Below are 107,899 nucleotides of genomic sequence, written 5' to 3'. Positions count from 1 at the left end.
AACAAGGGAGTGCCCTAGAAAACAAAGTGGAATGGAGAATCTGACACTGCCGCTCAGGAAACCAAAGTTCACATTGTTAAAAGGGCACTTTGTGAAGGGAAATATATGAGAAAGTACTGGAAAGCCCCAAGGAGCAAAACATGCAGGGGTACGGCAAGCAAACTCTCGAGAATACTTTGGGCACAGAGGTTTGCTCTAGGTTGCTTCTTCCCAAATGTTTTCTCCAAATACCCTGAACCACTTATCAGAAAGTCTGATGGAACTTTGAGGATTGATCAAAAATCCCTCCAGCACCGTCGTAACTTTGAACTGTTGCTGAACGAATGGTCGTAACTCAAGGACTATCTGTAATATAAAAACAATATCATTGATGATTTTTATGTCACTTCAACAAATGACCATTGGGAGTGTCAACAATTTCAACCTTAATAGGAATCCTTTGGGAGATTTTCAAATTGATTTTAGTATGCGTATCCGAAAGGCAACTGGACTTTCAAGAGGCAACTGGACTTGTTTTTCTTTGAAGACATTTCGCTTCACATCCAAGAAGCTTCTTCAGCTCTGACTGGACGGTGGGGAATGGAAGAATCTACCATCCAGTCAGAGCTGAAGAAGCTTCTTGGATGAAAAATGAAACGTCTTCAAGAGAAAAACAAAAAAATCCAGTCGCCTCTTGAAAAAGCACCTTTGAGACAACCATGACTTGGATGGCTGAGAACCACCATATACATGTGGCAATCTTTAAGTCAATTTAAATTTCTCTATGGTTATTGGGTTCACGTGTCATTACCCAAAGGGAAAAAAACACTTTTATCTAATTTTGGATAATTTACTCGCGTCTGGGAAGCACTGCTGTGGTTACTGATGGCTGCAAATTCTCCTGGCCTGGAGCAGCACCCTCTGGTGTTCATTATTTGTAGAGGGAACCTCTTTCCTAGCTCTTCTTTGGGTGTGATCCTTGGTGCTCTCTTGAGCTTGGTTGATTTCTTGCAGACATTTCATTGCCAAACTAGAACTTATTTGTGCTAGGACTGATGATGTTAAACTGAATATGTCTAGTTTAATAAAAAGGAGGACTAGGGGAGACATGAAAGGAGTCTTCCAATATCTCAGGGGCTGCCACAAAGAAGAGGGAATCAAGCTATTCTCCAAAGCACCTGAGGGCAGGACAAGAAGCAATGGGTGGAAATTAATCAAGGAGAGAAGCAACTAAGGAGAAATTTCCTGACAAAACAATTAATCAGTGGAACAACTTGCCTCCAGAAGTGGTAAATGCTCCAGCACTGGAAGTTTTTAAGAAGCTGTTGGATAACCATTTGTCTGAAGTGGTGTAGGGTTTCCTGCCTAAGCAGGGAGTTGGACTAGAAGACCTCCAAGGTCCCTTCCAACTCTGTAATTCTGTTCTGTTCTGTTCTTTTAAAAATTCCTTTTATTATGTGGAAAACAGGTATAATGGTTTGTGGGAATGACCTTCAGGGACAGGATGAAGACCCACAATGTGGACAATGATCTGATAAATATAATCCAAAAGTTTGAAAAACAAGGAGTGGTGAAAGTATCTCTGAAGGGACCCTCCCTGGTTTTCAGGAAAGGAAAAGTGAGAGATGGGATAGTACTTCCAGGTTTGCAAGATTTTGTAATAATAACTTTACAAAAAATAAAAATAAAAATAGAGCTAGAATTTCTGGCTGTCCTTTTTGTCTGGACTACCTTACAAGGCTAACATCCATCTTACAAAAATGCCCCTCCTGTTCTCATTTTTACTGTCCTGAAAACTAGGAAGAGTCCCTTTGTCATGGATGCTTTCCATACTCTTCCATGTTAAGACTCTAATTTTGTCTATCTAAGCTGCACCTCTTCCTCCTGTCTCCCAAGATTACACCAGGGACTCCCACATCTGGAACACCAGATACCTCTTGATCCTTGGCCCTCCCCCACTGTGACTCTGCGGGATTTGGCCTGTGGGTTTTGGAAGATCAACTGGGTGATCTCCATTTTTTTCAAAAACCTGCAGGAAACCAGGATGGAGGCCCAGCTCTAGTTGGCAACAGCAAAGCTACTAGAGGCAATGTGTCTCCAGAAGGGTAAACAAAAGGAGGGGAGGATCGGTCGCTGACGGGGCAGAATGCCGGCTCTGGAATGTTGCTGACCAGGAATCTTTGATGGAGGAATGCTCTCCTGCCATTAATAAAACAGAGATTCAGCGAGAAAAGGAATATTCTTGATTGGATCATAAATGGCTCTCTTTAGCCTGCGTTCTAGTCCAGTTCTGATGCTTTCTAAACATGCAAGCCCTGCAGGCAATCACTTTTTTTGTTGTATCCCTGTTGTATCATCTGAGGTAGACTGCCTCTGAATACTGAAGTGCTATTTAGCTATGCAAGTAGTCGTTCGACTTATAACCTTCACTTAGCGACCATTCAAAGTTATAATGGTATTGGAAAAAGTCAGTGGTGGGTTGCTACTGGTTTGCACCGGTTTGGGCAAACCGGTAGCGGTGGCGGTGGGAGGCTCCGCCCACCAACCCGGATGCTTCTGTGCATGCACACCCATGAGCGAACCGGTAGTGACGGGTAGCAATCCCTGGAAAAAGTGACATGACCATTTTTCACATTTACGACTGCTGCAGCATCTGACTTATATCAATTGCAGTGGCAACTGACTCATATTTATGATGGTTGTAGTGTCCCGGGGTCATGTGATCACTTTTTGTGACCTTCTGACAAGCAAAGTCAATGGAGAAGCCAGATTTATTTAACAACCACGTTACTAACTTAAAACTGCAGTGATTCGATTAACAACTGCAGCAAGGAAGGTTGTAAAACAGGCAAAACTCAAAAACTGTCTCACTTAGCAACAGAAATTTTGGGCTCAACTTTGGTCAAGTCCCTCCTTAGCCATGAAAGCCAGCTGGGTGATTTTGGGCCAGTCACTCTCAGCCAGTGTTGGGTTTCATTTACCTTTGCTACCGGTTCGCTCGTGAGTGAGCCACTTCTGCGCATGCGCAGAGTGTATTTGATGGCATTCAGGTGGGTGGGAGGAGCCTCCCGCCACCGCTGCTACTAGTTCTCCTGATCCAGGGTGAACCGGTAGCAACCCACCACTGCTCTCAGCCCAACCTACTTCATAGGGTTGCTGTTGTGAGGAAAATAGGGGGAGGAAGGTGTTGCATATATTCAGTACATAGATAGATTAGATAGATAGATAGATAGATAGATAGATAGATAGATAGATAGATAGATAGATAGATAGATAGATAGATAGATAGATATGAATTTTTGCGATTTTGAGTCTGAGTTTCCCCAACCTGATCCCCTAATCCAGCGGTTCTCAACCTGTGGGTCGGGACCCCGTTGGGGGTCGAATGACGATTTGCCAGGGGTCGCCTAAGACCATCGGAAATATGGGAAGTATACTTGCGAGTCGAAGAATCACGCTCCAATGGTTGACTCCACAAGCCAGCTGCAGGCTCTTCAAGTCACTAGCCGAATTCGGCTTCAGGTGCGATGAATTAAAAAAGAGAGAAATCTTTGCTCTGATGTCTCCCTCTCAAGCCAGCTGCAATCACTCCCAATCGCTAGCCTAATCTGGCTTCAGGCGCCATAAACTTAATAGGGGAGGAGTCTCCGCTTTAATGCCTCCGTCCTCAAGGCAATCGCAAGTAGTTCAGATCGCTAGCCAATATGGCTTCAGGCGCAATAAATTCAAAACGAAAATAATTTTATGGTTGGGGTCGCCACATCGTGGGGAATTGTATTAAAGGGGTCACAGCACTATAAAGGTTGAGAACCACTGCCCTAATCCATTCTTCACCAGCTTGATGTCACCCAGTTATGTTGGACTACAAATTCAGTACAACTCTGAGGGAGATGAGTGATTCACAAATGTGAAATATAAATCTGCATGTTGCGTTGAGAGGGAAAATGCTGGACCATCTTGGCTCCCCTCTGATCATTGTATTTTGAGAAACTCTTCTGCCATTTCATTTCCTCCCCCAATTTAAAATTTTTAAAAGAGACTCTGGAGTTTTCCCTCATGAAAAATATGTTACTCAGCTGTAGCACAATTGTGTTTTGTTAATTGGGGTTTAGTGTATTATATGAACTTAGCTTACAAGTGTAGTAGTCTTCCCTAATACAATATTGTCCCCAGCATCTGAAATTTAGAGGTTGACTGCTCTGTCTCCATGACAGCCATATCATAATCATAAATTGTGGCTGATTTGGAGAAAAGTTCTGCTTAAGACTGCGCAACTTTTTAAAATAAAATAATAAAGAGAGGCACAAGAACAAACAGAGAAAAATTTGTCTTGACAGCATTGAATTTGCAGTAGTGGTCATTCAGATGTCTTACACCAATGTTTCTCAACCTTGGTCATCTTTAAGATGTGTGGACTTCAACTCCCAGAATCCCCCAGTCAGCATGCTGTCTTACATGGTCACAAAATGCAGAGATGGTTGCTTCAACTGGTCTACAAAATCAAAATCAGATTGTCTCAATGGGGGTGGGAGAGTAGGCAGTTTCTCTATCAAAATTGCTGGCTACATGCCACCAATTCCCTCATCCCCCCCACCCCTTTTAAGCGCTGCATCCTGAGGAAGTGAATTCCATCCGTTAACACCATCTCTGGATGAAATGGCACTTCCTGTTCTCCATTCTGCCTCTTCTGCTGAGTTGACTTCTTTCAACAACTCTCAACTTCAAAACCTGCCTTCCACCAAACCTCTAACAAGGAGAGGAGAAAAAAATACTTTTCATAATTTGAAAAACCTTTAGGACTACAGGTAGTCCTCAACTTATATCCGGTCACTTAGCAACACTATTTGAAGTTCTGATGGACCCCAAAAAAGAGACTTATGACCCAGATTCGAACTTCTGCTATCTGAAGCTTGATTTACGGCACTTTTTTTTCTGGAAACCAATGTTTACTTCCAGTTTTCAGCGAAAAATGCCAGAGCGCGACCAATGGGTTCACTTAACGACCATTGTGTTAGCTTAATACAAGTGTCCTTGAATTATAACCACAATTGAATCCAAAATTTCTGTTGCTGAGCAAGATGGTTGTTAAGTGAATTTTGTCCCATTTTATGACTTTTCTTGCCACAGGTTTTAAGTGAATCACCGCAATTGTTAAGTTAGTCACAGGTTATTAAGTGAATATGCCTTCCGCATTGACTTTGTCAGAAGGTCGCAAAAAATGATCACACAATCCCTGGACACTGCAACTGTCATAAATCTGAGTCAGTTGTCAAGCATCCAAATTTTGATCATGTGACCACGCAGATGCTAACCGTTTTAAGTGTAAAAAATGGCCATGAGTCACTTTTTTCAATGCTTTGAACAGTCACTTTTTTCAATGCTTTGAACAGTCACTACACGAACTTTTGTAAATTGAGAGCTTGTAATTACTCCAAAAAAAGATCATAAAATCAATCACAAGATGATGATTTTACAACTATCACAACCTATGGCCAAAATGGCTATTAGTGGGGTGGGTCTCAGTTATGGTCAGTATGATGCCCCAGAGGGTTGAAAATCTGTCATCCTTGATGTTGGAATCAAGGTCGGGGAACAGTGATGGGAATGCTTGGAGGGTTGCCTATTTTTTTATAAGGTAGGTTTACAGTGACCAAGCCAGAAATCTTTTAAGAATGACACATGTCTCTTGAAACTCTAGGCCATGGGTGTCCAAACTTGGCAACTTTAAGACTTGTGGACTTCAACTTCCAGAATTCTGGGAGTTGAAGTCCACAAGTCTTAAAGTTGCCACATTTGGACACCCTTGCTCTAGGCTGTTGGTTTGAGTTCCAAGCTTGGCAATTGGGTTGCAAACATTTCATCACCATTGAAGAGACATTGTCAGTGCGTTTTGAATTGTCAGTTGGGACAACCCAAGCTACTAATATTCAAACACAGTTCTTGACAGTTTTTCACAAGAAAGAATGTTTGCTTTGTCATTGCCATATCTTAAAAAAATATTTATTTGCCCTTATTTCCATGTTTGGAATACCTATTTCGCTGAATACTGATGCTCAGTTTTTAGAACTGGCCTGCTCTACTGCTCATCTCTGTACAATATGGCATTTATCATTCTGATCATTTGCCACTTCTGCAGATTTTTTTCCAAGGGCAGCTTAAGCATCATTCCCACTATTATTATTATTTATCTTTATTCATTAAACTTGAAATTCAGTCAACTGAACATTCAAAAAGGCATCACAAATACCAGTGACTGGTGCTGATGGCTGATATCGGTTGCTGCCAGCATCCTAGGTATCAACCAAGTACCTTCTTAAGATATATGATATTCCAAGTAGCGCAGTCTTTTGCAGTTCTGCTGGTGTTATTGCAGGAAGCTGCAATTTGTTGATGTATCTTATAAAATTCTTGGACATGGTACCAAGTGCCCCGATGACAATGGGTATCATTATTATTATTGTTGTTGTTGTTGTTGTTAAAAGGAAAGAAACACCTCTGAACATTTTTGTTCCAGATGATTCACACTTTTTTATTTGCTCTGTTCCAGTATATTACAAACAAACAACAGAGAAGTGTGCATGTGTGTGTGGCAGGGTGTATTTAAGGTAGATCTTCAAACAGTTGGCCATGATGTTTGGAAAGCTTGGGAGAAAGGGGGAAGTGCACTTCTGCGAGCCAAAGAATATGAAAGGAATTAACAGTGGAGAACTGGGCACACAAAGGTTATCATCACCATGTCATACACATTAGATGAGACAGAGACTGGGTTGTGGGGGAGAAAAAGTGGGGAAGGGGTTTAACTGCACCAGCACCAGAATCTCTGAAGCAGCACCGAATAGCCTCTTCATTCCTTGATTCTCTTTCAATCCCCTTGACAGATGTTCTCAGCTTCAAAGAAATCCAGGTAGGAGCGTTTGCTGCTGTTGGTCTTGGGTCAAACAACCCAGATGAAGATCATTGTTGAGTAGAGGAGGAAAGAAGACATTGCTGATGGGAGATTGGTTGCTGGAGATGCTGATGTTGAGGGCCTTCCCAATGGCCCAAGGAACAGCTTGAGATGTCTAGAGCTTTCAAAGACTGCCCCTTGTCCATTACAGAGAAGATTCCCAAGTGATGTCTCCACAAAGTGCCAAAAATTTAATGCAAAAAGCGTGCGGGGGAGGGGTGTCTCTTGGCTTGTGAGCTGACCATTGACAAAATGATGGGTTGGTTGGTAAGCTGTGAGGGTTCAGAAGCCTACTGAGCAGATGATCAGGTGACACACCTGGAGAACAGAAGAAGGACGAGTTTCCAAGTCACAAACTACAACAATGGACTGTTGAGTCCAGAGCCAAAAAACAATAATGGCAGCTTGAGCAGAAAGTCTGGAGACACACAGTCTTTCCATGGCTTGGAAGTCATGGGGTTCACCTCTTCCAGCTTTTCATGTCAGATAGGGAAATTTGGCAAGGAGGCATCAGTGGATTTCTCTTCCCCTGGAAGAATGGATTCATATCACAGACCCATCAAATTTGAAGGGATTCCCAGAATCTCTTGAACGGGGATTTCCTCCACTCCACCGCACAATTCTTGATCTCTCATTTTTAAACACCCTCTTTCACCACCCATACATTGTATTTATTATGCAGGATAATTCAGTTTTATTGTAACAGAATAATACGTGATAACTTTTTAAGCACAACCAGCCTTGCCCAACCACGGAGATTGGTTGAATCCAGCTTAAATCCCAAGGAATCCCTTTTATAATTCGATTAGTATGATCGTGCCCCTTCATCGTAACTACCAATGCAATATTTTTTGAGCTTTTAAATATTAGTTCCTTGGTCTCCATCCCCAATCTCTCACCTATTTGGAAATGCAAAGGTAATTTTCAGCCAGAGAGAGATGTGTGGGGGGAAATAGTAATAAAATAAGGCATAGTCCAGATGTGGATTCTTGTCTGGCACTGATCGAATGCAAATGACTAAGCTCTAACGCAGTATTTCTCAATCTTCACAACTTTTTAAGATGCTTGAACTTCAAATCCCAGAATTCCCCAACCAGAATTCTGGGTGTTGAAATCCACGCATCTTAAAAGTTGTCAAGGTTGAGAAATACTGTTCTAAATGACATAGCAGAAGCAGCTCAGCCCCTATATCTATTTTTTTTATTGCCTACATTATCATGTGGAGCCCCAACTAGACAAGTGAGAATCCAGACGAATGTTGTGGAAAGTTCACCTGTATTAGTGCTGAGATTTCTGCATCCAGACCCAGCTCTGTGATTTGCCCTCAAAAGATAACCCATGTCACATTCTTAGATGCTGATCATCTCAATGCTGGAATGGGAAATTCCTTCTCCACCTCTAAAGATTAGCTGCAGGGGGACACTACATAGTGGTCAAACCATGGAATCTTGCTCCTTCCTCTTTTAAGATTGCCTTCAACTCTTCATCAAGGTTTGCAAATTTAGGACATTTTTAAAAGAAAGTGAATTTGAAGAACACCCATCACTCAACAGGACTGCCTATGCTTTGAATGTCAAAACTTCCAGATTCAATTGGCTGCTTCATTTTAGGGCTACTGTGGATATCCCTGATCGCAATGGACAAATAATTTGAATTCAGAGGGGTGCACAGTTCATTGTACAGGCAAAATGTTCAAGTTTGATCCTTGCCCAACGTCTCTGGTGAAAGAGGTAACAGGGCATCTCTGCATGGCTTCTTCCAATACACCTGTTGCTTTGCTAATTATGGGAAAGTAAGGAAGCAGAACATGGGATGAGAAAGGTAACAGGATGACTTCCTTCGGAAAAATATGATTGTCAAGCCAAGCAGAAATGTGCAAAAGCAGCTCACCCAGTGACTGCTCCCTGCCCTAAAACTTTGCATGGATGCATTTTATGAATACAGATGGAAGAAGGCATTTGAATGATATCGTTATGGAAAACTCTTCTTCCAGGTTCTTTTGGTCAATGCAAGGAAGTGTCCTCAAAATGACTTTCCTTAACTTGGAACTCTAACATTGCAAGTAGAGTTATCAGATTCCGTTGCCTGTCAGTCACAAATCTCAACACTGCTGGGGAGATGGAATGGGGAACATACTCCAAAATCCTAAAATTCTTGGATACTGATCAGTAGGATTCTAGTGTTTTGGGATGAAAAAAAAACCCTTCAAAGTCTTATGGGAAGCACCCTTATGTGCACAGAGGGTCTTCTTCACCATATAACAGTTTCTTCATTGCTTTTCCATCAGATCCAAGGAAGAATTGTCAAGGCCTGCTCCTAAGACTTGTGTGGGTTAGTAGAGATACAACATTTGGAAGCTATAGTATTTTGAGAAACTGATGCAACAGTTTGTTCAGAGCTTGGGAAAGATTCAGGAGATGCTTTGAAAACAATATCCATACAGTTTTCAATTATCTGGAAGGGGAAGAACTAACTCATCAGTTCACAAAAAAAGAAAAAAAAAGTGCAAATGAGAAAGTCTCCATCCGAACAAACCAAAAGATAAATTTGGTTTTAAAGTGGAACTTGTTCAAATTACTAGAACTTTATCTTTCACCTTTTCAGCAAATCAGGCTTAGAAAGGCTCAGTGGGAATCTAGCTTTCAGCTGAATTTGGTGGGAACTGAGGTTTCTTCATTCCATCCTTGAACACTATTCTATATTTTCAAAGATCATCCATCTTAGAGTGCTTGAAAAGAAAGCTGTGCTGATGATCTAAGAAGGAGTAGAACAACAGGAAGTGCAGTTATTATACTGCTCAGCGGTGCCCCACAGACAGTTGACCAGCATGAAGGGGTCTAAGCTGGGGAACAGCTTAGAAAGCAAGGCCAATCCATGGATCTTAGTTAAGCAAAATAAAAATTAAGATGCCCTGTTAACTAGGTATGATCATGGCCAGAAGGATGATTAACCTGGAGATTTTATATATATGCACATATATGGAGATTTGCATATATTTTGCCTCTGATTTCATATATATGGGATAGACCTTCTACAATCTGGAACCTCATGACACTACATTTCCCAGAATTTTGATTGACAGATCTATGCCAGGTGGGAACCCCTGGAAGCTATGGTCTCCATACAATTGGGGAATGCAAGGTAGCCCCAGAAAAACCCAAATATTACTTATGTTATTTGTCTCAGTAGCTGAAGTGGAACTGTTTACTTTGACAGTTCAGGTTGTAATATCTCAGGAATGGAAGCCGAGACATGTGGCAGACTCTAGTTTCTTTAGGGGGGGGATGGAGATAGTCAGCGCCTTTTCAATCTGATCCATCTGGTCTCCAAAAATTCCAGCCACCACAAATTAGGAGAAATGTTTGTGAAGCAGCCTTGAACTGAAGAACCCTTTAAAGGATGTAAATAAAAATGGGAAAGGCCCAGATAAAGATAAGGAGGAGGGAAGGGAAGACTACTTGTTAAATATCTAAGAGTGCCAAGGGCACTTTTTCCCTTAAAGGACTTGATGGGGAAGCAGAGAGAAGGAATTATTCTCAGAACAAGCCCCCCCCCCCAGCCCCCCAAATTGATATCAGGGACCTTTCTCCTTGATGAAGCTTATCAGGAACCACAGAACCACCAATTCTTATCTCTTCTAAGTTTCACTATTGTTTACTTTGTGCCAGTGACATCCCATCCTATGTCTTTGCTTACTGTTGGTTTTAAATGCCTTTTGCCTCTTCCATCAGGGAAACCTATGACCCTCCCATTCCCCCCACCAGACTAATCTTGGTTCTTTCACTGGACTGTTTTTTCTGCCTCCTAACTATTTGCAGGTACATTATCTGATGCTGAGCACCTGACAGTCCAGCACAGCTCTCTATTCCACTGAGCGAATCCATCATATCTTTTCCCAATCTAGATGCCCTTCAGATGTGTTAGATGACCGTTCCCATCATCTGTAGCCAAATGGTCCAATGTGTAAATCCTAGGTTGGGGAAGACTGGTCTAACAGCCATAAAATATACATCTAGTGTCAATAATTCTTATCATCAATAGAGATCGCTCACTGAATCATAAAGTCTACTCGGACATCAACCATAGGCCCAGAGTCTTATAGTCCAGAGTAGTTGTCATGGTATTTTGGGGGGGAAAAACATACAAAATCAACCCAGTTTTTTCTTTTTCAGAGCTTTAAAGCTCAACAATTACATCCTTGTCAAAGCTCCTGCAATCAACAGGATGAGAAGGCCAATAAATTCTTGTGAAGATGTCATGGAGTTATTTTGGAGGCGAAACCAATTTCCAACATCTGGATGCTTTGGTTCAGGACCAAGTTCTGTGGTGCACAAAAAAAAAAAAAACACGAGTTGACCTGTTTTTAAAACTTGTGAAAAACTTGGTTTGCTTGATGGTTTTCTGATCTTAACATTCCCACTGTAGAAGATTTTTGTCACCAGTATCCTTAAGGAAATTAGGATGTGAAGGACTTTGGGAGATATCAAAGATAATTGGATTTCAAAAGATTCAGAAATTTCAAGAGGAAGCCAAGAATGGTGAGTCTCCTTCCTTGATCGGTTAATTTTCTTTTTTAAACATTTCAGAAAATGGAAACAGCACTGAACTGTGGGGAAGCATTCACTCGTTTTCATTTCTAATCAAAAGGTCTCCATGGAATATTCAACCATTACAATTTAAAATGTCCAAATAGGAAAGAAAAGGGACTGGACTGATTGATCACTTCCATCATTAAATTTTGGGTCTGTTCCTTTATGAAATAATGAATAAAGGAGTTAATGGAGGCAGGAAAAAAATCAGACTGGCAATTTAGTGTCATTGTTGGCTATTTTACATGATTTCACCAGCACTGCACTTATATTCCCCCCCCCCGTCACTTGAAAATAAGGGAGGGGGAACATCCTTGGGGGGATGCAAATAGCACATCTTGTTAAGTAAAAATAGCAACACTTTGAACTCAGACCTTTGTAGAATTGAGAAGGTAACTGGAGAGGCGGAGTCAAGGTGTCCAGGTGAGAATGATGGGAAAAGGCAGTCCTGATTGGCTGTATAGTTGAGGGAGGGGCTTGGCAAGGGCCTCTTACATAACCGAGCAGCATTTACAACGCTGTTTCTTCACGTCAAGATCCTGGTCTGCTCCTTTCGGGTCCGTGTCATTGGCTGATGGCTGTGCTCCAACTTGGTTTTCCTCCTTCTGAGGCAAGGGTTCCATCGCGCTGCCATTAGGTGGGGCGTGATCTGCTGTGTGGTCTCCTGCTGGTTTATTCTCAGCATCTTCTATCACCACCAGTTCGGCCTTGATTTGCTCTCCTTCGAGCCCCAGCACTTTTTTGGTCTCATTTTCATCTTCCACATTCTGGTAGCCCATGAAGATCATGGTGACGGGTTGTTCTTTGCTAGGCTCTGGGCCATCACCCCCAAGCTTTGGGCTCTCCATTGGTTTAGCCTGCACACCTGTGATTTCCTTCCGGGGGGTGACCTTCTGGCTTGGGAGCTTGCCTTGGGCCTCTTTGGCAGCCTTCTCAGAGACTTCACTCAGGGTCACTTCATCGGCCTTATGGATGAGCTCATCCACTTCGGATGAGCTGAGTTGGTGGACACCATTCTCAATAGCCCCATCTTCGGTACGGACTGCATGGACCACTGCAAGAGAAGGTAGAGAAGATACACAATGAGGACAATGAGAAGCATGACCAGACCTTCACTGTTGTTTTCAAAAAAGATGGTGGAATGTACACTATTATCACAGGAGGGAGGGAGGGACTCTTTCCCAGAGAGCAGAAACAACATAGCTTGGGGCCTTTGATATGCAAGAAAAGGGTGAAAGCGAAACCCTGCCTAGCAATTCATAGAATACATCTTGTATGCAGGTAACTGATTAATCCATTGATTAACTGATTAATCCATTGATAATGGATTAATCCATTAATCCATCCAAGACAAACACAGACTTCAAGGGATAGTTAGAATTGCAGAAAAAACCAATTACTACCAACCTGCCTTCCATTGAGGATACTGCATGAGTCAAAAAGAGGGCTGTGAAAATATCTACAGACCCCTCACATCCTGAACATAAATTGTTTCAACTTCTACCCTCAAAATGGCGCTATAGGGCTCTGCACACCAGAACAACTAGACACAAGGACAGCTTTTTCCCAAATGCTATCATTTGGCTAAACAACTAATTCCCACAATCTGTCAAATTAACTACTAAGACTGTATTACTGTTCTTCTTCTCATCCTTACTAGTACCTATCTCTTCCACTTATGGCTATATCCATGTTGCTTGTATCTTTACAACTTATATTGTTTTTATTGTTTCCTAGTATGATTTGATTGCTTATTAGTATCCTATGACTATCACTAAGTGTTGTATTTTATGATTCTTGACAAATATATTTTCTTTTTTATGTTCACTGAGAGCATATGCACCAAAGACAAATTCCTTGTGTGTCCAATCACACTTGGCCAATAAAGAATTCTATTCTATTCCAGTCTAATCTGGCAAGATTAATTTCAAGCCCAAAGAACCAAGAAAGAACCAAGGAGTAAGTTCAAAGTACTTTCCTTATTGTTGTTCACCTGTAGCAGTGGTGGGTTTCAAATTTTTTTACTACCTGCTTTGTGTGTGTGGCTTGGTGGGCATGGTATGGCTTGGTGGGCATGGCAGGGGAAGGATACTGTAAAATCTTCATTCCCACCCCACTCCAGGGGAACAATGCTGTAAAATTTCCATTCCCTCCCCACTCCAGGGGAAGGATACTGCAAAATCCCCATTTCCTCCTGATCAATTGGGACTCCGGAGGCAGAGAATAGATGGGGGCAGGGCCAGACAGAGGTGGTATTTACCGGTTCTCCAAACTATTCAAAATTTTCTGCTACTGGTTCTCCATTATTGGTCAGAACCTGCTGAAACCCAACTCTGACTTATAGACAGAAATCTTGCTAGACTAAATAATTAACTACATAACTATTGCCCTATGAAGTGCTAGGGAGCGTCCACCTTCACCCTCTTCCTGCATACCAAAGATTCTAAGCTATGTTGTCTCTTGGATCTCTGGGAAAGAGCCCCTCCTTCCCGCAACTCTGGACTACATTCTGCTCCATTTCTACTTCCAAAGGTGCTTTTCAAAAGGTAACTAGACTATTTTTCCTTGAAAGAAGGAAAACAAGTCCAGTTGCCTTTTGAAAAACACCTTTGGGACAACCGTGACTTGAATGACTGAGAATCTCCATAGATACATTTCTACTCCTTAAGGAACGCTGAAGTGGCACTCGAGATTCAAAAATGCCAAGAATTTGTCCTTTAAAGCAGAATGGATTTTTATTTTGGAGGGGTTTGATAAATCTCGTAGGCCTCTGACAGAACAACAGTTGAGCACTTCAAATACCAACCACACCTACCTGTTCTTTATTCAAGTGTTTTGTTCTCTCTGTGTGCATACTAATATCAGGCCAGCTCCCAAGCAATTCAACGAAAGAACCGTCACTTTTCATTTCGGAGAGGGGAATGTGAGAATGGGGTGATCATGGGAGGACAAAAAGGATGTATGAATGTTCTGTCTTCCATTATATCAATATCTATCTTTCTGGCAGCCTGCAAGCGCTCTGGCTTCCTACTTGCTATTCAATCCAAAGTGAGGAATATCTTTTGTGGGGCTCTTTCAGAGTTCTTCTCTTGAGAAAGAGTTGGAAATTCTCCCCCCTCCCCCACCATGGATAAATTCGGGGGTGGGGAAGCATCCACACATTTAGTGGAAAATTTAGAAAAGCCACTTATACCCAGCTATTATAAATACACTTTTTAGTTTAGGTGCATAAAAATTTGGACAGAAAAAGCAAAAGTAGTAAGGGTAGGAAATGAGTGAGTCCACACAATTCTAGGAGTATTTCAACCATGAATGCCCTTCTTACTCATTCCTTGACCTGCACTTTCATAATAAATAAACAACAATCCCTTGCATTATTCTATTCTCCACACTGGAATGGAAGGTAAGAAAAGTAAGGAACATTCTGAGGAGGGTTTACAGAAAAAGGAAAACGTGACTTATGTTTTTTATACTATAAAGGGGGAAAACGGGGAAAAAAGTGCCCGTTATTTGAACTTAACTCCTACTTATGATCACACAACGCTCCAGAATTGTTTTCTTCCCAGATTTTTTTGAACTGTCCACCATATAGCCTATTGCCCCAGAATTTCCTAGGGATTTCCCATCTGAATAGTATCTGTATTGTGATCTCTTGTGACCCTGCTTAGTGCTGGAAAAATCAACCAATGCTGACAAGGTGCTGACACCTGTGGAGACTTAAAAACTTTAGGCTAAAATCATCATCATCTTCATTGTCATCATCATCTCAAATATCTCTATACAACTGCAAAAATTGTCCATTGGGATTTAAAATGGAAAATTCAACTTTACTGTTTGCAAAAAAAACCAAAAAACACAAAAAAAACCCACACAAAAAAAACCAACCACTGGGATTTTTATGCCTGAAAAAAGTTTGCAAAATGAGATCCAAATTTTGTGAGGTTTCAACATGCAAACCGTTACCAATAGGAACATGATCTCATAGGCACTGCTATTACAGAAAGGAACGCTGCTGAATTGTTGAAAAACTCTGGGAGAAAATATCTGAATACCATAATTCATATACTAAAGCTGAAAAATAACAGAGCATTAAACATTAATTGTTAATACCAATTATAATGTTGGCACAATGTGAAAAGGATTCAGCAAATATTTAGAAATATTAAATTTACTGGACGTCTGTAAAAGACGTTTTATAGCAAAATCTCCATAACTCAAGTCATTAAGTCCGACCTAAGCAATTGGAGATAACATCCAGTCAATTAGACGATGATATTCATTTGGGTAAATAGGATCATATTAAAATTATTCATAGGAAGTCTTGGCGTCTGAGCTTTCCTCATATTTCCAGCAGACACCCTACCTCCTGAACACAGAATGGTTTCGCAATAGCCAAAACACTGCAAGCAAGATGGATACAAGGGAAGGGATGGGATTCCTCTAATCCAACCAGCACAGTGAATCTATGCTTCCCCATTGACTTTGCTTGTCAGAAGGTTATAGAAACTGATCCCATGACCTTGGTAAACTGTCATAAATGTGCCAGTTGCCAAGCATCTGAATTTTGATCACAGGATTGGGGGGATGCTTCAAAGATTGCAAAGAAAAAATGGTTACTTTTTTTCAGTGTCGTCCTAACTTTAGACCGTCACTTAAACGAACTGTTGTAAATCAAGGACTGCCTGTACTGCCCTGGAACCAGTGGTGAAATGTAAAATTTGTTACTACCGGTTCTGCGGGCGTGGCTTGGTGGTAATGGGATAATGTAACTAGGTGGGCGTGGCCAACTTTTTTTTTTTAACTTTTAAAAGCATTTTTTTTTTGCCTTTAAAAGAAAAAAAAGCCTCTGATGATCAGGCAACTCAGCTGGGATCGCCAGAGGAGCCTTTTAAAAGCATTTTTTCTACAACCTCTTCGGCAAAGAGGTTGTAAAAAAATGCTTTTAAAAGCCTCTGATGATCCCAGCTGGGCCGCTCAATCATCAGAGGCTTTTTTTTTTACTTTTAAAAACATTTTTTCGGCTGAAGAAAAAATGCTTTTAAAAGTAAAAAAAAACAACTCTCTGATGATCGCGCGGCTCATCTGGGCATGGGGGAGGGGCAGGGATTTTTGCTACCGGTTCTCCGAATCACCTGCAACCATTGGTACTGGATCGGGCGATCCGGTCCGAACCGGGAGCATTTCACCCCTGCCTGGAACCGCTGTGCCATCAGAGCCCCCAACACAATTCCAAACACAACCTCCAACAGCTGCGCTGTGGGAAGGAAGCCAGGTCTTCTTGAGCCAATAACAATGTGCTGCTCAGGACTCCATCTGAGTCCCAGGGAGCATGAAAGCTGTTTGCAGGAGGACAGACGCATCCTTGGTCTGTGGACACTCCCTTCCAGTGCATACCTTTCAGCTCGTCCTCGTACACTTTGACTCCCTGAACTGTGTTCTCTTTGGGTAGTCTAGTGGTGCTGGACAGGACTTTGGTCTCCCCTGTGACTTTGTCCTTCTCCACAGTGATCTCTACAGAGTACATAGCTGGGACATAAACAGGAGACAGTGAGCAACAAGTTTTTCTGCCCCTCCGCCCACCGACCTCTCCCTCCCTGAGCTCGGAAATGAAGCATTCGGTACGAGCAAGGAAAGTGGGAGGCGCAGGGCAGCTGGGGGACCTGTGAACAGGCCCAAAGCATTAGAGGCAAAGAGAAGAAGCGATGCGCAAGGCAAGCAAAGGCCTTTGAGCTCCAAGGAGCAGCAAACCAAAGAGCATCTGAGACGTTGCTTTCCCAAATTCTTGGCAGAGCCCGTCTGTGGCTCTCTTTGATGGTATCTCAGTCAGCATTTCTAAAATGTTGATCTGGGGGGGGTGATGTAAACCTGTGTTTTTTCAACTTTGGCAAATTTAAAATGCGTTTTAAAGGAATCCTGGGAATTCCACTCCCGGAATTCTCTAGTCAGCCTGCATGTTCTCAGTAGCTTACAGTTGATCCCTTAGCCAAAGATGAGATGAGGGTTTAGCTGAAAGATCAGAGTTTTTGCTTTTGGAAAAGGAGGGCAAGATAGGAAGCGAAAAAAGAAGTGGTTAAGTTTAAATGAAGCCAAGGAAAGATGAATTTAAGAGTTGTTCAACATAGAATGGCCCTGCATAAATGCTGTGGTGCATATGCAGGAGAACGGAGAAAAGAAGGAGAAAAGCAAGAGCAAGAGCACTTAGACTTATATACTGCTCCACAGTGCTTTACAGGCCTCTCTACAGCGGTTTGCAGAGTCAGCATATTGCCCCCAACAATTGGGGTCCTCATTTTACCCACCTCGGAAGGATGGAAGGCTGAGTCAACCTTGGGCCTGGTGAGATTTGAACTGCCAAATTGCAGGCAGCCGGCAGTCAGAAGTAGCCTGCAGTACTGCACTTTAACCACTGCACCACCGTGCCTCAAAGAAAGATGATTTGTTTGTGATGGAGTAGTAAGTATGAGCATTAGCAATCTTTTTTTTTTTTTTTAAATAAGATTTCCTTTCAGCTAAAGTCAACTTTGGTGGCTTCCTGGACATTTCCTCCGCACCTCACAAGGGAGGTGGGCAGCATAAACATTTAATAAATAAATAAAATTTAATAAAAATATAATAATAGTAACAGAGTTGGAAGGGACCTTAGAGGTCATCTAGCCCAACCCCCTGCTCATGTAGGAAACATATACTAGGGATTCAAACCGCCGAACTGCCGACCTTTCTGATCTACAAGCTCAGCATCTTAGCCACTGAGCCACCTAGCCAGGCATAAGATAAAGATGTTTTATCATTTCTTTCTTCCAGGATGTTTTTTTTTTTAACTTCTCATTTTAAACACCTGGCCTGGATTTTCCTAGGGGTCTCCTATCCAAGAACCTTGTTTAGCTTTTTGGGATTAGCCAAATTCGGCTTTTTAAAGTTATAAGATTAAGCACAGCAAGTTTCCCAAGCAGAGAAGAATGATGAGTAAAACCAAAACCAAAAGCAAAGGATTCTGAACTGAGCATCAAAGCAGACAGGAATTCGGATGAAAAGCCGGGTTAGCTTCTTTGTCAGTGGGAGAGAAAGACATGATCGGAAGTTGGAGTGAAAAGATAGGAAGCACGGCAAAGCAGATGTGCAGAGAAAGGGCTGAACCAGCCAAGGTAGATAAGAATGCGTTGTCCCTCATCACTCAGCAAACCTGCAGCCACCATTTGAACGTAACACCAGCCCAAAGTTCATTTGCTTATTCTGACAGAGATAATATACTTTGTCACTGTTCCACAGGCAGAAAAATAAATATATGATTGTGTTTGCAGGCTGTCCATGATCTCAGGTCAGGAAGGAACATGAAACAGCTGTTAAACTATTTTTTTGGCAAAAGGCCTGCGTACTTTCAGCAAAGGAGTTCTGAGTCAGGACAGTGAGATGTCAAAAACACAAACAACATGATGTTTGTGTGTGCTCAACTGAAATGCAACTACATACTATTTTGGCTTGTTAATTACTTAGAAACAAAAATGCAAAGCATCAAGTGGCGAGTGAGACTTAGATTAAACAATGGATTGAAATTTAAGTGCTAAATTATTCTCAGTCTGGCGCCCTTAGATGTGTTGGATTACAAAGTCTGTATTTTCCAGCTAAAGTACCACAGTGATTAGCTAGGATGCAAGATGTAGTTCTACATGTATGCAGCCTGCCTGATTAAGGAAAGGTGTCACCGAATTTGGGTTCATTCCAGTTGACAATTGTTCCTGAAAGCACATAAAATTTGGCCATACGTGGCCCAGAACTCTTTTAAAAACAAATTGCTTTCTCAGCATATTTTCAGAGTTTTAATTCAGGATGGCTCAGAGTTTTCCAGTTCCATCAGTCCTGCTTGTTGAAATGCATACCATGTTTTCCCGAAAATAAGACCCCGACTTATATTTTTTTGAACCCTGAAATAAGCGCTTGGCCTTATTGCCATGCGCTCAAAAGCCCAATTGAGCTTATTATCAGGGGATGTCTTATTTTGAGGGAAACACGGTATTTAAATACACTATAATTTCCAAACTTAAATGTAAATGCGTGGTTTATCTCAAACCACACATTTCTAAATGCGGTTTCTCCTAAAACTGTGATAGAGTATGAACTTTTGCAACATAAGGAACTAGCTACAATAATTTATAAAATAAAATAATTTTCTGGGAGAAAAGAGCTAGGACTGTGTAGCCTAGTGATTAAGTGGATTGGCAACAGAGACCCAGATTCTACCCCTCCTCAGCTCAGAAGCTTATGAGAGACTTTGAACCGGTCATCACAGCCTACCTCACAGGGGTGTTGTGTAAGGGAAAAATGGGATGAGAGAACATTATATACTTTGACTTGATTTCCTTAGGAAAAACAAGACATAGATGTAACAGAGTAATAAATAAATGCATATTACATTTGCCTGGAAATTGTGAGAAAGGTGGACTTCTAAGGCTGCAGCCCTCTCCCTGCCTGTTCCTATTGATTAAAATGTCCTATTAGAGCCGGCCACCCAATAGAGCAGAAAGGAAACAAATTCATCACCATGATCGAAGCTGCCTTTGAGCCCCGAGCACAAAACCGATCAAACTGTACAGCTCCCTCAGAGGTTTTCCAGTTCAGGATAGCTATGATGCAGCTAATGGGTGACATGCCTTAGTTAAAACAACATTTATCAAGGGCAGATCCAGGGCAGCTCTATGGTGACTGGGTTTGTTTTTTCCCCTCAACCTCCTGGCCATTCTTCCTTTGACCTTGTGCAAATGGAGAACATGTCATTCCGGGCTGTTATCAAGGCAAAAATCCAGGCCAACCAAGTGCAAAAAGGAACACCAAATTTGGCCTTTTAAATGCATCCAGAATAGCTTTTCAGGGGGTGAAGTTGTAAATAGATGATAAAACATGACCTTAATCCTGAGCTTTAGGCATATAGGACTTATGTATTTTACTAAATTGATATGCTGTCCATCTCAACTATCAAACAACTGTGGAGTAGGGCACAGTAGGATAGGATAGAACACAGCCCAGAATCACTTTTGTGAGATGGACAGCTGTATATATATATATATATATATATATATATTATTTATTTATTTGTCAAACATGTGTAACAGATATAAGTATAAACATGATTTGAATACATGAAATGAATAAAGGGAAGATTAGGACAGGGACGGTAGCAGTAGTGGGATTCAGCCAGTTCGCACCACTTCGGGAGAACTGGTTGTTAACTTTCTGAGCAGTTTGGCAAACTGGTTGTTGCAAGAAATCATTATGGCAGAGAACTGGTTGTTAAATTACTTGAATCCCACCACTGGACGGTAGGCACCTTGATGTGCTTATGCACGTCCCTTAAAGACTTCTTAGGAATGGGATGAGGTCAACCGTAGACAGTCTAAGGTTAAAGTTTTGTGGGTTTAGGGAAGAAACCACAGAGTCAGGTAGTGCATCCCAGGCATTGACCACTCTGTTGCTGAAGTCATATTTTCTGTAATCGAGTTTGGAGCGGTTTACTATGAGTTCGTATCTATTGTGTACTCATGTGTTGTTGTGGTTGAAGCTGAAGTAGTCATTGACAGGTAAATGAAAATGAAAATGTAGTCTTGATTTTGGGATTTGCTGATTACATTACTTTGGTGCTATAGAAATGGCTAGTATTTGCTAGGTGCTTCATGTAAAAGTAAAAGATGGAAGCCTTAATTTTAGTTTGTGTTTTACTCTGCTGAAAAAAGTTGGAAGTCAATGCTTCCCCCCCCCCCAACTTTGCCCTTTATCCTACACTTCTCCTTCCCCTTTTTCCCTTTGCCATTTCCCTATTATCTTCATTTTCATTTATATTTTAGATTGGGGTCTCCAACCTTGACAACTTTAAGCCTGGCGGACTTCAACTCCCAGAATTCCCCAGCCAGTTTTGGGGAATTCTAGGAGTTGAAGTCTGCCAGGCTTAAAGTTGCCAAAGTTGGAGACCCCTGTTTTAGATTATGAGAATGTTAACTTAAAAAATAATTTAAAAAGAGGTCGGGTAACTGTTTCAGCCCCATCTCAGCCTCAGATGGAAGACTTAAATAAAGTGGGATCATCTCTCTGTATAAAACTGGCACAAAAATCGTTTGGTTGGACTGAGGGGACGGAAATTGATTGTCGGAAGATCTGGGAACCAACTTTTAAAACTTTATGGAAACTCATAAGGTTGTCTTTAGCTGTTCTGGCATTAAAATTGCTTTAAATGGGGGGAAATGGATCGTTTTGCCATGAGTATCATCTGATGCACTTCACCAACCATTTGATCAGTCTTGCAGTCAGGTGTCTCCTAGGAATGGAATCACCTATTGGTAATTTTAGGCTGATGTAGGTACCTTTCCCTCTCTTGGGGATCAGAGCATGGTCCTCCAGGACTGTTCTACTCTCAGAGTCTGATTCTTTTAACTGAGCCTCTTCTCCGGTACCCACCAGATCTTTGAACTGATTCCTGACTCAGAGGCCTGGATCCAGGGGTGGGGCTGCTGGGGGTTTGCAGGGGTTCAGGAGAACCTCTAGCTAAGATTCTGTGCAGTTCAGAGAACCCCCAAATCCCACTCCTGGCTGGCCTCACCCTGCCCCTCTCCTCCCACATGGCCTGTTTTAGGATGCAGGTAAGTGCAGGGCACGCGTGGAGGCTGGGGGAGGGCAAAAAATGGGCCTAATGGAAGTTTGGGCCTGTTTCCCGCCTCTAGAGAGCCTCTGGAGCCTGGGGAGGCCGTTTTTGCCCTCCCAGAGGCTCGAGGAAAGCCTCCGGAGCCCAGATAGGGCAAAAACGTCCCCCCTGGCCATACTGCAGGAGCCGACTAGGCCATGCCCACCATGGCCATGCCTACCCAGCAACCGGGCAGAGAACCCCTTGCTAAAAAAATTTAAGCCCACCCCTGCCTGGATCAACCTGAACACCAGCTGACTGGAGATGGTGGGCGGTCTATATATGAAGTAGAAAGAAAACCCACACTGTCTATGGTGCCTCATAATTCAGTTCTCCCTATGCCTGAAAATTTGGTCTCCTCTTTTCAATAGATTTAGTGCAATTCTAGAACAGCACTATACCTGTGTGCAGAAGGAGCGTAACAATCAGCTTTAGTTGGGTGGAAGTGTTCTACACAATTCCTTTCAGCAGGAACCTGTGCTAATCTTCTGTCAAAACTTTTAACCTCCCACCCCAATATATATTAAGGAGAGTGATGGGTGTTTGGCTCCCCACTAGCTGGTGATCTTTGGAAGGCTGGCCGAAAAACAAAACTGGGAAATCCACCAATCCCTGTTCTTAATGTGAGTTGTACATTGTAAATAGAGACAGCACCATTTGCCAGGATCAAGAGTGCAAGGATAGGGATCGTTACCACAGCAGCAACTTTTACGCCATTACAATTTTCTGGTAGCTCACTATGATGGTATGTTTGTTCGTTTGTTTTTTTATTTGCATTTATATCCCGCCCTTCTCTGAAGACTCAGGGCGGCTTACATTGTGTCAAGCAATAGTCTTCATCCATTTGTATATTATATACAAAGTCAACTTATTGCCCCCAACAATCTGGGTCCTCATTTTACCTACCTTATAAAGGATGGAAGGCTGAGTCAACCTTGGGCCTGGTGGGACTAGAACTTGCAGTAATTGCAGGCAGCTGTGTTAATAACAGACTGTCTTACCAGTCTGAGCCACAGAGGCCCTGGGAAAGATCTTGGGATACTGGGTAAGGAACACTTCCAGGGGAATAGCTAGATAAGAGAAAGTGTAGCCCACAACTGGACAGTGGGCAGGGGAAGAGGCTCGAAAGAAATCCTTGTGGTGCTGCAGAGTTGACAAGGGAGAAGATTGTATTTTTAGACTTGCAAGATTCAGTAACAGTAACAGAAAAGTTGGAAGGAACCATGGAGGTCATTTAGTCCAACCCCCTGCTCACCCAGGAGACCAATACTAGGGATTCGAATCACCGAACTGCCGACCTTTCTGATTGACAAACTCAATGTCCTAGCCACTGTCCATGCAACTTTACGATAAAGCATAATTAGCTCATCTGGTTGTGTTTCCTATCTGTTTATCCCGCGAGGTCGACACTCAAGGACTCTTGGCACTTTGTGAGGTCAACACTCAAGGATTCTTTGGTCTTCACAGCCACATCCCCATGAAGAGGCTGCGAGCAAGCTATTTAATGACTGCAGATAGATTCACTTACCATTCCAAAAGCATCTTTTTTTTTTAAAGGCTAATCAGGCCCTGATAAGGAAAAATCTTCCTGACAATAAAATCTACGGTGCACAACAGTGGAAGTCCATGTATGGATCTCTCCATCTCTGGAATTGTTTCTCTTTCTAGTTCTGGAAGGGTCTGGAGAGTCACCAGACATGGATGATTTAACTGATATTCCTGCCTACTGTGAACGGTTGGACTAGATGAACTTGGATGGTTTTGTGATAGAACTTGTCCCTGTTTGCAGCATGAGGACATGGAAAAGAGGTAAGAGAAGCCCTGGAGGGGCAGGAAGAACTACATTAGTTCGGACAACGTCCGAACGTTCATCTCCTTGAAAAATCATTCTCTCCTGGGATAAATTTTTCATAGCAAAGTAGGTTATTTATAACGGTTATTTACATTTAAGGAGCTCCTTCTTTAAATGATTAGTTTACAATTATTATTAAATATATTATATTTATGATTTGTAAGATATATGTTATGGGATGTATTTGTTCTGCCCTGGTCAGTTCCATTTTGAATGCTGTATTCAAATATGGTACCAGATTACAGAAAGGACATCTATCTATCTATCTATCTATCTATCTATCTATCTATCTATCTATCTATCTATCTATCTATCTATCTATCTATCTATCTCTTGCTATAGACAAAGATAGATAGATAGATAGAGGCAAGCATCAAGCAGCGTAAATGCAGAAAGGGTGAGTCCATTTCTCTGGCTTTGGGAAGGAACAAAGTACCAAAGCCTTAAGGCAGAGATTCGTAAGTTCCTTCGTGGCGAAAGCAGGCAAAGCAGCATGCGGTTAGGGCCAGCCCAGAGTGGCCGGGGTGTGCGTGGGCAGTGAGACCCGAAGAAGTCCCCAGGTCTGAGCCAAGACATCAGGACTAAACGTACCTGCTTTCATCAAGCCGCTGCCCTTGCCTTCCACCACTTTTATGGGACTGTTGGAGATTTTGTTGTCTGCTTCAGGAAGGAGGGAAAAAAGGGAAATCAAAACTTGAAAGGTCAAACACAGTCATCTTCCCCAGATCTCTTTCTGCCTCTGCCCCCTCTCCTAGCCACCTTTTCTTTCCCCCCAAATAAAAGTTTATTGCTTTTATTTATGTCCCATCTTCTCCAGGGAGAGAACATTAACGGGCATAATTGTTCCTTCTCCCTCATTTTATCTTCCTCATGATCCTGAGGTTTAGATTTTTCTGAGAAATTTGGTGGGAAGGAGGAGGTGGTAATGTCCATTTCATTCTTTTTGGCATCCTTAACAAATCAGGACTGGGCAACTATGAAGATGGCCCAGAATAACTTTTCAGAGGGAGAGGATGGCATATAAATTTAATAAATAAACAAAAATAAATGAATGAATGAATGAATGATGTGTAGGAGAGCTCATTCTTTGCACTAAGATAGGAGATTCCCAACTTGGCAACTTTTAAGACTGGTGGACTTCAACTCCCAGAACTGGCTGGCTGAGGAATTCTGGGAGTTGAAGTCCACCAGTCTTAAAGTTTCTAAGTTTGGAAACCCCTGCACTAAGTCATGGATCATTCAATTATGAGCCACAATTTAGTTGGGTTTGCACATTATGCAAACCATAAACCGATGTTTTACAAAGACTGAGATCACACAGCATGCTAAAGCCCTGGCTTTTTGCTCAGGCATTTGATGAAGGGGATTGAAGTCCCCTTTGGATTGTGTGAGTTTGTTTCGTTTCTGTTCCTGCCTTGTTTTTATTTATTTATTTATTGAATTTATATTGCCGCCTATTCGCCATGGTGACTCAAGGCAGCTTACAGAATATAAAACCACATATAAAACAATAAAACTAATAAAAAGAAACAAATACATTAATATAGTATAATATAATAAAATCACCCCTCACGTCCCGCCCCAGTGACAGCAAATCATACGAGCCATTTTAATGGGCTCCATCCCGCTCTGGGTTCCCCAGGCCCACTGGCAGAACCAGGTCTTCAGTGCCTTCCAGAAGAGTATTAGAGTAGGGGACCGTTCTATGATGTTCCAGAGAGAGGGAGCCACCACAGAGAAGGCCCTTCTTCTGGGTCCCACCGGGTGTATCTCCCTTGGGGATGGGACCCGCAGCATTCCCTGCCTTCCTGCTCTGACGGGTCAGGTAGATGTGATCAGCAAGAGACGGTTGCTCAGATAACCTGGCCTCAAGCCATGAAGGGCTTTAAAGGTGACAACCAGTATCTTGAATTGCACCCGGAAGCAAATCGGCAGCCAATGTAGCTCCCGCATAGTTTTGTGCACACAGGAGTCTGCACAAATCCATGCGGGCCGCTGCATTTTGCACCAGCTGGAGCTTCTGGATGCTCTTCAAGGGCAGCCCCATGTAGAGCGTGTGGCAATAGTCAAGACGGGAAGTGATTAGGGCATGAGTGACTGTGAGTAGGGATTGTTGGTCCAGGAAAGAACGTAACTGGCTCACAACTGCGCAACTCTTTGAGCAGGAGTTGTGAGTCCAGGAGAACCCCCAGATTATGCACAGGGTCTGTTTGGGGTAATGCCACCCTATCCAAGACCAAAGATGGCAATTCTCCCTGAGCCAACGAACCCCAAACCCACAGCTACTTGCCAGGGTTTAGTTTTGTTCTTCTTGCCACCTTTTATTCTTGTCTGTTATTCTATTTTTTTTCATTGTTTTCCTTATTATTATTTTTTACTGCCAAGTGCCCAGTTATTTTTATTTATTTATTTATTAAATTTTTATACCGCCCTTCTCCCGAAGGACTCAGGGCGGTTTACAGCCATGATAAAAACAACAACAGGGTACACATAAAACCATAATTTAAAAAACTTATTTTACAGATGGCCGAATTAAAACATTTAAAATAAACCCAAATTTTAAAATGTTAAAACATTGAAACTAATTAAAATCCTATTAAAATCCTATGCCAATCCTGCGCGAACAAACAAATAGGTCTTCAGTTCTCGGCGGAAAGTCCGAAGGTCCGACAGTTGCCGAAGTCCAGGGGGAAGTTCGTTCCAAAGGGTGGGAGCCCCCACAGAGAAGGCCCTCCCCCTGGGGGCTGCCAGCCGACATTGCTTGGCGGACGGCACCCTAAGGAGTCCCTCTCTGTGCGAGCGTACAGGTCGGTGGGAGGCATTCGGTAACAGCAGGCGGTCCCGTAAGTACCCTGGCCCTAAGCCATGGAGCGCTTTAAAGGTAGTCACCAACACCTTGAAGCGTACCCGAAAGACCACAGGTAGCCAGTGCAGACTGCGCAGGAGTGGTGTTACATGGGAGCAACGTGTGGCTCCCACTATCACCCGCGCAGCTGCGTTCTGAACCAACTGGAGCCTCCGGGTACTCTTCAAGGGGAGCCCCATGTAGAGAGCGTTACAGTAGTCCAAGCGAGAGGTAACCAGAGCATGAGTGACCGTGCATAAGGCATCCCGGTCGAGGAAGGGGCGCAACTGGCGAACCAGGCGAACCTGGTAAAAAGCCCTCCTGGCGACGGTCGTCAAATGATCTTCGAAAGACAACCGTCCATCCAGAAGGACGCCCAAGTTGCGCACCCTTTCCACTGGGGCCAATGATTCGCCCCCAACAGTCAGCCGCGGCTGCAGCTGATTGTACCGGGGTGCCGGCATCCACAGCCACTCTGTTATTGTAGTCAGGAGATATATAACTTTAATTAATAAATCAATAAACCAAACATATAACTTTAATTAATTAATGAATAAAGCAAACATTAAGTACCCTGAACCTCTTAAAGTTTTGTTCCAATTAAAAGTGCCATTCTGGGATTTATTGTTTTTCCCAGTGTCCCCATTCCAGTGATCTCCAAGTGTCTCAAATTATGACAGCCATAATTCCCAGTTAACAAGCCAGTAGAATTGCTGCTGGGAATTATTAGAATCACAATCAAATACAATTAAGGTGGGTGAATTGTTACAGGTAGTCCTCCACTTACGACAGTTATTATTATTATTATTTATTAAATTTTTATACCGCCCTTCTCCCAAGGGACTCAGGGCGGTGTACAGCCAAAAGATAAAAAACATAAAAAATATATATATACAATTAAAACAACAATTTAAAACCGAGCATATTAGAAAAATGGCCAATTAAAAGATTTAAAATTTAAAATTACAAACCCTAAAATAATAAAACCCCGGTTAAAATATTTAAAAATATTTAAAAATATTAAGCCAGTCCCGCTTGAATAAATAGATACGTTTTCAGCTCACGGCGAAAGGTCCGAAGATCAGGCAATTGACGCAATCCAGGGGGAAGTTCGTTCCAGAGCGTAGGAGCTCCCACAGAGAAGGCCCTACCCCTGGGGGCCGCCAGCCGACATTGTTTGGCGGACGGCACCCTGAGAAGACCCTCTCTGTGTGAGCGTACGGGTTGGTGGGAGGCATGAGGTAGCAGCAGGCGGTCCCGTGAGTACATTTAGTGACCATTCAAAATTACAACGATCCTGAAAAACGTAACTTACGACTCATATTTATGACAGTTGCAGCATCCCTGGGTCATGTCATCCACTTCTGAGATCTTCTGACAAGCAATGACAACGGGGAAGCCAGATTCACTTAACTACCCTGTGACTAATTTAATAATTGTCATGATTCACTTAACTGTGGCAAGATAGGCCGTAAAAAGAGGCAAAATTCACTGAACAAATGTCTCACTTAGTAACAGAAGTTTGGGGCTCAATTGTGGTCGTAAGTCGAGGACTGCCTGTGCTTCTCTGCTCTCTGTATTGGCAAAAGCTTCAATGTTTCTTATCATTCAAAGCTTTGGCTTCTGGAAAATTCTAAATCGATGTTCCTTAACCTCAGCAACTTTAAGACTTCAATTCCCAGAATTCCCCAGCCCTTACGTGATCAAAATGGTCATAAAATCAAGTTCGGTCATGTGGTGCCTTGAGTTATGACCTCAATGACTTACAACCAAAATTCCAAGCTCTATTGTGATCGCAAGTAGAGGCTTATCCGTACACCAACCCAATTGCCTGGAATCAAGTTACATGCCAAATTACAAACTACCCAACCATACTATAACCTAACATGTTACAGTATATGAACATCATTTCATCAGCAGGTCATTTAATTTGAGAAGGGCAGTCATAGTCAAACACCCTCCATAAGAAAGGGAAGGGATTGAGGCAGTGGTGAAATCTGAACCGGTTTGCTACCAGTTTGCTGGCCGTGCATGTGCGCTGTATGCACGCTCCACACACATCTGCAGTGTGCACCAAAAGGAGGTTTAACAAGGTAAGTAGAAGCGAGGGGGAGGATCAGCTGTGGTGTGTGATTTAGCTTTGCTAGAAAGCAGGATTTCCTGCTTTCTAGCAAAGCTAAACCCCGAACCATGGCTGATCGTTGGAAATACCGGTTCGGAGGAACCAGTAGCTTTTTAAAACTACTGCTACTGGTTCGCCCTAACCGGTAGCTTTTTAAATTGCCGGTTCACCTGAACTGGTAGTTAACTACCGGTTTGCCCGAACTGGTATTGTTTTTTTTTACTAGCAGTTCACCCGAATTGGTAGTTTGTATCACTTTACCTGAACTGGAGCGAACCGGTAGCATTTCACTCCTGGATTGAGGCAACATTTTAAAATTAGAAACCATTTTCAGCACCCCTGTTTAGACTGCTGCAACATGCCCTATCTGGGGCTGCCTTTGGAAAGGAACTGGAACCTACAGTGTTGCAAAATATAGGGATTTTTGTTTGTTTTGGTTTGTATGAATTGAAATGTTTGGGGATGATGATGACAATAATGAGAATGATGGGGATGATGATATGTATTATGCTTTGTGGTTTTAATCTCCTATGCACAGCCCAGAGTCACTGTCATGTCATAGATGGCCATATAAAATTGTTCGGATTAATTAGTTATTGCCGTGTTGGTGCAGCATGGATCCAGTTTGGAACCAGAAGAATTTATTTCAGGCCCAGTTCAAAGTGCAGCTTCTTACTTTTAAAGCCATTTATTTATTTAGCCTGGTTCTAAACAATTCTGGGTGGCTCTGGGCAACGCCAAACAAACAAACAAATTAAAAACACAATAGCATAGCAATAGCACTTAGACTTATATAGTGCTTCACAGTGCTTTGCAGCCCCCTCTAAGCGGTTCACAGAGTCAGCATAATTTCCCCCAACAATCTGGGTGCTCATTTTAACCCCCTTGGAAGGATGGAAGGCTAAGTCAACTCTGACTGGTGAGATTCAAACTGCCAAATTGCAGCCAGCTGGCAGTCAGCAGAAGTAGCCTGCAGTACTGCGTTCTAACCACTGTGCCACTGTGGCTCATATTATTAAATGAGCCCTACAATATTAAATAACCAATAGGGTATTGGATGACTCAATGCAGAACATGTTCAAAAGCTCATCCAACAAGGGGTCCCACCCACCTCATCCTACCCCAAGGCCTGGGAGAACAGCCTTTTGTTCAAAGCTCTCCAGAACGCCATCGAGGTGGGAGCCACATAGATCTCCAGAAGAGACCTTGTTCAGGAAAAGTCTGGCTCCCAATAAATAGTCTTGTTCTATTGAAGGGATCCTGAGATGCCAGTTCTGTACCAACTGGGTGGAATATGTAGGACTGAGTTTTATATCAAGCAACACTCTGTTGAAACAGAACTTGCCCATCTAACACCATTGTTTAGAGCAGGGGTCTCCAACCTTGGCAACTTTAAGACTTGCGGACTTCAACTCCCAGAATTCTGGGAGTTGAAGTCCGCAAGTCTTAAAGTTGCCAAGGTTGGAGGCCCCTGGTTTAGAGAGGACCTCTTGAGGCTCCCCCAACCTCACAAGATACAGGAGGTATGGATAGACAACAGATGATCTTGCAAGCGACTCAAACTTTATGGGACATCTTTCAACAGAAGTATGGAAGGCCACTTTTATTTGCTTTTCAGAAGCAACTTAAAAGCTGTACTCTTCCAGCTAGGTTTCAGCCCTAAGATCTGGTTGGGTGTCAACCCTTCAAGATCAGGAAGCAGACTCCACAGGAAGATTAGAACTCTACTTCCTTGAGAAAGGCTATAATAATAGTTTTTGTTTTTGTTTTTTATTTTTATTTACATTTATATCCCGCCCTTCTCCGAAGACTCAGGGCGGCTTACAGTGTATAAGGCAATAGTCTCATTCTATTTGTATATTTACAAAGTCAACTTATTGCCCCCCCAACAATCTGGGTCCTCATTTTACCTACCTTATAAAGGATGGAAGGCTGAGTCAACCTCAGGCTGGGCTTGAACCTGCAGTAATTGCAGGCTGCTGTGTTCTAATAACAGGCTTCTAACAGCCTGAGCTATTACTGCCCTTAGTAATAGAATCTTGAAAGTCTGCCCTTGTCTCCTCTTTCCTTCTGTTCATACTACAAGGACTCAAAGTTTGGGGGAAAATCTGAATCCCTTTTTGACACTTTTCCACCTCTCTGGACTTAATACAAGCAGTCCTCGACTTACGACCACAACCGAGCCCCAAAATTTTGGCCGTTAAGTGAGATATTTGTTAAGCGAGCTTTGCCCCATTGTAGGACCTTTCTTGCCACAGTTGTTAAGTGAATCATTGCAGTTGTTTAAGTGAGTAACAGAGTTGTTAAGTGAATCTGGCTTCTCCGCTGAGTTTGCTTGTCAAAAGGTCGCAAAAGATGATCACATGACCCCCCAAGACACTGCAACTACCACGGACCAATTACAAAGCATCCAAATTTTTGATCACGTGACCATGAGAATGCTGCAATGGTCGTAAGTGTGAAAAATGGTCATAAATCATTTTTTTCACTACTGAGACACTAAACAAATTGTTGTAAGTCGAGGACCCCCTGTATATTTTTCTTCTGCACCTGGTGCTTCCCCAACAACATCTGCCTTCCTTCCCCAACGTTACATACATTTCTATTTTGGGTAGCCATGATGATGGTGATGGTGATGGTGGAGATGATGGAGTATTTTAAAAAGAGGTGAATCCCTGATTGATTCCTGCACAATTTCTTGCGTAGGGCAAGAAAAGGCAGCTCTTATATAGAGGCATCTATGTGGGGTAAAGGGCTCAAATAAGTGAAATATCATAAGCTCACAATTGAAGCACTGTCCCCATTTTATGTATATTGTGCCTGCCCTCTGCAGACAACCCTGAGCTTCTAGTTACTATTTCTGAAATCCAAATTCAAGACATTTTTCTTTAAAAAGGCAGCAGGTGCAATCTGTGTTGGCACCTACCTTTGGCTGAGCCTAGAGGAGTCTGTGGGAAGAAGAGACATAGGTAGGTTACCAAAATAGAACAAGAAAAGAGATGTTTCTTTGCACATTTATCTTGGCTGTGAGTCAAAGCTGCATGCGTAGCATTCTGGGTACATGCAAACGCTTTTAAAAGCTTCCCTATTACATAGCCATCAGCTTCCTGAATTTTTTATAACACCTTTCAGAAACGTGAGAACCGAGTCAGCTCTCTTTGGATGGCATTGCACAAGGGGGTTAAAGCAAATCCCGTATCCATGAACCAAACCAAAAGGAGAAGTTGGATTCCAGCTTTGGTTAAAACTGGAGCCTGGCTTGCACCTAGCAATCAGAATTACCCACTAAGCTCTCTTCAGTGAACTAAGGTGCCCATACGGACGCGGCAGGGAGGGTCTTTCATTCCATCCTCACAACAACCCTGTGTGGAGACCGCGAGGAGAGAAGGCAGCGGATTCTGACCTTCGGCGTGTGGGGTAGCTTCTCTTCCTTGACCACCACTCTGGTTGTTTCCTCAGCCATGTTCTCTTTGGTAGAAGATGCTGAGATGCCATTTTCCAGTTGTTCCAATTCTTTCTCCAACCTAGACCAGAAAGAGACATGAATTGTCAAACATTGTTTAAAGCAGGAGTCGCCAACCTTGGCAACTTTAAGCCTGGAGGACTTCAACTCCCAGAATTCCCCAGCCAGCTTTGCTGGCTGGGGGATTCTGGGAGTTGAAGTCCTCCAGGCTTAAAGTTACTAAGGTTGGAGACCCCTAGTTTAAAGCCTGCAGAACTGGAATACTAATTCCGGAAGAAGGTATCCTATTTTGCCACGCAGACGTGCGCATCATGTGATATCACTTTCTTTCTTCGTGATTAAAAAACTGACTTGCCTGAGCCTCCTAAATAAACTATCTGAGCCTCCTAAATAAACTATCGGTTCCCAAATTTGGGCCTCTGGTGGCTCAACAGACTAATGCAGTCTGTTATTAACAGCAGCTGCTTGCAATTACTGCAGGTTCAAGTCCCACCAGGCCCAAGGTTGACTCAGCCTTCCATCCTTTATAAGGTAGGTAAAATGAGGACCCAGATTGTTGGGGGCAATAAGTTGACTTTGTATATAATATACAAATGGATGAAGACTATTGCTTGACATAGTGTAAGCCGCCCTGAGTCTTCGGAGAAGGGCGGGATATAAATGCAAAAAATAAAAAATAAAAAATAAATTAACTCAACATACTATATTGTAACCCACGGGTGTCAAACTCACCGCGTCACGTTGCTGTCACGTGACATTTCATTACATTTTTCCATTTGCGGGGCTGGGGTGGGCGTGGACTACGTGTGATGTATCCGGCCTGCAGGCCGCCAGTTTGACACCCTTGTTGTATCCTAAGTTGCAGTTCTTTTTTAGAGACACCATTTAGCTCTAATAATTCAACTTCTCGCCCGAGTACTAGATTTGAATAGAATAGAATAGAATAGAATTTTTTATTGGCCAAGTGTGATTGGACACACAAGGAATTTGTCTTGGTGCATATGCTCTCAGTGTACATAAAAGAAAAGATACGTTCATCAAGGTACAACATTTACAACACAAATGATGGTCAATATATCAATATAAATCATAAGGATTACCAGCAACAAAGTTATAGTCATACAGTCATAAGTAGAAGGAGATGGGTGATGAGGAGTGATGAGAAGATTAATAGTAGTGCAGATTTAGTAAATAGTCTGACAGTGTTGAGGGAATTATTTGTTTAGCAGAGTGATGGCCTTCGGGGAAAAACTGTTCTTGTGTCTAGTTGTTCTGGTGTGCAGTGCTCTATAGCGTCGTTTTGAGGGTAGGAGTTGAAACAGTTTATGTCCAGGATATGAGGGGTCTGCAAATTTGGAGTATGCCACCTAAATTGTTTCCAGGAATAAGGAATTAAATCAGAAGCCTCAAGCAAATAATAATTTGATAGCCTGGCCTTTGCCTAAATTCAGTGTTGAAATTCAAATTTTTTTTACTACCGGTTCTGTGGGCATGGCTTGATGGGCATGGTGTGGCTTGGTGGGCGTGGCTTATTGGGCATGGCAGGGGAAGGATACTGCCAATCTCCATTTCCACCCCAGTCCTGGGGAAAGGATATTGCAAAATCTCCATTCCCACCGGTGGTGGGTTGCTCCTGGTTCTGTCTGGTTCTTGTGAACCAGTAGTAACGGCGGCAGGATGCTCCGCCCACCCACCCGGATGTCATCATGAACGATCTGCGCAGGTGCAGAAGCGCGTGCGCTCCCGTTGTGAACCGGTAGCGGAGCTAAGTAGAACCCACCCCTGATTCCCACCCCACTCTGGGACCAGCCAGAGGTGGTATTTGCCGGTTCTCTGAACTACTTAAAATTTCCACTACCGGTTCTCCAGAATCTGTCAGAACCTGCTGGGTTTCACCCCTGCCTAAATTCTTCCATTCCTGTTCCAACTTCACTGATTTTAATTCCTGAGTAGTGACACCAGCACAAATACTCATTCTGTGTGGCACCAAAGTTTCCTCAACAGCAAAAATAATCCGGCCGAATCAATGGATTTAAGAAAAACAAGGTTTGCCTGCCCATATCAGCTGTTCTTAGCCAGCATAACTATTGGGTAAAAATCAAGGGAGTTGTCATTTTGGAAAGAAGGCTGATCTAAACTAGGGGCGAGTTTTTGGAAAGTGCAGATGTGGACTGTTGCTAAGCTACATGTGATTACATTCTACTTTAAGATTAGAGGGCTTTTTATTTTGGTATGTTTTAGTTTGTTTATTTTGCCTGTTGTCTAGGATTGACTTCCTATTTGGTTTTATATCTGATGCTAATACATCCCTATGGACCACATTGGCAAAATTGAAGCACAATAAAATAAATAAGATGAGAAATGCAAAATTCATTAATGTCACTTTACATCTCAGCCTCCTGCCAAAGAGAGCAGTTGAGATGCCAGAAATCCTGTTTTTCATCTTTTGCAAGAACTTAGCGATGTAATTTTGGTTGTTAAGTCTTCTAAGAAAGTTTTGCAGATAAGTCAATGTTTAATCCCAGATATTATCCAACATGCCAATCAACGTACATGATTAGATCAAGTGATATGCCTGTTTGAATGAAAAATTCCGAAACTTTCAATGGGCATTGAATAGATATCAGTATTTGCACTAAGAGAAGCTTTCTAAAGAGACTTGAGCAGAATCTACACTGATAGAAGTTATCAAAATGCAATCTCTTAGCCAGTAGGCACATGATAAATTGTGTAGCACAATATCAAGTATTTATAATATGAGTGCCCAGTTAGTAACTCTGGACGGACCACCTATCACTAACAATTACACTACAATTGTATGTTTTCATGCACCTGAGTTTTTAGCTCGGTTTTTTTTTCTGAAAATATGCAAAGGTTTAAGTCACTTTTTTTTTTTGTTTCTGTACATTACACACAGGCTATTTTTAAAAAGAACTCTATTTTATTTCTGCTCACTTTTGGAGGCATCAGAGATTAAATGTTCCCTGCCTTTCCTGTCACACCCTTGATGCTTCAGCCATTCTCTACTCAGTTTCACAACTCAGTTTTATCAGTCCCAAAGGTGCTTCTTCAATTTTTCTTTGAAGATGTTTTGCTTCTCATCCAAGAAGCTTCTTCAGCTTAGCTTCTTGGATGAGAAGCGGAACATCTTCAAAGACAAACCAGAAAGTCCAGTTGCCTCTTGAAAAAGCACCTTTGGGACAACCATGACCTGGATGACTGAGAATCTCCATAGACATTATTCAGTTTTATCAGAAAACCCAGTGTGGTGGGTTTCCATCTCAGCTGGTGAGCTTGGCTATCTAAATATATATATATTTGCATTTCTATCCCGCCCTTCTCTGAAGACTCAGGGTGGCTTACACTATGTCAAGCAATAGTCTTCATCCATTTGTATATTATATACAAAGTCAACTTATTGCCCCCAACAATCTGGGTCCTTATTTTACCTACCTTATAAAGGATGGAAGGCTGAGTCAACCTTGGGCCTAGTGGGGCTTGAACCTGCAGTAATTGCAAGCAGCTGCTGTTAATAACAGACTGTCTTACCAGTCTGAGCCACAGAGGCTCAAAATCCCAAAATCTAAGCAGTGTTGATTCTGGACTTCCTGGGATCTTGGCCAGACTGAGAAATTATAATTCATCTCAGAATATGGCAGTGGAAAATGGCTACTTCAAAGAAAACTCCACATATTCAGAAAGTCACCAAAAGTTGAACTCGACTTAAGGAAACTTTTTTAGCCAATTTCACGTTGCATTTTTTTTAAAAAATCTCTCCTGCTTACATAAGTAGCATGCATCATGACTTAACGAGTATAACTGATTGCAACACAATTTTGAAACACATTGTACTTGGCAGCACACAGAGGTAATAGTTGCTTAAAAGACCATTAAATAAAACCAGCCAGGGAGGGAAGAAAGATTTTACAAGAAAAATAATGCTGGGATAACAGGTTGGAGGGGTAACATAAGTAATCTGTGACTTATGACCACAACTGAGCCCAAAATTTCTGTCACTAAGCGAGGCAGTGGTTAAGTTAATTTTTATTTATTTATTTATTTACTTACTTACTTATTTATTTTGTCAAGAATGTATTAGGTAATATATATATATATAAGTATAAGCATGGACTGAATACAAAAATTAGATACAAATAAAGTAAACATTACGATAGGGACGGTAGGCATGCTGGTGCTCTTATGCACACCCCATTTTATGACCTTATTTGACACAGTTGTTAAGCGAATCACTGCAGTTGTTCAGTTAGTAACAGAGTTGCTAAGTGAAGTCCACACTTCTTAAAGTTGCCAAGTTTGAGAAACTGATCTGAGCGTGAAGAATGTACAAGAGAGAGGGGAGAAGAAGGGGCAGTGGGCTAGGCCCTGTCACTGCTAATTAACACCCACGTAATTGCTGGACTTAAAGAAAGCAAGAATTGGCTCAACTTATGCAACCCCTCCCTGTTTCTCTTGCCCATTATTCAGATGCCAGGAATCCTGGCCATTCTCCCCTCTCTTTGGCTTTCCAAATTCGGAGGTTAGGATACAGCCAAAAGAAGACAACAACTGGGGGAGGGGAGGCAGAGGAGGTTATTGTAACTGAAAGAAGAACTATTTTACAGAAGGGAAATTGGTTGTGTCTTTCTGAATAAACCGAGAACGGGAACCAGCAGAGCAGTACACCACAGGGATGCTGCCTGGTCATAAATGTGAAAAATGGTTCTAAGTCACTTTTTTTTTTCAGTGCGGTTGTAACTTCGGTCACTAAAAGAATGATTGTAAGTAGAGAACAACCTGTAGTTCCCAGAAGATTTGGTGGGATATGCTGTCTAATACAGGTTGTCCTCAATCTACAACTGTAATTTACCCCAAAAGTTCTGTTGCTAAGTGAGATATTTGTTAAATGAGTTTTGCCCCATTTTATGACTTCTTTTGCCATATTCGTTAAGTGAATCACTGCAGTTGTTAAATTAGTAACACAGACGTTAAGTGAATCTGGCTTCCCTATTGACTTTGCTTGTTAGAAGGTCGCAAAAGGGGATCATGTGACCCCGGGACACTGCAACCATCATACATGTGAGTCAGTTATCAAGCATCCGAATGTAAATCACGTGACCATGGAGATGCTGCAACCGTCATAAGTGTGAAAAAATGGTCATAAGTCACTTTTTTCAGCACCGTTGTAACTTTGAACAGTCACTGAGCAAACTGTTGTTAAGTCGAGGACTACCTGTAATTATGTATCATAATACCTATACAGGAATATATTCTCAACATATATTAAAGTATTCTAATTAGTTCTCTAGCGGCCTCTCAACTTTTTCTAAGTAGCTATGGAGATTCTCAATCATCCAGGCATGTTTGCCCTAAAGGGGGTTTTTCAATTAATTTTCTTTGTTATTCCTTGAAGACGTTTTGCTTCTCATCCAAGATGCTTCTTCAGTTCATTTTTCTAAGTGAGTTTCATCATCTTGATGATTCACTTTCCTCCAAACTGTCCCCAGCTCCGTTCCAGTCTCCCCCACTCCACCCCACCCCGGCTCTGCAGTACCTAGTGAAACAGTAGGAAACAGCTGAGCAATTAGGGAAGGAGGCCATGGAAGTAGTGGGTCAAGGAGAGAGGGCAGGATATGGGAAGAGAAGACTGCTGGGCTAGACAGGAAAGTCTCATGGGCCACTAATAGCCCTCCAGCTGGAGATTCCCCCCCCCCCGATCTTGCCAAAATTACCGCTCTGACCAGATTTAGACTTTTGCCTCATCTCAGTGGATCAACAGGCTGCTCAGTTAAATGCACAGCATAGAAGCTTAGTGGAGTCGGAAGGGGACACAAGCAGGGGTGGACTTCAAAAATTTTAGCAAGAGGTTCTCTGCCTGGTTGCTGGGTGGGCGTGGCCATGGTGGCTATGGCCTAGTCAGCTTCCTGCACCCCAGAAGGGGGACTTTAGGGAGGGCTAAAAAGGGCCTCGCCAGGGTCCAGAGGCCCTCCAGAGGCCTTTTCCGGCCTTCCTGAACTTCCGTAGGCCCATTTTTCGCGCTCCCTGAGCCTCTGCGCATGCTGTGTTCCTCAACCTCAGCAACTTTAAGATCAGTGGACTTCAACTCCCAGAATTCTCCAGCCAGCATGGGGAATTCTGGGAGTTGAAGTCCACTGATCTTAAAAGTTATTGAGTTTGAGGAACACTGCTCTGTACTTCGCCGGAAAACTAATTAACCCCTTTCTCCCCAATGAGAAGTAGCTGTCCAGCCTCTTCAAAACCTCCGTAGACACGAAGCCCATCCAGAATAAGTAAACTATTCCACTGTTGCATAAAGGTTTTCTGTATATTTAAGCAAAAGACATAGCTGAATGTTTATTTATTTCTCCCATTGCTACCAGTATTAATGTAGTCTGGAATGGGGTTTTTGCCAGAAATCAGATATTCTACTGACAGAGCGCATTCTGATTATGTGGGGTAAGTGGGAATGACAAAAGGTGCAGAATCATAACTTCTTATTTCAGTTTTTAGAAGTGCACTTAATGAATACTGGTGGCACCCTCTAAACTAGATAGTGGCCAGACCACGTAAAGGGTCTGGGAACTTCATGAAGGCTGTCTGCCCACCCTAAACAGGAGTTAATAAACTAGTCCAAGGATAGCCATGACTTCTCTAGTTCCATCCTGATCACATCCATCATTTGGAAAGGTTTTTAGAAGCTTTCCCTATTAGATTCTACCTTAATATGTATCGGTTTCTCCCAGGCTGCCATCCTCAAGGTATGTAGTGACCGCTGACTATCTTCAGCTAAACGTACAGCTTCTGGGAAGTGTAGCCCAAATACATGGTTTGGAGAAGGCTTCTATTACCTCTGGATGTTCTCTTCCAGTTCCTTGGCCTTCAAGTTGTCCTCCTCCATCAGCTTCTTTGTGGCTTCACCCTCTTCTGCTGTGGATGATGGAGCTCCTTCCAGCAGCCATCTCTCTCGCAGAGCCTTTGACTTGAAGACAATAGGAAGAAAAAAAGGTAAGAAATTCCTTGGTGCTCAGTGACAGTGAGGCTGTGAAGAGCACCAAGGATTCTACAGTTCAACCCAAAGCTACGTATACAGATAGTCCTTGTCCTACAACAGTTCATTTAGTAACTGTTCAAAGTTACAATGGCATTGAAAAAAGTGACTTAAGACTGTTTTTCACACTTACGACTGTTGCGGTATCCCCAAAGTCACATGTTCAAAATTCGAACGCTTGGCAACTGATTCATATTTATGATGGTTGCAGTGTACTGGGATCATGTGATCAACTTTTACAAGCAAAGTCAATGGGGAAGCCAGATTCACTTAACAACCACGTAACTAACTTAATAATTGTAATGATTAACTTAACAACTGTGGCACGAAAAGTCATAAAATGGGGCAAAAGTCACTTCACAATGTTTCATTTAGCAACAGAAATTTTGGGCTTAATTGTGGTTGTAAGTTGAGGATTACCTGTATTCTGTTCTATTAGATTCCTTATATGCCCCCCCCTCCCCCAGTGTTGTTCTGTTGCATAACCTGATAGCTGTGATGGCTTACAGGCTTAATCAGGACAGGGAAAGACCTAGCAATGCTTTGCACAATAGGCTAAACTCAGCTAATATTAATCTTTTGTGGGAGGTTGTGCAGCTCAGCGTAATGCAAACCCAATCCTTTGCCTGGGGTAGGATGAAATGTCCTGCATGAACCCTAGAACATGGGTTCAGTTATTTATTCATCAAATGCATTAATGAAATTTATATATATTGTTTAATGAAAAGAAGGACTAGGGGTGACATAACAGCAGTGTTCCAATATTCCAAAGAAGAGGGAGTCAAGCTATTCTCCAAAGCAGGGGTCTCCAACCTTGGCAACTTGAAGCCTGGAGGACTCCAACTCCCAGAATTCCCTAGCCAGCAAAGCAAAGGAGTTGGAGTCCTCCAGGCTTCAAGTTGCCAAGGTTGGAGACCCCTGCTCCAAAGCACCTGAGGTCAGGACAAGAAGCAATGGGTAGAAACTAATCAAGGAAAGAAGCAACCTAGAACTAAGGAGAAATTTCCTGGCAGTTAGAACAATTAATCAGTGGAACGACCTGCCTCCAGAGGTTGTGGGTACTCCAACACTGGAAGGTTTTAAGAAGATATTGGATAACCATTTGTCTGAAGTGGTGTAGGGTTTCCTGCCTAAGCAGTGGATTGGACTGGAAGACCTCCAAGGTCCCTTCCAACTCTATTATTCTGTTCTGTTATAGTCGCCCATCTCCCCTCCACAGGAGACTCTGGGCAACACACAACAATAAATAAAGCAACCAATAAAAACAGATAAAATTCTAAAGCCACAATAATAAATATTTATTAAGAAATAATCACAAAGCCAGAAGAAATGTGAAGGCAGTAGCAATTAACAGCCCTTTCTGATTTTTCTTAGCATAAAAATTTATGACATTAGAAAGTTGCAATAATGTTTACGTTCTGCCTTTAGAGCAGGGGTCTCCAACCTTGGCAACTTTAAGCCTGAGGACTCCAACTCCCAGAATTCCCTAGCCAGCAAAGCAAAGGAGTTGGAGTCCTCCAGGCTTCAAGTTGCCAAGGTTGGAGACCCCTGCTCCAAAGCACCTGAGGTCAGGACAAGAAGCAATGGGTAGAAACTAATCAAGGAAAGAAGCAACCTAGAACTAAGGAGAAATTTCCTGGCAGTTAGAACAATTAATCAGTGGAACGACCTGCCTCCAGAGGTTGTGGGTACTCCAACACTGGAAGGTTTTAAGAAGATATTGGATAACCATTTGTCTGAAGTGGTGTAGGGTTTCCTGCCTAAGCAGTGGATTGGACTGGAAGACCTCCAAGGTCCCTTCCAACTCTATTATTCTGTTCTGTTATAGTCGCCCATCTCCCCTCCACAGGAGACTCTGGGCAACACACAACAATAAATAAAGCAACCAATAAAAACAGATAAAATTCTAAAGCCACAATAATAAATATTTATTAAGAAATAATCACAAAGCCAGAAGAAATGTGAAGGCAGTAGCAATTAACAGCCCTTTCTGATTTTTCTTAGCATAAAAATTTATGACATTAGAAAGTTGCAATAATGTTTACGTTCTGCCTTTAGAGCAGGGGTCTCCAACCTTGGCAACTTTAAGCCTTGTGAACTTCAACTCCCAGAGTTCCTCAGGCAGTTTTGCTGGCTGAGGAACACTGGGAGTTGAAGTCCATAAGGCTTAAAGTTGCCAAGGTTGGAGACCTCTGCTTTAAAGCATGCAGGAATAAACTTTTTGCTAGATTTCTTGTAATGAAATCTACATTGAGATTGAGGAAAGAGCATCCTGGAAAATATCTACACTATTACTAAAGATCAACAACAACCCGATGGTACCGAATCATTTGGATTCTTTCCACTTTTCCTCAGCTGGTTGCTGAGGACACCCATTATTCCATCTGGGTAATGGATCCATATGCATTTATGATTGTGTGGCTCAAAGCACACTTTTCCTTCATCCAAAATTCTCCATCAGGCTAGAAAGCAGGAAACTGAGTTCTAGTCCCACTGTAGCCATCCTCCCCCCAGGACTTTGTCAACTTCCGGACCTCCGAACCTTCTGTCACGAGCTTAAAACACATTTATTCATCTGCGCAGGACTGGATTAGATTTTAAATTTATACTGGTTTTAAATGGATTTTATTATTTATATTGCTTTTAATAATTCGGCTATGTAGAATAAGTTTTTTAACTGTTATTTTAGTCTGTATTTATATGTGCTTTTTACTTGCCTGTGAACCGCCCTGAGTCCCCTGGGAGATAGGGCGGTATATAAATGTGATAAAATAAAATAAATAAATAAATAATTGAAACCAGCTGGGTGACTTTGAGCCAATCACCAGGAGACTGAGAGTTCTAGTCCCAACTTGGTCATGAAAGCTGGCTGGGTGATGTTGGTCCAGTCACACACTCTCAGCCCAAATCACCTCAAAGCAGGGGTGAAATCCAGCAGGTTCTGACAGGTTCTGGAGAACCGGTAGCGGAAATTTTGATTAGTTCGGAGAACCGGCAAATACCACCTCTGGCTGGCCCCAGAGTAGGGAGCGAATGGGGATTTTGCAGTATCCTTCCCCTGCCATACCCACCAAGCCCCGCCCACCAAGCCACACCACACCCACCAAGCCATGCCCACAGAACCAGTAGTAAAAAAAATTGGATTTCACCACTGGCTCAAAGGGTTGTTGTTGTGGGGCAAATAGGAGGAGGAAGGTGTGTTGGATATAAGTTATTTGTACAAATCATAAAAGTGGGATACAAATTTTTTAAAAATCTTTTTTCAAAAGAGCAAATTAGGAGGTTGGAAATCCCTCAAATACCTTTAAGTGCTGTAACTGGCGCCTGTCATCTTCTAATTGTCGCCGTTTGTTTTCAATCTCCGTTTGGCGTTTTCTCTTTTCCTGCAATTCCGGAGAGAAGAGGGAAAGAAGGAGCGAGAATTAAACATTGGGCCCCCAAGAGAAAAAACAATGTAAGGTGTTAAGAGGCTGCACAGAGGCTTAAGTTCACTGCCCCTACAATTTCCCTTGATTGACAGTTTTGGGAATGGTGGTCAGAAGAAGGGGAAAATAACCTTTGGGAAGGGGGAGATTTAAGAATATTTGGTCCTTATTTTAAGTGACGATTTAATTAAGCAAGGACCTTGCACCAATTTTATTAGATGTCTTGATATAAAAGAGATCCATTAAAATTAAATTGTCCTGACCAATAATGCCTATTTCTTTCGGCTTCTTTAAACAACGTGTGCCAAACAACTAAATATCAAATCAAGCAATGATATCACCTGTTATTTCTAGAAAACAAGTAAATCCATCTTGTGCTTCAATACATTTCAGTGCTCTTCATTGAAGTGTCTTCAGTTCTCCAGTAGAAGGTAATAGTTTTAAAAGAAGAACCTGTTTTTCTCCAGAACACCCTAGAGCAAGTTTTTAATTTAAAAAAGTCAGAAAAGAAAGAGGTTTCCAGAACTTAGAATCATAGGGCTAGAAGGGACCTCAGAGCTCTTCTAGTCCAACCCCTTCAAAGGCAGGAGATCTTATTCCATTTTGGACAAATGGCTTTTCAATCTTGAAGTTGTCAAGTGACGGAGCACCCAAGTCAGTAACAATAACAGTAACAGAGTTGGAAGGGACGTTGGAGGTCATCTAGTCCAACCCCCCGCTCACACAGGAGACCTACACTACCGATTCGAACCGCCAAACTGCCGACCTTTCTGATCAACAAGCTCAGTGTCTTAGCCACTGAGCCACCCAGTCTCTGTGAGGTAAGGTTGTTTTCTAAGCTGCCCAGAGTCAGCTCTAGGTGAGATGAGCACCATACAAGTGTAACAAACAAACAAAGCTATTCCATTGGTTAATTGTTCTTAATATCAGGAAATGTTGATTTAATTCCAGATTGGATCTCTCCTTGATAAGCTTCCATCCGTTACTTCTTGTCTTGCCCTCGGGGGCTTTGGCAAATAAGTCAATCTCCTCTTCCCTGTGACAGGCCTTCAAGTGCTAGAAGATGGCGGTCACGTCACCCCTAAGCCTTCTCTTTTTTAGGCTAAACATTTTTAGTACCCTCAGCTATTCATCATATGGTTTAGCTTACAGTCCCTTTATCATTTTTGTTGCTCTTCTCTGCACTCGTTCTAGGGCCTCAGCATCTATTCTGTATTTTGGTGATTAGAATTGGATGCAGTATTCCAAGTATGGCCTTAAGCTTCAGGATAATTCTATGCCAAGTTGATAGGATAACGAGCCTATTGGGATTACTCATCAGAGGCATGAATAGAACAGAACAGAACAGAACAGAACAGAACAGAACAGAATAGAATACTTTATTGGCCAAGGAATTTTTCTTTGGTTCGTATGCTCTCAGTGTACATAAAAGGAAAAAAGGAAAAAAGAAAAAAAAATACATTCATCAAGAATCATAAGATACAACACTTAGTGATAGTAATAGGTTACTCATAAGCAATCAAATCATACTTGGAAACAAACAGAACAATATAAATAATAAAAATACACTTAGTGTCATTAAGAAGACATTTCTTGGGTTGTTTATGGAATCTGACTTTATTGGATTGGTGGCCTGTTGATTGCATAGGCTGGATCTGGTCTTCAGGTTAAAACCTTGGTCAAAATCCAGTGCAGAAGTGATGTTTTGAGGCTCCAAACTCAGATTACCACCATTCTACTTAGCCTGGTATAAATAATGACGTTTCTCCAAAAACTGCATAGATTGTCCAATGATTGCATGTAATTTTTTCAAATGTCGAGTCCCTGAAAAAATGATGGCATGAAATTGCTCCATTCTATGGAGTCTCCTGCAATTAATTTCCAGAACTGCTAGACTATACGGCAGAACCGTCTATGGGGGAAATAATCCACCCTATAAGAGTCTTTAATAAGGGTCAAAATGAGCTTACGGTCTTCCTAGAAACATTTAGCTCCATAAGATGCACAGGGAATGGCACTGGTTGGCCTCTTTGTATGTTGACTTAATGCTCAATCCATCCAGTCGAAGGGAGAATTGACTGAAGAACACCAAGGAGACAAAGGAAATGATGTTGGACTCTCATGGCACAAGACACCCTGAATAAGTATTTTTTAGAGGGCACATCCTCACGACGCAGGCTTCATCTCATCCCCAGCCCACCTCAAAGGTAGACTGCATCCAACACGAGTTGTTCTGGTTTAAAAAGTAATGTCTTTCCTTGTTCTTCCCCCAACACAAGTCTTGCTACATGAACGTCGATGATGAACTCAATCACAATAATGGCGATGGTACAACCAGGGGTTGGGATTTTGGAGCTTCCACCGGCCACTTTCTGTCCAATTGGCTGACTCTGCAAAGTGCCAACCTGACCTTATGTGAACTCCTTATATGAATGGGTCCGGTGGAAGAACACTGGGATGGTTTTAAACATGTGTTTAGAGGACTTTTGGAAGAGCAGTAGGCTTTGAGTTAAAAAAAAACAAAAACAGACTCGCAACCTCTGCATAGAAAAATGTGATTTCAATCGGGAAAGAGGACTGGCTTCTGCCTCCTGTGTTTTGCTGGTTGTGTCCCAAATGAGGGCACTGCAGGTTTTCTGCTGCTTCTGCAACTTTTGTATAGCTGCGCTTTGTACTGTTTTTTATCATTGGTGTGAGGGGGGCAGTGGTGCCAATTTGCCTACTCCATCATCATTTTGTGTGCTCTATAGGAGACTTCTGGGTGCTGCTGGTCACACTCCCTCTCTCCCAGAATGTTATTATTCTATCGCAACATTTACTGATTTGCAGAATTTGGAAGCTGGCATAAAACTGATCAGAGTTCTGCCAATTTCCAGATCAGAGGTACCGTTAGAGGCATAAAGTGGAAGAGAACAACACCCCGGTGCTTCTTACCAAGCCTCACTACCCCAAAAGCTGTCTCCCCCTTCACCCTCCCTGACCGGATTAGTAACAACAACAACAACAGAGTTGGAAGGGACCTTGGAAGTCTTCTGCTTAGGCAGGAAACCCTACCCTACTTCAGACAAATGGTTATCCAACATCTTCTTAAACACTTCCAATGTTGGAGCATTTACAACTTCTAGAGGCAAGTTGTTCCACTGATTAATTGTTCTAACTGTCAGGAAATTTCTCCTTAGTTATAAGTTGCTTCTCTCCTTGATTAGTTTCCACCCGTTGCTTCTTGTCCTGCCTTCAGGTGCTTTGGAGGATAGCTTGACTCCCTCTTCTTTGTGGCAACCCCTGAGATATTGGAACACTGCTATCATGTCTCCCCTAGTCCTTCTTTTCATTAAACTAGTCATACCGAGTTCCTGCAATGGTTCTTCATATGTTTTATCCTCCAGTCCCCTAATCATCTTTGTTGCTCTTCTCTGCACTCTTTCTAGAGTATCCACATTTTTTTTACATCGTGGCTACCAAAACTGAATGCAATATTCCAAGTGTGGCCTTACCAAGGCATTATAAAGTGGTATTAACACTTCATGTGCTCTTAATTCTATCCCTCTGTTTATGCAGCCCAGAACTGTGTTGGCTTTTTTGGCAGCCGTGTTATTTTTAGACACAGGCTTAGAAGTCTTTCAGAAGACCAGCAGATCCCATGTTCAGAAACAGCCCGCAAGAGTGACCAAGCATAAAGTACCTCTATGCCAGCAACCTGTAACCTGGGCAACTTGAAAGTTCAGATAGTCCTTGACTTATGACCATTCAGTTAAAACGGACCTTGCCCAAAAGTATTTATGACCCACTTCTGAAGTTCCGATGGCCACCCTCCCCACACAGTCACATGACCACATTTTGGACATTCAGCAATGTCCGGTCCACATTGAACGTTTGCAGCATCCCAGAGTCACGTGACTGCAATTTACAACATTTTTGCTGGAAATGGCATTTACTTCTGGTTTCTGGTTAAAAAAAAAAAAAAAAAAGCTGGTAGCAAACCATGGGTTTGCTTAACAAATCTGACGTTCACTTAACGACTGCTGCATTTGTTTAATGACCACTGCAAAAAAAGGTGATAAAATTTGATCAGTCACATGATACCCTGCTTTATGACCGTCACTGACTTACAATTGCAAGTAAGTCTTTCTCCCAGACTCCCACTCACTCACATGCAAACTTGGCCCACCCATTGTCTGCTCAAGAGAGCAGTTGCTGGCGGGGTTTTTTTCTCCCCACCAGCTGGATGAGACAGAAAACAAAACAGGGGAGTCATTGATAACTGTCCTTAAATCATCCCCTGGTAAAGCTGTAAAGGCAGAACCAGCCTGATTGCTGGGATAGATTTAAGAGCTCAGTTTTTAGGGCAATGCAAATTAGGCTGGCATAATTTTCTGTCAAATCAAGAACCAGAGGAAAACACACTCAAGCACCCTGGAAGAAGCGCTCTCGGGAGCAAAATGGATCATTCAGGGTGATGGCTGAATCAGCCAACGTGGCCTACCTTTTTCAAAAAGTCCTCTGAAGATGCTTCAGTGCTGCCTTCATCACAAATTATAGCCTCGGACCAGACCATTAAGGCTACGGAGTCCGCCCCTCGACTCAACGCAGAAATCCACATTTGCGCAACCCTGACATATACTGATTCAGCCTTCGCTTCAACACGACTAGAGAAGAGGAGCCGTAATACACGTTGCTCCTAGCATTAGGAATGTTCAGCTGGAATCCACCCTTCTCTAATTTAAATCGATTATTCCATGTCCTGCAGTCTAAAATGACAAAAAGGCTCATGACCACTCTGTGACCACTGAGAACAATCCTCCTCAAGCGTTTCTATCCGGATCAGTCAATCAATCCTTCCACCCGACCCCCACCCCAAAGTGTCGCTAAACCAAAGAGGTTAACAATGAAACCGCATGAAAATTGCAGTAATAAAAAAAGAAGTAAGCATAAAGCAACGGGCCAACTTTCAAGCAACAGGCCAACTCCTGAGGACTTCCGTGACACATCCATGACATTTACCTCCTTTGAGGGTTTTTTAAAAATCTCTCAGTCCAGGCTATTGCACTGGGATTTTCTGGTATCTCCCATCCAAGCATTTAATTAGGAGCCAGCAGAGTGATGCAGCTGCTATAAAGGAGAATGCTCTCTTAGAGGAACAAAGAATCAAGATTATGCGCTGTATTGGTTCGGTCCTGGTCAGACTCATTTTGAGTGCTGCATTCAGTTATGGGCACTAGATTTTAGAAAGGATAGCATCAGGGGTGGGCTTCAAAAATTTTAGCAAGGGGTTCTCTGCCCAGTTGCTGGGTGGGCGTGGCCATGGTAGGCGTGGCCTAGTTGGCCTCCTGCACCACGGCAGTCGGGGGGGAGGTGTTTTTGCCCTCCCTGGGCTCCAGAGGCTTTTCTTGAGCCTCCGGGAGGGTAAAAATGGCCTCCCCAGGCTTCCGATAGGCCCGTTTTTTGCCCTCCCTGAGCCTCTGCACACGCCCTGCACTTACCCACATCCAAAACGGACTGCATGGGGACTCCTGGGAGGAGTGGGGTGGGCAGGGCCAGCCAGAAGTCGGATTTAGAGGTTCTCCGAACTGCACAGAATCTTAGCTAGAGGTTCTCCCGAACCCCTGCAAACCCCCAGCAGCCCACCCCTGGATAGCATGATAGATAGATAGATAGATAGATAGATAGATAGATAGATAGATAGATAGATAGATAGATAGATAGACGGGCAGGACAGGACAGGACAGGACAGGACAAGACAGGACAGGATAGGTCAGGACAGGACAGGATAGGACAAGACAGGACAAGACAGACAGACATCACTGCTCTCTCTGTAATCTATGTCCATATCTGAATGCAGCACTCAAAATGGATCTGATCAGGGCAGAACCAATACATCCCATAATATATTTTATATATAAGTTGTAATATATTTAATAATATATAATTAATTAGAGGTTTTAACACATTACGAATAATAAGAACAAATACAAATTGAAATTAGAACAGAAATCGAATAAATAAATAAAATAGAACAAAGAAAATGAGACAGAAAAAAACAAAAGAGAGAAAATAACATTGACATATTTATCTTTACATATTTCTTTCTCTGGTTTTGAACTTTCTTCTACTTCCCCACCCCTCCCATTGCACTTCTAGCGGGTTCACACGTATTTCTATGCTTTTCCAAATGGAATTTTAATTTAATTAGGGTGGATGGAAACTGGGGGCCCTTTTCCTCCAAGGGAAGACAGACAGAGGCTGCTATTCTTCACAGGACACACATTTGTTCTTATTTTCGAAAGGGAAATCGAACATGAAGTAAATCAGGAAATGCGCTGAGCCGGAACAGGGCCTGAATCTCTCTCTCTCCCCAAAGCAAACAATAAGAGATTGTTACGAAGGGCTTGATTTGCTTGCTGAAGGACCCTACACATTATAAGCAGGGCAAGGAAATAACCTTTTGCAATTTATATAGCGAGAGCTTGATGCATATTGGCATCTTCTGCTGCCCAGCTAAATATATCTCATGGGAGGATCAGGACGTTAAATCTTTTTATTATTAAGAAATGGTTGCCACTTTTTCAATTTTCATCTGGCTGCTATTATTTCTGAATTGCTGTTTGAATATTTATTTATTTATTTATTTATTTTGTCACAACATCATACAAAAAGATTATATAGTATATATACATATAAACATATATAGGAAGAAGAAAAGAAAAACAATAGGACAGGAACGGTAGGCACGTTTGTGCGCTTATGCACGCCCCTTATGGTCCTCTTAGGAATGGGGTGAGGTCAATAGTAGAAAGTTTTTGGTTAAAGCTATTAGGATTATGGGAAGAGACCACAGAGTCAGGTAAAGTATTCCAAGCACTGATGATTCTGTTGCAGAAGTCATATTTTCTGCAATCTAGATTAAAGCGGTTTACATTAAGTTTAAATCTATTGGTTGCCCTTGTATTATTGCAATTAAAGCTGAAGTAGTCTTTGACAGGAAGGACATTACAATAGATGATTCTGTGAGTTAAACTTAGGTCTTGTCGAGGCCGACGGAGTTCCAGGTTTTCTAAGCCTAGGATTTCAAGTCTGGTGGGATAAGGTATTTTGTTGTTTTCAGAGGAATGGAGAACTCTTCTTGTAAAATATTTCTGGACACGTTCAATTGTATTGATGTCAGAGATGTGGTGAGGGTTCCAAACAGGTGAGCTGTATTCTAGAATTGGTCTAGCAAATGTTTTATATGCTCTGGTTAGTAGTGTGGTGTTTTTGGAAAAGAAGCTACATAAAATTAGGTTTACAACTCTTAGAGCTTTTTTGCTATGTAGTTGCAGTGGGCTTTGGCACTTAGATCATTTGACATGAAAACTCCAAGGTCTTTAACGGGATGGGGTCGTCTGTAAGGTAATGTCCATCTAGTATGTACTTAGTTTTAGAGTTCTTTTTCCTATATGTAAGACTGAGCATTTGCTGGTTGAAATTTGGAGCTGCCAATTTTAGACCAAGCGGTTAGATGGTCAAGGTCGTTTTGAATGATAGAAGTGTTGTCTGTGGTGTTAAATAGTTTGACATCGTCAGCAAAGAGAACACAATTACTTGAGATATGGTCACAAAGATCATTAATGTATAGAATAAAGAGTGTTGGTCCAAGGACGCTGCCTTGAGGAACGCCACTCTTGACAGGAACAGGATTTGATAAAGCATTGCCAATTTTGACCACTTGTTGTCTGTTAGACAGAAAAGCAGATATCCATTTGTGGAGGGGTCCTGAGATGCCATAGGATGTTAGTTTAAGGAGAAGTTTATCGTGTACTACTGAGTCAAAAGCTTTGCAGAAGTCTATGTAGATTGCATCTATTGATTTGCCTTGATCTAGATTTGAAGTCCATATGTTTTTGCAGTGGAGAAGTTGTAAGTTACATGATAACTTTTTCCTGAAACCAAATTGTTTGTTGGAGAGTAGGTTGTTAGTTTCTAAGTGTGAGGTAATGGATTGATTGATGATAGATTCCATGACTTTGCAGGTGACGAGCAAAGGGAGATCGGTCTGTAGTTTTCGACTAAGCTGGGGTCTCCTTTTTGAAGATGGGGATGACTGTGGCTAGTGACCAAAGTTTGGGAAGAGAACTGGTAGTGAAAGCTTTATCAAAGATAATACTTAGGGGTTCAGCTATATTAATGGAAAGTTTTTAAGAAATATGCACATAGACCATCAGGTCCAATAGAAAGCGATGGTTTTAAGTTGTGAAGAGCTTTACCAACGTTGTCTTCTGTGAAATCTATATGAGTTAAATCATCATAGTCATTGCTGGTTCGTTTGTGGAATGTTGGATATGTGTTATCGGAGTTAACAAAAACTGAGCCAAAGAAAATGTTGAAGAGGTTTGCTTTGACTGTTTCGTCATTGCATTCTTTGTTGTTAGAATCTTTTAGTGGTGGGATGGATCTTGAATCTTTAAGTTTACTGTTGACAAAATTATAAAAGGCACGATTGGAATTTGTGCGTAGAAGGTTTTCTTCTTGCTTGGTGTGGTAATTTGTGCATTCAGTTTTAATTTGGTTGCATATGTTTCTGTAACGGTTTCTGAAGTTTGTAACATAGCCTTTTTTGTTTCTTTTCCAGAGGGATTTTTTTTTTGATTGAAGCTTTTTTATTGATATGGGTAGTTTGTTTTTCTTGGACATGGTAGTCATTCGTGGTACATATAATTTAATGACTCTATTGATTTCAAGTAGGAAGATTTCAAGTAGAAATCTTCAAGTAGAATAGAAGGGTTGAATTGCAGAGTCCTTGGTGTTCTCCAAGTTTGGTTGTTTGCATGCAGACGTTTCATTGCCCGACTAGGTAACAACATCAGTGCAAGTGACTGGGAGACTCCACAATGCTTTAGTGGAGGGTCAGTTCAGCCATTCATTAAATGCTGAGCAACAAAAGTGTGGATACAGATGTGCGAATGAGCCCTTGACCAGCTGTGTCAATGTCTTCCACCAAAAATTACATTATTGCATTTTCTATAGATGCTGAGTGATTCTGTCAGTGCCAGCTAGACTACAATACTTCTTCCAGAAATATTTATTTATTAGATTTATTAAAATATGTGGTCATGGTTCGGACATTCTTTTTCAAATACAGTTATGTTCACATAAAACGCTTCTGATAAAAACATAGCAGGTGCATCCACATAACGTATTAACTTTGAGTGGTTTTAGTTGCAACAAATCAAACAATTACCAAGGAGAATTACCAGGGCAAGCCACTGTACGCTGGTAATCCTCGATTTACAACCACAATTAAACCAAAATTTTCTGTTGTTAAGCCAGGCAGTTGTTAAGTGAGTTGTGCCTCATTTTGCGATCTTTTTTCGCTACGGTTGTTAAATGAACCACTGCAGCTGTTAAGTGAATCATGCGGTCATTAAGCACATCTCGTTTCTCCCATTAATTTTGCTTGTTGGAAGCCAGCTGGGAAGGTTACAAATGGTGATCACATGACCCCGGGACAGTGCAACTGTCGTAAATACCTGCCAGTTGCCAAGCACCCGAATTTTGATCATGTGGTCATGGGGATGCTGCAATGGTCGTAATTATGAAAACGGTTGTAAATCACTTTTTCAGTGTTGTTGCAACCTAAACCGGTCACTAAACAAACAGTTGAAAGTTGAGGATTACCTGTATAAGGAAGGAACAAACCCAACACTCACTAGTACTGATGATGTTATCTAGCCGGATAATGAAAGGTCTATGACAAGCAACCAAGGTCAGAGATGAGCAAGGACTCCACTGTTATTGTCTGATTATAATTGGAGTATACTTCTTGGCCCTGAGATACTCCGCTGAATCATGTTGCACGTATCAAAATGCCTCTGATCGCTGTTCCATTCAAAACACATGGGGTGCAAAGAGGGTTTTTGGCAATTCCCGTGGCAGTGTCACTGGGCAACTAGAAATATAATTTCAGGGGTCTAGATTTATATCCAACAAATGCAGGTTGTAAGGCCCAGAGAACAATGCTGGCATTCAATGCCACTTACATGGGGATGCTGACTCGGGGATGGCTAGGGAGGCCAGAAGCTGGACTTAGCTAAAAATAAAGATCAAAACACCTGGAGGTAAGTTGATGGAAAAGGGCAGAATATAGTAGTTATAGGGGTATCCTCCAAATCCCACTCCTGGCTGGGCCTGCCAACCACACCCCGCCCCTCCCACCCTGCCCCTCCCAGGAGTTTCCACGCGACCTGTTTTGGATGCAAGGTAAGTGCAGAGCCCATGCGGAGGCTTGGGGAGAGGGAAAAACGGGCCTCCTGGAAGTTCTGGAATGCTGGAAACAGGCCCGTTTCTGCCCTCCGGAGGGCCTCCGAAGTCCGGGGAAGGCAGTTTTCGCTGTCCCGGAGGCTCAAGGAAAGCCTCCGGAGCCTGGGGAAGGCGAAAACGCTCCCCCCACCCACTGGGATGCAGGAGGCTGACTAGGCCATGCCCACTATGGCCACGCCCACTATGGCCACGCCCACCCAGCAACTGGGCAGAGAACCGGTTGCTGAAAGTTTTGAAGCCCACCCCTGGTCAGAGGGAATGGCCTTGAAGTACAGGTGGAAGACCAGGTACCAAGCCAACAGTCAGATAAGTGGGGCCTGAGCCTGGACCAAAAAGTAATGTGAGTAAACATCTGAGATCCCTCATGAAAATGAAGATAAAAGGAGGGAGAGGGAAAGCATGTTGAGACTTGCAAGATTAATGTCAGCCCTTCAAGACAGACCAGACCAGGAAACCAAGGCCCTGTTGGTCAAGGTTACTTTTATTGTAAAGCTATAGTAATAGAATCTTAAAAATCTGTATGCACTTCCCTCCTCCCTCACTACATCTCCATGGGAATTAAGGAGGAGCTTGTCTGAGATGCTTCCTCACATTGTTTTCTTGGCCTGGGTTCAAGCCTCCCCCCCTCACACACACACACACACACACACACACACAAAGACACTCATTGGCAAAGATCACTTCTGTCCACCATGAACTTCTCCAGATTTCAAAGGAGGTCCTTGCGCTTCATTTGCTTCCTCCTGAGACTGGAAGGGAGCCGATGCTCTTTTGTCCAAGCTGTTTCACCCTGTCCTTAGCCTTGATTTGCTCCTTCCCAAGATTGCTTTAAAACAATCTCCTCCTTTGTGCAGGGGCCCTGCATCAAGTGAGGAACAGTGCTTGGGCGCTGGCAACCAGCAGCGAGGAGGCTTCAAAGTGCAGGATCTGTGCCAAAACGGACAGCAAGGGCTGGGGTGGGGACTGCAGCGGGGACCCATTTAAAGCCAGATCAACCTATTGGCTGCATCAACAAGAGGCGTAAGGAGGACGGTCGAAACCAAATTCCCTTTCCTGCATGTTTTGCAGGACTGTGAAATAAAAATTTGCTTAGCAATTTTCAAGTATGTGTACACTACAGGCAGTCCTTGACTTACAAACCGTTCATTGCTTGAAGTTACAATGGTGCTGAAAAAAGTGACATATGACCGTTTTTCACACTTAAGTCCATCGCAGCATCCCCAGAGTCACGCGATCAAAATTCAGATGCTTGGCAACTGACTCATATTTATGACGGTTGCAGTGCCCCAGGGTCACGTGATCCCCGTTTGCAACCTTCTGACAAGCGAAATCAATGGGGAAGCCAGATTCACTTGACAGCCATGTTACTAACTTAACAATGGTAGTGATTCACTTAACAAGTGTGGCAAGAAAGGTCGTAAAATGGGCCAAAACTCATTTAACTAATGTTTCACTTAGCAACAGAAAGTTTGGTCTCAATTGTAGTCATGCGTCGAGGACTACCTGTATTAAGGTAAAGGTTCCCCTGCACATGCATGCTAGAGATTTCTGGCTCTAGGGGTGGTGCTCATTTTTAGACTGAAGAGCCAGCGCTGTCCAAAGACGCCTCCATGGTCATGTGGCCGGCATGACTAAACACCAAAGGCGCACGGAAGGCTATTACCTTCCCACCAAAGGTGGTTCCTATTTTTCTACTTGCATTTTTTTTACATGCTTTTGAACTGCTAGGTTGGCAGAAGCTGAGACAAGTAATGGGAGCTCACCCCATTACACAGCACTAGGGATTCAAACTGATGAACTGCCAACCTTCTGATCAACAAGCTCAGCGTCTTAGCCACTGAGCCATAGTGGTAATTTTAAATGTGACATGGGGAAGTAGAAAACTGGAGAAAGATGATATCAAAGGTGTTTCTTTTTAGTTCAATGTAAATGAATCCTTTTTCAAAAAAATATCTTGTTTTTACACAGGTTCAAAGACTGGGATCTTCAGCCCAGAAAAAAATCTGCAGGTCACAGAACTGTAATGACTGACATGAAAAGCAAATGCAAGGCTTAGATGCTTTAATCAGGTGAGTTAAAGATCCAGGTGCTGCATTTCCCTGCCATGGTTAAATGTTATCCATGTGTAAGTGTTTTACAGCTTAGTGTGTATTCTATAATGCAGCCCAAGCAAAGCCTTTTCAAATGTTATGCAAATACCAATGATGATACATTGAATTAACTGGCTCACCACCAAGTGTCTAAATGTTAAATATATGTTTATATATTGTAAAGCAAGGTTATCCTGAAATAACCATTGGACGTGTATTGCTTATAACTGATGTAATGCTCGTGATCTCGGGGTATTATTTTTTCCCATTCCAGTGATTTGAGATCATGGAAACTCACAGGACCAAGGTTCACAGACAGTGCGTTGCAACTGAACCAAGCAGCTTCCTTGTCAGTACCCTGTTTCCTCCCTCTGGTGGCTCAGCAGACTAAGTCTGTTATTAACACAGCTGCTTGCAATTACTGCAAGTTCAAGTCCCACCAAGCCCAAGGTTGACTCAGCCTTCCATCTTTTATAAGGTAGGTAAAATGAGGACCCAGATTGTTGGGGGCAATAAAAGTTGACTTTGTATATAATATACAAATGGATGAAGACTATTGCTTAACACTGTGTAAGCCGCCCTGGGTCTTCGGGCGGCTTACACAGGGCGGGATATAAATTCAAATTTAAAAAAAATAAGCCCAATCAGGCTAAAATAAGACACACACACACAGAGAGAGAAAATAAGTTCTCCCCAAAAATATTTAAACGCATGCACAGCCAGCCTCTGCCATTTCCTCTGGTTAAGGTTAGGGAGACAGAGCTGGAAATCAGGTAAGATGGCAAGAGAAGCCCCGTCTTGCTCCACACGCCCCAAAATAATAAGACTGGCCCGAAAGTAAGGCCAAACGCTTATTTCAGGGTTCAAAAAAATATAAGACAGGGTCTTATTTTCGATCGATCAAATCTCAGGTCATTAAGCAAATCCGGCTTCCCCCATTGTGTTTGCTTGTCAGAAGCCAGCTGGGAAGGTTACAAATGGTGATCAGATGCTGCTGCAAACTTCGTAAATACATGCCAGTTGCCAAGCACCAAAACTTTAATCACACGGCCGTGGGGCTGTTACAATGGTTGTGCAAGTGCAAGGACCGATCATAAGTCACATTTTTTTCACCGCTGTTGTAACTTTGATGGTCATTGAACAAATAGTTGTGAATTGAGGACTAGATGTATTACAGTTCGGTGTAGAACATAGGTATCAAACTCGCTGCGTCACATTGCCATTGCATGACATTTCATGATGTTCTTCCCCTTTGCGGAGCTGGGGTGGGCGTGGCCTGCGTGTGACGCATCCGGCCCATAGGCCGCCAGTTTGACACTCCTGGTGTAGAACTTGAAGGTGCTAGACCATGAGTTCCAGTCTTGCCTAGAGCACAAAACCAGCTGAGTGACTTAGAGCCAGGCGCTCTCTCTCAGACCTAGAAAGAAGGCAAAAGGCAAACCATTTTTGAAAAGGTTGCCAAGAAAACTTAATGGATTTGTCCAGGCAGCCACCAGGAGTCAATAGTGATTCAAAGGCTGTTATCAGCTGTAATGCTTTTATAAAGTACAATACAGATTTAAGATAAAAAGGTAGCTGTTTGTCTGTTTATGCAATGGTTGCTGGGCTAGAAGATGGGGGGTTCTGCGTGTAGAACGGGGCTGAGTAACTGCCAGAAAAAAGATATGATCAAGAGCAACATAATACCCGTAGAATACAGCTTTTCATAGGCTCGTACCATTGGAAAGGACCAACTCTCTGCAGGAGAGGGTGGGAATCTTCATATTATCCAACTGAAAATCTCCAGTGGTTATCCAACTGAAAATCTCCAATCTCCCATGGCTACAGGAGGTAGGTTGTTCCATTGTTCCAATAGCTCTCTTAGCCAGGAGATTTCACCTTAGTTTGAATTTGGATCTTCTTCTGTAGAACTTCCATCCACTGGTTCTTGCCCTACCTTCAGGAGCTATGGAGATTAAACCCCCACCTTCTTTTCTGGTCAGCCCTTTGAGTACTGAAAGATTGCTGTCATGTCCCCTTAGCCTTCTCTTGATAATGGTCAATTCCAGTTCCCATCCAGTCAATTCCAATTCCAATCTAATAGTCATTTTAATGGGGTTTTAGTTTTATATATTTTAAAGTTTTTTAGGCCAATTATAAAATAAGTTTTTTAATTTGTATTTTAAATTGTATATTGTATTGTTTGTTTTTATTTTTGGCTGTACACTGCCCTGAGTCCTTCGGGAGAAGGGTGGTATAAAAATCGAATAAATAAATAAAAAAACAAAAAACTGTCAATTCCAATCCAACCTAATGTCAATTCCTTCCCAATAGTCAATTTCAACTCCTATCCAATAATAAATTCAATTCCAATTCTTACCCAATAGTCAATTTCAGTTCCTACACAATCATTAATTCCAATTCCTACTCAACAGTCAATACCAATTCCTACTTAATGATCAATTCCAATTCCTACCCAATCATCAATTCCAATTCATTCCCATAGTCAATTCCTATTCCAATTATTACCCAATCATCAATTCCAATTCCTACTCAATACTCAAATCCAATTCTACACAATCATTAATTCCAATTCCTACCAAATTGTCAATTCTAATTCCCACCTAATTGTCAATTTCAATTCCAACCAATTCCTGTAGCCATCCTTAATGGGGTTGAAAACACTTGTGCATTGAAGGCATTCTGAGGCCCGTAATGTCAACTACTCTATCTGCAAAGGGAGGGGAAGAAGACGGAGACAGAACCTCTCTTTTAAGTCATTCGTAATTTATCCTTAGAGGAAGACTGTCATATTTCTCTTCTCCTCCCCTCCCTGCACAAATCATCTGTCCGTTGAGCCAAAATAACACCCTCTTTGTTTTGGAAATCTGTGTAAGCCAGGCGCTTTCAGGGAAAGGGGACACAGCTTCCAGTGAGCAGAGAGGAAGACTCTTCATTCACAGACGCACAATGCCAAAAGGGAGGGGGGTGATCTAAAAACAGAACGGTGATTTATCCAGACCTCAGAACATTGATGCCACTGAGGCACATGGCCTCAACACTGCTCCTTCCCTAAGCTATTCCTATTATCATTGCCAGACTTTAGTTTGGGGGGCAAAATTATTCAGGGGTGGGCTGCTGGGGGTTCACAGGGGTTTGGGAGAACCTCTAGCTAAGATTCTGTGGAGTTCGGAGAACCCCCAAATCCCACTCCTGGCTGGCCCCATCCATCCTGCCCCTCCACTCCCAAGAGTCTCCACGCGGCCCGTTTTGGATGCAGGTAAGTGCAGGGCATGCACAGAGTCTCAGGGAGGGCGAAAAATGGGCCTACCAGAAGTTTGGGCCCATTTCTGGCCTCCAGAGGGCCTCTGGAGCCTGGGGAAGCTGTTTTTGCTCTCCCAGAGGCTCGAAGAAAGCCTCCGGAGGCCGGGGAGGGCAAAAACGGCCTCCTCCATGAAGGAGGAGGCTGACTAGACCACGCCCACCATGGCCACACCCACCCAGCAACCAGGCAGAGAACCCCTTGCTAAAAAATTTTGAAGCCCACCCCTGAAATTATTGCTAGAGAAGCACCCTTCAGACCAGTGTTTCTCAACCTTGACAACTTTGAGATGTGGGGATTTCAGCTCCCAGAATTCCCCAGCCAGCAGTGGGCTGAGCAATTCTGGGAGTTGAAGTCCCCACATTTCAAAATTGCCAAGGTTGAGAAACACTGCTCCAGAGGTTCACCCTGTATCTTTAGGCCCAGTCATGGGGGGAAATAAAAGCAAACAGTAGCTGTTCCTTGGCTGTTGTCATTAGGCACTCACTCTGAGAAAGTGGCAATCCAAAATTTGGAGGAGTAACAATAACAGGGTCTATGGAGGTTGGTAGTAAGCCCCCTGCTGGGATGTGGGTTTGATCAGATGCCTGGTACCCTGCCTCCCCCTCCTCCTGTTATTAATTGTATTGTTATATTTGATCCACATTTAATCAAATTTTGTAACAAATCATTCAGAGTCTTTGCATTCGTGAAAAAGAATGGTTCCTAGGATTTCCACACCAGGTTACAAATAGTCCTTGACTTACAACCATTTGTTTAGCGGCCATTCAAAAATACAACAGCACTTTAAAAAGTGAGTTACAACCACTCCGCACACTTATGTCCCCACTGTTATGTGATTGCTATTTGGGCACTTGGCAACTGGCATGTATTTACAACGGTTGCAGTATCCGGGGGGCCATGTGATTGCCATTCATGAGCTTCCCAGTCAGCTTTTGACAATCAAAGCAGTGGTGGGTTTCAAATTCTTTTACTACTGGTTCTGTGGGCGTGGCTTGGTGGACGTGGCAGGGGAAGATACTGCAAAATCCCCATTTCCTCCCAATCCACTGGGATTTGGGAGGCAGAGAATAGATGAGGGCGGGGCCAGTCAGAATTTTTACTACCGGTTCTCCAAACTACTCAAAATTTCTGCTACCGGTTCTCCAGAACCAGTCAGAACCTGCTGAAACCCACCTCTGAAGCAAAGTCAATGGGCAACCATGTGATTTGCTTAATGACCACATGATTTGCTTAATGACCATAGCAAAAAATGGTGATAAAATTGGGTACAATCATCTTGCTTAATGACTGCACCACTTAAAATAAATGTTCTGATTCCTATTATATTGAGAAATACCTGTACATATTCCATTTATTTGGCACTTGAGTCATTCCAGCTCAGCTCCATAGATGGGAAGTGTTGCCACAAGTTTCTCTCTGCTTACTTGTATGCCTGCAGATCCATCATCCATCCATCCATCCACCCATCCATCCATCCATCCATCCATCCATCCATCCATCCATCCATCCATGAATCTATGATCCGCTTCTTCTGTTCTTCCTTTCTTCCCTCCATTCACACATACCCACACACTCAACTGCTGTATACTTCAACTTTCTAGGCATTTCAGAGAAGATCATCACCCTGAAACATTACTGTACAAACACATGCAAAGTCAGGATGGAGCTGACCTCCCCTCCTGCCCCCCCGCAGCTTCTCCACTTGAGCAAGATTCTCTACACAATAACACCCTTTTCTGGTCCCTCACATAGACCCTTTTCTTCTTCTGCCTTTAGAAGTCGGCAAAGTTACAACATCAGCCGGATGCTAGGGCTCACTCACAAGGGCCCCCTGGTAACAGCCTCTGTTGAGCTCCAAAGCACTAAAGCAACTAAGGTTGGAACTGGTTGGGGAGCCCATGCCAGCCTTTGTTTCATCTCCTTGGCACAACCATTTTTGGAACTGTCCTATTCAAAGTGAGCTGAATCAGTAGCTCTTTGGGTTGAAAAGTGTACATTCGGTACCACTTAGGAAAGTCAAGCTAAATACTCACCCAGCTCAAAAAAATAGAGAGAGGCTTGATTCCAAAAATTCTTCTTTTCAAAATTTTATCTGGACTTGGGACATCAAAGTCATCTGACTGTTTTTCCTGATGAAATCCATGCATTTTTCCTGTATTTGTTGCCAAACTTACAGATGTACTTCCATTTCTTAACTAAAGCTGTGTTTTTCCCATTAATGATGTACATATGCGCTCCAATAAAACACAGAAAACCATACAGTCCGGAAGCAAATACATTATATTGTTCTTTGTCCAGTTATGCTGTTCTACTAACATGCACCAGCAGGATGTGATATAGGAAAAATCCAAATGTAATCATACAAATGACCATGCTGAAGTCTGTTGTTCCATTGCGTTGCATAGATTTTTATATAACAGTAATATGGATACAAGAATGGTGAGATGAAATGAACTGGAGGAACACAAATGTTGGAGTGTTTATACCAGTGATGGCTAACATTTTTTCTGTCGCGTGACAGAAGTGGGGGGAGTGCGGGGGGTTGTGCACACGCGTGCCCACACCCATAATTCAATGCGCCCCGTCCCCCCTGTGCTGCACGTGCGACCCCCCCCACTCCCCCTCCGTTTTTGGCACGCGATGGCACAGTGGGCCCAGTAGGACCGTTTTTCACCCTCCCCAGGCTCTAGAGACTTTCTTGGAGCCTGGGGAGGGCGAAAACAGCCTTCCCCACCCACCCGGAGGCCGGAAACAGCCTGTTTCCAGACTTCCGGTGGGCCCAGAAGGCCTGAAAATCAGCTGCCCCGCATGCGCACCGGAGCTAACCTAGGACAACACTCGCGTGCCCACCGATATGACTCCATGTGCCACCTGTGGCACGGTTGCCATAGGTTTGCCATCATGGGTTTATACTGTCCACTTGCGAGAACTATTCATTATTTGTGGGTCTTTAATGCTGTCTGAGCTTGGTTGTTTTCTTGCAGGTATCTCTTCCAGATGTTATATACAAATGGTTTTAATATATAAACAGAGAGCAACCCCATTGCCTTCTAGCGCTGATGATATCACCTAATGAAACGTCTATAAGAAAACACCAAGCTCAAGAGGGCATCAAGGATCCCACATGTCAACCCCGAGCTACATATATTCTCTTCCATTGGTCATTTACTTAAAAATATTTCATATAACTTTTCAGGAACTACCAAAGCATAGTAGATACATGAGGACACTGGTATAACAGCTTGCAAAGTTATCTGACCTTATGCGTTCTGAGAAAGTGGATAGGATTCTTGGCAGCACAAGTCTGGCCACCCTGTAGACTGATCCTTATCCCTCTTGGTTTCTTCGGGCAACTAAAAATGGTAAGTGGTTGGATTTGGGAGGTTTTCCCAAAGATATTTTTTCAAGAGGCAGCTGGGCTGTCTTTGTTATTCCTTGAAGACATTTCGCTTCTCATCCAAGAAACTTCTTCAGTTCTTGTTGTTGGGGGCGAGTTATTGGCCCCAAGGGAGGGGGTACGCAACTTGGGCGTCCTCCTGGATGGACGGCTGTCTTTTGATGAACACCTGGCGGCCGTCTCCAGGAGGGCCTTTTACCAAGTACGCTTGGTTCGCCAGTCCCTTCCTTGACTGGGATGCCTTATGCACAGTCACTCATGCTCTGGTCACTTCTCGTTTGGATTATTGCAATGCTCTCTACATGGGGCTGCCCTTGAGGTACACCCGGAGGCTGCAGTTAGTCCAGAATGCGGCTGCGCGAGTAGTAACGGGAGCCACTCGTTGCTCCCACGTAACACCACTGCTACGCAGTCTGCACTGGCTTCCTGTAGTCTTTCGGGTGCGCTTCAAGATTTTGGTTACCACCTTTAAAGCGCTCCATGGCTTAGGACCCGGGTACTTACGGGACCGCCTGCTGTTACCTTATGCCTCCCACCGACCCGTACGCTCACACAGAGAGGGTCCTCTCAGGGTGCCGTCCGCCAAACAATGTCGGCTGGCGGCCCCCAGGGGCAAGGCCTTCTCTGTTGGAGCTCCTACGCTCTGGAACGAACTTCCCCCTGGCCTACGCCAAGTGCCTGATCTTCGGACCTTTCACCATGAGCTAAAAACATACTTATTTATTCAAGCGGGACTGGCTTAATAGTTTTATTAAATTTTAATTGGGGTTTTATTGTTTTAGAGTTTTTAAATTTTTAAATTTTTAATGTCGGCCTTTTTGTAATATGCTCTGTTTTAAATTTTTGTTTTAATTGTATATATATTGAATTTTTATCTTTTGGCTGTATACCGCCCTGAGTCCTTCGGGAGAAGGGCGGTATAAAAATAATAAATAATAATAATAATAAAAGAAGTGAAACGTTTTCAAGGAAAAACAAGAGAGTTAGGGTTCAGGTAAGAGCTGAAGAAGCTTCTTGGATGAGAAGTGAAACGCCTTCAAAAGAAAAAACAAAGGAAGTCCATTTGCCTCTTGAAAAAGCACCTTCGGGACAACCATGACCTGGATCAGGGGTCTCCAACCTTGGCAACTTTAAGACTTGTGGACTTCAACTCCCAGAATTCTGGGAGTTGAAGTCCACGAGTCTTAAAGTTGTCAAGGTTGGAGTCCCCTGACCTGGATGACCGAGACTCTCCATAGACAGAATCAGGAGGTAGTTAACATCTCTCCGAGGGAGGGGGGCTGTCCGAACACAGAATGCTTCCTCAGGTGTCCCCTCCTCTGGGGTGAAACGAGCTGAAACTGAATCCCAGCAAAAGAGAAGCTGTTTGCTCTCAATGCATCTGCTGCTTTGGGGTCTCCCACACTGGGTCTCAGTGGGCTGCATCTCTGAAAGAAGCAAGTCTGCACCTTGGCTTTGTCCTAACTTGGCTAGTCCCTTGTCTTTGAGCATCCATTCTCTGTCACCATAGGAGTTTACTCAAGTCTGCTGTGGTGCAGTGGTGGGTTTCAAAATTTTTTGCTACCGGTTCTGTGGGCATGGCTTGATGGGCATGGCAGGGGAAGGATACTGTAAAATCTCCATCCTCCCCCCTCCCAATCCAAAGGAAGTTTACTGCAAAATCAACATTCCCTCCCGATAAGCTGGGAACTACTCAAAATTTCCACTACCGGTTCTCCAGAATTGGTCAGAACCTGCTGAAACCCACCTCTGCTGTGGTCTTACCAGGTAAGTGAAATCTGTTTCTTTGGCTTGTCCGGAGGTATCTCCTTTTAGGATGTCTGCTTGGTCTTCTTCAGGGATTTATACCATCCATAGCAACATCTTGGCTGGTGCCATCTAGTCTTTCATTTCTGAGTTCCCATCTTTAAGGAGATATCCAGATAATCTGCCCAGCTTTCCTTCTCTTAATAGGTATGCTTGGTTCTATTCCGCGGGCACTGAGGCCCCAACTTTGCCAGGTGCATTCCTCTTTTTATTTATTTATTTATTTCTAAATTTATTTATATCCCGGTTTTATTATTTTTACCAGGAACTCAAGGGTTGGCATTGTGTTCTCTATTTCTGCCTTCTTGTTCTAGCAGCTTTTCTCCCAAGTTCAACCTCCTTTTACAAGCTTTTCCATTTTATCCTGTTTGCGATGCCAAGTTGTAAATGGAGTACATTTTATTTGCAAGAAGAGTCATTGCAGGGTACTTTTTTTTTTTAAAGAGCTGTTTTTTCTTCTTCTGAGAAAAAATTAAACAGAAGGGAATTTTCCTACCTTATAAGTCTCATATTAGCTGCCTTTGCTTCAGGAAGACACTTTTCCCCCGTCTTTTTTTCATGATAGTCTGCTTTCTTGCTTTTTCTCTATTTTTTAGTGGCTCAGGATAAACAATCCCATTTGGTTGTAAAAGATCCTGCAGTCACCAGAAACCTTCTCTTATCCAGGGCCCTCTCTCGGGAACTGTCATGGAAACTATACTCCCTTACTCAAAGGTGCTTTTTTCCCCCAAAAGGCAACTGGACTATGTTTTTTCCTTTGAGGAGGAAGAAAAGATTTCGCTTCCCATTCACAGAGCTTCATCAGTTCTGGCTGTGTATGGGGTGGGGGTGGGGAAATGGAAGGATTAGTTCTGATCGACAAGAAGGGAAACCTCTTCTTCCTCAAAGGAAAAAAAAACACAGTCCAGTTGCTTTTTGAAAAAAAATAGAATAGAATAGAATAGAATAGAATAGAATAGAATAGAATAGAATAGAATAGAATAGAATAGAATAGAATAGAATTTTTATTGGCCAAGTGTGATTGGACACACAAGGAATTTGTCTTGGTGCATATGCTCTCAGTGTACATAAAAGAAAAGATACGTTCATCAAGGTACAACATTTACAACACAATTGATGGTCAATATATCAATATAAATCATAAGGATTGCCAGCAACAAGTTATAGTCATACAGTCATGAGTGGAAAGAGATTGGTGATGGGAACTATGAGAAGATTAATAGTAGTGCAGATTCAGTAAATAGTTTGACAGTGTTGATGGAATTATTTGTTTAGCAGAGTGATGGCCTTCGGGAAAAAACTGTTCTTGTGTCTAGTTGTTCTGGTGTGCAGTGCTCTATAGCGTCGTTTTGAGGGTAGGAGTTGAAACAGTTTATGTCCAGGATGCGAGGGGTCTGCAAATATTTTCACGGCCCTCTTCTTGATTCGTGCAGTATACAGGTCCTCAATGGAAGGCAGGTTGGTAGCAATTATTTTTTCTGCAGTTCTAATTATCCTCTGAAGTCTGTGTTTTTCTTGTTGGGTTGCAGAACCGAACCAGACAGTTATAGAGGTGCAAATGACAGACTCAAAAAGCACCTTTGAGACAATTGTGACCTGTGACTGAGAATAGAATGGAATGGAATGGAATGGAATGGAATGGAATGGAATGGAATGGAATGGAGTGGAGTGGAGTGGAGTGGGACGGAACGGAACGGAACAGAACAGAATAGAATAACAGAGTTGGAAGGGACCTTGGAGGTCTTCTAGTCCAACCCCCTGCTTAGGCAGGAAACCCTATACCACTTCAGACAAATGGTTATCCAACATCTTCTTAAAAACTTCTAGTGTTGGCGCATTCACAACTTCTGCAGGCAAGTTGTTCCACTGATTAATTGTTCTAACTGTCAGGAAGTTTCTCCTTAGTTCTAAGTTGCTTCTCTCCTTGATTGGTTTCCACCCATTGCTTCTTTTCCTACTCTCAGTGCTTTGGAGAATAGCTTGACTCCCTCTTCTTTGTGGCAGCCCCTGAGATATTGGAACACTGCTATCATGTCTCCCCTAGTCCTTCTTTTCATTAAACTAGGCATACCAAGTTCTTGCAACCGTTCTTCATATGTTTTAGCCTCCAGTCCCCTAATCATCTTTGTTGCTCTTCTCTGCACTCTTTCTAGAGAATCTCCATAGACCATACCCACTTACAGCATTTTAACTTCTCAAAGCTAAACACTTCCACTTTCTTCCATTTTTCACAGAAATGAAGGAAGGATTTCCACAGCTAACACCACAATTTCAGCTGCTAAGCAAGGTGGTGGTTAAGTGAAACCTGCCCAATTTTATGACCTTTTTGCAGTGAATCACTGCAGCTGTTAAGTGAATCGCATAGTCATTAAGTGAATCTGGCTTCCCCCCTTCCCCTTCCTTCATTTGTTTTGTGGGAAACCAGCTGGGAAAGTTGCAAACGGGGATCACGTGGCCCCAGGATGCCACAATTGCTGGAAATACATGCCAAGCATCCGAACTTTGATGACGTGGCCTACGGGGATAATGCAAGATTTGTAAAGTGTGAGGATTGGCCATAGGTCACTTTTTTCACTACTGTTGTAACTTCAAATAGTAACTAAAAGTTTGCAAATTGGGGACTTGGTAGTTTCTAATCCCTGGATTGTCTACATGGCCCTTATATGAACCTATTTCTTTTGGTCAGAACATTTTTGCAAGGGCAGCATTTGGAATCATCAGACCCGATACCTGAGGTGCAGAAAAAAAAGTGGAATAATTTAGAAACTACGTCTGTGGACCTCAAGGAGTGGGACCCAATGCAGTCTGAAACAAACAAACTTTGCGCAAAGCTGGTTGCATCCTCTTCTTTCTAGTCAGAATGAATCTTTGCTTTGTTGGTTACAAGCCTGTTTGTTTTTCCAAACAGCAGCATCTATTGATCCCGGGAAAGGCAACGGATCTGCAGCTTTGGAATTAAGCCTGAAGGACTCTGATAATCATTCCCTTCATAATTTGATCTCTCTCTCTCTCTCTCTCTCTCTCTCTCTCTTTCTCTTTCTCTCTCTCTCTCTCCCTCCCTCCCTCTCCCCACTCTCTCTCCCTCTCCCTCTCCCTCTCACACAAACACACACAACGCCAGGACTCCAAGCTGCTTTCTAATAATAACCAGCAGCTGTGGAAGCCATTTTGACCAAATACCATTTTCATGGCACTGTTGGAAGAGTCTTATAATGGGGTGGGGAGAGGGCTATCTTGCTGGATTTTCCAGGAGAGCAGTTTTGGAGCTCAAAACTCTTCAGACCCAAGCCGCTATTCTGGACAAGGGCACTGTAAGACCCGAGATGTGTCTTTTAGAAAGCCTAATATCAGGTGCAACGAATCAGGACCATTTATAACAGAGATGGGGAACTATGACCCTTTTATGACTTGTGGACTTCAACTCCCAGAGTCCATGCTGGCTCAGGAATTCTGGGAGTTGAAGTCCACAAGTCACAAAAGGGCCATAGTTCCCCAGCCCTGATTTATAAGGTTGCAACATAGAAAATTTAATTAAGCCTATACACAAAAGACTCATCAAGTACTAGCCAGCACTAAATTGACACTCGATAGGGTGAACAGCATTCAAGTGGGGGCTGGACTTGGATTTCTTGTGGCAACCCAAAGATTCTAAAATGATGATGCATTTAACTCCATCTCACAGCTTTGCCTGATCTTCTCCTACATTGACCTCATCATTAATACACAATATCTAACACCAAAGTATCTTGCTGCAAAACCCAACAAGTTATGGAAAACTCTACACGTCACTGACATCACCGCACAAGTCCCTCTTTTATTTGACCCTGCTGCAAGGTGGGATTTATGTAGCAATGGTACTGGGCATGCTCAGTTGCTACAAACTGCCCATCTTCCCTGCTTGCTGTCAAAATACAGATCAATCACCCAGCCAGCTTCTTTCCTGCCTGTAATTGACAATTATTAGTTCAATAGAACAACCAGACAGCCTTCTGGCATGTTTTTCACTGGCAAATGATAATTAAAACATTGTTTTAATCTACTCCCCCTCCAGTTTGAATTTGATTTCATTTTTTCTGGGGATGAAGTTATGTCAATAGACTCCACAAGTGTAATATTAGGGCCCTGGCAGAGGTGAAATCCAATTTTTTTTTACTACCGGTTCTGTGGGTGTGGCTTGGTGGGCGTGGCTTGGTGGGCATGGCAGGGGAAGGACACTGCAAAATCCCCATTCCCTCCCCATTCCTGGGGGAAGGATATTGCAAAATCTCCATTCCCACCCCATTCTGGGGCCAGCCAGAGGTCGTATTCTCTGAACTGCTCGAAATGTCCGCTACCGGTTCTCCAGAACCTGCTGGATTTCACCCTTCATCTTGTTGCTTCAAGCTATCCAAACTGTACGCTCGGGAACTCATTCCACAGCTCTTACTGGTGAAAAGTTTGGTCAACAGTGAGACACTGGTGAAGTGGGCACAGCTGCACCTGCACTTTCTTCGTTGCATGAGAAAAGTTCCCCTTCCTTCCCCTGTCCTTACCACTTTCTATAGAGCAGGGGTATCAAATTCAAGACCTTAGATTTGGGTGCTTAGATCTGGCCCACAGGGCCACCCTGGAAACATCAAAGGACCGGCCCGTGGTGCCTCTGCCAGCGAAAATAGATATCGGGAGGGCTGTATGTGGCCCTCGCAAGCTCAGTTTTCACTGGCAAAGGGTTGCAGGAGGCCATCTCAGCTGGAAATGGAGCTCGGGAGCCCATTTTCACCCTGCAGAGCCCTTGGGCTCTCACAGGCACCCCTGACACGAGTGACATTGAGCTGGCCATGCCCACCCTGGCCTCCCGATGTCAAACACAATCCTGATGTGGCCCTCAATGAAATCGAGTTTCACACCCCTGCTATAGAGGGGCGATCGAAACCATCCTGTCATGTTGCATTACTGTCTGGTTTGGAGGCATTACTGCTTCAGATAGGAAGGCAGTACAGAGAATGGTGAGGATGGCAGAAAAGATCATTGGTAGTTCACTTCCTTCTGTCCAGGACATGGCATATGAACGATGCTTGAGCAGAATCCGCAGGATTGTCTAGGACGTTACACATCCTCTTCACAACCTGTTTTCCTTGGTACCTTCCGGGAGGAGGCTTCGTGGTATCCGAAGCAAAACATCCAGATTCAGTCACAGTTTTGTTCCATATAGCATCAACCTTGTGAACTCTCAAGTTTTTTCTTTTCACCAATGCTCTCCTCTCCTCTGCCTTCTTCTCTGCGTCAGGAACTGAGTCCAGCTGTTCCTCCTCTTCCTCATCAGCCACCTCCAGACCTGAGGACTCTCCATCCGAGGGCTGACAGATGGCCCAGGATCCTCCTCTTTTCTCTCTCTCTCTGACAGCTTCATTCCCTCTTCCCGCTTGGAGCTCTCAGGTTGCCTTGATGCTAACCCTGACTCCCACGCCTCCTCCTCATCTGATTCAGCTGCTGGAGGGGCTGGCGGCTGACAGGTCACAACACACATACATATACATACATATACAGTATATGTATGTGTGTGTGTGTATATATGTGTATATAGCATGCATATATGTGTGTTATGTATGGGTATGGGTAGATACATACTTTCTTTTGAGAGCACGCAACAGAATTTCATTTTTAATGTGTGCCAGTGTACTCATCATAAAAAGTGACAATAAAAGTTACCGTATTTTTCGAAGTATAAGACGTACCTTTTTCCACCCTAAAAGGGGGTGAAAATGTGGGTGAGTCTTATACACCGAATGTAGCCCCTCCCACCCACCGGCCCTACCCTTTGGCCTCTGCCTCCCAGCAATTTACTTCCTTGCAGCAAGCAGCAGGAAGAAACAGCCCATTTCAGCTTCAGCACAGCCTAATTAGCACAAGTTGATTGTTCCTTGGATCAGCTTCCTGACTCTCAGCTGTTTCAGGCTGCAGGGATTGCCATTGCCTATTGCTGCGCAGGCCTCTGCTGATTGCTGCAAGGAGGTAAATTGCTAGGAGCAGATTTTTTTTTTTTTGTGTTAATCAAGCTATGCTGAAAACGAAAATGAAAGTAAAGCAGGCTGTTTGCTGTTTGCTGCAACGAGGCAAAATTGCTGGGAGGCAGTGGCAGATTTCTTTTTCTTGTTTTCCTCATCAAAAAAGATAGGTTATAGTCTGGTGCGTCTTATACTCCGAAAAATACGGTATCTTATCTTATCTAAATTTATCCTGTCATTCAACCAAAGATGAATCATCAGGATACTAATATTTACTAACAGAGCTGCTCAGAGCTGCGGTATAATACTTTACTTGTTCCAAAGTTCCAAAAGTACTTAGCACTGAGTATTAAGCAAATGTGGAGAATATAATTACAAGCTGATGGAAATATGATTCAATGCAAGAGCAACTTACCGCTATAGCCTGGAGCCTCTCCTGCTGAATCGTGCTTGTTTCGATGATCCTGAAAGAAAAACAGAAACAGATGAAGAATTCACCTACTGACGCCCGATTCCTCCCACCCCCACATATCTTCCAAAGTTCTATCTGCCTATACTTCAAGGTAGGCTTTCCTCCAACTTTCTGTGATGAATGCATAACTCCTGTTTTATAGCATATTGTAACAGCATGTGAGAAAGACCTTGAGGGATAAGGGAAGAAATGCTGCCTAGGGAACAGCCAGATAAGAGAGCGCATAGCCCACAGCAGCATAATGGGTGGAGAAAGAGGTTCAGAAAGGACCCTCCCTAGCTTCTCAGGCTGTAAAAGTAGGAGATTTGCACTTTCAGACTTGCAATAGTGATGTCAGTCCTCCCAGGTAGACCAGACAGGGAGAATGACCAGACAAGCTAATTCTATTATATTGTAAGGCTTCATTAACAAAATCTTACAAGCCTGGAAGCACAGATCTCCTGCTGTCTTCTTTGCAACCCGAGAAGCCAGGAGGATTCCTTTCTCTGCCCATTCTTTTAATAATAATGGAACAATTAAGTATAAAGTTAGCATGCTGAAAAGCTATCACTGGTCTCAAACCTAATCTGTCTTCCCGAGAAAGCAAGCTTCTGGATGCAGGGTATCACCTGGATACATCGTCTTCAAATAAATAAAGAGTCTCTTCATTTGGAGGTGTGGCCACCAAATAAATAGGTAGTTGTGATTGGCTAATGATCAATTTCATAGAATTAAAGCAGGGGTAAAATGTAAAATTTGTTACTACCTGTTCTGTGGGCGTGGTTTGGGGGGGAAATGTGATGGGGGGCGTGGCCATTTAAAAAAACTTTTAAAAGCATTTTTTCTACAACTGCTTCAGCCGAAGAGGTAAAGCATGTAAAAATGCTTTTAAAAGGTTCTGGTGATCAGGCAACTCAGCTGGGATCTCCAGAGGAGCCTTTTAAAAGCTTTTTTTTTACAACCTCTTTGGCTGAAGAGCTTGTAGAAAAATTGCTTTTAAAGGGTTCTGACGATCCCAGCTGAGCCGCGTGATCATCAGAGGCTTTTTTTTAACTTTTAAAAGCATTTTTTCGGCCGAAAAAAAAATGCTTTTAAAAGTAAAAAAAGAAATCTCTGATGATTGCGCGGCTCAGCTGGGGCCGGGGGGGGGAGGGGCAGGGATTTTTGCAACTGGTTCTCCGAACCACCTGCCATCATTGCTACCAGATCAGGCGATCAGTCCGAACCGGAAGCATTTTACCCCTGAATTAAAGGATAAGGAGGGCTCTTGCAGGTCTAGTCCAATTCCCTGCTGATTCTGTAATCTTGTCTCATGTTTTCAAAGATACCCCAGTTGTGAGTCACTGGGACTGTCCAGCTACACAAATCTCTGGTCCTTGCCTATGGCCCAGGATTACAATGGTTTCCAGTATAACCTCAGAGGTGTCAAACTCGCGGTGTCAGGTCATCACGTGATGTATTGCTATTTTTCCCCCCTTTGCTAAACCGGGGGTGGGCGTGGCCAGCGTGTGATGCATCTGGCCTGTGGTCCGCGAGTTTGGCACTCTTGAATTATTACTCTAACACAGAGTAAGCATGTACCCCAATGCAGCTTCGTAAGTCCCATTAGGATAAGATGAATGTTTCTGGAAATCTACCCATGTTATGCAGATAATACTTATATGACAATTATAAGACCCTGTTTTGGTCCAAGGATCCTCCTTCACCTGTCTTTCATAGTCGACATAACATTTTAAGCCTGGCAAGGTGGCTCAGTGGCTAAGACGCTGAGCTTGTCAATCAGAAAGGTCGGCAGTTCGGCGGTTCGAATCCCTAGTATAGGTCTCCTGTGTGACTAGATGGCCTCCACGGTTGGACTAGACGACCTCCAAGGTCCCTTCCAACTCTGTTATGATTATTTTTATCATTATGATTGATGCACCCACACAAATATCTGCCAACTAGCTTCTTGGGGCTAACAGCCACATACTGGGCCTTAAACCTAGCACAGACATGGCAAAGTAATTACAAGCATCTGCAGAACTTCTAAGAGGCTAGAGACAAAGAGACAGGTAGAGCCGAGATCTCTTTGAAAGTCAATGGGTTTGAAAAAGGCTTTAGGTGGTACTAATCTTTACTTTTAATTGATCCCCAATTACGCCAACTAATTGGGAAGGTTTTATTTATTTTGTTTTTCATCTACTCAACAGTCACAATGGGTGGACAGCTTCTTCACAATGTTTTAAGATTTTTAAGACAAAGGAAAGAAAAATGTAAAACAGCGAAGGCCAATTAACAATTGAATAGCACAGGAAAGACATAAAATTTATAAAATACACTATGACAATCCCATCATAAAGGTGCGCAATTTGATCAAACTGTTGCCTTTCCCATTTCCTTTTTATCTATGAGATTACAAAAAAATGTGAACTAAATTATAGGAAGTAAAAAAAAAAGTAAAAAAAGATCACGATAAAGGCATAACTATAAAATCAATGCCGTTTCCCTTTTCAACCTGCATTGTATGTGTGATGCACATAAAAATGGTTCAATCCTGAAGTCATGGCCACAGTTTTATATATATATATATTTTGATAAAGATGAATTTTTAGAACAGAATTGTATTTGCCTGCATTTATTTGTTAAAAGGGAGGGGGAGGGAGGAAGAAAGAAGGGGAGGGGAGAGAAAATCACAAACATGACTGATTATGTGGGGATTTAAACCCAGATTTTTACAAATTAAGGATTTCAAAGCTTGGACAGACAGTTTTGTCAATTTTACCTATTAATCCCTGTTCACACTGGCCTAATTCAAGCTCTTTCTATCCTATTCAGAGGTGGGCTGCTGCCGGTTCAGACTGATTCAAGCAAACCGGTAGTCCCGGTCACCATCTGGGCCTGCCCACCTGCCTTGGCATGATCCCGTCCTATATATCTCACTCTCTGGCTCACTCGCCCTGCCCACGCAGCCCAGCTGATTTCTATGCCTCTCCCACTCTACTCACTGCGGCTGCCTGAGAAGGTGTGCTGGAAGCCGCGCGCAGGAAATCGCCGTGTGTTTGAAGCCGCGCGCAAGCTGCACGCTCACATTTTCGGTTCTGCACTAGGCAAACCGGTTGTTACTTATATGAAGCCCACCTCTGATCCTATTTATAATAAAGTTTATGACATTTTGGAAATTGCAGAGGGAAAATCACCCACGTGATGCTAATGAACACTGGAAAACAAGACACACCTCCGAACTTGGTCACCTCCAGATAAAACTTTCATTAGCATTCAGCATTCTGTACAACTTTATAAGTACTTATTTTTAAAGATCCATAATCGGTCATCTTCCATTTGTATACCTTCCTGCCACTTCCCCATCTTCTCCCGTTACTATACCTGTCAATCATCATTCTAGAAAAAAATTGGAAAGGAACAAAGACAGACAAGCTTAGTAGACAGGGTGGGAATAAATAATTTGTCATCTTCGCAACTGAATTTCTGCTCGACCACAACTGAGCCCAAAATTTCTGTTGCTAAGGACAATAGTTGTTAAGTGAATTTTGCCCCATTTTACAACCTTTCTTGCCACAGTTGTAAAGTGGAGTCATAGCACTTGTTAAATTAGTTACACAGTTAAGTGACTGTGACTTCCCCTATTGACTTTGCTTGTCAGAAGGTGGCCAAAGGTGAACTCAGGATCCTCGGACACTGCAGCCATCATAATTACGAGTGAGATGCCAAGCTTCTGAATTTTGATCACGTGACCAAGGGGATGCTAACAATAGGTTGGAAGCTTGAAAAACGATCATAAGTCACTTTTTTCAGTGCCGTTGTAACTTTGAACAGTCACTAAATGAGCTGCTGTAAGTCGAGGGCTAACTAAACAAGAGAGAATTGTTTGCAAGAATGTTGTACGTTGGGAAGTCTTTCAAGCAAGAAGGATGGAATCAGGGGTGGGGCTGCTGGAGGTTTGCAGGGGTTCAGGAGAACCTCTAGCTAAGATTCTGTGCAGTTCGGAGAACCCTCAAATTCCACTTGTGGCTGGCTCCGCCCACCCTGCCCCGCCCCTCCCAGGAATCCCCACGCGGCCCATTTTAGATGCAGGTAAATGCAGAGTGAGTGCGGCAGCTCAGGGAGGGGAAAAAACGGGCCTATCGGAAGTCCAAGAAGGCCAGAAACGGGCCTGTTTCCAGCCTCCAGAGGGCCTCCAAAGCCTGGGGAGGCCATTTTCACTCTTCCAGAGGGTCAAAAAAAGCCCTCGGAGCCCTCGGAGGGCAAAAACGCCTCCCGCTGCCGTGGTGCAGGAGGCCGACTATGCCACACCCACCCAGCAACCGGGCAGAGAACCCCTTGCTAAAATTTTTGAAGCCCACCCCTGGGTGGAATCAAAAATTCTCAGTGTCAACAAAGCAAAGTTGAAGGATTCTCATAAAGGAGCAAAAGACATATCTAGCCCTGATCTATTGATCTCATGCATCGCTTTGCTGCCACCCCTTAAAGTATATGAAAGGTATTGCTTAGTAAACAATAAAGACATTGTGTGTCTGTCTACAGTTAAGCAGCTTCTATAGATATATGCCTGAGTATTGCAGAGATGGGGGGGGGGCGGTGTTTCTTTGAAGGGGCACAGATGGTGCATCAAAACTCACTGGACGCAACAGACAGACACTTAATGGCCATTTCCTTCCTCACCTTCTGACCCCATCTTCCCTCCTTTCTGCACGTTTTTTTTTGTCGTTGCTAAAAACAGGCACTTCCTTCTTGGTGCTCTTGAGGTTTTTGCCTTTGTATTGTTCTGGAGGGTGGGGAAGACTCCTCTCGCGCCAAAAGGATAGCTCCAAAAAAAAAAAAAAAAGGAAAAGGGGAAAAAAACTGGCCTGTTCCTCCACTTTAAAACAAGCACAGTTGCATGGGAAAATTAGCAAGGATGAAGAATTTTCCACGCTGGGGTGAATGGGATCATCTGTTCCTAGTTCCTTCCATTGTTTGCCTAGTTAGGGCTACTTGAGCTGGGCTGCTAAAATCCAAATGAACAATAGATGGGAGATACGAGTCTCTTGCTTCTCTTTGCTGCCATCTAATGGTTCTCTGGAGTTTTCCAGGTAAGAGCCTATATAGCCATGATGGCGAACCTTTGATGTTCCTGCGTGCCGGCCTGTGTGCCAGAAGTGGCATGCGAAACCATCCCGTGAGGTATGCGCGGCCCCGCTGGCCTTCGCGCGTGCGGGAGCACCGATACCTGGAAGAGCGGCGGTCCATCGTGCATGCACAAGCCGGCACCCAAACACCCGGATACTGGCATAGAAACGCACCCGACGAACAGTTGGCCATCGCGCATGCGCACATCAACCTGGAAGGTCAAGTGCCGGCCTGCGCATGAGTGTCGGAATGCCACTCTTCCAGGTTCCGCCGCTCCCGCACGCGCAACGGCCAGGTGACTGGCGCGCGTGTGATCACAGGAACGTGGAAGAGGAGCCAGCGAGGCCACTTTCTTCGCGGGATGGTTTCGCATGCCAAAAGCCATAGGTTGCCATAGGTTCGCCGACACTGCTGTATAACCTTATTGTGAGTGGCAGTTATTGAAGCTGGCAACTGGAGATGCTAATACCAGGCATGGACCATTGAGAAACATTTCAAGTTTTGGTGGCCACCGAAGGGAAGCCTAGGTCAAAAGTGGTCTGTGCTTTGGGAAGATGGTGGGCCTAGCTAGGATACCTGTCCAAAAAATAGAGCAGGGCTGACTAGGAAAAAAAAGTCTAATGATATCTAGGGTATCTTTTTGGGTTCATTGAACAATAATGCAACACCAAGTTAAGGGCAGCCTCATTAATACTTAGAGATTGTCTTGGCTTTAAAAAGCCCTGGGTAAGATTCATCTACAGCAGGGGTCTCCAACCTTGGCAACTTTAAGACTTATGGACTTCAACTCCCAGAGTTCCTTAACCAGCAAAGCTGGGAGTTGAAGTCCACAAGTCTTAAGGTTGCCAAGGTTGGAGACCCCTGATCTACAGGACTTCGCTATAGAATGTCTGTGCTCATAAGGTTTTGTCAATGCCAGAATTACCCTAAAAAAAATAAAATCAAGATATAGACCTCTAAACAAATTTCAGCAAGGAGATGCACACAAATTTCAGCAAGGTGACACACCCCGTTATTTATCAGATTCTTCTGAAAGGGATCTCTCCAGCCTCTTGTTTGTCATCCATCACAATTCTGAAATTTCGTAAGGCCTTAGCCAGGCTGAATGCATTGCCCTCAGCAGTCCTTTTCAGATGTTTTATGAGTATCCCTTTTCTAAGCCATTTGCTTCTATCCTTTTTCCTACATAAGGACTCTAGACTTTCATTTATCCCATCCTGAAGACCCTGCCAGGCAAAGAATTCTTTTGGACAAGAACTCAAAAATATCATCTCCAGTTGCCCAATTTTGTGCTATCGTTTGTATAACGTAGCACACCATTAATTAAGTTTGGATACTCATTTTGTACTTTTTATATTCTTTTTATTTTAATAGATTATATATTGTATATTCTTATTTATTTTTAATGTTATCTGCACCTCTATAACATTGAGGACCTGTATACTGCACGAGTCAAAAAGAGGGCTGTGAAAATATTTAGGTAGTCCTGAACTTATGACCACAATTGAGCCCAAAATTTATGTTGTTAAGTGAAACATTTAAGTGAATTTTGCCCCATTTTGCCCCTTTCTTGCCACAGTTGTTAAGTGAATTATTATAGCTGATAAGTTAGTAACCCGGTTGTTAAGTGAACCTGGCTTACCCACTGATTTTGCTTGTCAGAAGGGCGCCAAAGGTGTTCACATGACCTTAGGACACAGTAACAGTCATAAGTACGAACCGATTGCCAAGCATTTGGATTTTGATCACATGATCATGGGGAGGCTGCCAAGGTGGTAACTGTGAAAAATGGTCATAAGTCACTTTTTCAATGCCGTTGTAACGTTGAACAGTCACTAAATGAACTGTTGTAAGTCGAGGGCAACCTGTATAGCTCTGGGATCCATCTGATGCATAGAATAAAATAAGAAAGTTGGAAGGGACCTTGGAGGTCTTCTAGTCCAACCCCCTGCTCAAGCAGGAAACCCTTTATCATTTCAGACAAATGGTTGTCCAGTCTCTTGAAAACTTCCAGTGTTGGAGCATTCACAACTTCTGGAGGCAAGTTCTTCCACTGATTACCGTATATACTCGAGTATAAGCCGAGTTTTTCAGCACGTTTTTTGTGCTGAAAAACGTCCCCTCGGCTTATACTCGAGTATATACGGCTTATACTCGAGTTTTTTTTTTTCTTCTTTTTTTCACATTATACCGGATGGCGCAAACTTGGCGGGCTTTTGCATTAGCGCGGGGAAGCCCTGCCGGTGCAGTGAGAGGGCGGGGCGGGGGAGCCGCCAGCCTTCTCGGCTGAGGGAGGGAGGGTTTCCCCGACCGGTAGCTGCCTCATTTCCTACCCTCGGCTTATACTCGAGTCCCCAGTTTACCCCAGTTTTTTGGGGTAAAATTGGGGACCTCGGCTTATACTCGGATCGGCTTATATTCGAGTATATACGGTAATTGTTCTAACTGTTAGAAAATTTCTCTTTAGTTTTAAATTGCTCCTCTCCTTGATTAGTTTCCACCCATTGCTTCTTGTTCTGCCCTTAGGTGCTTTAGAGAATAGTTTGACTCCCTCTTCTTTGTGGCAGCCCCTGAGATATCAGAACACTGCTATCATGTCTCCCCTAGTCCTTCTTTTTATTAAACTAGACATACCCAGTTCCTTCAACCGTTCTTCATATGTTTTAGCCTCCAGTCCCGTAATCATCTTTGTTGCTCTTCTCTGCACTCTTTCTAGAGTCTCAACATCTTTTTTACATTGTGGCGACCAAAACCTTAATGCAGTATTGCAAGTATGGCCTTACCAAGGCATTATAAAGTGGTGTTAACACTTCACTTGATCTTGATTCATTCCCTCTGTTAATACAGCCTAGAACTGTGTTGGCTTTTTTGGCAGCAATTGCACACTGCTGGCTCATATTTAAATGGTTGTCCACTAGGACTCCAAGATCCCTCTCACAGATACTACCATTGAGCAAGGTACCACATATATTGTACCTGTGCATGCATATAGGGACATCCCCAAGATCATTAAAGTCACAATAGTGACCAGGACTGCCTCTTCACCCATTCCGATTTTCTTACCACAGATGCCCCTGTATGCATTTCTCTTTCTCTCTGCTTTTTTCTTCTAGCAATGCACATTGCACTCACAAAGCACAGAAACACAGGCATGCATGCTTGCACACTGACACACAGACGCACACACAATGGAAGGATTCTAAGGCCAGGCATTTATATTCAACAGTAGAACCAAATGGATCTTAAGAGCCTTTCCACAGAAGAAAGCTTTGCCAAGTCTTCACTCTAGAACTGTAATTGATAGAGCTTGAGGGAGGGGGATTATTGTCCTCTGTTAGGGAGGCAAGGCAAGGAATGCCCTGGGTGGTTCATGAAGTATGCGGAAGGCCACCCTGATAGAATTAAATGCTTCTATAGATTTTCTTCTCACTGCTGAGGTCATCTAAGTAGAAACCTCAAGTTAACGCCTGTATGCAAAACAGGCTCCTGGGATTGAATTCAACGCACAGCTTTTTCCTTATGGCAGGGGTGGGGGAAGTATGGCCCTTTTATGAGTTGTGGACTTCAACTCCCAGAATTCCTGAGCCAGCTGGCTCAGGAATTCTGGGAGTTGAAGTCCACAACTCATAAAAGGGCCATACTTCTCCACCTCTGCCTTAAGGCAAATGGATCTCATGACTGCCAATGTTCTAAAAAGAGAGATGAGGACATTGTAATTTCAGCACCCCTTGCACAGCCCCCAATCCGTATCTTTTGCTCCTGTTCCCAAAGAGGGACTCTCAGATTATAATGGGATGGTCTTTGTCTAGATGCAACCAAGTGAAATAGCCACGTCATTATTTCTTTATCGTTTCTTTGTTATGTGTATGTCCAGAATGCAAGTCAGCAATAGGAAAGGTTTCAAAGAGCCACATTCCAATTTTGATGGGACCAAGTCAGTAGTGATGATGGTGATGAAGGAGAAAGAAATTTAAGGCAGTCCTTGACTTACAACGATTTGTTCAGGGACTGGTTAAAATTACAACAGTACAAAAGACCACGTGGAAGTTGTAATTGGTCCAGAATAGGGTAGTGTTGGAGTGATGAGCATGTCTCAGTATGCCAAGGCTACAGCTCTAATCTATGAGTTGCGTAGGTATTCATCATTTAGCAACTGCCTCGTTTAGTGTCCATTTGCAGTTACGATGGCAATAAAATGCAATTTTGCAACAATCCTCGTGCCTATGACCTTTGCAGGTCTATAAAGCAAAGAAAGGCTGAAATAAGATTGCAAGCGTAGTCACAGTTATACTTAGTGACAGGATAAAAGAGTTGGAAGGGATCTTGGAGGTCTTCTAGTCCAACCCCCTGCTCAAGCAGCAACCCTATACCATTTCATACAAATGTTTGTCCAATCTCTTCTTAAAAACTAATGAGGTGCTCTAATGTTGGAACACCACTGCTTTGCTTAATGATTGAATTTCAGCCTGAACTGTGGCCACTAAACCAGGACTACCCATACTGACTTCCAGTAGGTTTCTGGATACATTTCTGAGGTATTGGTCATCACCCATAAAGCCCTTAATGGAATAGGATTACTCATGGGAGCCCAGTCCCCTATTAATTCTTTGCTTCCCACTAAATTCCCACTACATGACAGAATTGGTATGTTCCTGACATCTTCTATCAAGCAAAGCCATTTGATAAGACTCCAGAACAATGACTATTCCATCACAGCTCTTGTCCTACGAAACAATCACCTGGCCACACACACACCTACACAAATTCAGGTGGCCCCACCCCCTTGGTCTTTCGAAAGGTGCTAAATACCTGGCTATTCCTGAGAGCATTGGGCCAGAGCAAGGGTCTCAAACTCGATTTCATTGAGGGCCGCATCAGGGTTGTGTTTGACCTCCAGGAGCCGGGATGGGTGTGGCCAAAGTGGGCGTGGCCAGCTCGATATCACTCATGTCGCAGGTGCCTGTGATGGCCCTAGAGAAAACGGGCTCCCAAGCTCCGTTTCCGGCTGCGATGGCTCCTGCAACCCTCTGCCGGAGAAAACGGACCTCGTGAGGGCCATACGATGCATTTTTTTTTTTTAGACGATGCATCGTGGGCCAGTCCTTCACTGTTTCCAAAGCGGCCCCGCGGGCCAGATCTAAGTGCCTTCAGCCCAGATCTGCCCCTCGGGCCTTGAGTTTGACACCCCTGGGCTAGAGTTTTAACTGGGAGATGTTTCATGGACATATTTCATAATTGATATTTTTATCTTGGTTTTTAAATTTGTCTGAAGTTGCCCAGAATCCTTTTAAACTGTGTAACCATATACATTGAAGAAGAAAACAAACAAATCAAGCTATTATCCAAAAAAACCTGCAGGCTTTTTCAGACTCATTCAGTTCAGCGCTGGTAAGCTATCCACCTCCTTACATTTACTACAAATATACTCTTCATTACATTCAAAATACACTTATCACCAGCGGTGAAATGCTACCGGTTCGCACCGGTTAGTGATAAAAACTACCGGTTTGGGTGAACCGTAGCAAAAAAAGCTACCAGTTCCTCCAAACTGGTATTTCTGACAATCAGCTGTGCCGCACAATTTAAAATCGCTAGAAAGCAGGAAAACCTGCTTTCTAGTGAATCTAAATCACGTGGCACAGCTGTTCCCCCCCTCGCTTTTCTACTTACCTTCCCAAGTTTCCTTTTCGCACGTACTGTGCATGTGCACGCGTGCAGTGTGTGTTCGCTGCGCACAGCATTTGCCGTGCATGTGCGACAGCAAACCGTTGGCAAACCAGTTCAGATTTCACCACTGGTTATCACACAACAGCAGTTTTTCCCCCCCGAACACTCCCTGTTTTCCCTGATGGGCACAGAATCATTTACAGAAGTCCCTTTTTTCCCCTTATAAAATACTTAGAAATATTGTGAATTGCACACTGCTTTACTAATACATGTCTGTTCAGAAGTACAGTAAGTACAATATAATTCAATGAGTTGTAAGAAGAACCTTTTAAAATGCAACTGAACAACAAGCAGAAGCAAACAGGTACAAGCAAACAGGTACAGCAAGACAGAGGTGGGTGTCAAATACCGTAACAACCAGTTCACCCAGCACGGGAAATGTGAGCGCACACCATCTGCACATACGTGCAGTGTCACAAAACACAGGAATTTGCTCACATGCGCTGTCCGGTGTCAAACAACACAGCGATATAGGATGGGATTGCGCCTGGGTGGGTGGACGGGCCCACCAGTAAGTCGCACTACCAGTTCACCTGAACCGGTCCGAACTGGCAGCAGCCCCCCACTGAATGTAGACTGAATTTGCAATTTTCTGGCAGCTTCCTCTCCCGTCCTTCCCTGTTATTCCCACAACTTTAATCGTTCGTTTCTACTACATAAATATAAAATCATCATCAGGAAAAGCAAAATTGTAATTCGTACCTTATCTAGCATCTGCCAGACTTACACCAAAAATAACAACATTCCATCACACATTTCTCTGCTCAGTTTCTAGCTATTTTTCAAGCAAACAAAGTCCTGAGATCTTTCTATGTAAAGTGATACGGTAGAACAAGCCCTCAAATGCAGATAAGAGGCAATTTCCTTTGGCCATAACTGGCTGCAAAAGGCCTTCAGCGACAAGAAGAAAATAAATTCTTCATTAATCAAATGCCTATCAATGCATGCCCAGAAGCTTCCTAAAAGTGAACCAAAAAAAGTCATTGGAATCTGGGAGGAACATGGTACAGGCAGTCCTCAAATTATGAACCATTTGTTTAGTGATCGTTCAAAGTTACAACCGCACTGAAAAAAGGACTGCTGACCACTTATTACAATTAGGACTGTTGAAGCATTCCAATGGTTATGTGATCAGAATTTGGACACTTGGCAGCAGGCAAGTATATATGACCGTTGCAGTGTCCTGGGGTTATTTGATCATCTTTCATGATTGTAAGAAGTTAAAACCCACCTCTCTCCTAGAAAATGAGATATTTTAGGGAATATTAAAAGGGCAGAATATTTCCCCTAAAAGGGAGGCACAAACTCAGCCCCCACCCCACCTTTGTCAATGGGCCATTAAGGCCTTGGCCAGTCCATTCTACATAACAAAGTTCTACCTCCTTCAGGCAGAGCCATTTAATTGCCCTTCATTGCATCACCCAGCAAGATTCAACCAAACTTAACACACAGACAACCTAAAAGGCTAGCTATGACCTCTGACAGCAACCAATCAGGATACTCTTCCTGTGCCCCAGGAAGTTCAAAGCCAAAGAGGGTATAAAACCCAGGGATTCTCAGAATCTCTTCCCTTTTTCCTTGCCCAAGATCTCCAAGCCATGTGATCCTGTTGATCAATAAACCTTCTTTCCAAGCAACTTCCGTGAATCCAGTGTCTTTTTTCCCCACTTGGAACTGAACCCAGAAGGATATTTCTTACAACATGACCGTCTGACAAAGTCAATGGAAAAATCAGATTCGCTTAACAACCGGGTTACTAACTTAACAACTGGAATGATTCACTTAACAACGGTGGCAAGAAAGGCTGTAAAATGGGGCAAAACTCACTTAACTGTTTTTCTGAACAACAGAAATTTTGGACAGTTGCGGTTATAAGTCGAGGACTACCTGTAAAACAGTTCAAGAAAGCTGATAGATTTCGGCTTTGGAGTCGTCCCCCCTCTGAAACTCAGCAGGTTGGGTCTCATAGTAAGCGAAGTCCTGGCTTTGGATTTAAGATAAGGAACAATGAATTTAACTTACAAAAAAATAAAAAAATCAGATTTTGGCTGAACATCAGGAAATAACAGTAAGAACTGTTCAACAATAGAACTGCCTGTCTTGGCAGGTGATACACATGGATAGTGTGGAAACAGAGATCGGATGGCCATTTTTCAGGGTTGCAGTAATAGTACTGGATTCCTGCCCTAGGCCCGGAGCTTGACTAGATCAGGGGCAGAGGTGAAATCCAGCAGGTTATGACAGGTTCTGGAGAACCGGTAGTGGAAATTTTGAGCAGTTCGGAGAACCGGTAGCGGAAATTTCAAATAGTTCAGAGAACCGGCAAATATCACCTCTGGCAGGCCTCAGAGTGGGGTGGGAACGGGAATTTTGCAGTATCCTTCCCCTGGAGTGAGGTGGGATTGGAGATTTTGCAGTATCCTTCCCCTGCCATACCCACCAAGCCTTGCCCACCAAGCCACACCACGCCCACCAAGACCACAGAACCGGTCGTAAAAAAATTTGGATTTCACCACTGATCAAGGGTGTTAAACTCACGTTGTCATGGTGGCATGACATGAGTTTAATGTGACATATCGGGACTTTCCCCCCCCCCACTTCGCTAAACAGGGCATGGGCATGGCCAGCATGTGACGCATCTGGCCCGTGGGCTGTGAGTTTGACAGCCCTGGACTAGATTATTGCTTCCCAAACCTTGGTAAATTATCCAGAATTGGATAGAAGTGCTTTTTCTTTGGGTAATGACACCTGAACCCACCACCCATCACAACAGGGATATTTAAGTTGACTTAAAAATTGCTATGTGAACTAACATATATTTGAAAATCTCCAAAAATATTCCTACTAAACCAAAAATGGATGAAATTACCCATGGCAATTTATTGAAATTACATAAATTACATGGCTGGCTGAGGAATTCTGGGAGTTGAAGTTCACAAGTCTTAAAATGGCCAAGTTTGGAGACCCCTGAACTAAATGGTTTCCAAGACCTTTTCCAAGCTTTCTATTATGTGATTCCAGATGTGCGGGGGGGTGGCGGGGGAACAAAGCACCTGTCTAAAATTATTTTAAACAACCACATCACTATTCCAAGACATGTATCATTCAATCTCTGGAGAGAAAAAAAATATGGCTACTTTAAAGGGATGCATCCTGTTATACTTTTTTAGGCACACAAATGCTCCAAAACATTTTTTCTGATTAATTTCTGAAGCTCATCTCCATTTAGTACTGGGGTGATATTTCTGCAGGAAATTCCAGGACTGTAGGCCAGACATGGAAGGTGGAAAGCCTTCCAGAATAGGACAATGCCAAAGTATTTCTGCACTGAGAATTGGAAAACATCATGGATGTGTCCATATAGCAATCAGGAAAGTCTCGACTTTATTTCCAGAGTTTTGCTGCAGGACTGTGCTCTGGAACAAGTAGTGGTTGTAGGAAAAAATTATGGCCACTGGCAAATATAAGTTCTATCTTTCTAAAGCATATGTGTGTGTGTGTGTGTGTGTGTGTGTGTGTGTGTGTGTGTGTAGGTCTTTGGTTATTCGGGTTTTTTCCTGCGTAAAATTGGAAGTGTCTTGGCGACGTTTTGACGAAGTCTCATTCGTCATCTTCAGGCTTCTTAAAAAGGAAGAAACAGCAGCAATCACACATTGCTCCTAGAAGCACGAAGCTGAAGCCTGAAGATGATGAATGAGACTTCGTTGAAATGTCGCCAAGACACTTCCAATTTTACGGGAGAAACCCAAATAACCAAAGACCTACATACAAACACCTCTCTCTCTCTCTCTCTCTCTCTCTCTCTCTCTCTCTCTCTCTCTCTCTCTCTCTCTCTCTCTCTCTCTCTCTCTCTCTCTATATATATATATATATATATATATATATATATATATATATATAAGTCTCATTCGTCATCTTCAGGCTTCAACAGTGCTTCTGGGAGCAATGTGTGATCGCAGTTAAAAGGAAGAAACAGCTGCGATCACACATTGCTCCCAGAAGCACGAAGCTGAAGCCTGAAGATGACGAATGAGACTTCGTCGAAATGTCGCCAAGGCACTTCCAATTTTACACGGAGAAACCCAACAACCAAAGACCTATATACACACACTCGTGAAAACCTCAGAAAACAAATATATATATATATATATATATATATATATATATATATATATATATATATATATATATAGAGAGAGAGAGAGAGAGAGAGAGAGAGAGAGAGAGAGAGAGAGAGAGAGAGAGAGAGAGCGAGCTAATTAGAACCTTTGCTATTGAGAAACAGGCTCAGAGAGAGCTGCATCCTACTTTTGGGCTTCTAGTTATGATAAATGGGCTTGGCTCCGAGTTCTCTAGCTAGATTCTTCTGAAGCTGTTTTGTTCTGCCCAAGTTTCTGTGGAGTCTGGCAATGACATTTAGAAATGAGCAGAGCTAACCCTGGCTGGTCTTTTGAAAATCATCATCATCATCATCACTATCATCTATAAAATTTCTATGCTGCCTGACTCTTAGCAACTCCAGGCAATTTTATCGCCAAGTGGCTTCGTTTTACTCGTCTCCCTGGAAGGCAGCAGCAGCAGCAGCCGCCACACCACTTGGGAGTCATGTGAAATGAACAATCACACTCGCACCCATCTTGCATCCTGTTAAGTCACACTTGGCACCTTATTTTACTGTTCCAGAGTTACTGCGTGAGCGACACCAAACAAAATCCGTCAGCAGTTTAGAATGTACACACCAAGCATCTCCGCGAAGGTTTTGTTCCCAACGCTGTGATTGTTTTTCCACTGAACTTTGCCTGGTTGAGATCACGGAAGGCCCATCATTGCCAGACTTCTGGCATTCTCCGGGAGGTTCCCATTCGCTGACCACCACCTTTTTTAGCAGGTGGGGTTTTGTGTGTGTGTGCATGTGTGTAAAATATAAAAATTCCTGGTGAGGTAGAAAACTTTCTCTCCATCTCCACTCCATCCACCCACTTTATGCTCCACACGCCAACATCCTTCACAGAAGGGGGTTGTGAAAATTTATTTCGAGCCAGTGACTTGGAGCATTCCAGCCCAAGCAGGGGAAGGAAGCAACACAAGAAATGACTTTTTGCCATCTGAAGAAAGCCAGTGATGGGCTGGAAAAGAAGGTTGAAGGGTCATTTCTGCTTAGGGGAGGATAGCAAGAGAGTCCCTAACTCAGTATGAGCGGCATAAACTTTGCCTTGCTTAATTTTGGATCTTCTTCAGACCAGAGCTTTGCTATCCCTGTGGCCAAGGCCCAGGTTTTCAAGAAAAAACCAAATTTCCAGTCTCCAGTTTTCTGTCTTTTATGAAATATGTACATCCGATACAGAAAGAACAGCTGAACTGAAACAGCCTTTTGAAATTCTTTCCATCTAGTTGGAATGAAGAAATTGGGTGGACAATTTCACAAAAAGTCCCCGGGAGAAGAAAACATTATCTCAACAGTTTTTTTAAAGGACAGGACATCACTTTACTGAAAGTTCCCCATAGGAAGAGACCCCACTTCTATGTCTTTTCTTGGAATTAGAAACTTGGGAAGTCAGGGGTCTGCAGACGGCTGGAGAGAGAGGTTACCGGTAGTCCTTGACTTACACCCATTCATTTAGTGACCATTTAAAATGACAACGGCACCGGAAAAAAATGACTTATGACCAGCTTTCACACTTACAACTCCCATGGTCAGAGGATCAAAATTTGGGCACTTGGCAACTGGCATGTATTTATAACAGTTGCACTGGCTAGGTGGCTCATTGGCTAAGACACTGAGCTTGTCGATCTGAAAAGGTCGGGAGTTTGGTGGTTTGAATCCCTAGTATAGGTCTCCTGCGTGAGCAGGGGTTGGACTAGATGACCTCCAAGGTCCCTTCCATCTCTGTTACTGTTAAATGTGTCCCAGGGTCATGTGATCATCTTTTGGAATCTTCCCAGCAGCCTTTTGACAAGCAAAGTGAAAGGGTATAGCCAGATTCGCTTAAGAACTAAATGATTCACTTAACAACTACAGCGATTCACTTCTCAACTGTAGCTAAAAAGGCCAAAATTTGGAAATTTGGGGGGCTCAATTGTGGTCGTAAGTCAAGGACCACCTGCATTGTATAGTAAAGGACAGGACATTCACATACAATCCTTGGCTGTCTCATAACTAAAAAATATGGCTGTGTACTTCCTCGGATTCAAAGGTGAACCATGTCACGGAGGATGCAGAGACATGCACAAAGTCCCATCTCTGCCTTCTTAAATCAGGCTTAAGTGTTTGGAAAAGGTCTTTGTCCAGCATTTATGAAAAGCCCAAGAAGTCATGCTAACGATGGGGTTGGAATGGTGGTGTAAGGAGAACCCACATCCATAGTGGGCAATGCTTTTTATAAGGCCAGCGTAAAGGCTACAGAGAACGTGTGCGCACTTTGGAGATTTCCAAAACTGTTATTCAAGCAAACCAGCAGGTGGTGGGGAGGAAAGGAGGAAGACAAGGTGGATACAACCTTGGCGCCAGGTCACAAAAGTTGCAAGGTTAAGAGTTTCACATCGGAAGAGAGAAATTCACCTCCATTCCTAGGTTGTCCTTAAGGTTGCATGGATGAAGCCGCCACAATAAAAGAACATCCATTTCAAAACAAATCTAAATTGCAGCTGCACTAGAAGCTCTGTCTCTAGGCACAGGTTTGAAGCCTTTCCTAAAGCTTCGTTTTTCCCAACATTTCTCAATAAACTGAAGAACAGGCAGTTGATTCTAGTCCAGGGCTTCTCAATCTCTACCATTGCTCCCATGATGGTTCCTCTTGGCATAGCTCTTGCAGGATAAGACAGGTGTAGCTCTGAGTCCCGCCAGTAGACAAAGCCAGCTTAGCCACAGACCTTCCAGATCCAAACAACGGCAAGAGAATCTGAGCAGGAAGGCAGGCACTAACCAGACCACCATTCCCGGCCTTCTTCCTTTTTTCTCCTTTGTTTTGCAACCCTGGGGTATATTTATTTCTGAAACTCATCTTAGCCTCTCCTTTGCCGTTGTGCTCTCCCAGAGCATCCTGTTGCCTGGCTAACATTGGTTGCCATGGCAACCTCATCCCAAGCACCCACCTCCCAGCTCTCCAGCATAAGATATGACAACTAAGTGGTTTCTTTGCACTTAAGAGGAGATGGAACTGACCAGTTTCTATCAGGGCTACATGGAGCCGCCAACCCATAAACATATCCCATCATCCCCATCTCATCTATTATGAGGTATTACCATGCAATCTGCCTACAATTTTGGGGGGGGTTGCCTAAGTGAGTGTTATGCTAAAACATTTCAGATGAAAAGAATTTTTCATATTATAAGAAAGAAGTCACTGTACCAGCATGAACATTCAGAAATTTAAAAGTTATACATTACAAACCCTTTGTTAGGTCATCAGACAGTGAATTCTGAGTTCTGCAAAAGGTTTCAAACCAAAAAGCAAAAACCTGGGGAGATGGAAAACATGATTGAATTGCAAGCGTTCGTGTTGGTTTATTCAGTAAGCCATGGTTCCAGAAATCGTCACTTAGTATGGCATGGCAAATCAATCATAAATGTTCATGTACCAAAACAGAGTTTATATAGCAGGAACATGTAGACAGTCATAGGACATTTCAATATCATTCCGTTTGGCATTGCAAAGATGGTTCAGCCAATCTGAAAAATCTACTATGGCATAAGGAAGATGAAACTGTTTAAGCAGAAAGCAATATAAAAGTAAAATGAAATCTACAAATAAAATATTTTTGAAATTAAATTATAACAGTTGGCTGCTCCAGGGAGTGGTTTCAGAAAACTGGAAGACTGAAAGTTAGAATTGCTGGATCGCTGTAAAAATAACACAGAGAAAGAACATTGGGGAATTCTCCCTATGTCCTTTAAGCAAATTGCTTCTTCTGTGGAACTGTTTACCCTGAGCATGTCAAGAAAGCACTTGAGCAAACTTTAACCTGATGACCCTCAGCGGCAGAATTTGGAGCAGAAATTTAGCAGAGGCAGTTCCTTTTTGGATCCCAGCTGTTAGAGAGGTGAGGCCAGCAAGCCCAACTTTTCAGCCTTTTCGCTGAGGAGTTCTAGGCCAGCATCAAAATGGCAGCTCCTGGAGAAATGGGGATCTCCAGATTGTTTAAGAAAGGGTGAATCAGCTCAGGTTGGAGACAGAATAAAGCTGAAGCTCTCGGTCTCAGAAGTAATGGGATAAATAGGGTTCTGATGAGGAACTGTTGGCGGCTCATACCCAGGCATTCCAGTCAAGGTATTGTGGCAAATAATGATAGGGCCTCAGAGGGACCCCGGCCGGCTTTTCCGCATAGCCAGGGCCAAGCCTCCAGGCTCCGCCTCATTGCGGAAATGAGACAGCAGCAGAGAAATCGGCAGGTCGAATGGAGGGGAGTGTTGTGCTCCGCCAGCAGCCTGCGGAGCTGGCAATGGAGTCGGACAGCGATGAGGCCAGGGCCATCGGGGAGTGAGGTGCGGACTCCAGAGCCTCCAGAGACTGATAGTAGTGAGGAGCCTGTTCCTAATGCACGCATGAGAAGAGTTGCCAGAAGGCTAGGGCAGCTCAAGCAAAGAGGACGACTTGGGAGTAGGGCCAAGAGATGATTGGCCCCTCCCATAAGGCTTAAAACAGACCAGCAATGGGCGTTTGGGCTTTGCCGGAAAACAACATTGGTAGCTTTGTCTTCTTGCATTTATTTTTGTATCGGTATCTTCTGAACATTTGCCAAGAAAGGCCTTTGGCAGTTTGCCTAATTGGACCAAGGTTTGTGACAGGACTGAGAAATTTGTGTTGGGCATAATTTGCTTTAATTTAGTTGAACTACGCTGAGAATGAAGTAATTCTCAGCTGTTCAAATAAAGTTTGTTTGTTTTTTCACTGACTGAGTTTCCTACTACCTACTTGGGCCTGGGTGACAACAGGGGGAGGGTGGTTGATGAGTCCAGGACCATCACCCGTACTGCCTCAGGTTACCTCGGGGGGGGGGTGATGATGGGCTGGGCGCCCCCCCATCCACCTGCGGCCTCTCTTGGGGATTGGATCCTTCAAGACACTGTCAGGCTCCTCCTCCCTTCGTCCAGTGGCGCACTCCAAAAGGAGTCCATCCCAAATGGCGCCTTTTACTCTTGTTGGGGTCGGGGATGAGGGTACCTGTCTGCCGTGGGGGGAATCCCTGGCGAAGCCAAAGCGGGCACCCTTTATCCAGCGTAGGCCGGATACCTTTAAATAACAAATAAGATTTTTTTTTTTAAAAAAGTAATGGAATAAATAGATGGATGGATGGAAGGAAGGAAGGGGAATGGGAAGGGAGGAAAGGGGGGGGGAGGAGGAGGAGAAGGAAGTGAAGCAAAGTGAAGCAAGCCAACAATGTGAACAGAGCCTAAATCAGTTGTTTGTCTCCTTCGTCCTTTCTCAAATAGAGAGTGTTACTCAGCTGACAAGAGCAATATTTTCCCCAGTGCTGATCTGGGACGTTCCTTTTTTTCCTTGCATGTTGTAAAGGAAAAGCCAAATGACCCTTTGCCTGCACAGCCACGATACAGAACAATAATGTTTGCTTGCCCTGCTGCGGCTGCAAACAGTTTTGTTTTTCAGCGCTCCTGCTGACTTCCAAAGTAGGCAGCTGGTCCTCTTCTGCCTTCCCCCCCACCACCCTCTGGGAACAGCCCATCTCACCCTGTTGTAGCAGCAGAACCCTGGCTGGGGAGATGTTGTAGCTCAGCCCACTTAGTCTTGGCAAAGAACCGTAGCTAAAGTTATGGGACAAGTTCAGACCCCTACCCTTTGTGCCTTGAAAACATTCAGTCTTTGGTGAAAAGGAACTTAATGCTTTTTCCTGACACAGATGAAAACAGCATCTCTGCTTCTGCTTCTCTGCATCCACCCACATCCCTCGGTCACTTCCAACCAAAGATCTAAACTGCAGTGTTTGGGAGCAACGGACCAAATACTAATTATTTTCAAGCTCGTTGTGCTAAATTAGACACAATGTTGCAATCTACAAGCTCTTCCAGAATCACAGGGTTTTTGTTTTTAAAGATATCAATCCCTGTAATGATAAAGAGTGAAAAAGAGCAGCCCCTCCCATTCTTTTTAAATTGCTATTAAGACTCTCAAGCATCAGGAAAAATGGGAAGAAAGATCCCATCCCAAACTGTCTTATCTTCTGGCTAGATGTTTTTATTTCCTTTTTTATATATACTTGCTGGAGACAGATCTATCAACAGCTCTGAGCTACTAATACAAATAGGGTGGAACCTCCGGTTGTAATGGCATCCTACCTCCCCAAAAACAAGGTCAGGAGAATGCTACCTTCATACCCACTTCTGGGCTTCCCTCATAGATCATAACTGGGCCTTCTTTCAAGATTCTTAAAATAAGAATGAGATCTCTTTTTGGAGAAGAATACACTACATTCCCTGTCTGACTGCTCGGATATCTAAGTGAAGCTTCTGTATTCAATGTCAATCTATTCCTGATTATGTCTGGGAGATAACAACAGGGAAAGACTGATTAGGTGGACCTTTAATTCAGTTTAACAGGCACTGTTTTTATACTTCTCAGCAGTGAGAAATACTTGTAAGAAGGATCTGGACATTTTGGTTCTATGATATACTTCCATGTCGGAAACTCCAGGGTGAAAGGATCCCCATTACGTTGCCCACCAAAGTGGTACCCATCTATCTACCCACATTTGCCTACTTTCAAACTGCTGGGATGGCAGAAGCTGGAGCAAGTGATGGGAGCTCACCCCGCTAGGTGGCAGCAACTGGGTTTCAAACGTGAGCCCGCTTGATCATCAAACCAGCATCCTAACCACACAAGCCATCGTGCTCCCTGATATTTTGGTAGACACAGATTAAGCATGAGCCAGCAGTGTCTTGCAGCTGTCAAAAAAGCCAATGCAGTCCAAAACTGCGACAAAGCAAGGATAGTGTCAAGACAACAAGAAGTGATAATATACCTCACTAGTGAGGCCACAGTTGGAATACCACGTCTCGTTCTGGTCACTATGATACAAAAAAGTTGCTGAGATCCTAAAAAGAGTGCAGAGAAGTGCTCAAAGATGATAAGGGGACTAGAGGCAAAGCTATACAATTTCCTAATAGTAAGAACAATTTGTTGTTAGAACAGCTTGCTTCTTGGAGTTGGGGTGCCCTATCATTGGGAATATTTTTTTAAAGAAAAAAACTGGACAATCATTTATCCAGGATGGAATAAGGACTCCTGCCTTAGGCAGGCAGTTGGACTAGAAAGCCTCCAAGGTACCTTCCAGCCCTATGATTCTATTTCTATTTTCCAATTCCTAAAATAGTAGAACAAACAAGTGTTTTTTTAAAAAAAAGTGAGATCCAGATTCAAAATATCTGGCCATGAAAGCTATTATGCAGCGGAACAGCCTACTTCAGGAGACATGGGGGCTCCATTATTGGAGATTTTCAAGCAAAGATTAGATTGACTAGGATAAAGTAAGGATTTCTGTCCTGGGGAAGGAGCTGGACTAGAGTACATCTAAAGCTCCCTTCCAGCCTCATGGTTCTACAGTATGATAATTCAATGGAGCCACAATGGTGTTGAGAGACAGGATATCTGAACATCAAAAAACACAAAGAGAAAGGATCTGGGTAATAGTAACAGTAAGCGAGTTGGAAGGGACCTTGGAGGTCTCCTAGTCCAACCCCCTGCTCAGACAGGAGACCTGTACTAGAGATTCGAACTGCTGAACTGCCGACCTTTCTGATCGACAAGCTTAGTGTCTTAGCCACTGAGCCACCTAGTCAGGCTTGAGCCACCTAGTCAGGCTCTGCCAGTTTCCTTTCCAGAGACTAGAATTAAATCCATCCTGATCTGATCTAGCAACGCTTACATCTTCAAGAACAGATTGCATTGCTTTGGCTAATTTTGTGAAATTGGTTTTTGCTCCAATTGTTTTATTAACAAGCATGATCATGGTAGATCGGAGCTTATTGCTTCTACTGCTGATGGAGTCTTCATACTAATTTAGGAATAAGATATGGGATATGCTCTTTTATTTTTCTTTTCAGTCTGGGATCAAAGCAGTAAAAAAACAGACTGAACAACTATACAAAGCAGATGCGATCTAGTGAATCTATTGACTTTAACCGGGAGGACACTGATGGAAGTTGGAAACATTCATAAACAATAAAGATAGTCCTTAGTTAAGTACTGTAACTAGGACTGGCAACTCCTATGCTAAGATACATGGTTGTAAAGTGAAACATAATGTCACTGTGCTGACTTATGACGGTACGGGTAGTTCCAGGTGTGACCATTAAATGAATCACACACATGGTTGTTCAGCGTAATGTCAAATGACTTCAACCTGCAACCAGTTCCCCCCCTTGGCTTTGTGAAACCACTTAGAAAGCTCATAAATGACCGTAGGATGCTGCAACCATCATAAATGTGCATTGGTAGCCAAGTGCCCAAACTGCAATCACATGAGTGCAAGGATGTTCTAATGGCCACAAATCCGAGGACCAGTCATAAATGTCCCTTTTTAGAGCTATTTTAATTTTAAACAGTTGCTGAACAAGGTCACTAAGCAAGAACTACCTGTATAAAGGAAGCTGCTGGCAAGATAGGTCTTGAAGAGCTCAGCTGTCTATCCAGGATTAGCAGTGCATTGATTGGTTTACAGATTAACAGAGTTGGAAGGGACCTTGTAGGTCATCTAGTCCAACCCCCCGCCCAAGCAGGAGACCCTACACCATTTCTGACAAATGGCAGTTCAATCTCTTCTTGAAAGCTTCCAGTGATGAAGCTCCTACAACTTCTGAAGGCAAGCTGTTCCATTGGTTGATTGTTCTCACTGTCAGAAAATTTCTCCTTATTTCTAGGTTGAATCTCTCCTTGATCAGTTTCCATCCATTATTCCTTGTCTGGCCTTCAGGTGCTTTGGAAAATAGCTTGACCCCTTCCTCTCTGTGGCAGCCCCTCAAATATTGGAACACTGCTATCATGTCTCCCCTGGTCCTTCTCTTCACTAGACTAGCCATGCCCAGTTCCTGTAACCATTCTTCATATGTTTTAGTCTCCAGTCCCCTAATCATCCTGGTTGCTCTTCTCTGCACTTTTACTAGAGTCTCAACATCTGTTTTATAGTGTGGTGACCAAAACTGGATGCAGTATTCTAGGTGTTAAGGCTTTATAGACTGCTATTAGTACCTTACTTGATCTTGATTTTTATCCTTCTGTTAATTTAATTTGCATTGGCTTTTTTGGTTGCTGCTGCACACTGTTAGCTCATATTTAATTGGTTGTCCATTAAGACTTCAAGATCCCTCTCATAGTTACTGCTATTAAGCCTGGTTTCACCCAGTCTATATGTGTACTTTTGGTTTTTCTTGCCTAAGTGCAGGGGTGAAATCCAGCAGTTTCTAACAGGCTCTGGAGAACTAGTAGCAGAAATTTTGAGTAGTTCAGAAAACTGGCAAATACCACCTCTGGCTGGCCCCAGAGTGGGGTGGGAATGGAGATTTTGCAACATCCTTCCCCCAGGAGGGGACAGAATGAAGATTTTTCAGTATCCTTCCTCTGGAGTGGAGTGGGAATGGAGATTTTGCAATATCCTTCCCCTGCCACACCCACCAAGCCATGCCCACAGAAGCAGTAGAGAAAATTTTTGGATTTCACCCCTGCCTAAGTGTAAGACTTTATTTTTCTCTAGATTGAATTTCATTTTGTTAGATAGGGCCCGATGTTCAAGTCGTTCAAAATCCATCTGGATCTTGAGCCTATCTTCTAGGGGTGTTAGCTATTCCTGCCAGCTTAGTATCATCTGCAAATCTGGTAAATTCCCCACTGATCTGGCAGCCAACGATGACCTATGGCTGTGCTGCCCCACCCTGAAGTCCATTTACTCAAGAATATCTTCTGGACATGTTCCAGATAACACTTAGGCCAACGTTTCTCAACCGTAGCAACATTAAGATGTGTGGACTTCCCAATTCTGGGAGTTGGAAGTCTACACATCTTAAACTTGCTAAGGCTGAGAAACATTGACTTAGGCATTGACTGCTCCTGTTGAAGAATCCCTGCCCCGAGCTGATTATGCAAGGATTGTTAGAGAAGACCTCATTCATTCATAAATGTCATCATTGCTTTTATCAGTGGGGTAGGTGGGAAAGACTCCTAAGCAGAGATTGCTCAGCCACAAAAGGATGCGATGTTACTAAAAGTCTGGGAGAGAGATTGGAAGGAGGGGGGAACCTGTCTTCCTTTCTGTAAACAGCCCTTTTCATCAAATATTCATGCCTTCCGTTTTTCCCTGGGCCTTGACATCCTTCTTCTCAACCCGGCCTTCCTTTTAATGCATATCCTTAGCACTTTAGATGCCAATTGCTTGCTTGCTCTCCTCCTCTTCGTTCTTTATTTTTCTTTCCCCTGGCCCTTATAGCATCCCGAAGGAGAAAAATAAAAATCACCCTTTGGCTAGAAAAACGCTGTGTTTAAATACAGGCTTTGTTTCGGAGCTGAAGCCATGAAAGCAAGGGATGATTGAGGGTGAGGTGATAATAAGGCTTTCAAGAAACACAGCAGAAAGGAACTTGAAAATATAGGTATTCCTCATTTAGCAACCACATTTTGGAGCAGGAACCTGGGCACTAAGGGAAGCAGTTGCTAAGTGAAACCAGAATTGTGCTTACAATCTTATTTCAGCTTCCCTTTGCTTTACAGATCTGCAAAGGATAGGTTATTATTTTTATCACCACTGCAAACATTCACTAAACAAGGTAGTCACTAAATGAGGATTACCTATAATGTCAGAGGCTGAAGGGCTTCCCCTTTTTCTTCAATAATGTGCTACTTCTCCTAACAGTTGAGAGAGCTTGTACCCAAAGAATTAGTTCAGTATCATAGCAAGGAAAACGTATCTATCCGCTTATGTGTGGAAGTTCAATCCTCTTGTATATTTTTATTTCACTGTCTGCAACTGGTGAGAAGATTCCCAGAATTCCGCAGTTAGCATTTTGGTAGACTACCTTGACTGGGAATTTTGCAGTTCAACCACAGCTGGAAGGCCTCAGATAAAGAAAGTTATAAACAGAAGATAACAGACAAATGTTGGAATTCAGCTCTGGAATTCTCTGTCACAAGAGGAAATTATGGCCAGAGGTCTGCTTTGCTTACAGAGCCTACAATAAAAGAGAAAACAACTCCGTGGAGGATAGAGACTGTTTCAGTCACAATGTTTTCCGACCTCAGCAATTTTTAAAGATGTGTGGACTTCAACTCCCAGAATTCTGGGATGGTGACTCAGGAATTCTGGGAGTTTTCATGCTGGCTGGGGAATTCTGGGAGTTGACATCCACACATCTTAAAGTTGCTGAGGTTGAGAAATATTGTCCAAGAGAGTATATGCTACTCTCTCTCTATTTTTTCATATAGTGTATTTCCCATAAATTTTTCTTTCAGTCAAAAGTTCCACCACCTAATACAGTAGCTTCCCTTTTGCAAAACTCCTGGAGGCATCTAGTTGGTTACCACTGGAATCACAACGTTAAACTGGTTGTATATTTACTTGATCCCAAAAAGGTTCCATTTTGTTAAAGCTATCAAGAGTTGCTATCCAAAATGGCTCATGCAGGACAGGATTCTGTCTTTAAACAATTGTTACTGAGGACAAGAGCCATTTTTTTCATTTCCCCCCCTTAGGGAATAGAAAAAAATTGTAAGCCACCCAGGGTCACTGAGAGCGAGTTGGGCAGCCCTATAAATTTTCATAAATAAATACCCTGCCAACTCATAATCTGTATTTATGACTCACCAACCAACTCATAGCCTAGGGATTGGGGCCATCAGAGGATGTGTGAGGTAACCCAAAGAGAATCTGTATTGCTCTCCATCTGCCTTCAACATAAACACCTCTGAGAGGTTCACCAGGTATATTCACTTGTGTCTGATTCTGAGCAGAAGTAAACTTCCTCTTTACAAGGGTATCTATACTCTCAGCCAGTACAGGTAGTCCTCGACTTACAACAGGTCATTTAGTGACTGTTCAAAGGTACAACGGCACTGAAAATAGTGACTGATGACCATTTTTCACACTTATGACCATTGCAGCATCCCAATGGCCACATAATTTACATTCAGATGTTTGACAACTGACTCTCATATTTATGACAGTTGCAGTGCTCAGGAGTCATTTTGCGACCTTCTGACAAGCAAAGTCAATAAAGAACCCAGATTCACTTAACAACCATGTTATTAATTTAACAACTGCAGTGATTCACTTAACAAATGTGGCAAGAAAAGTCGTAAAATGGGACAAATTCATTTAACAAATCTTTCACTTAACAGTAGAAATGTTGGGCTCAATTGTTGTAAGTGGAAGACTACCTGTATAGGTAGTCCTCGACTTATAACTGTAATGGAGCATGCCCATCACAGTTGTGCATTGTGACGGTTGTAGATGTGACTGGCACAATTTTACATTTCTTGCAGCAGTCATTAAGCAACTGCGGCAGTTGTAAAGCAGCCATCACAGTTGTTAAGTGAACAACCTGTTCATTAAACAAAACAATCTTTCATTAAGCACATGGCTTTGATGAAAACCAGAGGTAAATGCCAATTTTAGCAAAACCATCATAAAACTCAGTCATGTGACCACGTAAACAGCCATAAATGCAGCCAGTTTCTGAGCACCTGAAGCTGAATCACATGACTGGGAGGAGGAAAACCATTGAAAGTTTGAATATAGGTCATAAGTATTCCCTAGATCAGGGGTGTCAAACTCAATTTCATTGAGGGCCGCATCATGACTGTGGTTGATCTTGGGGGCGGGAGGGGCATGGCCGACTCAGTGGGTGTGGCCAAATGGGTAGGCATGGCCTGCTTGACGCCACTCACTGGGCGTGGCCAGCCTGACGCCATTCCCCAAACTGCTGGCATGTTTCCTCTTTGCAGTGGATAGACTGGGACAAAGCCATGCTGGCCCGATGTTTCCTCTTCGGGCTGAAGCAACGCAGGTCGGCCCTTTAATTTTTCCAGGCCGGCCCTGTGGGCTGGATCTGACCACATCGCGGGCTGGATCTAGCCCACCGGCCTTGTGTTTGATACCCCTGCCCTAGATAGTTCCACTGCAACTTCAAATAGTTGCTTAATGACAGATTGTAAGTCAAGAACTACCTGTAGAGTGGCGCAGTATAGTAAAAGTTTCACCTCTTAACAGAGCAAGGGTGCCCAATCTTGGAAACTTTAAGGCTTGTGAACTTCAACTTCCAGAAATCCCCAGCTGGCTGGGGAATTCTGGGAGTTGAAGTTCACAAGTCTTAAAGTTTCCAAGGTTGGACACCCCTATATGTATCTGATTTTCCTGAAGCTTCCAGAAGCAAGCAAGTGAGCAAGCATGCAAAAATCTGCAGGTGATTAAACACCCGGGCGAAAGAATGTCCAAATTTCCACTCAGCATGAAGCTCGTTGGTTTATCTCGGGTCAATCGGTAACCAAACCAGCAGAATGGTTGATGAGATAAAGTGGGTGGGTCTCATGTGCTATTTTCAGCTGCCTAGAAAAAAAAGGTCACAAATCTAATAGCTTATCTCTGTTGTTTATCTCCAGGAAGCAGTTATTGTCAGGTGTAGACTGCCTTTGGGCACAAGAGTTGAATCTAGGCCTCACCGCCAGCAAATTATGAACAATGCTACCTGGGTTTGTTACTGGATCACTCCATATGCCTGTTTCATCTGGCAGTATGTATGCAGAGAAGATGTAAGCAAGAGACCCAGTTACTCACAGTAGAACTTTGCTTACTCCAAAGTAAATAATCATGAAATTGTGCTGCGTACACATTTTGCTGTGACATACTCCTTCAGCCTAAATGATAGGCTCAAGATCCAGACTGGATCTTGACAGACTTGAACACTGGGCCCTAACTAACAAAATGAAATTCAGTGTAGAGAAAAGTAAAGTCTCAGGCAAGAAAAAAAATCAAGAATACACATATAGACTGGGAGAAACCAGGCTTCAGCACAACTGAAGAGAAGGATCAGGGGAGACATGATAACAGTTTTCCAATATTTGAAGGGTTGCCACAGAGAGCCTATTTTCCAAAGCACCCAAAGGCCAGACACTTTCATTGAGGGCAGCATCAGTGTTGTGTTTGACCTTGGGGGGCCAGGGTGGGCGTGGTCAGGGTTGGCATGGCCAGCTTGACGTCACTCATGTTGGGGACGCCTGTGGTGGCCCAAGCGCTTTGTTAGTGAAAACGGGCTCCCAAGCTCCGTTTTGGGCTGTAACAGCCTCCTGCAACCCTCTGCCAGAGGAAATGGAGCTCGGGAGGGCCGACTGCGGCACATGCAAGTTCTGTTTTGGCAGAGGCACTGCGGGCCAGTCCTTTGCTGTTTCCAGGGTGGTCCTGCGGGCCAGATCTAAGCACCCCAGCTGGTCCACAGGCCTTGAGTTTCACACCCCAAACCTAACCTGACTTGCTAGAGCAAATTTACTGCTTCAGCAACTTCAGGGGAGTCACACACTGAATGTGACCAGATCAGCAATTGAAATGGGACAGTCACAACCCGCCAGCTGGCTAGCTAATCAGTAGGTCTCTTTTTCAACCTTCTGGATTCTAGAAATCATGTGGTTAAAGGGGAATAGGAAGGTTGTTTAGCTCTACCTTTGAGAGACACAAGACTGCTAGAGAAAAAACTACAAAGGTTTTTTTATTATTATTAAGGACTGGAGTCTGTTTATGGATTATATTACAAAAAGTAAAGAAACTACTTCCATGACAAAGCGCTATAGGGGAGATAATAGAACATTTACATATTGGCTACAATGGTGAAATGGTTGGTAGACCTATAAGAAAAATACAGTTATTTCAAGTCCCAGAATTCCCCAGCCAGCCAAAATTATTATTTTTTTAAAAAAAAGACTGCAGACTCATGAGATGGCCAAATCAACACAAGATGTTGATATTCTCCCAAGAAATGTCATAAAATTATATTTATTTAGCTGATTGGTATGCTCCTTCATTGGGTGCATTAATCCTTTTCTTTTTTTAAAGTGTATTTATATAAAGGCATCAAGCCAAAAAGCCTAAAGACAAACAAAAAAAGGTGATAACTATTCTCTTTAATTGTTTGTTTTGTCATTAGAGCCATACCAGCTAATATTACAACTGAGAACATTGGAGAGAATGGCAGCATTAATGCTTCCACTTCAATGTTTTTCTCCAGGTTGCTTCCCCTCCCCCTCCCAATGCTTTCTGATGGTTTCCCACACCCGAGTTATTCAAAGGAATTTATAATGCTGCCCTGATTGATGAGCTGCTGGTAATGCAGTTTTCCCCATTATGTTGTCCTCCAGATGTGTTAGACAACAGCTCAATTAATGGATTACTGGTTCTGTAGGCCAACACATTTGGGAGACACCCAATTGAAGAGTTGTGTTGTGGTCTGAGGTACAGAAGCACCTCTGGGGTTGAAATCTGATTCCCTGTTTACCTTACAGTTGCCCTGCTGCTCTCAAAATAGATTGGAATAACCCCCATGGGATTGGGAGGAGAAACAGAGGAAGAGAAATTCTGGACTTTTCCCCACCATTCTTTCCCTGCATCCAACAAGCCAACTCCCCTATGTAAAAATTTATTGCATATAAATAACAAGTCCATTATTATAATATAGGAATATGATGACTATTTGAAAAAGTGATGGGTACATCCTTTGTTGTTGTTAGTTGCGAAGTCGTGTCCGATCCATCGCAACCCCATGGACAACGTTCCTCCAGGCCTTCCTGTCCTCTACCATCCTCTGGAGTCCATTTAAACTCATGCCTACTGCTTCAGTGACTCCATCCAGCCACCTCGTTCTCTGTTGTCCCTTTTGTCTTTTGCCCTCAATCTTTCCCAGCATTAGGCTCTTCTCCAGTGAGTTCTTCCTTCTCATTAGGTGGCCAAAGTATTTCAGTTTCATCTTCAGGATCTGGCCTTCTAAAGAGCAGTCAGGGTTGATCTCCTCTAGGACTGACTTGTTTGTTCGCCTTGCAGTCCAAGGGACTCGCAGGAGTCTTCTCCAGCACCAGAGTTCAAAGGCCTCGTACATCCTTAGATGCTGTTAATTCCTTGATGAAGACAACGCAAGGCAAGATGTGAAAAGAAGTCCTCCTTAGCCATCATCCTGCTTTATCTCTAATTCATCGAACCAGACAATGGGGAAATGTAGAGGGTCTGTCTGGGATCAGACTACCATCAATTTTAAACTGTACTTTTCTGGTTCCAATGAGAATGGATAAATCTGTCTGTTTTAGTTTCTCTCTGTTTCTGATTTTGATTAATTTGTCCAATTTTTTGTGGGTTTCATTTTATTGACTCTTGTCAAATTTGATTTGATATTTTTGAAAAGAAGTTGGCACTAAAATTGGTTAAATATTTTGGTGCACTATCTTCAATACTATGCAACACAGCATTGTTTCCGTTTGCCTAATATTCAGAAATTTGGTCTTTTTGAGGGGGGGTGTGTGGAAGGAGAGGAAATCTACAAATGTATTTTTTTCTAAATGCAATTAAATGTGTTTAAAATAAAGGTGTATTTTTTGACTATGCTGTTCCCTAAATATACATTCTTTATTATTACTTGTGGATTATACTTCAAAATTCAGGGAATTGAAAATTTCAGGTGATAACAAAGTTTTGTTTCAAGTCTTCCTTCATGAATTAAATTCATCTCTTCCCCATCCCCAGTCCACCCAATGACCAACCAGAAATTGGGGTGGGGGTGGTACCAGTATATGAAGACCCATTGTACAACCTACAACAAATGATATTCTATTTTGAAGTAGATTGCTCAGGACTTCTAATTTTAAGTTCTATTCCGATAACCTGATTAATACTTGTTGCCATGGAAGACAGATCTCAGAAGACTAAAGATTGTGGGTGGGTCAGCTTCACTTCATCTTTTTTCCCACAGTGGCCAATTAGATGCTTCTAATTAGTTCCAACCATACCTTTTCCCCACTGCTTGTAGTATTCAGAGCTAAATTGCTCTTGAACAGGGAGGCTCCGTTTAGCACTCATGGGCATTGAGCTCTAATAAATTTCCCTATGAAGGTAAACATTTTGCTAACAACTGAACAAGCTCAAAGATCTACATAAATCAGCTCTCTGTTTTTGGCCAAGCTCTCTTAGTACAGGTAGTCCTCAACTTACAACTTTGTTTAGTGATTGTCCAAAATTACAACAGCGCTAAAAAAAAAATGGCCTACAACTCACAGTTATGACTGTTGCAGCATCCCCATGGTCACATAATCAAAATTCAGGCACTTGGCAACTGGTATGCATTGATGATAGTTGCAGTTTCCCACGGATATTTGACTGCCATTTGCAACTTTCCCAACTGCTTTCCAATAAGCAAAGTCAACAGGGGAAGCCAAATTCACTTAACAACCATGTGATTTTCTTAATGACCACAGCAAAAAAAGTGATAAAATTGGACATGTGCCTCTCTTAATAACTGCCTCGCTTAACGACAGCTGTTCCAGTCACAATTGTGGTCATAAGTCAAGGACTACCTGTATGCATCTCATGTTGAATATGTCTTATCCTAATATTCCTATGCCAGCCATGCTGAGAATTGAAGTCCACATATCTTAAAGTCGCCAAAGTTGAGACACACTGTCTTAGAGATACTCTTCAATAACTGCTTTGCAATTAGAGATGTTGTAGGTTGTATTAAGTCTGTGGTAATAAAAAAAACCCTTCCTACAGAACCTTTTGTGACAAACAATTTTTATTAGAAGTCATAAGCAGCCCCCAAATGTTTATGCCTTTTAATAAACTTTATTAGTTTCACAAGATGCCACCCAATCCTTACTGATTGTTATATAACCATTCAGAGCATTCTGCTCCTTCATTTTAAAATTAATTTGATCCACATCATGGCCACTTCCCATGTTACCTAATGTCAAAATTATTCTGAAATCTGCTCTGAAAAGTTTGGGAAACCAAGATGTGGGTAGGGTTCTGGCCAGAAGGAATAATTTTTTGCTAAGTTTTTCTAGCTAGAGGACGTGCTCTAGCATTTCTGCACGTCATAGAAAAGAGTCATTAATTACCATTCCCAAGTCTGCTTTTGGAATTTTAACTATCAATAACATTTCAAATAGCAGTACTAACAGCAGGGACGGTGCTGTTATTGTTTGCATTGTTATGACAACATTATTATTATTATTTAGTCTTTCAATCTTGGGCGCCAACTCCAGAGATGCTTTGCAGTTGATTTTTTTTTAAGTTTTGCTTAAATTATTTTAGATTATCAGTTTTGGCTACTCGTCAAAAAAGGATTGTGATACAGCGAAGTTTGCTCAGTTTCAGACTAAATTTTGAGATACTGAAAGATTAGGAAGGTCACATGCTTTTTTGCAAAACAGATTGTGGCTGGGAAGGAACTCAGTGAACCCAACAATATCCTGTACACAACTTTTCAATCTCGTGGGATTGGATTCTAGAATATGTTCAAACTAAATAGTGGTGGATGTTGGTGATGATGCCCCTGTTCAGGAGCTTAATGGTCACAGTTCTATCCACCCAAAGATAATCAGAAAAAATAAGCTCTTAAGCATACTAATAGAGCCTTACACACAGAAGCACAAACTCTCTCACACATTGTAGGAGAAGGAGCTTAACTGGAATTTAACCTGTAAGTCTTGATTCTTCACACCTGACATACATACACATGCAAACATGCTAGTGCTAATGACTACACGCCTGCAAAGAATATAAATTTATACAAATATAAACCCACCATCCAGAACTCTTGGACAAGAAGTGAAATATTTTCAAGGAAGAAAAAAAACCTAAGTAAGTACAGTTGCCTTTCGGAAAAGCATCTTTGGGACAACATGTGATTTACTTTCTTAGGGCTGTGCGAAAATTAAAAACTGGGCCTCGCTTTGAACTGGGTCATCTGTAGTCCCACTACTCTTAAATTGGGCGTTGTCTCAGAGCTCTGTAGCATTTATGTGAAAGCCAGTTGGAAGTAATGCAGTGTTTCTCAACCTCAGTGAGTTTAAGACCTGTGGACTTCAACTCCCAGAATTTCTGGGAGTTGAAGTCCACAGGTCTTAAACTCGCTGAGGTTGAGAAACGCTGGTGTAATTGCTCAGGTGGCTAGACTAAAAGTAGATAGCTTCATATCTAAGGCCTGACTAGTCCAGCTTCTTGAACCATCAAACTGGTTCTTCCATAAACAACAACACTACTCTGGAACAACACCCATTTAAAAAGCAGTGGGATCCCAGACACCACTTTCAACCAAAGGAAGGTTGCTCAGATGCTGCCTCAAATTCTTTGGGAAACAAGTGGGCAGTGCATGCTCTTAAAAAAGATAACCGTGCAATCAAGGAAAAGCTAAGAAATGCACTTCTTAGATCCACAGCTGACAAGCAGGGACAAGTGTGTGAAAAACAAAAGCCAGCAATTAAGACTGCAAGCCCCTCTCAAGACCGCCTAATTAGAAGCAAAGGAACCAAATTCAAAATTTGCTTCGCCTGTCAAAGGAGAAAATCCTTAATTTGTTGAAGCTCCAAAATAAGGGTAACAAAGCTAGGATCAAAAGAGTCACTCTGTGGGTGAGATGGGCAATCTCCAAACTTGACATATAAAATAAATAAAGTTAAAAGGGGAGGGGGCTGTTTTCTTTCTACGGTCTTACATTCATCCTAGAAAAATGTACTTTATTTATTTATTCAATCATTTATTTATTTAATTTATATGCCACTAATATCATCAAAGGCAACTCTTTCTGGCTAGGAGGTCTATATTTTAATATGGATACAACTGTGAATAATAATAATAATAATAATAATAATAATAATAATAATAATAATAATAATAATAATAATAATTATTATTATTATTATTATTATTATTATTATTATTATTATTATTATTATTATTATTATTATTATTATTATCAAGCCACTTTGTTGTGGGAACAGGGTTGGGATATGCTATGAGGTTGACAGCTATACAGGGAAAAGTATATTATTATTAGTGTAGATGGTTAGTTTTATGTAACTACTGGAAAAATAAAAATCAATTAGCTGGATGCTTAACAGTAGCTGCCAAAAGACAAATGAAATATTTAAATGAAAACAGAGCGAAATCTCATCTTTGTTCATCTGCTCTCCCAGAAGTCAAATAAACTCCACAAAAGATAAAAACATTCAGAGCCTAGAACTAGGCTCCAGGGAAGTTTTTAAACCTTTCAAAGCCAGGTTACCACAGGAGGTTTGCTGTTTACTGAAGAACAATGGAGCTTTCCTTAAAATGGCTATTGCACTGTTTTTGTCTAAAGGACATTTCAGTCCTTATCTTTTGGGAGTACATTAAGGTCAATCCTTTTTCATTCCCATAAAACACACGCTTCCATTATGAACCTCCAGATGCAGTTCTGGTTATACCACAGAACATTCTGTGGTATACACCCAAAACACCCAAACATTCAAACAGCAGAAGGGAAGGGTCCAAAACAGAAACTTGAAATTTCAATTCACTGCAGCAATTTTTCTAGCAATCTAGGAAAAAAAAAACCTGTCTAATTCTGTTAATTGGCACACGTGGATATCAAGACAGTTCAGCTGGGAAAGCCTCCCAAGAGATTGTGCCCGGCGCCAGCAATTCCTACTGGAGGCTACTGGGGACAAAAAGCACATTTTTGGTTCCCCATCGGAAAGTGGGCAACGAAATGTCAAAATCCTTCCCTTTTTACTCCTTTTTGGAAAAGGTTTCAGACAAGATTGCAAGACCGGCTAAAGGAATGTGCCCCTCTCGCCCCGCCAACTTTGTGGTCCTGTGTACCCATTGGAAAAAAAAAAAAAAAGAACCAATTAGAAACAGGCTGGCAAAACCTAGGGGCCGTTTTTATTAATAAGGAAATAAAAACAAAGGTATAGGTAGGCATTCACCCATTCCAATGCCCTTTACTTAGTACAGCTGTTATAGGAAGGCCCTGACAGGAACCCTTCCCTTAAAATCCATTCCTTTGTTTTCTGCCAATCCGGGGCTTTGAAGGCATCTTCCTTGTCAAAGGTGCTTTCGCTCGAGAGCATCCGAAGAAATTAAAATGTCAAATAATAATAATAAAAAAGAAGGCTTGTTTGTTTTTGTTTTTTTTGCTTGAGGCGAGCCCATGAAAAGCCGGTGGTGTGGGAGGCCCCTCTCTCTCCCCTCAGGGAAGGAGGCTGAATTGATGGGCCTACCTCACCCCACCCTGAAAGGCAGTCTCCACCTGGGTCAGAGCACAGCAAAGAAGAAAGAAAGAAAACTAAGCCAACCCCAAGCCGATTTGGATTGGAAAGGAACAGACAAGAGACAGTGGGAAGCCACCACGAAGTGCCTCTCTCAGAATCGCCTGAGTCATTGCTTGGATTTGGGGTGGGGGGGGAGGGTTGGCTGGGTGGAGGCAGTCACGCACTACCACGCAAACACACATACAGCAGATGAAAGCTTGCAACAACAGGTAAAAAAAAAAAAGAGAGAGAGAGGGAGAGGCTGCGAGAAAGAGATGGAGCATCACCCCCTGAGAAAATGGACCTGCCTTTCTTTCAGCTCCCTTCCCATTCCGGGGTGTGCAGCCGGCCAGCCTTTAGCAAGAGTTGAGAGGCAAAACCAGCAAGGCTGTGGAGACCTGAAGTCCGTGGTGCCCAATGCAGCAGCATCGCTTCCTTCCTTTTAAGGGGGACGTGGGGGGGGGGGGACACACAAGAGGCGAGATCTGCCCCGGCTAAAAACCTTGCAACGTTTTCTCTTCCCCGCCCCATCAGCCACAGCCAAGGGGTACCCAGCATATTGCAAGGGAGCCGCTCCAAGCACGGGAGGCGGAACGAAGACGGGGAAAGGCTCCCGACACCAAAAGGCACCCTCCAGGCGCGGACCGGGAGTGAAGGAAGGAGAGAAAGAAAGAAAGAGAGAGAGAGAGAGAGAGAAAGAAAAGAAACGCTTACTCCATTTTTCAGGACTCCGCGGTGCTCCCCTCGGCTACTCCCGGCAGTCTGGCGGTCTTGCAAGGTGCAAGAAAAGGGAGGGGGAAGAGCCGGTTTAGCGGGATTAATCTTCCTCTCCTCCTCCTCCTCCTCCTCGTCAAGAGCTCTGATTTCCAGAGGTCGTCAGAGAAGGTGGCGGTGACGGCTGCACCTGACGACTCCACATCCCATCCGGCGTTGGTTACCGTCCCGAGCGGATGGGCTGTGCGAGCCGAGGATGCGAAGCCTTGGGTATTATGTGCGAGTGTGGGATGGATGTGTGTGCGCGGGTGCAGTTGAGCCCCCCTCCCCTCCCAAGCCGGCCTTCCTCCAGCATTGCAATAGCGCCGCTTGCTGGTCGCCTCCCGCCACGGCGGGTGTTTTCTCCAAAAAGAAAGAGAGGCAGCCGGCGAGCTCGGGCGGAGTGAAAGCAGGCGAAAGGCTTCGGAGGGAGCCGAGCCGGGCGCGACGGCTGGCGGGAGCCGCCCGGTTGCTTCAGCGCTTCTGCCGTCGCCCTGCTTGCTGCGGCGGGCTGCGCTGCTTTCTTAACACTCCGGAGGGCAATAAGATGCGGCTTGGTTTTGCTCGTCGCGCTCGTTCAAAAGCCGGATTGGTTTGGGCTTAGCGTAAGGGGCGCTTTCTGGTCTTGAGAAAGGGCGCTAAATTTAGGGCTTCGCTTTATCAGGGTTCCCTGGCTGGTTCGACAAGCCACGGTTAAAATGAAGCGTGAGCCATGAATGCAAACCATCATGAGCCTCGGTTCTGGGCACAAACTGCCCGAGAAATCTGCGAACGAGAGGATGGGTTTCGCGGAATAGCCG

At 43.0% G+C, this 107,899-nt stretch overlaps 1 protein-coding gene across 4 annotated transcripts; it reads right to left on the bottom strand.

Annotated features, from left to right (window-relative positions):
- Nucleotides 1-6,481: 6,481 nt before the first annotated feature.
- On the bottom strand, nucleotides 6,482-107,361 carry PALM (paralemmin). Of its 4 annotated transcripts, none has more exons than XM_058163301.1 (9): nucleotides 107,061-107,361; nucleotides 70,219-70,267; nucleotides 42,807-42,887; nucleotides 39,305-39,435; nucleotides 32,400-32,520; nucleotides 31,923-31,944; nucleotides 24,621-24,689; nucleotides 16,909-17,040; nucleotides 6,482-12,568 (listed from the first exon to the last, which is right to left on the bottom strand). In XM_058163301.1, the coding sequence occupies exons 1-9, from the start codon at nucleotides 107,063-107,065 to the stop codon at nucleotides 12,006-12,008; spliced, it is 1,173 nt and encodes a 390-aa protein (XP_058019284.1). In that variant the 5' UTR covers nucleotides 107,066-107,361; the 3' UTR covers nucleotides 6,482-12,005. The 4 variants fall into 4 exon arrangements, with proteins under 4 accessions (XP_058019284.1, XP_058019283.1, XP_058019282.1 ...); XM_058163300.1 differs by lacking the exon at nucleotides 107,061-107,361 and adding an exon at nucleotides 106,655-106,692; XM_058163299.1 differs by lacking the exon at nucleotides 107,061-107,361 and adding an exon at nucleotides 47,413-47,677 and having other exon boundaries at nucleotides 24,621-24,686; nucleotides 70,219-70,247.
- Nucleotides 107,362-107,899: the final 538 nt, after the last annotated feature.

The sequence above is a fragment of the Ahaetulla prasina genome, chromosome 1, assembly GCF_028640845.1.
Source record: "Ahaetulla prasina isolate Xishuangbanna chromosome 1, ASM2864084v1, whole genome shotgun sequence".
Lineage (NCBI taxonomy): Eukaryota > Metazoa > Chordata > Lepidosauria > Squamata > Colubridae > Ahaetulla > Ahaetulla prasina.
Note: the sequence above shows the minus strand (reverse complement) of the source record. Positions and strands in the feature narration are given on the sequence as shown.

What these genes read in the sequence shown, in the direction of transcription:
- PALM (XM_058163298.1), bottom strand. Translation starts at nt 47,529, where the DNA reads ATGTGGATTTCTGCGTTGAGTCGAGGGGCGGACTCCGTAGCCTTAATG. An exon ending in CAGAGGACTTTTTGAAAAAG is followed by an intron (nt 42,888 to 47,412) that starts GTAGGCCACGTT and finishes CCGGAATTGCAG; the next exon opens with GAAAAGAGAAAACGCCAAAC. An exon ending in AGCTACCCCACACGCCGAAG is followed by an intron (nt 31,945 to 32,399) that starts GTCAGAATCCGC and finishes TTCTTCCCACAG; the next exon opens with ACTCCTCTAGGCTCAGCCAA.